This window comes from Castanea sativa, chromosome 11, assembly GCF_040712315.1.
Source record: "Castanea sativa cultivar Marrone di Chiusa Pesio chromosome 11, ASM4071231v1".
Classification (NCBI taxonomy): Eukaryota; Viridiplantae; Streptophyta; class Magnoliopsida; order Fagales; family Fagaceae; genus Castanea; species Castanea sativa.
The window spans coordinates 57756615-57878510 of record NC_134023.1 but is presented as its reverse complement, the minus strand read 5'-3'; the positions used below and the strand labels follow the sequence as shown (position 1 = coordinate 57878510).

Sequence of the window (121896 nt, the reverse complement as noted above, 5' to 3'; positions counted from 1 at the left end):
TCTTAACCATCTAAGCATTTTGGGCGTATATATGGCTACCAAATTTAAGGACTTTAGACAAAGAGATTATATATATATATATATATATATATATATATATATATATATATATATATATATATATATATATAAAATATTAATTGACTTACAAGAATCTTCTAAAATATTTTTTTTTTATAACTTTGGAATTATAATTATTAAAGTAATAAACTACAAAATTCTTGAAACAATAAGTGCATGGACACAACAAAATGACGGGTTGCTTTCAAATAATTCGCGAGTGGGATTATCATATTCCAATCTCCTACACCTACGATTCAATTAGATACAAAATATAAAAATATTCTTTCTTTTTGTGTGAGTGATCAGACATCCCTTTTATATATATATATATATATATGATTTTTGGGTTGGCCAAAAAGACAAACATTTTGTTTTGCTGAACTAAAGCAAAAATATAGGGATGAAAGTGACAGTGTCTAGACGAGCTGAGACAGCATAGTTCTCTGAACACTCATCCATCTAGTTTACATCATTCCGAAGTGTTTCACTTTCAACTCTCAAACTTTTCAACTGGGTGAAGAGAAAGAAGAAATGTCAGACTATCTCCCACACGAAGTGGTGCGTGACATCCTGCTCAGTCTACCCGTCAAATCCCCAATCCGATTCAGGTGCGTTTCAAAATCATTTAACTCTCTAATCACAAGCTCTGACTTCATCGATTCACACCTCACTCGATCACATTCACTTCCCTCCAACTCCAACTCCAACAACACACTAATTGTTAGGGACCTTGCTACTAAACCCAATGTAGAGAAGTACAGATTAATTCACAATGACTCATTTGATCGAATTGAACATCTTGAGTTCCCACTAACGACTCGTCGTCGAAGTCGTATTCATAAATGTGAGTTTATCGGTTATGCGAACGGTTTGTTCTGCCTTTATGAAAAAGAGCGATTTATCCTTTGTAATCCCTCTATTAGAAAATGTATTATCCTACCTAAGCATTGCATTAAGATTAAGAGAGATGGTCATGTTCAATGTCATTCAGCATTCGGGTTTGATCCACGGACAAATGATTATAAGGTGGTGATAATTGCACTTCCGTATAATCCGTTTTATATGAAAAAGGAGCCAACTCTGGTTGAGATTTACTCTCTTAGTGAGGGTTCTTGGAAAATGATTGATGCTAGCACCTCTTGTCCACCTAATATTCGTTTTGATGAGCATACATGTCCGGCAGCTTCTTTAAATGGGGCTATCCATTTCACAGTAAAGGTTAAGCCGAATTTGACTGAATTAGCAGTTTTATCGTTTGATTTGAGGGATGAGGTTTTTCATGCGATATCGTTGCCACATGGTACAAGCAGGCGCGGATATATTAATGCTTCAGTATTTAGGGGATTACTTTCCCTAATATGCCGAATGAATACACCCAGCAAATCTTGTTCTATTTGGGTGATGAAAGAGTATGGAGTTGTTGATTCTTGGACTGAACAGTTTACTTTTAATCGCAGTGGAGGATATTCATCAGTAATAGGTCTCCGGAAGAATGGTCATGTATTAATGACGAATATGGAGTCTATGCTACAAAAGGGCCCCCATGTCATCGAAGAAGGAAATATAGAGTTAGACTTATTACCTTCTTACACGCTCTCTTCGTAATTTGTAAAAAATTTTGTAAAATAATTTATATCTCTAGCATTATTCTTCAAACAATGCCATATCTTCAAATTTCATCTCATATACATGCGGATATGTTCATTCAATTTGAGTGCATGTGTCAGGTTTCTATAAAAGAACTTTTAAATTTCAACTAATTTGATAAGTATTTTATTTTAACTAAATTTGAAAAATAAAAATAAAGATACTCATACTCAAACTTTTACTAACCAAACATACCATCTATAAAATTTTATAGTTTATAATGATTTAAGGAAAAGTTACAATTTTCCTCTAATGTCTAGTCATATCATAATTTAGTTTTCTCTAGTCATATAATACCAAAGGTTAAAATATTAAAAATATTATTTTGGTCATTAAAGTTTGTATAAAGTTTCTTTTTCATTCTTATACTTGTTCGTCATTCTTAACCTATTGAAAATATTATACTTTATGTTGTTCAACTTTAAAAAAGTTCTTTCTTCATTCCTAAATTATTGATTTTATTATTTTTTTTGTCTTTGTTTTCATCCCTAAACAAATGAAAAAAGGTCGATAAAAAGTATAAGGATAAAAAATGAGCTTTTTATAGTTTAGGAATAAAAAAATGAAATTCAAATATAAGGGAAACAATATTTTACCCTAACAAAATACAAGATATAATTTTTTATAAATTCTTCTCTTGATATTGTATACTATTTAAAAGAAATAAAAAGTTTAGTATTTAAAGCATCTGATAAACTGCAGTGATATATGTTTTCAAATTGTTGCACATTTTTTGGATTGAGATCTTCTAGAGTTCTTAGATTCTTCTATAAAGTAGATAACTTTAAATATTCACATTTCTTCTAAAATAAATGGTTAAGATACTATCATATCAGCAATCCATTAATACAATTCTAAGTTGGTTAAACTTCTATTTAAATAAGTTTTTATTTTCTTGAGAAACCAAAAAAAAAAAAAATACACTAAAGCAATTCTTCCCATTAATCCGAATGATGCTCAGAAAAAATCATCCAAGATTACTACTCTCCTTAAAATTTTCACTATTTTAACCCACAAATAATAGCATGCAAGAAAAGTCATGACATAAAATTCCAAACTTTGGTAAAAGTTTCCATTTTGCTACTTGTTTTCTTGTAGAAAGAAAAGGCAGCAAAGCAAACGGAAAAAAAAGAAAAAGAAAAAGAAAGATAATTCAAAGAATAAATTTTCCTTTATTTTTTGGATCATCCAAACTTCACCTGGTTCTTTCTTTGAGGGGAAGAAAATATTAATTCTCTACTTAAGGGGAAAAAATTAAAATGAAAAATGGTCAGTAAGAGAGCTTTTGTGCAATTGTTCTTGAGCTCTTTCTTCTCTATCTCTTAGGAAGTCGACTCCATGGGTCATGACCTAAACCTTGGTCCATAAACTCTATCTTGAGCTGTATAGTAAGCCCTCGTTTGGGAGGAGGGAATGAAATGGAATGAAAAGAATAATTTTAGAATATTCTTCTCTTCCCTTATTTGAGAGTTTAAGGTTTTGGTTGGGACTTCATAAGGGAGTGGAATGGAATAGAATGTATTTAAGTAGGAGAAATGAATGGAAAAGAATGGAATGAAATGAAATGAAATTAAGTAATTTTGATTAGATGTTTTAAAATAAAAGAATGGAAATAAATGAAAATGAATAGAATGTAATATTGCAAAGAAAATCAGTAGGCTGAATGCTCCAGACTTCAAAGGTCTAGTAATCATTTGGAAGGTCTGAAAAGGAAAACACATGATCAAAGGTGACCGGGGTGGACCGGTCAAAAACCCTCCGATGCTAAAGTTAGTTTTTTCTCTTAAATTCTAGAATTCCAACTTTTTAGGAGTTGTCTCAAACTTTCCTTCATCTGATGTCAATGAGTGTTTATATAGTCTACTCTTGAAGCAGTTATTTGTCTCATAACTTCCCCTATATTTGAGGAGGTCAGAGGGTTCAAGGTTAACTTCCACAACCGCTATAGGAATTAGAATACGCTATCTTTATCTTCTATAACTGTCGTTGGAAGTTATGCATTGAAGAGGAAGTTATAGTGATAAACCAAGATTTAACTCATGCCTGGAAGTAATAACACGTGGTTCAATTTAGCTTTTGTAGATCAATCTCTGAGATTTTTTCTAAGTGTCAAGGGTCGTCCAAGTGTTTTCCTCATGGACGACCCATACGTCCATGGACGACCATCCTGATAGACATGACTATGCTCATCTTCTTGATATGGACGACTCCTCATGGACGAATTGAAGTTTAAGTTTCAGCTCACTATCAAAATGTAAGTAATTTTGTTTGAGAGTAACATAGAGGGAATGGAATAGAATCATTTTATAACAATATTATTATTAGACCCTTATTTTAAAATAAAAGGTTGAATACATAAGGATATTTTGGGAGTTTTAGTAAAATAATTATTAAATCTAATTTCATTCCCTTTCATTCCTTCCAATTTTGGGAAGAATGAAAATTTGAGGTTGTAAAGGAATAGAGAGGAATGAGTGTTCTCTCCTACCCATTTCATTCCCTCCCACTTAAACTCCCAAACAAGAGAATAAATTTTTCATTCCCTCCATTAAGACTCCCAAACAAGTGAACAAAATAATATTATAAAATTATTCTTTTCATTCATTTCCATTCCATTCCATTCTCTCATCCAAAACAAGGGCTAAGTGAGAGAAAATAAAATGGGTAGAAGGGAACACTCATTTTTCTCTATTCCTTTAAAATCTCAAATTTTCATTTCTTATGAAATTGGGAGGAATGAGAGGGAAGATAATTAGATTTAATAAGTTTTTTATTTATTTATTAAAACTCAAAAAATACCCATATATATTCAACCATATATTTTAAAATAGAGGTCTAATAGTAATATTGTTATAAAATAATTTCATTTCATTTCCTCTATGTTACTCTTAAACAAGATTACTTACATTCCATTCATTTTAATTCCTTTCCATTCCTTTATTTTAAAAAATTTAAACAAAATTACTTAATTCCATTTCATTCATTTATTTTTCATTCATTTCCCTTGCTTAAATACATTCCTTTCCCTTATGATCATTCTATTCCATTTCATTTCATTCCCTTATGAACTCCCAAACGAAGCTTAAGGGTGTTGATGTTGGAATGAATTTGTCGGATTGATGATATATGCGTAAAAATTGGTGGGGGTGTTTTTGCGTTAATATTTAATAGTCTAACTTTAATGGAAATATATTAGTGTTCTTTTTTTTTTTTTTTTAACTGATTTAGGCATGTATTAATAGATTTATGAGGTGGCAGTATCTTGACCATTTATTTTAAAAGAATAGCCAGACTGTAAGAAACTCTACTCGGTAGAGTATCCCAAAACTCTAGAGAATCTGAATCACCAATTTTTATAATCGAAGGTGTTAACCATATTTGATAATCAAATTGATAGAGGATTTAGATGAGAGATTACAAAGGAAGAAGTAATAAAAATGCTTTGTGTTTTCATACTTCAAACTAAATAATTTCAAGTTCATAAAAGTTATTGGCTCTCTCTGTCCGTGTTAACGCACTTTTTTTGTGTGAGAAAAAATTGTAGTATTAATTAGGTCAAAATGCAAAACTCACTTTCTAAGTTTTATCACTTTTCATTTTAGTCATCTATGTTTGCATTATGTCATTTAAGTCCTTTAACTCTCAATCCTCCTCAATTCAGTCGGTCCTCCGTTAATGTTTCGTCCATAACTGACATTAACTTGTCCAAAACGATGTTGTTTTGACCATAATTTAATATTTACTATTTATTTATTTAATTATTTATTTCTTAAATTAAAAAAAAACCCAGAAATTAAAATAGCCTAACCCACCTCATCTGAAGAACATGAACAACACCACCAAAATCCCAAGCCTAACTTGATAAGTGAGAGACTGAGAGGGAGAAAGAGATTGCGAGTTGTTTCTCGGTAACCCAACTCTAGGGTTTCTCGGTGGCTTGGCTACGCTCCAGGAGGTGTATGCAGTGGCTCTACTCCAGGAGGCGTACTCGGCTCTAGTCAACACACCTTTGGGTAAGGGTTTAATTTTCTGGGTTTTCTAGGTTTAGTTTCTTTTGGGTGTTATTTTAATTAACATTTTTTTAATTTAAGAAATAAATAATTAAATTATGGTCAAAATGACGTTGTGTTGGGCAAGTTAACGGTAGATATAGACAGAATGTTAAAGGAGGATTGAATTGAAGGGTATTGAGACTTAAAGGGTTGAAATGATAGAATGCAAATATAAAGGATTGAAATGAAAAGTGGTGAAACTTAGAGCATGAATTTTGCATTTTGGCCTATTAATTATGTTATCTAATAATTTTAACTATTAAACAAAAAATTGTAGATTATGGATCTTTATAACTATTAGCTCACGTGAGTTTTCTTTATTTTATTTTGGGGTAAAATACAAATGACCTTATGGTTTGGGTTCTGTCAACTAAGTCCAAGGTTTTTCAAAACCTGACAAACTTAGGGGGTGTTTGATTTGTATTTTCAAACAATAATTTTCAGTTTTTAAACAACAATACATGTATTTTTATATACTTTTTCACCCACACGTATTTTCACAAATGTTTTCAAATAACAATTTTCAGTTTTTAAATACATGTATCAAACGGGCCCTTAGTCTTTAATATATCAACAACAAAAAAATTTGTAAAATGAAAATTTTTTTTTAGGGTCCAAGTTAGGCTTACTGGTTTTAAATAAAGGTTTTTTTTTTTTTTTTTTTAAATCATATTTTAAAATGAATTTTTTTGGGAGAAGAATTTAAAATGAACTTCAGCTCAAGAATACAAACATGTTTGCCGAACAGTGTCTAAACTAAACTATACTCTCGAGTAGGCAACCTGAGACGGCATATAGTTCTGTGAACACTCGTCCATCTCTGTTTATGCTTACGCCATTCTCAAGTCCTCAAATCTTCGAATTGAAAGAGAAATGTCGGACTATCTCCCAGACGAAGTGGTGCGTGAGATACTGTACAGACTACCCGCGAAATCCCTAATTCGATTCAGGTGCGTTTCAAAATCATGGAACTCTCTAATCACAAGCTCTGCCTTCATCGATTCCCATCTCACTCAATCACTTTCACAATCCTCCAATTCCAACAAATTAATTTTTACGCACTGCGATATTACAACCAAAGTATCGCACTACAAATTCATCCACAATGACTCCTCATTTGATCAGTATCAGAATGTTGAGTTTCCACTAACGAGTGGTTTTCAGTTAATCGGTTCCGTGAATGGGTTGTTCTGCCTTATTCAAGATTAGCAATTCATTCTTTGGAATCCCTGTATTAGAAAATTCATTATCCTTCCCAGGGAGTACAACCATGTTTCATCTCGTTCCGGGTTTGGGTTTGATGCAAGGACCAATGATTATAAGGTGGTGAGGATTGTAATTCCATACGCTCCCAAAGAGGCCAAACCACGTCTGGTTGAGGTTTACTCTCTTAAAGAGGGCTCTTGGAGAAGAAAAGCTGGTGCTGCCGCCTCGCTTTCGTTTGCAGGACTGCCTTTATAAATGGGGCTGTCCATTTTGGGGTGAGAGATTGCGTCAATACCCCTAGATTAAAAGTTTGTCCATCTGTTTTGTCATTTGATTTAAGTGATGAGGTTTTTCACATGATAGCATTGCCAAAATTCGGAGCGAATACTACTTATGATATTTTCGGATTTAGGGGATCACTTTCTGTAGTATATATTGAGCTTATGGACAACAAAGGTTGTTGTTTCATTTGGGTGATGAAAGAATGTGGTGTTGTCAAGTCTTGGACTAAACTGTTCACTATTAATCTCAGTGGAGAAATTAGAAGTGTGTTAGGTTTCCGAAAGAATGGTCATATATTTATGAAAGCAGGCCTAGGAAATAATGCGTGGCTCTCTTCATATGACCCTCAGAGCCAACAACTTAAGAATTTAGGCATTTATGGGTGGCTAAGCAAATATTGTGCTGATTATTATGTGGAGAACCTTGTCTTACTCGACAAACAAAATGGTGAACTTTCCCATTGGGTAGGGAGCAGGAAGAGGAAATTCTGGTAAAAGCTCAATCAACTCAAAATTTCATCATTCACTTTACTCAGTTCTATCTTATTCTTGGTATATACTACATATTGTTGTGTGGCTATAAGTAAACATTAAGTTTCAAACCTCAATATACTGCATCTGGACGTTAATTTGTTCTTGAATGGCTAACAAGACCAGTCAGAATTGTTAAATTCCATTTTGTGGTCGTGGTTGATGATGGGATTAGACATTTGCTAGCAGGAAGCGATAAATATTAATGGAAGATTGATGTCATCATCTTTTTTCTATATGCAGACCTTGTCAAATCTACACCATATTCAATCTAAAAATGTGTTTCCTTTTCATGAGGCTTGCATTTTGACATATTGTCATTGCCTTTTGATACTGTGTTCTGTACATGGCATATTGTTTTGCATTTAATCTAAAATTGTGTTACTATTTCCTTTTCATAAATTTGCGTTGATGCAAAACAATATGTCATGTACATAACACAGTATTAGTAAATGACATGATTTGAGGTATTCTTGGTGGTCGTTTATGAGAGGACATTGCACGCTATATTTAAGTTATATCATTGACTCTGGTTTTAACACTAAGACTATAACAAAATGTCATGACACTACCTGCATTGTAAATGTTTGGCCTAAACCCATACTTTGTAGTCAGAGATAGCCTTCCCTGCCTCTTACAAGTCTTTAGTGGTTCCTGCCAGCAGCGTACAATGATGAAGTTCATGTAACTTTCTAATAAGTGATGTGGGTCTCTTATTAGAAATGACAATTGTAAAATAGTCTGTATCTCTAGCATTATTCCTCAAACAATGTCATATCTCCAAATTTTATCTTATATACACGCAGATATGTTCATTCAATTTGAGTGTGAGATGAAATTTGGAGATAATGGCATTATTAGGATTAGTGTGTTAGTTAGAATTATGGTTTAGTAGTCTATATAAGCACAATATAAACCTATTGGGGGAGGATTATTTTTTATGAATAAACTTTCTCTAGAAATTGTCTTGATGGTTTGGTGTTGACTCCAACCAACCTTATAGGCTAATGTGCAGAGGTTTTCTCTTGTTTTGTGCTGACTACAAGTAGGCTTAGGCGTTGACTCTTAGGCTACCTATCTTTTATATTTCTGCTCCTCAATTTTACTGTTGCATCGTTTGATTTGTTCTGTGTCAAGACATAAAATAACATGGGTAGAATTAATGAATAATGATAAAATTATGTTTAAAAAAAGGCGAGTTCTAAAGGTGGTTCCTATAGTAGCAGTTAAAAAAACAGACTATTAGGGTCCGTTTGGATATAACTTATTGCTGAAAACTGAAAACTGAAAACTGAAAACACTGTAGCAAAATAATTTTTAAATGTGTGAATAGTGCTGTGGGACCTATTTTTAATAAAAAATGGTTAAAAAAATACATGCACAGTACGCGCACTGAGCGCTTGTCCCCTGCAGCAGAGAAAAAAAAAAGAAGAAAGTAAAACGTGGACGCAGCAATAAGCTGGATCCAAACCAGCACTTAGATTATATGTGTAGGCATGGTTTTGTGACGTGTAGACAAAATATTTGAATGCCTAGTAGTGGTTTTTAACGTACGGTTAGTTTCATGGTTCTCACTATTATTACAGCAGAACTCACTCCACTTTACTTCTATTGAAATAACGTTGATCACAATTTATCTCTCCTCTCTCTCTAATATTTGCATTGCATTTGCTTCTTATTGCTTTGCTTTAAATCTGGGTCCCCAAAAGGAAAGATATAGAAGCCAATCCACCACTCTCACTGATCTTGCCTTCTTTAAATTTTGATTTCATCCTGAACTTTCTTTTAAATTTTTTTTTATTGATTTATGCATTATTTTGATTTGCCAATATTTATGATTGGGTTCGATTCTCACCGGCCAATTAGGTTCTGTAGTAGTGGTCATACAAATCAAATCCCCCCTTCCCCAAATCAACTCTCTCTCTCTCTCTCTCTCATTGGATGCTGTCATCCAAGCAACACCGCTGTTGTTGGTCATTGCCAATGGTGCAATCGACCTTCTTTTTCCCCTTTTCACATTGTCTTCTCTCTCTCTAAATTGATTCTCTCTTTCACTACCTTTCTATCACTTGATCATAGCTCTCATTCTCTCTTATATTCCTTTTTTTCTTTTAGTATCTGTTTGGATACTGAGTTTTGCGTCCAGCGTCTGCATTTTTTTTTTTTAGAAGTGCGTTTCTAGCTTTTCCAGTGGGTCCCGTGAACAGTGCACAAACCTCTTTTTTCAACAAAATTTTCATTAAAAATGGGTCTCATTGTACTATTCACACATTTAAAAATTATTTTGCTACAGTGTTTTCAGTTTTTAGTTTATAGTTTTCAGCAAAATAAGCAATATCCAAACACACCCTTAGCGTCTGATATGTACTTGGACCTAAAGCTTTTTTTTTTTTTTTTTTTTTCCAATTTCTCAAGGTCACCACCCCCTAAATCGGATCAAATCAGTGCTGTGGGTCTTCAAGGTGTGGTCAAGAAGGCGCTGCCCTTGGCGGGTGGCGTTGGCATGTAAGTATCTTAGACAATTTAGGGTTTTTTGAGGAATTGGATGTAATGGGTTTTGGCATTGTGTGTTATCCGAGATTATTCTGGGGTGTAATTGTGGTTGTTTGCAATTTTAGACTTTAAATTTTGGGCTCTGGTGGGTTTGGTTGTAAATGTTTTGAATAATGTGAGCCAATATTTGGTTATTTGCAACATCATTTGGTCCTTTTAACTTATATGAATCCGTTCTTTGATATTTTTCTTTGAGTTTGAATCCATTGTTCAGATATTGGTTAATTTATTATTGATTGTAGCTTGTTTTGGATAGAAAACTTCAATTTGGTTGCTTCAATTGCAATTTTGGATGGATTTAGATGATCTATTAGGATAACAAGTTCAAAATCAAGTTTTTGGATGTGTTTTGATTGCATGCTTGGCTTTGTCAATGGACCTGGTAATTTCATGGGCTTTTCATAATATGGAATTATGGATTATATATGCCTCATTGGATATGGTTTTTGTAAGTGCACAATTGCACCTGGCCCCAAGAGCAGTTACGGGCTCAGGCCCAATGAGCCTTAAACAATATGAATTTGTAGAGTGTGGGCTTGAAACCCAGGTTAGAAGTATGTGAGGATTAAATGACAAGCCCAAGATTGCAAACACCTGGAAACAACAAGAAATATTGTAAATCAACCTCCTCGGACGTAAGTCGAGAGTTGTTCTTATATTAACTCCTCCTCTTTTTTTCTTTTCCTTTTGGATTACAAAAAAGTCAGTCCCCCTTTTCTGTTCTAGGTTGCTCCTTAAATACTCTTCTTTTTGATACTTTGTACACGTGTTGCCCTAACTCCCCCTTAGCCTAGATATTTCTTTTCTCAGTGCCTTTGAATAGTAACCAGAAGTTTCCCTTCCACTGTTCAGGTGTCACTTCCCCATTAATGCGGCCAGGGAGGTAGGTGCAGAGTCTTTAATGTGGAGGTGAAAGCCTTTATCTTTGGTACTTCTCTAACATCGGTGCTTCTAGGACATTCAAGGGTTCACCCCCTTTAACCATTGGTCTTGACCATGTCATTCCCTAACCTTTACCAAGAAGTCCCGGGTTCTCCGGTGTCCATCCGAAGGGAAATTCACCCTCGGCTGGATCCTCGGACCCTCGGCGTATGGGCCGACCCGTAGTACTAACAAGTTCTAAACCCAGGAGCAAGTCGGCCTTCTTTAGCATGGCCCAACGGCCCATATTCCCATCAGGGTCTTTTTACTCCCCACAATAGCCCCTCAAAACTCTAATTTTCAACGTCCGAGGAGAAAAATAGGGTTTTGATCTGATGAGAACCTGCTCCACACACTTTGTGAATGATTGCACGTGTAGAAATTGTTTCGCGTCCCAGAAGATGCCACTTGGCGGTTTTATTTTCAAAAACGCGCGCATTTATTACTGTAAGCTACACTTTGTCCCCCACGTTCAACGGCGAGATGGGGATCCAACGGTCCTCGTTACTCCACGAAAATTTGGGCGGGACGAATATAATTTCGAGGCCACTTTTCAGCACGTCGTGACGCTTCGGGAACCTGCGCCTTCATTTAATTCCGCAGGGGCTAATCCCATCAAAACATCAGCAATCATACTTTACCTGCAAAAAAACCGTGGAAATTTGCACACCTTCAACTTTGTAAGTTCTTGCTCTCTCTATTCTTAACCTTTTCTCCTCGGATATAGTCCTCGGCTATCCTCGTAGATATTCTCCCCTTTAGAGTTCAGCCTTTCGTTCCTTTCTGATGGGTAGGTTTAAGTGTCTAGTTGATACCGCCACTGGAATGGAAGGCTTCAGAGCCAAGTATCACATTCCCGGCGATGTAGGGTTGAAATATTGCCCGGCAGAAGCCGTGGCCGGTTCTAGAAAAGAGGGAGAGGTTATCATCCCAATGATAGCCTTTATAGAGGGTGGGATGACCCTCCCAATGAAACCTGTAACCAGGGAGTACCTTCGCAACCACCGGTTGTGTCCCGATCAATGCCTCCCAAACGTTTTTAGAGTGTTGGGCTGTGTCGATGCTCTAAACGAGCAAATGGGTCTAAACCTCACCTGGCACGAAGTCGTCTTTCTGTACGAGTCCCATAAACTCTCCAAAGTAGGTTACTATATTAAATCCCGTTCCAGCGTCGTTAGGCTAATCTCCTGTCTGCCCAAATCCAACAAAGGCATGAAGGATGACTACCTGATCGTTTCTGGGAACTGGCACGACGGCCTCCACTGCCCAGTTGAGTGGGGAGATCCAGGTGCGACACCTTAGGATTAACCTTCCCCCCCGCACAAACTCCTCTAACACTCACACAAATGCGTATTCACATTTACTTAGGTTTATTATATGTTGTGTGAATCTGACCATGTTCGTTTGATTTGGTGTCTTCTTTTGCAGATAAGCAACACGTGCGCCCACGCTTAAGCCACTGCAACGTTGCAGATCTTAACCGAGTACTGCGCTCCGAGGTGTTTGTCAGCGAGGACCTACAACTCAGAGCCGCTCATCTGATTCTAGGGTACGATCCCATCTCCTCGGACTTCCAAGAGATAGAAAACGCCATAGTAGCGGGTGACCGAAGGTGAAAGAAGATCAACGTAGCCCGGCCCAACTTTTTGGACGACCACGATCTCCCTGACGCCCCTCACACCGTACTGCATCTACAACCGATTGCTGCGGTCCCTCTAGCTACACACTCCCAGGCGATTGTTGTCCCAGAGGAGCAAGTGTCTTCTTCAAACACGCTAGACGAGGAGATAGAACAGTTCCAATTCGAAGATACCGAAAGACCTCGAGGGAACCAGTTCGTTGTACTCTCTGACGAGGAAGAAGAAGCCACTGAGGCCTCTGGAATTTCAGGGTTTGTAGTTGCCCAACCGGAAGACGAAGTCGAGGAAGACATGGATAGGATGCAAGATCTCCTAATCAAGAGAGGTGCGAAGGTCGCCGAGAAAAAGACGGGGGCGTCCCAAGCTCTTCAATCTTTGCCACCTCCCCCTCCTCCAGCCGAGCCAAAACTTCCAGCCGAGGATCCCAAAAAGAAGAGAAAGGGGGAGGCCGAGGGGACAATCGGCAAGGACCCCAAGAAGCCACGACAACAACTCCCAGCGGTTCAGCAGCAGAAGCTGGATAAAGGCAAGGGTAGGGCCCGCTCGGTTGAAAGCGGGGAAATCAGGAACGTGGCCGAAGTGCGCCGAGCACCGACCACGTGGTCCCCCGACCTAAGATTGGACGGTGCACCCATCTCCTGCCAATCCAGTATAAGGGCGGTTCAACAAGGCCATGCCCACCACTTGGCCGAAGTGTTGGAGCGCCCTCTTTTGCTGCCCAAGGACATGGAAACCTTGGAAAAAATGAGCCAGCCACAACTATTCCTCTCTTTAAAAAGAGACTTAGCGCTGGTAAGTTTACCACTTTTTTTTAGGAAGATTCCATTTTTAATAATATTCATAAGTTTTTTACTATTCCTGATTCCCTCATACTCTGTTACAGGCCATTCAGGAAGTCTTTGTAGCCGAGAAGTTCATAGAAGACACTCGGAAGAAGGCCAGAACCGAGCAGGAAATTAGGATGGAGACTGAGAAGTCCTTGGGCACAGCCCTTGCTGAAAATGAGAAGCTTACTTCGGAGGTGGCTGAGCTGAGGAGAGAGAAAAATGGGGTCGAGTCAAACTTGAAGACTATGAAGACCCAGATATAAGGGCAGCGCAAGCTCCTTCGCGAAAGAGATGAAAAGCTCTCCCAAGCCCAAAGGGAGCGCTCGGATCTGGAAAAGGAACTTGCGCTAATGAAGGAAGAAGCCAGCTCATTCCAACGCTCTTTAGAGGCTGCCAAGCAGACGAGCTACGAGGAAGGGGTAGCAACAACCGAGGAGCAGCTGACAGAGGCCTTCGCGGCTTTATGCCGGGAGTACTGTCAGAAAGTCTGGGGGGAAGCCTTAAACGTAGCTGGAGTTCCTCTGTCCTCGGACCTGAGGAAATCCGAGAACGTTTGGCTTCCCCTGGAGATACAGGAGATTGAAGAGGCTCCTGCTGCTACTCCTACCCCTGAGTCAACTCTCCCTGCTCTGCCTCCGGTGGTCCCACAGCAAATTCCTGATCCTACAGAACCTTCAGGTTCCAACAAAGAGAAGGAAGGAGGAGGGGATGCAGAGAAGGACTTGAGCCAGATAGCGGAACCCAACGTCCTTCCAACGAAGACAGCTGATAAAGGAAAGCAAGTCTTGACGCCCTTTGAGCTAGAGTTGAGAAAGACCGAGGCCACCAGTACCTCTCAGCAAGACCCCCCTCCAAAGGCTTAGGACCTAGCTTAGGACTTCTCTTTTTCCATGTTTGAATTAAATATGTAATACATATTTGAATGATTAATGAAAAACAATTTCATTTGATTCTCACCTATGTTACATCCGTTTTAATTTACTCTTTTTGTATTTGTTATAAAGATTGCCATTAGTACATAGTCAAAAGGGATAGAACAAACAAATCTAACTCCAACTATCGCACAATCATAACCTCCACGTAGTCATTCGCATGTTTTAGCATTAAAAATTTAACAGCAGATGACACGGTTGAGATATTTTAAACAATGCCTTGATAAAAAGAAACCTCATATAACGGTTAAATCCTTATAATGTGTGGTATTGTGTTTAGTAGGATGTAAGATCCGAGGACCATTCCTTACCTGACTTTGCTTAACGCTTAAAGATATAAAACTTAAGATCTGAATTAATGACCAGTAAGGCACTAATTTCCAGACGCAATAAGAAATTAACTCTAACCAAGCTGGAGGTCCGAGGACCGGACTTAATCAATTTTCCATTTGATTTTTTTAGACCATTAACTTCAAATGTTAAATTTTCCCAAAGTAGGAGGTCCGAGGACCCGGCATAACTAAGGTTCTGTTTAATTCTTAAGAACAATAGCTTCAAATGTTAATTTTCCCAAAGTAGGAGGCCGAAGGACCCGACATAACTAAGGTTCTGTTTAACAAATGATAAGATATCAATTTCCACAAGGCTAGTGGTCCGAGGACTACACTTAACCAAGTTTCTGTTTGATTTTTAAGGATTGTAACTTCAAATGTTAATTTTCCCAAAGTAGGAGGTCCGAAGACCCGACATAACTAAGGTTCTGTTTAACAAATGATAAGACATCAATTTCCACCAGGTTTGTGGTCCGAGGACTACACTTAACCAAGTTTCTGTTTGATTCTTAAAGATTGTAACTTCAAATGTTAATTTTCCCAAAGTAGGAGGTCCGAAGACCCGACATAACTAAGGTTCTGTTTAACAAATGATAAGACATCAATTTCCACCAGGTTTGTGGTCCGAGGACTACACTTAACCAAGTTTCTGTTTGATTCTTAAAGATTGTAACTTCAAATGTTAATTTTCCCAAAGTAGGAGGTCCGAAGACCCGACATAACTAAGGTTCTGTTTAACAAATGATAAGACATCAATTTCCACTAGGTTTGTGGTCCGAGGACTGTACTTAACCAAGTTTCTGTTTGATTCTTAAGGATTGTAACTTCAAATGTTAATTTTCTCAAAGTAGGAGGTCCGAAGACCCGACATAACTAAGGTTCTGTTTAACAAATGATAAGACATCAATTTCCACCAGGTTTGTGGTCCGAGGACTGTACTTAACCAAGTTTCTGTTTGATTCTTAAGGATTGTAACTTCAAATGTTAATTTTCCCAAAGTAGGAGGTCCGAAGACCCGACATAACTAAGGTTCTGTTTAACAAATGATAAGACATCAATTTCCACCAGGTTTGTGGTCCGAGGACTGTACTTAACCAAGTTTCTGTTTGATTCTTAAGGATTGTAACTTCAAATGTTAATTTTCCCAAAGTAGGAGGTCCGAAGACCCGACATAACTAAAGTTCTGTTTAACAAATGATAAGACATCAATTTCCACCAGGTTTGTGGTCCGAGGACTGTACTTAACCAAGTTTCTGTTTGATTCTTAAGGATTGTAACTTCAAATGTTAATTTTCTCAAAGTAGGAGGTCCGAAGACCCGACATAACTAAGGTTCTGTTTAGCAAATGATAAGACATCAATTTCCACCAGGTTTGTGGTCCGAGGACTGTACTTAACCAAGTTTCTGTTTGATTCTTAAGAACAATAGCTTCAAGTGTCAAAGAAACTCATAACTTTAATATGTTCACTGACAAAAGCACATTTTATTAATAATAATACCTTCTAAGATTATTTACATTCCATGGGCGTGGTACAATTTTTTCATCTAGGTCAGCTAGCCGATATGACCCTATGCCGGCTACTGAAACAATGCGATAGGGGCCTTCCCAGTTGGGTCCTAGCTTACCCCAAGCTGGGTTCTTAGAGGTGCCCACAACTTTTCTTAGTACGAGATCACCAGGTGCCAGGGGCCTTAGCTTCACGTGGGCATCATATCCCCGTTTTAGCTTCTGTTGATAATAAGCCATTTGGACCATAGCTGCCTCGCGCCGTTCCTCAAGAAAATCTAGGCCTTTCTCCAGGAGTCCCGCGTTATTCTCTGGATTAAAAGAGCTCGTCTTTAGGGTAGGAAACTAGATTCCAGAGGTATCACCGCCTCGGCTCCATAAGTCATAGAGAATGGCGTTTCTCCAGTGGACCTGCGCGGTGTGGTCCGATACGTCCACAGAACATGAGGGAGCTCTTCTACCCATCTACCTTTCGCATCGTCCAACCTTTTCTTCAGCCCACTGACAATGACCTTATTAACAGCCTCGGCTTGCCCATTTCCTTGAGGATAAGCTGGGGTGGAATATCTATTTATGATACCCATGTCACCACAATACTTCCTAAAAGCCTTACTGTCGAACTGAACACCATTGTCCGAGATGAGTGTGTGTGGTATACCGAATCTAGTGACGATGTTTTTCCAGACAAACTTTTTGGAGTCAACATCTCTAATATTTGCTAAGGGCTCGGCCTCAACTCATTTAGTGAAATAGTCTGTTCCCACGAGAAGCCATCTTTTGTTACCAGTTGCCCTCGGAAATGGCCCAACTATGTCTAGTCCCCACTGTGCGAAGGGCCAAGGACTGGAAAGGGGGTTAAGAACTCCTCCAGGTTGATGAATATTAGGGGCGAACCTCTGACACTGATCACATTTCCTGGCATAATCTTGAGCCTCCCTTTGCATATTGGGCCACCAATAACCCTGAGTCAGAGCTCTGTGGGCTAAGGATCTTCCCCCAGTGTGGCTACCACAAATCCCTTCATGCAGTTCTTCTAGAAGCCCTTCCGTTGAGTCAGGGTGTACACACAACAAGTACGGTCCTGAAAAGGATCGTTTGTATAGTTTCTGGTCCTCGGACAACCAGAAACGTGGCGCTCTTCGACGTATCTTATCTGCTTCAGATTTTTCCTCAGGAAGGACATCATTCCTAAGAAAAGATACGACTGGATCCATCCAACTAGGTCCTGACCTTATTAGATGGATGCAAGGCGCATTGGCACTGACAAGAGAGGGTTCTAGCAAATCCTCGATGAGGATAACCCTAGGTAAACCTTGAGCCGAGGACGTTGCCAGCGTGGCTAAGGAGTCTGCATGGGTGTTTCCGCTCCGAGAGATATGAGTTAAGGCGAAGGAGTCAAATTCAGTTTGCTGGCGCTTGATCTGGGCCAAATATTCCTGCATCCTTGGATCTCTAGCCTCCATGGTCCCTGTGACCTGGCCGACCACCAGTTGAGAGTCCGAGAAGACATGGATTTCCTTTCCGCCCATGCTATGCACCATTTTCATGCCTACCAAGACCGCTTCGTATTCGGCCTCATTATTAGTGGCCGAAAATGCCAATCTCAAAGACTTTTCGAAAACGATTCCCTCGGGGGACGTCAGGACAAGTCCAACACCTGACCCTCTCGGATTGGCTGCCCTATCCACATATACTTCCCAAATCGGAGATACCGCAACTGTGATCACACCAACTGATTTTTCACCCATGTGGGCCTCTTTTAAAGTTTCTTCCAGCAATGGCTCGGCAAATTCTGCCACCAAGTCAGCGAGGACCTGGCCCTTCACCGAGGTGCGAGGCTTGTATTTAACATCAAAAGCCCCCAGGATGGTCCCCCACTTTGCTATCCTTCCTGAGTAGTCGGCGCTACGCAGCACTGCCTTGAGGGGCAATTGGGTCAGAACAATCACTGTGTGGGACTGAAAATAATGGGGAAGCTTTCGCGTGGCATGAACCACGGCCAGGAGCGCTTTCTCTAAGGGTTGATAACGCACCTCGGCATCACCTAAAGACTTACTAACTTAATATACCGGTCTCTGCACCCCATTGTCATCTGTTATCAGGACCAGGCTAACCGCGTGGATGGCCACTGCCAGATAAGCAAACAAAATTTCATGTGCCTCCGGACGAGACAAAACGGGTGGCCGAGAAAGATATTGCTTGAGCTGTTGGAAAGCTAATTCGCAGTCCTCGGTCCATTGAAACCCTTTCCACTTATTCAACAGTTGGAAGAAAGGTCGACACCGGTCAGCTGACCGAGATATGAACCTATTCAAGGCGGCAATCATTCCCGTTAACTTTTGAATTTCTTTTGGATTCCGAGGAGGCTGTAAGTCCTGAATAGCCTTGACCTACACCGGATTTACCTCTATGCCTCTATGAGTAATCATGTATCCCAAGAATTTTCCAGACCCCACGCCAAAAGAGCACTTTGAGGCGTTGAGGCGCAACCTGTACTTTCTCAATATCTGAAAAGTGTCGGCCAAATCCTTCACGTGTGAGGGTATTATTTTGCTTTTCACCACCATATCATCCACATACACTTCAATGGTTTTCCCCATTTGTTGTTCGAACATTCTGGTCATCATCCTTTGATAGGTAGCCCCAACATTCTTTAAGCCGAATGGCATGACCTTATAATGATAATTCCCCATCGGTGTAATGAAGGCAGTCTTCTCCTGATCCTCTAATGCCAAGGGAATCTGGTGGTAACCCTGGAAGGCGTCCAAAAAACTCATCCGAGGATGTCCGACGGTGGCATCCACCAGTTGGTCAATACGTGGCATTGGGAACGAATCTTTAGGACAGGCCTTGTTCAGATCAGTAAAGTCCACGCATACTCTCCATTTGCCGTTCTTCTTTTTAACAACAACGGTATGAGCCAACCATTCGGGGTAGAAAACTTCTTTGATAGCCCTCGCCCTTTTGAGTTTAAGAACCTCTTCCTTCACAGCCTCAGAATGTTCTCTGGAAGATCGCCGAGGTGGCTGTCTCCTCGGAACAATAGCTGGGTTGACATTTAAGTGATGACAAATGAAGCCCGGATCCACGCCTGGAGCTTCATAAGGATCCCACGCAAAAATATCAACATTGTCCTTCAAGAATTCTAACAATTCCATCTTCTCCTGGTGTGGCAAAAGTACACCTACTTGGAAGAACCTCTCTGGGTCATCGGCTACTGGAAACTTCTCTAACTCCTCGTAATGTGTCTCATCTCCTGTCACCATTCCAGATGAATCAGGAGCCGTTAACTGCTATAAATCTTTGGTAATTAAAGCCGAAGACTTGGCTTCTGTCTGATGTAGTACCGCAGCCGATATGCACTGCCTGGCTAGCAATTGGCTGCCGAGGATTTCCTCAACACATTCCCCCGAGGGGAATTTGACTTTAACGTGCAAGGTAGAGGAAACAGCCCCAAGCGCGTGCAACCAGGGCCTGGCAAGGATGGCTGTATATGGAGAGTACGCGTCAACCACAATGAAATCCACCTAAACCGTTTCTGATCCGGATTGAACGGGCAAACGGATCTGTCCCTTCGGCACAACGGCTCTCCCTTCAAAGCTTATAAGCGGCGAGTCGTAAGGAGTTAGATCTTCCAACTCCAACTCCAACTTTAGCCCCTTAAATAGATCAGGGTACATGATATCTGCACCGCTGCCCTGATCTATTAGCACCCTCCTCACATCATAGTTCCCTATCCTGAGGGTGACCACAAGAGCATCGTCATGGGGCTGGATAGTCCCTACCTTATCCTCCTCGGAGAAACCTAAGACGGGCAAAGTGCCCTTCAACCTCTTCGGCCTGCTGCCCGCATCCTCGGCCTGAGAATTGGAAACCGCCATCACCCTAGTGGGACCTGATCCAGTCCTACCAGGTGCAGCGAAGATAACATTAATTGTTCCCAATGCTGGCCGAGATGGATTATTCCTCTGGTTGTTTGAGCCAACTTGACTGACCTGTCCAGTGGGCTGACACAAGTGCTGCTTTAACTTTCCCTCACTAACGAGCTGCTCTAAATGGTTCCAAAGGGTCCGACAGTTCTCGGTAGTGTGGCCCACATCCTGATGGTACTGACAAAAAAGGTTCCGATTCCTCTTCGCAGGGTCCCCTGACATCTTACCAGGCCATTTAAAAAAGGGCTCCTTACGAACTTTCTCCAGCAACTGATGTACTGGCTCTCGGAACACAGTGCTCACGGCCTGAGGTGCTGCCGAGCCGGACTGCCCAACGTAATCTCTCCTCGGCTTGTTATTGTGGTACCTGTCCGACCTGAAATCCCTTCTCTCCTGCGGGATAACCTTCTCCTTACCCTTTCCTTGCTGCTGGTCTTCCTCCACCCTCTTGTACTCGTCAATACGATCCATGAGACGACGTACGCTGCGAACAGGTTTTTTGGTCAAAGACTTTCTCAAGTCATGATCAGTAGGAAGACCCACTTTAAAGGTATTGAGCGCAACCTCATCAAAGTCGCCATCTATTTCATTAAACATCTCCCAATAACGGTCGGAGTATGCTTTCAACGTCTCCCCTTCCCTCATGGTCATGGATAACAACGAGTCCAATGGCCGAGGTACTCTGCTACACGTAATGAACCGTGAAGCGAATGCTCTAGTAAGCTCCCCAAATGAACCTATAGACCCCGATTTAAGGCCGTTGAACCACCTCATAGCAACAGGTCCCAGGCTGGAGGGGAAAACTTTACACATCAGAGTCTCGTTGTGAGAGTGCACTGCCATCCTCTGGTTGAAGTGACTCACGTGCTCCACCGGATCAGTCCGGCCATTATAGATGGTAAAAGTGGGTTGGGTAAACCTTCTGGGAAGCCTTCCTTTCTCAATCCTCCGTGTAAATGGAGATTTGGAGAGTTGGTGCAACGCCCTACTCATAGTATCGTTGCCTAAGCCCCTAGAACGAAGCTTCCTACGTCGGTGGGTTGGCTGGTCGTCCTCCTCACTGGAGGACGTTGCACTAGTGGGAGAGCGCGACCTTGAGCCGTAGCCACCTCCCCTATCCTTCTCTGAGGAAGAATTAGATGAGGACGGTGAAAACCTACGCTTGGCACGACGTAACTTTCTCTTCAAACGATTAATTTCCTTCTGCAGGGATTTAGAACCCTCATCGTGGGTGGTGCTACCCCCCTCATGAATATGGCTAGCGCCTGGGTATTCCGTATGGACACTTCCCTCACGATCCCTTCGACGTTCAAGACGTTCGAAATGATCTTCCGGTTGTGATCCTTGTGATTCTGCATGGTGAGAACCTATGCCTGCCATAATATCCCTACCTCTTCTAGACTAGATTCCCCACAGACGGCGCCAATTGTAAGTGCACAATTGCACCTAGCCCCAAGAGCAGTTACGGGCTCAGGCCCAATGAGCCTTAAACAATATGAATTTGTAGAGTGTGAGCTTGAAACCCAGGTTAGAAGTATGTGAGGATTAAATGACAAGCCCAAGATTGCAAACACCTGGAAACAACAAGAAATATTGTAAATCAACCTCCTCGGACGTAAGCCGAGAGTTGTTCTTATATTAACTCCTCCTCTTTTTTTCTTTTCCTTTTGGATTACAAAAAAGTCAGTCCCCCTTTTCTGTTCTAGGTTGCTCCTTAAATACTCTTCTTTTTGATACTTTGTACACGTGTTGCCCTAACTCCCCCTTAGCCTAGATATTTCTTTTCTCAGTGCCTTTGAATAGTAACCAGAAGTTTCCCTTCCACTGTTCAGGTGTCACTTCCCCATTAATGCGGCCAGGGAGGTAGGTGCAGAGTCTTTAATGTGGAGGTGAAAGCCTTTATCTTTGGTACTTCTCTAACATCGGTGCTTCTAGGACATTCAAGGGTTCACCCCCCTTTAACCATTGGTCTTGACCATGTCATTCCCTAACCTTTACTAAGAAGTCCCGGGTTCTCCGGTGTCCATCCGAAGGGAAATTCACCCTCGGCTGGATCCTCGGACCCTCGGCGTATGGGCCGACCCGTAGTACTAACAAGTTCTAAACCCAGGAGCAGGTCGGCCTTCTTTAGCATGGCCCAACGGCCCATATTCCCATCAGGGTCTTTTTACTCCCCACAGTTTTTATATGGTATGGTTAGGCATGATTTTCTCTTTCTCAAGGTCACTGTCCCCTCAACCATTTCATGAGTGATTGTCTAGTTGGTCAAGTAATAATTCCCATTTTATGGTGTACAGTTAGAGTTAAACTGGTATAGAAAAAAAAAAGGGGGGGGGGGGGAGTGGTGAAGTGTATGCTTTTCCTTTTCTCTTGTAGTTTTTTCTTTTGCTAACATCTAGTGTATTTGAAATATTCTTTGATTGTTTTGTTGTGTTGCTTATGTGCTCTATAGTTTATTTTCTATTCCTATATCAAGTATTACTTGGCATTTTGTTGTGGATTACAGATTATGTTCAGTTTTTCTACTTGGCTCTTTGTTGGGTTTTTGATTATGTGTGGGATTGTTATTCAATTTTACAAGTTCATTATACTGTGGCGACAAAGTGGAGAATTAATATGCTCTGTTTGTTTCAATAATGATGTTTTCTAGAAAATGAATTATTTTCTAAAAAACATTTTCTAAAAAACTATCTCATTTTCCAATGTTTGGTAGCAACTTTAAATAAGTTGAAAAACAACCTCTTAACTTCCCTTATTTAGCTTGCTGTGAGATAGAGTTGTTTTCCAAAAAAATTTAATGGAAAACAATCTCTAAAAATAAGCCATACTTTTTATATTGACCAAAGATAGTTTTCCTTTGACTCATATTTTTTTATGCTACCAAACATTGGAAAATAAGGAAAACTATCTTAATACAAGGTTTTCCATTGAAACAAACGGAGCGTTAACATCTTTCATTTTGAAGTTCATTTGCTGCTGAATTGTTTTAGAGGGAATGTGGTATTTTTTTTTTCTTTTTTTTTTTGAAGGCTAATGACACCATTCATATTTTGAATGTAGGTAATGCACTGTATGATTAGTTTGACTTTGGGCCACTCCTCATCTTAATGGTTGATCAATTGAAAGGGAATTATAAAGAAGTGACCATATTTTTAGTATCTCACAATTAGCATAGTGGATAATTAGTATTTCATTAAAATTGGTAAATAATGAATATCATATAATAAATTTGTCTTACTATATATATGTTCAGTTTTAAAATAAATAATAAATATGTTTGCTTAATAAATGAGGGATGATTAATTATGTCTCACGGTAATAAATTTATTTTACATTAATAATATGCTTAGTTATTAAATGTCTTGAGTTAAATATTATATATCTTACAACGCATTTATCTTATCATAGGGTGGAATCAGAGGATGAGAGAGTAAGAGATAAAGAAACAATCCGCAAGCTCAAAAAGGCAATGGTAGAGTCATCAACAGGAAGAGAGAGTCAGAGATAAAGAAACAATCTGCAAGCTCAAAAAGGCAATGGTAGATCAACAGGAAAAGAGAGTCAGAGATAAAGAAACAATCTGCAAGCTCAAAAAGGCAATGGTACATCAACAGGAAGAAATAGCCGCTTTAAAAATAGAAATGACCTCTTTAAAATCGCAAATGGCCACTTTAAAATCACTGTCCTTATTGGTTCAACAATGGAGTAACCAGGTTATGACTACATTATGCTTTTACATTATATATATATATATATATATATATATATATATATATATATATATATATATATATAATCCTTTTTTCCTCACTTTTTTCATAATATTAAGTAATGGAGCTATTCATTTATTGGTCATTTTAGGTTGAGAACACTTCTAGCGGCGTTGGAGATGTTGGTTCATAACTTGGATAAAAATCTTCTTCAACGTGCTAAGAGTTGCCACCTCGTGGTAATATGTCATTATACTTGGAAAATGTTGGACTTGTTTGATAGTAATGAGATATACAATTTATAAAGTTGGACTTGTTTGACAGTGATAAAATATGCAATTAATTTATATGAGAAGATTGCTTATTATTGTGTTGTTCAAATTATGTTTGGAATTATATTATTTTTCTAGATAAAATACTAATAAATTTATCCTTGTGTTGTAGGTACAAAAATCACTCATTGTGGAGCAATTTATATTTTGTAATGCAACTTTCATATTTGTATTACATGTAGTTTAATGACTTGTGATCATGTTATTGAAAAGTAAGAGGATAGAAAAGTAAGAGAAACGAAAGATTTGTAATTTCTTTGATGTGTGTTTGGTTGGAGTAGGAAAGTAGAATGGTAGAAAATGAATATGGATATGCTTTGTTTGGTTGAGATAAAAAAAAATGTTAGGAAAAAAAAATGATAATTTGTAGTAATTATTGTTATATTGACATGGACAAGTTAAGTGACTTGTGGCCACCACGATGACTTAAGGGCTGTTTGGTTTTTAAAATTTCATCACTCAATTTTCGTCACTCATCATTTATCACTCATCACTTAAAATACCACAATTTCCTAAATCCCACCCGTTTGGCACATATTTCCATCTTCTCATCACTCAATTTTTTCTATTTTTTATAGGACCCATACTTGAGCACCGTGTTAGGCATTCTTGTTAGCCTACCCGCCTCACACTATTTCATCATTTCATATCACTCACGTTTCATTTCCTTTTCCCTTCAGTCCCCAATACTCTCCCAAAACCAGAGACTTCAACCAGCGGCTGATATTAGAAGCTCGAACCTGCGATGATCTCCACCATCACCATCGACAGCACCATTTATGACTTGGTGCAACTTTTACTCTCTTTTTTTTTTTTTTTTTTCTTCAACCCCCAATACCCACAACAACCACTTCGATTCTGAGCTTGAAGCACAAACCCAAAAAATTCATTAGCATCCTTGAAGCACCCAGAAAATTCACAAACCCACAACAACTAATTCGTTGCCCCAATCGTTGATCCAAATCGTTCTTTTGGTCTCTCTCCATCTGGGTTTTGTTTTCCAAGAACACCACCAAACCAAACCCATCTCCAATCTGAGACCACCCACTAGAACGCCCAATTAAAGAAATCACTCAAATTTGAGACAACCCAAATCGAAAAGAAAAACCTAGATCGGGAATGTGAAATAACCATGCTTCTCGATCAGCTAGAGAAGGCAAATCGGTGGGTATGGTATGGGAGACAGATCGGTGTGCTTAGAAGCTAGATCAAAGACGTGTTTATGGGTTTGATTTTTTGGGTTTGAGAAATCGGTACCCATGTGTTTTTTTTTTTTTTTTGGATAAAGTTACCCATGTGTTTCTGTGAAGAAGAAAAGAAAAAAAAAAAATGAAGAAGAAAAAAAATGGTCATTGGAGCGAGTCTGTGAAAAAGAAAGAAAGAAGGAAAAAGAAAGAAGAAGAAAACATGAAATCCAAAAAAGCCATTGAGTTGAGTGAGTTTGTGAAGAAGAAAGGAGAGAAAAAAATAAAAAATAAAATAAAAAAAAGGATGTGACTTCTCTGATCGTGGGTCCCAGCAGTGTGTGTTTATTTACCAAAATGCCATGAAAACTTTGTTTCCATAACTCAAAAACATCTAAAATGTGTTTTCAGTTTTCATAACTCATCACTCAAAAATCAAAGAATTAAGTGATGAAAGAAAACAAAAACTGGTAACACATCCAAACACACTACTCAGCCGTAGGACCCACCAATTTTGAGTTATAAGTGATAGAAACTGAAAATCCAAACAGCCTCTTATAATTGCAACATGCTATTGACATGGAACCAAAACAAAACCAAAAAAAAAAAAAAAGGAATAATATTGCCACTTTTTTTTATACTTGAATTTGTTGAATAATTCTCTAATCTAATGTTGGGACAATACAAGGATTTAAATAGGAAGAAAATGGGTAATGGGTCAAAGTTTAAGGATCGATTTGGATTATTTTACATTACAAATTTTAAAGGCTTTGATTGCTACTTTTGAAACTCTAGGAACAAATTGAAAAATGGGAAAAACTTTAAGGAGCAAAAGTGGTGATTGGCCATAAATAAGTATTGTTTTGTTTAGCTGAATATATGACTTACAGACTTTTTATCTTCATCACTCTATTGATTTACTTTGGTTGTGTGTTGATATGGAAAGGATATTGATGTTAGTGGGGAAGGGAGGGTAAATTGGACACCTACTTCTAAAATAATTTTTATGGCCTTCCAATGGAAATTTATTAGAGTTTTGTGGATAGAATTTTGGAATAGATTTGTGTATAGAATAGGATTTTTATTTTACATTATTTGATTGTTACATGGTCTGGTTGCTATAGGGAGAAAACCAGATCTATGGTAATTGGTTTTCTATAGAAGGAAGATGATGAAAGTAAGCAATCACAATTTATGTTTCTTTTAGGCAATTGGACTTAATAAAAGAAAGGTAAACACACCCTCAAAACGAAGAACCAAAGCTGTTGGACTTTTTCATTCAACTCCTAGGTGGATTGGAATTATATGCCAAAGATGAAAGCAATTTAGAGTATGTTTTTATATAATACTAAATAATAAAAAAGTGGAAATAAAAATGCTGGAACTACTACAACCAAATAGGAAAGGAAGTACAATTTTTGAGACTCATGGCCACCAATAGTGCATTTCAGTGGCTAAAGAAATCACCAAATTAGTAAATTACCATTGACTCCGAATTAATTTTTTGTTGTTTATTTTTACAAGCATAAAATTCTTGAAAGCAAAACCAATTGCATATAATCATAAAAAACATAATAATACTTCATATCACGTACAATTTTAGGTCCTCTCATTCACGTCCATAAAACCTTCGCTTAACTTTTTAATTTTCAAATGATGTAGGTCTCCTATGTTCTTTGGAAAAGCTGAAAGAAGCATTTCTGTTTGGCAAAAATTCGAAATATATGCATTTCAAATGTATGTACAAGCACAACACTATATGATATACCCCTTAGAGATACATAGTTTGACACTTTCGATTTCCTGTAGATAGAATTGTTTATACACAATTGTTACTTTCTATCTAGGAAGCACGGATACAGACATAGGTTTGGGTATAGACACGAGTACAACATGATAACGTAAGTAATTTCTAAAAAAACTATAACTTAAAATTGTTAGTACAACACCGGTATAGCACTGGTACAACATGAATATGACACGGGTACTACACCCACATCTGGGTGATGGTCTCATCATATTTGAACTCTGAAGGACCTGTAAAGTTGGTCCATGGAGTTCCGTGTTTCATGGGTACAAAGTGAAATACTAAAGTTGGGCACCACTTTGTATAAAAAAGAGGGGAAAAAAAGTCAACAGAATGATACATATTCCTAAAATTTCTTCTGTTTCCGCTGGAATGCAGCCCAACTTTACAATGAGGCAAATGAGTCTCCATACCAACCTTAACATGCTAAAAATTTCATTTCCATCAACAGAAATGCAACCTAAGATTGAATAATCTCTATCTCCACACAAACTTTTATGATGCCTATTAATAACAGCTGAAAGAACAAGATACAATGTCCATTTACGATACATAATACACTGCACTCTGTCATAAACGCTTCATAGTGTTCCAATGAGAACAGCAAATTACGCTTTTGCCGGCCATGTGGCTTGAGCTGACATGATAATTCCCACAATCACTCCAAACAACCCAAGTGCACTACCAAAGATTTCGATCACAAGAATCTTCACAAAAAGAGTGGAGTTTTGAGCATCAGATAAAGCACAGCTGCTTCCAATGATTCCAACACACAACCTGTTGTCAAAAAAAGAATCAGAAGGATTGTAAGAGCAAGGAAAGAAAATAACTCTGAGTTTTGATTAGGAGAATTCCAATGGAGTATGTAAGAGTAAAAGAGAGGAGATTTGAACCCGCAGACAAGGTTTGCAAAGCCCACGATAATCCCAGACGCAAAGATTGCATATCCTGCTCTAAGAGACTCAGGTTCATAGATCTGTGATTGTGGAACACTCTCTAGCTTTGTTTGTAGAATAATTGCCACAATGACACCATAAATAGCAACAGCTTCACAAAAGATAACACTGAAATAACAAAAGAACAGGAGCCATCATCACATAAAGAGGCATCATAGGTTTATACCACAAAATAATTAGTTGTGCATGAGAAGTTCAACTAGAAGAAGTGCTTTGCTGGTCCATTGAATGGGCTAAAAAAAGATTCAATTCAAAGTATCATTCAAGGTAAAAAATTGCAATTTCCATATCCAGACATTATATAATTTGCAACCATATGGTATTGTGTGCTTCTAAATCAAATTTTCTAAAGCTTGAACTTGCCTTGAATTTTAACATTGTGAGGATGATTGGAGCATAATATATGATACTTGAAAACAGAAACCCAGCTACCCATTTATAAAATAAAACCACAAAATTGGGTTGAGCAACTTCATCCATTAAAATATATATATATATATATATATATATAGTTGGATTTGATGAATGCCTTAAATATGTTTTTGTACAAGCAAGCTTGGAGATATATATATATATATATATATATATATATATATATATATATATATATATCTCCAAGCTTGCTTGTACAAAAACATATTTAAGGCATTCATCAAATCCAACTCATGATGAACCAGAGAGTCTATATACTATATAGTAGCTTGTTCATTGTATATGCTTGAAGACAATGTAAGTGAGACCTGTTTTCTATCATAGTTTGAAAGAATGCTATATCACTAAATTAAAACAAAATGCTAGAAATATTGTGCTTCAACTACTTTTTCATAATTTCAAGTTTGATGTCGAACCAATGCTATTTCTTCTTTTTTGGGTAATAATTTTTTTTTTTTGATAAGTAAGAAAAGATTAACTAAAAAAAGACTACTTCATGAGAAAAGATCACAAGGCAGCCAAGGAGTACAAAGAAGAACAAAACAACTAAAAAAATGTTATTGGAAGGGAGCCACTAGATGTGAGTCCCCAAGCCCGAGACCAATCAAACAAAGAGTCCATAAATGAGGCAAGAAGCTGATTCCCCAAACCCTCCTCATCCTCAATGTGTGATTATAATGCTCTCTTAAGATGCTCCACATCAAACACAACGGTGCCAAATTCCAAATATCATATGAGCGCTAACCAATTCCTCCATCCAAATAACAAATCTACTACTACACCTAGATGTATAAAGATTATTTTGAAGGATATGAGACAATCTACCTCCTAGGCTTAAAAATCATCATGGCAAGTAAACACCCCCACCCCCAAAACACCCCCAAAACCCAAAATTATAAGCAAATACACTTCAAGCGACCCATGAACAAGAGAGAGATAATATCATTCTCATCATAATATTTACCAAATCGTCTTGATTGATCTGCTTAATGCCAAGTTAGAAAATTGTGACCAGATGCTCTAGAATCTAAAGGCTTTCAATTAAGTAGGACCACAAAGGGGTGGTAAGACTTGATGGTCAAGGGATATTAAAGTGACAACTTTCGATACCTTAGATCAATAATTCATAAAGATGGAGAGATTGAAGAGGACGTGAATCATAGGATAAGAGTAGGGTGGATGATGTGGAGAAGTGCATCAAGAGTGTTGTGCAATCATAGAATACTAGAATACCTATTAAGTTAAGGGAAAAATTTTATAAGACTGCTATATGACCAGCTATGCTCTCTGATATCGAATGTTAGATATTTAAGAAGTAGCATATTCATAAAATGAGTATGGCTGAAATGAAAGTGTTAAAATAGATAAGTGAAAATATATAGAAAGATAGATTTTAAAATGAAGAAATTTTCTTAAAGATAAGGGTAGCCCCTATTGATGAAAAGATGAGGGAGAGTCGACTTAGGCAACAGTGAGAAAGAACAAGTTGATCAAAGTTGAAGGAATGGAAAAAAGGATAGGAAGACCAAAAATCACATTAGTAGAAGTAAAAAAAAAAAAAAAAAAAAATGATATGACAATTAAGGGAGTAACAGAGAGTATGACTATAGATAGAGTAGAATGGAGGAAACTATCCTATTGAGAATCCATGGCCGACCCCAAAATTTTGGGACTAAGGCTTTGTTGTTTATAGGTAAAGAGAACTTTATTAAAAGAAAATAGAAAAAATACAAAATGCTCCCATGGGTTCACAAGCCGTGTACTGAGGGAATACAAAAAACTAAGCAGAAGTACACAAATCTAAAAAATCCAAAAGTGAAAGAACAATCCAATCAAACAAAGAAAGCAAAAAGAACCGTTTCAACTCAAGGATGGTTCTGTTCTCTCCAAATAGTCCCCATGAGACACAACAGAATCACCCCCCAAACACTTTTATTTGACACCAACGAACAGCCCTATTCCAACAAGCTGGTAAGTTCACCACTTGCTTAGGCATCTCCCATGAAACACCAAACAGGCTAAACACAAATGTCCATAAATTATATGCATAAGAACAGTGCAGGAGCAGGTGATCCACTGACTCCTAACTATTCTTACACATGCTGCATCTGTTAACAACACATGTTCCTCTTTCTTAATTGATCTTCTATATCATCTTTAACCTTTCCTCCTGTTTCCTATGAGGTTTTGTCGATTTATAAGTTAATCCTATTAATGAGGATGCTGAATTGGGAAAGTAAATTCACAGAACAAGGAATTTAGTGAAACAAACACCTATCTCCACAAAATATGATTCCCCTAAATACAACAATGATATCTAGCTCAAACAGCACCTGAAACCATTAAAACTTCCAATCAAGCCTTCCTGTTACCTATTAGAACCCTAAGACCCCACATACTATTTCTATCAAATAATCATCAAACCAACCTTTGATTCCTAAACAAAACTGTAACCATTATTTTCTGCCAACTTGTTTGTTTCAAGGAAATAGTGTATCGTCCTTTTTTCCCATCTTATTGCCCTAACCCCTTCTTCTTAAACCATGAATCCCAAGTCCACAATTTTTCATAACTCTAAACCCACCACAAGCACGCTAGATAGGTTTCCACAATTTGTCCTACGTCACCAAACCACTGAATACTAGGCTAAGGAGTGAGTTCATGTTCTGCATAACACACAAATGCAACGCACATTTACTTACAGATTTCAATTCCACCATTGTAGTCTAGGAAGCATGTATACTACACAGTAGAAGCCGCATCTGTATCCAATCCGGATACTCATGGATACAGTGGCATACTTCTTTAATTTTATTTTTCTCTCTCCCTCTCTCTCAAACTCACACGCATTTTAGGCTTCCTAACATTTCTTAGTCATCTATTAAAAATAAAATTGACATAATATGCACTTAAAGATATTGATTTATATATAAATTAATTAAAGTATTCATGTCATATTGTATCCTGAACTGCATAGATATGTATTATACTATTATATACTAAAACCTACTATTATTTAAAATTCGTATCAACAAAAGAAGACTGATTTTGTTTGGACTAAAAATTGAAGAAATGATATAATACCTAATAAGATTTTTGGAAGTAATACGGGGAGCTTTGATCGCAGCGCCGATCAAACTGCTTCCGGTTATGTAAATACCCCTATCCACAACCACATAATTACAACATTAGGATTTTCATAAAAAAAAAAGAAAAAAAGAAAATGAAAGATAATAGAGAGTAGAGAGAAATGAGAGAGACCAGGCGGCGCCGAGGACGGAGACGCCGATGGCGATGGCGATACCGATGGCGGAGAAGGTGTAGGGGGACACCTTTACGAGGGCGTGGGCCCACGTGCCCGGATATGCTCCTGTGCTTGACATTCCAATCAGCGGGGAGAGGCGACGATGGGTGGCTCAATCAAACCTCTATTTGGCAAGGGTGATTAGCTTTAGCTTCTAGATCAGCATCCGGGAAAAGGAGCGTGAATTGAGAACTGAGAAGGGGACAAAAACACAAAACCAAGGCATAGGCGTGAGTGACAAATTGTTTTCTCCTTTTTCATAACGGTGAAGATTGAAGGAAGCTGCCTTTGTTTTGTTTGATTTGGGGTTGGGCTGGGCTGGAAGTGCGCTTAGTTTAGAGGAGAAAATTTTTTGTTTTATTAAGGATTTGGGGCTGGACGTGGGCCAAGGTTTTTCTTTTATTTGAAATTGTATTGGACTAAAACTCTAAAAGGGTTGTTTCTTACTATTGCATTTTATCCATATTTGTTTCATGGATGTTCAGGGGAAAGAAAATGAATTTCAAAAATATTTTCTATGCAATTATGTTTGTGGAGTATGGTACATAATGAGAGAAAATTTGTGTCGGTTCTTTATAGGATATTGATTTGATTTGGGTGTTTTGTTATGTCTTTATTTGTTGAAGAATTGATTAGAATTCATTGGTTGGTTGGATTCTTGATACCATAATATTGACACTTCTTGGACAACGCTTGGTTGATTTGTTATAGTTTATTACAATATAGGTAATGAGACTATGATTTTGAAGTGATTATGAGATTTTTTTTTTTTTTTCATAAGGTGATCATGAGATATGGTTTGTATTGTGAGATAATTCTTGTGTTTTATTGTTGCATTGGTAATGTGTTTGTGGTTACGACGCGACTGTGCAGTGAGCGACATGAACTGTAGTGAGATATGCTTTGAAGTTGTAACTTGTTATCATTTTTTATAATCAAATTGATGGAGGTTTTAGGCGTGAGAAATTACAAAGGAGTCCATAGTAAAAATGCTGTGTGTTTTCATACTTTAAAAAAAAAAAAAAAATGTTACTGTCTGTAATATTGTGACTCTTTTTTGTGTTAGGAAAAATTGAAGTATTCATGTTAGCAAATTAAATTTTAGGACAAATTATAACTTACCCACTAGTGGTTTTGCCAAAATTTAAGTTGTCTACATGTGGTTTGAAATTTGGCATTTTACCGTTCTGAGATTTTGCCAAAATTTAAGTTGGCTATTTGTAATTTGAAATCCTCTGATGAAAGTGTTCCGCTAGATTCTTTTTTGTCTTATTTGATATTGTATTTTTATATTTTTTGTGTTTTTAGAGGAAATAGACATAAAAGTGGAGCAAAATTATATATTTAGCTATGTTTTTAACAAATGTGGATTATGAAACTCTAACTGGGCTAACCTCAAATGGATAAAGTGTCAAATTCCAAATCACAAGTAGGTAACTTAAATCTCGGTCAAATCACAGGTAAGTAAATTGTAATTTGCTCTAAATTTTACCTATTTATAAAAAAATTGTGGGTTTTTGGAACTGGAAGTTGATATAAATCCATTTGTTTTGAAGTACAATATTTTTAGGTGTTTAGTGTGACAAGTAAACTTTTTCTAGCAAACAATCCAAATTGGGGGCTCAGCTACTGAAGCCACTAATGCTAGAGGTTAGGTGACCGAATCACTGGAACTAGTTTCCAAAATGGTGGCTCTAGCATCGAATCGCTAGCAACCATTGGAAGTGGTGTCTTTGGTGACTAAGTTGACAACATTGTAATCAGAACGACGACTTCTATTATCAAACCTCTGGCACCGTTTTCAAAACTGTGTCTTCAATCACTGATCATTGAACAGTAGCTCTAGTGACTGGACCCTGACATGAACGTTAGAACTATGGCTTCGGCAATTGGACTACAGACATTAGTTGTCTAACTATCGGCACTAGCTGCCTAGCCCACAACCTATGACCTAACTACCAGATGGGGTAAGGAAAAGTCACTATGTGTTTTTGTAAAATATTTTATCAAAATTTTAAAGGTAAAACATTTTAATAGGATTTTATAAAGGATTTTATGGTCAATAAAAAATATTCTACAAATTTGACCACATTTTATATGCAAAGAAATACCTAAAAATTGAAAATCATTTTCTGAAAAATATTTTTCAAAACAAATGGAGTGATTAAATTTTTAAAAAAAAAATATTAAAGTATGGCAGTGTGGTTTTCACATTTATACTTTTATGGTGAACTCTACCATCCAAGCTATATTTTTTTTTTTAAACAAAATTTCATTTTATGACATCAGCTTCTAATGATTGCAGTAATTAGTTTTTGGTGTAGGCAAGATTGTATCCATACACAACTTTCTTAGTTGAAGTAACTGAGACAATATAAGTTTTAAGTTATTTGAACGTCGTAGCTAATTCCACACTCATTCCACACTCACTCACCGGTTTTTCCCACCCGTAACAAGAATGTCGGATTATCTCCCAGATGAAGTGCTGCTAGAAATCCTGCACAGACTACTCGTGAAATCCCTAATTCGATTAAGGTGCGTTTCAAAATCATGGAAATCTCTAATCACAACCCCTGCATTCATTGATTCCCACCTCACTCACTCACTTGCACTTCCCTCCAACTCCAACAAATTAATTATTATCGACCGCGATAGTAGAACCAACGTAGAGCATTACAAATTCATCCACAATGACAATAATGACTCCTCATTTCATCAATTTCAGAATGTTGAGTTCCCACTAACGAGTTCTTTCAAGTTGATCGGTTTGGTAAATGGATTGTTTTGTCTTTTTGAAGACGAGCGCTTTATTCTTTGGGATCCCTGTATTAGAAAATTTATTATCCTTCGCAAGACTTACGGATGCCTTACATGTTCTGGATTTGGGTTTGATTCACAGACCAATGATTATAAGGTGATGAGAATTGCATTTCCATATAATACTAATAAATTCAAAGAGGGCGGCAAACAACCTCTGGTTGAGGTTTACTCTCTTAAGGAGGGCACCTGGAGAAAAACTAGTGCTAGTGCCTCGCTCTCGCCTGAGATTATGTTTGAGAAGATTCGAGGCCTATTTGGTAAGAGATTTCTAGTAATATTGTTGTTTTGTGGAAATACGTCTGAGTGAAAAAGTATGTAGAAATGTACGTAATATCGTTTGAACACTAAAAACTGTTGTTTAAACAATAATATCAAACACCCCCTCGATATGGTTGGCCCACAGCAGTGGCCTTTATAAATGGGGTTGTCCAATTTGGGGTGAGCTATACTGATAGATTAAAAGTTTATCCATTTGTTTTGTCATTTGATTTTAGCGAGGAGGTTTTTCACAGGATAGCATTGCCAAAGGCTAAAGTTAGGGCAAATAATGAGTTTGATATTTATGGATTAAAGGGATCACTTTCTCTAGTATTTAATGAGCTTGTGGACAACAAGTGTTGTTATTCCATTTGGGTGATGAAAGAATATGGCATTGTTAAGTCCTGGACTGAACTGTTCATTGCTAATCTCAGTGGATATATTAGCAGGGTATTAGGTTTTCAAGAGAATGGTCATGTATTATTTGTGGGACATTGGCGAGGAAATGATAAAAGAGATGATAAAGAGCTCTCTTCATATGACCCTGAGAGCCAACAAGTTAAGAAGTTGGGCATTCCTAGGTGGACAATTAATTTTTGTACTGATAACTATGTGGAGAACCTTGTCTTACTCGACAAACCAAATGTTGTACGTTCCCAATGGGTAGTGAGCAGGAAGAAGAAATTCAGGTAAAAACTCGATTCAACTCAAAATTTCATCATTAACTTTCCACAGTTCTATCCTATTCTTGGTATATATTACATGTTGTTGTTTGGCTATAAGTAAATGTTACCAAGTTTCAAGGAGTGAGGAAGATGCCGGTATCAAATTGGCGGAGGCTGACACCCAGCCCCGCCAGTCGCCATGAATTACATAGTATGGAACTATAGCGAGCTTGGAAACCTGCGTACAGGGAAGGAGCTTGGAGAAATAATCCAGGCAAAAGACCCATTTGTCGTGTTCATTGCCAAGACACTGGCAAAAGAAGCAAGGCTAGATACAATCCAACAAAACTTAGACTTTGAAAATAAGTGGGTGGTACCGAGGGTGGGGCACGATGGTGGTTTGGTTCTTTTTGGAAAGCCTCAGTAAACTTGGTGGTGTCAGATTCATCCAAGTATTATATTGCTACAATGACAAAGGCTCCCCTAACAAATGGAGATTCACAGGGTTTTATGGCCAACTAGACACTTCAAGGCGAGGAGAAGCGTAGGATAGTCTGAGAAGTCTTAATCACCATCCCGATATCTCATGGTTGTGTGCAGGTGACTTCAATGAGATAGTTAAACAGGAAGAGAAGCTTGGGGGGTGCAATAAGAAATCAAGGACAGATGCAGCTATTTAGGGATGTGTTGGATGAGTGTGGGTTTCTTGATCTTGGCTTTATGGGAAACATATTTACATGGAGCAAGCACTTCGTAGATGGACATTCTATTTGGGAGAGACTGGATCGAGGTGCGGTCAATGCAAGCTGGTTTCTTAAGTTCCCAGGTACAATTGTGCAACATCTCCATTGTACTTTATTAGACCACATGCCTCTATACATTAATCTATCAGGTTTGGAAATTCCATTAAGAAGGAAATTATTTAGATTCGAAGAGATGTGGTTATTAGATGAGCGTTGTGGTGAAGTGGTGGAAGCCTCGTGGTCATCTTACCATCACGGTTTTAGTGACAGTGACATCTTGAAAAGGGTTGATAAGTGTGGTCAAGATCTTGAATGGTGGAATTATAACATTTTTGGAAATGTGAGGAACGAGTTGGCCAAGAAGAAGGAACTTTTGATTCAAGCAGAACAAGAAGCATAAGTAACGGGGCTGAACACACGGGTTAGAGCACTCAAAGAGGAAATAAACATTCTCTTAGATAGGAAAGTATGCATGTGGAGCCAAAGATCACGTACACTTTGGCTTAAGAATGGAGATAAAAATACGAGATTCTTCCATTGTCGAGCCACTAGGAGATTCCAGAAAAATGTTATTCGTGGGATTATGGATGAATCAAATAATTGGAGGGTGGATCCGAATGACATAGCAGCCCTTATGATCAAGTACTATCAGGACCTCTTCACCTCTTCAAAGCCGAATGCACATGGAGCAGATTTAGACCACATCCCTAATGTCATCACCGACCACATGAAAGCAGCCATTGTTGCTCCCTTTAGAGATGATGAAGTTAAGGAAGCCTTCAAGCCAATTGCCGCCCCCAAAGCACCAGGACCCAATGGCATGCCACTATTATTTTATCAGCACTTTTGGGGGGTGGTTGATAGGAATGTAACAAATTCGGTCCTCTTGTGGCTCAACACAAGTACAATCCCTCACCCAATAAATCACACCTTCATTACATTGATCCCAAAAATAAAAAACCCAGAATTTGTCACTCAATATTGTCCAATTAGTTTGTGCAATGTCCTCTACAAAATTTTCTCCAAAGACCTAGCAAATAGACTTAAAAATATTCTACACACCATCATCACTGAGCACCAATCAGCATTTACCAAGAATAGATTGATTTATGATAATATACTTGTGGCTTTTGAATCTCTACATAGCATGAACAACATGAATTCGGAGAAAATTGGGTACATGGCTATTAAACTTGATATGAGTAAGGCATATGACTGGGTGGAATAGGGATACCTTGAAAATGTCATGATAAAAATGGGATTTAATGACGTGGATAGGTTTAATCATGGCATGTGTAAAAACAGTATCTTACTCCATTTTGATCAATGGCGAACCTCAAGGTTTTATCCAACCCACTAGAGGTATTCACCAAGGTGACCCACTATCACCTTCCTCTTCCTACTTTGCACCAAGAGGCTCCATGTCCTAATCCAACAAGCAGCAATTTCGGGAGAAATCAAGGGCTTCCCTCTTTGCCGGAGAGGCCTAGCACTAACTCATTTATTGTTTACAGATGACAGCCTCCTCTTTGGTAGGGCAAGTGGTGATGAATGCAGGAAAATCCTTACTATCCTTGAGAAATATGAAGAGGAGTCGGGCCAAAAGGTGAACAAAAACAAAATAGTTATTTTCTTTAGCAAATCTACCACAGAAGCAACAAAACAAGAAATCATGGCTGCCTTGTGAAGGAAAAATTCTGGTTTTGTATCTCATACAAAACACATAGCAGAAGCAACAAATAAGGATCTATTTCATTCATGATTGATAACGTGCACAATGTAAATTTCAAAATTTAAGAACAAGATAGCGTACCTTGGTGTGGAGAAATTCAAAACAAAGATTAGAAGCACTTGGGAACACTTTTAATCTTGACTTCAATTCCACTTTACGCCCAAGATGTGTGGTCTCTTAATCGATTTTCAAGGGAAAATGAAAGTGTGTCTCACACTCTCTCACACACCGTTTCTTATTTCTCTTTTTTCACTCATAAAAATTCTATATGTTTCTCCCTTTATAACTAACTGATTATCTAATTGGGCTGGCCTATTAGGCATTTCCAATCGGGCTTTAGTGTGTGGCTTGGAGTGGGACCAAAAGGGACCAATAAGACACTAGCTCCAATGGGCCTTGGATTTTTTCGTCAACTCTTGACAAGTCCAAAGTTACCATTAATTATATTTAATACCACTATATAAATATAATTGCACTCTAGGTCTTATTAATAAATTATATCCCAAGACTTTATTATACATGCAACCTCTTCATAAAATATTTGTAGTAACATAAAGTCATAAATGTAGACTACCACTTTGTAAATTACTACATCTTATCCTTGAGTACCCGGTTTAATCCTTTAAAGTTATTCATTATATATTTATGAAATCCAATTTCATAAATATATACTTTAGTAATTTCTTACTAAAGTGGTTAGGTCTAACTCTCTGAATAACTGAAACCATTAAACTTATTTCAAGAGAATATTTTATATCTCCATCAAGAGATTATGAATTTCATCTTGAGAATATATGTTCCATTAACACTAAATGTGGCTGCCCAACATACTGAGGTTTTGACCGTCACTTCAGATCTCACTCCTGATATATCAAAGTAACCTACACTTCATGATTAGGTCCATTATTCTCTCAGGATTAAGAGTTCATGCAAATAGAAGTCGTGAGATTTATTATTCATTTGACAGTCATTAGGAGAATAATAAATCTCACAGCGGTCCTGTTCAATATGTTTTAACTCTTAAAACATATCAACATATCAACTAGAAGTCTCCACTTATATGATCAAGACAAATCATCTTAGTTGACATGTTATAGTCTTCGCAGATGAAATGCCCAATTTCATCACCGACTACGAACTATAAATTCTGAGTTTACAAAGAACTTGTGATTTACATCTTCTGTGACTTTTCACATAAATCACATACAATGCATCTCATGGACTATATGATAATGTCCCATATTCATGTTACCATTATTTTAGATAATAATAAAATAACTTTATCAATCACAATATTAAGTCATACATCATGTCATACATAATATCATACATAGCATCATACAATAGGATTTAAGGGCACTAATCCTAACACCTTGGGTATACACGAAATTGTGAATTTGAACAATACCTTGGGTTGCCATCATTGGTGGGTAGAAAAAAGAAAGAAGGCTTTAATTTTATCAAAGAGAATGTGTGGAAAAAACTACAAAGTTGGGAAGGGAAACTCTTGTCTCAAGCTAGTTGTGAGGTGCTCATTAAAGCGATAATACAAGCCATCCCAACTTCTACTATGGGGTGCTTCAAAATACCTTTGGGTCTTTGCCATGAAATTGAAACCATGATCAAGAAATTTTGGTGGGGCCAAAGAGGAGAAAAAAGAAAGATCCATTAATTGAAGTGGGAGGAACTAACTAAATCAAAATTGGAGGGAGGCATGGGGTTTAGGGACATAGTTATGTTCAATGACTCATTGTTAGCCAAACAAGCATGGAGACTTTTGAAAAACCCGGACTCATTGCTGCATAAAGTTTTTAAGACGCTTTTCTTTCCAAATTGTACCTTTATGGAGGCTAAATGCTTTAGTAGCGACTCTCATGCTTGGAAGAGCATCTTACATGGAAGAGAGGTATTACTTAGGGGCTGCCAATGGAGGATTGGGAATGGGAAGGCAGTGAGTAAATGGCAAGACCACTGGCTGCCATGGAAAAATATGCCACAAGTTCAATCACCTAGGGTGGACACAATGGCTGATGCTAAAGTGGAGATCTTGATTAATGGAGACACAAGGCAGTGGGATCATGGTTTGATAGAAGGTTTGTTCACCCCAGAAGAAGCTGAGTTGATCAAGTCAATTCCACTCTCAAGGTGCGCGGCTGAAGACACTAGCAACGGAGTGTACACAAGCAAGTTCGGATACAGATTTTTGAAGGCTGAGACACAGATAGAATGGGACGAAGTTCAAATGGCGCATGACAAGGTTTTGTGGCGGACAATTTGATCTCTTCAGGTACCGAACAAAATCAAGAATTTGGTGTGGAGAGCTTGCAGGAACTCGTTGCCAACAAAGGAGAATCTGGTGAGGCAAACTATCATCGAAAATCCAACATGTGACCGCTACAAACATGAACTCGAATTAGCTCTTCATGCTCTCTAGAATTGCAGTGAACTGGACGTGGTGGGAAGAACCATTTCAACATTGCCGAAGACGACACACCTTTGTGGACTTCAAGGAATTCCTCTCATGGCTCAGATTCCGTCGTCGGCAAAGGAGCGTGTAGCTGAGTTTGTAGTGACCCAACCTGTGCCTTCCATCACTCGACCTGACCTCACTTTATTTCTGGCTAAGTGGCATCCTCCAATGCCAGAAGTGGTGAAGATAAATTGCAACGGAGCTATATTCAAGGAGCAGAAAAAATCGGGCATTGGAGCAGTGATCTGAGACAGCAATGGTTTAGTCATGGCTTCTATGTCTAAACTACTGCCACAGCAGTACACACCCATGGAGATTGAATCACTGGCAACCTCATCAGCTCTTGAGTTTGTAGCTGAGTTGGGTTTTAGTTGAGCAGTTTTGGAAACAGATTCTTAGGTGTTGTCAAATGCCTTGAGAAATAATAGCACTTACTTGTCTTCCTTTGGTTTATTAATTGAGGATATCAAGTGTAATGCTAGTTTGTTTAATCAATTACTCTACTCTCATGTAAAGAGAGAGAGTAATATAGTAGCGCATAACTTAGCGAGACATTTTATTAGTATTTCTGATTTTTAGGTGTGGATGGAGATTGTTCCACCACCATTTGTTTCTCTTGTACTAGCTGATATTGTTGGGTTTTTTTAATAAAAGTTGACCATATTCCTTCTCCAAAAAAAAAAAAAAAAAAAATCAAATCTAAATATACTGCATCAGGATGTTAATTAATTTGCTCTTGAATGGCTAACAAGATTAGTCAAAATTGTTAAATTCCATTTTGTGGTTGTGGTTGATGATGGGATTAGACATTTGCTAGCACGGAACGATAAATATTAATGAAAGAACGGTGTTATCAACTTTTTTTTTCATACATAGACCTTGTCAAATCTACTCCATATTCAATCTGAAAATGTGTTCCTTTAATTTCAAGAGGCTTGCATTCGGACAAATTGTCATTGCCTTCTGATACTGTGTTTTGTACATGACATATTGTTTTGGATTCAGTCTAAAAATATGTTACTATTTTCGTTATATTAATTTCCATTGATGCAAAACAATATGTCAAGTACAAAATAAAGTATTAGTAAATAACATGATGTGAAGTATCCTTGATGGTTGTTTAAGAGAGGACCTTGCATGCTATATTTTTTTAATAGGTAACGTAAAATATTATTAAAAATAAAGCCAACCCGAGTACATTGGAGATGTATTATGGAGGCACAAATCAAGAACCAAAATTATAACAACAAGTAAAACAGGAAGAGAAAAACAAGAAAAATTAGACAAAACCACACTCCAATCAAGGAGAGTTTGCAAGAAAAATGACTTAATCTCTAGTGTAGAACGTTCACATACCTCAAAACTTCTAGCTTTCCTTTCACGCCAAATACACCACATCAAACAATGCAGCTCAATCTCCAAAAGTCTATGTTGCGATGCCGCCCAAACTTACCCGGCCCTATCAAGACTCAAACAACTCAATAATCTTGTGCGGCATAACCCAGTGAATTCCAAACAAACAGAACACCAATGAGCACAACTCACAAGCTATGGGGTAATGAAGAAGAGGGTGATCAACCAACTCCCCACAACTCTTAAACATATAACACCAATCAAGAATAAGAATATGCCTTTTGCAAAAGATTGTCAGTAGTTAAAATCTTACCTAAGGAGGCAGACCATGAAAAGAAAGCTACCCTTGGAGGAACCTTTGATTGCACACTATATTTAAGTTATATCATTGACTAGAGTTCCAATGCTAAACCCGTAACAAAATGTCATGACACTACCTGCAGTTACGTGGTGAAAAAAACTTTTAAATGTTTGGCCTCAACCCATATTTGTGGTTGGCACGAGCCCTCCCTGCCTTTTACAAGTCTTTAATGTTGCTGCCAGCAGCGTATAATGATAAAGTTCATGGAAATTTTTAACAAGTGATGTGGGTCTCTTATGTTCTTTGGACATGTTGAAAGAAGCAGTTTGGTTTGTCAAAATTCATAACATACTCATTTTAAATTTATGTACAACAGAATATGATATCCTTGGTTAACATGGTTTGAAACTTTTTGTGCTTCCTCTAGCTAATATTATTTTATATATGTTCATTTTTTTCTAATTTTGTTTCTAGACAGGGAATTCTCATATTAGAACTAATGGATTGTTATTGCACTTTGGCTCTATTTGTTTTATGTGTAATCAAGGGAAAGAAAATGAATTTCTGGAATATTTTCTATTCATTTGGTGGTAGGAACTTAGGTCAATCTTGGAACATAAATTTGTAAAATGTCAGAAAATAATGGAGAATGTTTTCCCTTATTTTATGCTTGAAAACATTTGTCCTACCAGCATAACATGGAACTGACTCCAGGCAGGCCTAGCTGTTAACTCTTAGGTTACATATTTTTTATTTTCCTTCTTCAAATTTATCGTTGCATTGCTTTGGTTTGTCCTGCATCAATTTTAGTATGTGAGGAAACTTCAATATGTTATTGTCAAGCATCCCATGGTTCACCAAAAAAAATTACCAATGAAACCTACGCAGTTTCCTAAGTACCCATCTTTGCCACCATAGCCCCTCTCACAATCATTGGCCCAACTCTAGAACCCAATTTGACCACTCGCCCATGCCGACTGACGAGCCCATCTTAGTCCAGCAGCCTTGATTTAGACTTTGCCCTTGAAACGGCATCATACCAAGTTGAACTGGCAACTGCATTGATAGCATCGCCGGAAGCTCAAGTCTCAAGGTTTTTTGTGCCACTGCTCACTGTCTGAGTCCCCTAATAGTGCGTACAACCAGAAGTCCATTGAGAAGCCACTGCAAGCGTAGCTGCCACCAAGGTCTTCAGTCACTGCTTCAAAATTTCCTACAAAGGCCCTGGATCACTTAATGTCAAGACTTGCTCCGTTTAAATAAAAAATGGTTAGCTTTTAGCCTGACTCCTTTGGTCAAAATCCAAAGGGAAAATAAAAAATAAAAAAGAGCTTTCTACCCATCAAGTCCATTAGCCCACACAATTAAATTCCTAAGCTTCAAACATGCTCTTGCCATATGCCCATCAAGGTCCTCACCATGATCACTCCAGAGCACATTAGCCAGTTAGCAATCCAAGTTTCTGTTCCAATAATTTGCTGAGACTAGATATTTTAGTGAACCATTGTAATATTCTAGCCATCTGTTTTTATGGTTATCAAGATTAAGACCTGGTTTCCACGTTTGGTTATTTGAGATGGACCAATTCATTCAGCAACTGGGTTTATTAGATGACAAAGAAAAAAGTTGGGTTTGCTGAAACGAAAGTTGCTGGTAGAGCTTTAGAGTAATTGAACTATTACGTGAGCTTTTAGTTTAGATTGCATTGATCTTCAATTACTTGGGGGAAAACTGAAAGACCACTTTAGAATAATATATTTCATTATTTCCCATAGTTTTATCAACAGAATTACCTACCCTATCTCCTCATGCCAATTTTCTAGATTGAAGAAACAACATTAGGCAAAGGTCCTGACCTTGCACAATTTTAAAACGAGTTGAGTGTTTGCTCAGTCTCTAATCCTCAGCTAGCATAATCTTCCATGGAACAGACCTTAGAGAATCTATGGAAAGCTATCCAAGACCTCTCTGAAAGGCTTGGGAAGTTTCAAACTGCGATCAATGATTTAAATGCTCCACAGTTTTTTGGAGGCTTTCTTCCAAAGAATGCCCAATAACCTCAAGATAATGCTTCAAAGATAGGGAACAATCATGTTGAGCCACCAAAACCCAGAGTTGAAATAGAGTCATGTGCTAACAGATGTTGCTTCAATGTTCATGCCAACAAGGAGAACATATTATAGAGCGTAAGCCACAAGATGAAATATCTGCACCTTGTGTAGTAGATTTATTTCAACTTGTCGATGAATCAGATATATTGTCGACAGTTGATAAGGAAGATTCTGCATTTCTGCTATACTTGCTGAAGAGAGAGTTCCTCAATAAAGCAAAACATGAGAGGGTGCACATATTGTGAATGAGTTTGATGCATGTGCTACGGATCAACCCTCTATGATGCATGAATATAAAAAGCTTGTTGAAGTGGGAAAGTTAGATATAGTGGTTCTTCCTGAACTCAATGATGTAGTGGAATGCAATGTTTATCTCATATCAGTGCTAATAAAGTTGATACAAGGGTTGAAGCAAGTTTTCCATCATAGAATTCTTTTACTTTCACATGTCAAGTCTCGAGGTGAAGTTTTCTCAAACCAGCCGAGGATGATGCGGGAAGCACAATGGAAGATTTATTTTAATATAGTCTTTTTTTTCTTTTCTTTTTTCTTATTTGATTTGGAGTCACTTGTATTTTATTTTAGGTGTTAATAGTTACTTTGGTTTTTTAGTATTATTATTTGCTTTTACTAGAGTTAATGGTATTTTTGTAATTCAATAATTGGGATTTCACCAGTCATTTAGAATTAGGCTTTGTTAGACAATTAGAGTTAGGGTTTCGCATGTCAATTAGATTTAAGGTTTAGTAGTTTGTATAATCACAAAAATGTAAACCTATGAAGGGAAGATTATTTAAATTCCTAGTAGTCTTTCACAACCTTTCTATCTCTTGATCACAGCTCTCTCACTCTCTTTTTTTTCCTTTTTTTTTTCTTCTTTTTAATGTCTGATCTGTACTTAGTCCTAATGCTTTTTTTTTTCTTTGCTCCTATTCTCAAGGTCACCATCCCCTCAATCAAATCAAATTGGTGCTGTGGGTCTTTAAGGTGTGGTCAAGGAGCTTCCCCTGGCAGATGACATTGACAGGTAATTATCTTAGTCAATTTGGGGGGTTTTAGGAAGGGTCTGGTTAATGTGTGCTTCAAGGGCACACATTAATCCATTTATTTTTAGAAACATTTTATAAAAAATTAAAAAATTGTAAAAAAAAGTCAGTAACTTTTTCATTTTTTCATAAAAAGTTTCCTAAAATGATTTATTAATATATGTCCTAAGAGCACACGTTAGTAAAACCCTAAATTGGGTGAAATGGTTTTTGATGTCCTGTGTTATTAGAGATTATTCTGGGGTATAATTGTGGTTTTGTTTGCAATTTTGGAGTTTGAATTTTGGTTTTGGTGGGTTTGATTGTAAAGTTTTGAGCAATGTGGGCCAATATTTGGTTATCTACATCATTATTTGGTCTGTTTAACTTATATGAATCTGTTTATTGATATTTTTCTTTGAGTTTGAATACAAAACTTCAATTTGGATCTTCAATTGCAATTTTGGGTGAATTTATATGATCTATCAGTAACAAGTTTCAAAATTGAGCTTTTGGATATGGTCCTTGATTGCATGTTTGGTTTTATCAATAGATATGGTAGTTTCATGGGTTTTGCATAATATAAATTATAAATTTCCTTATGTATAAAAAAAAACTCCTTATTGGATATTGTTTCTATAGAGAAGTATGGTCTTGCAATTAGTATAGCATCATTAGCATGGATCATTAAAATTGGTAATAATGAATATCTAATAAATTTGTCTTTCAATAAATATGTTCAGTTATTAAATTTTTTACAATAAATATGCTTGTGTAATAAATTAAGATTGAATAATTATTCCTGACAATAATAAATTTATTTTACATTAATAAAAATGCTTTAGTTATCAAATGACTTGATTTTTTTTAATGATGTTTTTATATTTTTTATGGGAATGTCTTGAGTTAATTATCATATATCTTACAATACATTTGTCTTGGCATAGGGTGGAGTCAGAGGAAGAGAGAGCTACAGATAAAGAAACAATCTGCGAGCTTAAAAGGGCAATTGTACATCAACAAGAGGCAATGACACAACAACAGGAAGAAATGGACTCTAAAAATAGAGATGGCTACTTTAAAATCAGAAATGGCTACTTCAAAATCACAGGCCTTTTCCCTCAAAAAAAAATAAATAATAAAATCACAGGCGTTATCGGTTCAACGATCGAGTAACCAAGTTATGACTACATTATGCTTTTACATTTTTTATATATCATCCTTTATTCTCACATTTATTCATAATGTTAAGTAATTGAGTTATTTATTTATTGGTCATTTTAGGTTGAAAAGATGTCTAGCGGTGTTGGAGATGTGGGTTCACCATAAATTGGACAAAAATCTTCTTCTACGTGCCATGAATTACCACCTCGTGGTAATATGTCTTTGTACTTGGAAAATGTTGGACTTGTTTGATAGTAATCAATTATGCAATTAATAATGTTGAACTTGTTTTATAGTGATAAAATTTGCAATTAATTTATATGAGAAGCTTTCTCATTTTTGAGGTGTTTGAATTATGTTTGGAATTATTATTTTCATAGATAAAATACTAATAAGTTGCAAGTTTGGTACAACAATCACCTAGTGTGGAGCAATTTAGGGCTCGTTTATTATTGTTGTTTAAACAACAGCTTTTAGTATTTAAATAACATTACATGTATTTTCACACACTTTTTTACCCATATGTATTGCTAAAAAATACAAACAATGTTACTAGAAATCTCTTACCAAACGGGCCTTTATATTCTATAACGCAACTTTTATATTTGTATTATATGTATCTTTTTTTTTGAAAGGGTATTATATGTATCTTAACAACTAACAACTTGTAATTATTTTATTGAAAAATAGGAGGATAGAAAAGGAAGAGAAAATAATGATTTGTGTTTTTTATGTTGTGTGTTTGGTTGAAGTTGAAGGGGTGGGAAAGTGGAATGATAGAAAATGAATATGCATTTGTTTTGCTTCGTTGAGATGAAAAATGATAGAGAATTTTTTGATAATTTGTTGTAATTATTGTTATACTCCCATTATATAAGAAATGATAACTTGTATATTGGGGGGAAAAATGGTTGAGAGTGACTTAGATTAGGGCATATAAGTCATTTTAAATTCACACCTACTTTTTCCCTATCTTTTCTTTCCACTTGCTTGTAGAAACTAACAAAAGGGTTGTGGTTCTCTACTGTTACATTATAATCTCTCAATAAAGGACAGTTAGTGCAGTGGATCGAAATTTCCTCCTATAATAGGATCAAAATTTTTATGACGGATACAAATTCTCTCTAAATTTCCTCTTAACTAAAGTCATCCACCTCCTTTTTATATAGCGTGGGGTAGAGGGCTCGTAGTACCCCCTTTTCTTGATCTAGCATTTTCTTCACATTGGTAGTATCTACTTAAATATAGCCTCGTGTGGGATGAAGTGAAAGCACTTAACAATCAATCACACAGCATTTTACCAGCCCCTGTCCATTTGAATTGTGAAACAAACAAAAAGTTAAAGGAATATCCAAAGGGGCCTCGGCAACACATGTAGCAGTCGTAGCTTGGTAACCGCAATAACCTCCTGCTTCAACCGATTTGCATGTTTGGTTGGAAAGCATTCACAATAGTTTCTACGTTCACAAATCAAAAGCACATTCATTTAGCAAGTGATTTCTCCTCAAAGTAGTGTACCCTCAATTTGCTTCATTGATTCCTTCTACAAGCCTGAAATCTCAACTCCTCCTGGTTAAGCCAACTTTGCTTTTTAGGAGGTGAGTGAAACAATGAAGTGAACATTTCAAAATGACAATTATGGTGGTCTGTTTCCAACAACCTTGGATTTTTGGGTCTAAACTCCCAATTTACTTGTATTCTGGGTTGGGCTCATCTCATAATAGGAGGTCGAAGAAGTGTTTCTTCAGGTAACTAATGGAGATTTAACGTTACTTTTGCACCTAACTCTCTAGTTTTTAGCTCAACCGAGGTGACTACTAGGCAACCGAGCTTTTACCTTGAAATTCAAGCAAGATTTCCTTCTCCCTGAGATGTGTTTTTCTTCACTACTCTCGTGTCTCTTTCTTCCCAAATTCTCCAACTCCTTTTTTCTTACATTTCCTCCTCCATTTATACCCCTCTCTCAGTGGAGTTGTCATGATGAGCGGATATCCAATGGGTCATTTCATATCATATCATTGGTTAGAGGGGACTCACTTTTTGTTGTTAATATGACCTTCTAGTAACTCGTGTCTGACGCCAGTTGCTCAGCGGGTGGATTCTCCCAATGCACCATCTCTTGATCACGGCATATCTTGGGATACTTGACTCATGTGCTTGGCCAATTCTACTTAGTTCAACTAGTAGGCTAAGATGGGCCGAGACTATCCTATAAGCGGACATGCAATTTGAGGCTGGTTTGCTGTTCTTGGTTCGTATAATAACATTTAAAATATATATACACTCTCAGTCACGATTATCCTGAACTACATTCTGAAATTGTAAACTTCAAAAACATATATATATATATACATTCTCGGTCACGGTTATCTTGAACTACATTATGAAAAAAGTGGCCTAATTGAAAGAAAAGTAAGTCAAGTAAGTGAGTAGTTCACTATTGAAAAATTTTCCACCGTGTATCTCATCTCATGCCATGCTTCTTGTTTATCCCAATTGATTCCTAGTGTCAGTCAATCAAGATGCGTATCTCATGCCATGCTTCTTGTTTCTCTGAATCGATTCCTAGTCAGTCAATCAAAATTCATCGTGCTTTGCTTAGTTGCAAATATTTGTGGGGCTTCTTGGCCATCCAATTCATTCTCAACTTTATATATACACACACACACACCATCTTCAAACGCTTTTGGGTTCATATATTTGTGGGGCTTCTTGGCCAAGACTCTTAATTTTTTTTGGATAAGTAATGCTAGACAATATACCTTTTTTCTAGTTAATATATGCATTTACTATATTGTCAGATGTCAATGAACTAATACTTCGACAAACTTTATTAGATGTAAATGAACTAATACAAATCATTCTTACATGTCATTTATAAGTGAGTTTACTTCTTTTTTTAGCTAAACGATAAAGTGAATTAACTTCTATCTCAAGTAGAATGCCCATGCCTTATTATTTGGTAGCCGAAGACCCATCTACCATATAAAACATATTAAGGGGCAAAAGAAGCCTTAAAAAGCAAACCAATAATCATGCCTTAAGACTGGCAGTACATACATACGTACATACTACATAGCATATGAACACTTGTATATATGCCTTGAGACCCATTATATCGCATGCTTACATTCCTCTTCTTTATTTTCTCAGCACTAAAGTGTCGATGACATTGGTTTGAATGAACCAGTTACAGAGTTCAACTACCATATAACAGTACCAGCTAAATCAAGAAGTAGTTGTTACACATACAAGAAAATAAACAATGAATTAAATAAAAAATACATACAACAAGAAAATTAACTACCATGGTTTTCTCTTAGAAGCAATGACATCATATATACATAAGCAAGTCGCTAAAACTACACATTTATGTTGCCTTAACTTTCCTTGTGTCCATTTTTGTGCGATACAGGGATTACCTAAGCAGAAGATTTAGGTAGTTTGTATTGTTTCTTGAGGAACTGAGAGGCCTCTGAATCACTTCTGTGACATAATACTCTCAATAGAGTCTTCGAATCTGCTCCTAATTTGCTTCTGCCATCCTGCATTTGCAGGCCGCTGGTAGATTTCAAGTCATCAATCAATTCTCGAGTCTGCAAACAATTAAGAACTTTAATAACATGCCTTTGGGATGGACTCTCAGGAAGAATCAATGCAGAATAGCCAACTTCAGCTAATAAACAAAACAATACCAGCACAATGACAAATAGAAGATATATAAGCAAAAAATAAATATTAGTGAATTAATGGTGATACACCAATTTCAATGAAAAATTTTCCCTGGTGCAATTGAGAACCTAACTGATGGCAAAATAAGACAAGGAGAATGCTAGTCAGATGTGGCTAACTGTCCCGAATCAAACCAAGTCAAGCCAAAGGGAAAATTGGGGCTCACCTCTTACAAATGTCACATAGTGTGCTAACACATTAACATGAAGTTTTCTTTTTTTAGGCAAGCAGTCACAAGACTCACAACTGTTGCTAGCAGTGTTAGGAAAATTATAAAAATAGGTTGAGTTGTAGGACAATGACATCAAAAAATTTGTATTAAGCTAAGTACCTCAAATGCCTTCCAGCTGTCTGTTACTTCTTCTTTTTTTCTTTTTCTTTTTTGAAGTAATGAATAAAAATAAAAGGCAGAACTAACCTCATGGCCATGCAACTTTATTACATGCCGAACACGTGCCACCTGATTTTCTACCACTCCTCGAGGAAGCCCATCTCCTCCAGAAATGAAAAATTCCTATTAAAAAAAAGCCACATTGATGTAATATAATATTAGTTTTCGTCTTAGAAGAAGTACTTGAAATTGTTCATATTACACAACCAAAGTCGAAAAACTTCCCAAGTAAAGCAATAAAATGTAAAAACTGGAATGAGTTTATAAAGCTTTCTTAAAATTGGAAATTTCTCTTCCAGGGCTGTTCTGCAAAAAACTACTAAGTTGCCTCTTTGTCACAAGAAAGAGATGCACAAATGAGCGTCCAAAAGAATTGTAGGCTCGTTGTATTTAGAAATCAACTTTTTGGTTCAGGCAATCCACAATGCATTTTCACATTCTTGTTCAGTTAACACTCAAAAGAGTCACAAACACCTTTAAGACTTCCAAATCTTCTTCTAATAGTTTTGCATCGCCTGGGGAGAAAACTCGTGATGGACCTCCATCTAATATAACACGAAGAAAGCCATCCTGGAAAAGGACACCAGTTTCAGTCATAAACAATATTAGTATTTGTGACATAATTGTTTAAAATAGCGTAGGTAAGGCAAATACAAGTGACGCTTGAAGCAGACTTGTCACAATGCGATCCCTGAGAGCCTCCACGATTATATCACAGAGTTGACTAAGTTCCTGCAGCAGTTGACAGAGACAAGCAGCTGATCTCAACATCAGTCAATACAAATTTTAACCAATATTCATTAACAAGGTCACTTGAAATTCTTATTAATTGGTCTTATATCTTGCATTGACAAAGCCACCGTAAGATTGCATTGAAGAGTCAAGTTTTAACAATAGCTATATCTGAATCTATTAACAATATTTTCTTAAACAAAATAGAAGAATCTGGCACAATTATTGCAGAGAGAAGATGTCTGTATATAACGTGAGTTCTCTATAACTATAAAAAACTTTAGTCGTAGCCTTACTAAACCCCAGTGCATGGTACAGTGGGTATTTTGCCCTAATGCAACCCTCGTGAAATTTAGAGTCCACTTAAGCATTCAAAATCATATGCAACACTGTTTGCTGAGGTGATCCAAAAATTAAGTCCATCAAAATCATATAGATGGAGCAGTTTCATATGACACTTACCATGCAAGGAATAAAACATTCAAATTCTTAATTACTCTATTCCAATTAAGCAGCATTAACATATCAAACAAAATTAAAAAGTAGCTTCATGAGGGGACAAATCTTACCACATCAAGTGGTTCAATTAGTGCTTCCAACCTGGAGAGACTAACGCTGGGTTTATACAAATTATCGATGAACTGATCCCTTAAATCCCAGAAGATTATTTTAGTTCCTGGAACACGCAAAGAATAAATTTTTCACCGATCAACTTTGTTTATCAAGGAAATAGACAAGGGAAAATGCATATTTTTCTTACCAGTAAATTCACAAATCCGGTCAATAGCAGCATTTATATCTTTTCTACTCCCATCAAATGTGTCCTTCTGAGTGAAACTTTTAGATTTCTCAACAATGGATTTCTCTAGACAAAAGATTTAGCATAAATATTTAGCATAATAAGCACTAACAAAAAGAATTAAAAAATTGGCATTATCCTGCTCTTTTTAAAGAAGATACTATCAAGTAGAACCAATGAGTGATAGTGCAAGCAATAGTTAAATGTTTAACCCCATGGTTTAGTACAGAGGCTGGAACCAAGTTTCATGAGGTGGAGGCCACTGGTAAGCAAAGGTTGTAACGGGGACCATGCTTTATCAAATTATAATTATCATTAAATGCTTACAAATAACACTTGAAGAGATACAATGCACATCAGCTATTGTAAAGGGGCAGGTAAGTGGATCTCCCTCCGAAAGGAACAGCATAAATCATGGATCACATTATTTGAGAGTTCTTTATTTTGAAAGCCAAAAAACAAATGCTTTCAACTTGAAAAGGCCCAATGTAGTGGAGGCTGAGGTCATATATTGCTTGATAACAATTTTTTTTTTTAAAAGTCACTTGTCAAGTTGTTTGTACAAATTATTCATACTATATGTATGAACCTCTCATAGAAACTCTTAACATTAACTAGTCAAGAAATTCTTCATTGTGTTTCTTTTTTCGTTTCTTCCCCCCCTCTTGTTAGCTTTAGGTTTCGTTTGGTTGAAGGGGAGGAAATGTGGGTGGTTAGAAGAGATTTTAGATTTCCCTCATGGTGTTTGGTTGGGGGTGCAAAAGTGGAGGGATTGAAAACTCGTTTGTTTGAGGAGAAAAGTGAGAAGATGGATAAGGTAGTTTGAATGAATTTATTACTATGCCCCAATTACATAGTATATAAGAAATAATTGGACACATTGTAAAAGTGACATGTTACAATTATTACTTTATTTTAACTTCTTTATCTATTTATTTTTATATTAAAAAAATCTGATTAATTAAATTGGTTAAAATAAAATATTAAAAAATAAAGAAAAAAAATCCCAAATGAATTGTGGCTAATGTTGGTATGTAAAGTTTGGATAAAGATGAAAAAAAGGGGGGAAAAGTTCAAATAGGAGTAGGAAAAAACGCTGGAACTTTAAAAACAAAAACAAAAAGTTGGAACTCAAAAACAAAAAACAAAACAAAACAAGATTCAAAAAAAAAAAAAACAAAACAAAACAGAAAGGGCTGGAACACAACATCAAAATGGGGGCAAAATTGTCCATAGAATATAAGCCCTGTTTTCTCTCCAATTTTCTCCCCAATTTGGGGACACTGTTTTAGTGGGCCCAAGGATAAAATTTCCAGGCCCTACCATTTTCTCCCCCCCCCCACCCCCTCCCTCTTTTTCCCCTCCTAACCAAACACACCTCCCCCATTTTTTCTATCCCCCAGTTTTCACCACAACCAAATGGACTCTTAAAGATAAATAAATAGGGCTCATTATTTGATATAATGACAAAAGCTTTGGTTTGCGAAGCACAAAAGTGTAGGTTTGAGCCTTCAAGGCAACTGGGAAATGTGCTGAAAGGTAAGGCCATGTCCAAGCCATGGTTCCCAGGACTTCACTTTTGTTTTACTGACACTTATGAGAGAGAATAATATCCTGTAAGGAGTCATTTTGCTCATATAACTTCATCAATGAATCCATTCATTAAAAAAATTATGTAGTCACATAAAGAACACATGCACACATGCACAATAATAGATTGATTTGTTAAGTCACATACTGATAAACTTTTCACGAGGCATTTTCTTTGTCCATCTCTCCCAAATGCTATCCTCCAACTTATTCAGTTGACTAATTGCATACTGTTAACAGCACCAAAACCTTTATCAGAATGTAATATAATAAAGAAATCAATGACCAATTTTCGCAAGTAAACACAAGGATATTTGATACTAACTTGGACAATAAGAAAGACACCAAACAAAGAAAAAAACATGAAAGTTTTTCTCGAAGTAACTTTCATGTTACTCTTTTATAAATATTTTTTATTTTTCAAATGATGAGATTGACCTTGCAGATATCTCTTCCCTGTGGAGGAGCCACATCTTTATGATGAATAAATTAACCAGTCATAGACTTTGTAAGGTAAATCTAGGAAAAATTACTTTAAAGGTCTTCAAACTCCAGGACAGATCTAAGCTTCCTCACTATTAAAAATAAAAAAGGTCGTACCCAATGCACAAAGCTTTCTCACTATTACCTATAAATAAATAAAAAAAGCTTCCTCACTATTAGTTCATCAATATTCAGAAAGATCATTCCATCAAATACCAAATTGGAGATTTATTCCAAATCAGACATCTCATAATTTAAAGCTGTTTTATATAGGAAAACCACTTAACTTTTACCAAAAAGTAATTTTGAATTAGCTCAATCGCTCTTCTGTAAGTGTATACATGAATTGATTGTGTTTAAACCATTATTTAGTTAAGACAGTCCATTTAAAATTAAAAACAAAAAATCACAGCATGCCAATAGCACTGGGCTATCAGGTCGAATGCCATGTATAAACATAAATAATGCAGAAAGAGAAAACTTTCAAATTCATGTTGATAAAAAGAACAAGATTAATGTAAGAAAGTGAAATTGGAACCCATTAACTCCAAATCCAGAATGGACTATACCAACATTAGAATAAACAATCATTACATTCAGCAAAAGAGAGGAGGCAGGAGGAAGTTGCACTCCCAGAAATAATTATCTAGATATTATTCATTAGAGAGCAGATACCAAATTAGTATTGAACTCACATATAGTGTGTTTAACTGAACACAGAGGGTTGGTGTTGTCAAGACATTTATTTCAATAGATCTTCTCTCATCTGGCAGCCTAGGGTCAAATAATTCTTTTTTTACAAAAGCCTTTATTCCAACTGCTTCCTTCTTGTATCGTGTAAGGATAGGCACAGGTGGAACTAAGTCGTCCTTGCTAGCTACATGATCAAAATCACACTTCAGGGCCAATATATATTAAAAAAAAAAAGGCAAAACAATTGAAGGAAAATAGTAAGCTAGAAGCAGAGCATGCAAGAATGTAAATTTGACAGTATGAGAGACTAGAGAGATAAAATAACATATGAAGATATATTTCATCATCATTGATATTATGAGAGAGAGACAGAGACAGAGACAGAGAGAATCATATATGACACAGAATTTGCACAAGCTGATATATGAACAAGTGTAAGTCCCTAAAATAAACAGCAGCAGATAAATTTTGCATCACCAAATAAGAGGATGGGCGTGGCTCACTAAAATTTGAACCAAGCCTAATATTTTATTTTATTAATGATGATGTGTGTATATGCAAGAAAAAAACCAATGGAAAGAAAATTGTGGGAACTTAAATCTTAACCATGGATCTCTTGAATTTACACAAACCTCAACCACTAATGCTACACTTCAATAAAATCCACTCAAAAAGCCAAGCCAGGCCTCTAGGCCTTATTTTCCCATTAGGACCAGGCCAGGGCTGGCTCTATGATATTTATTCCATGGTGCTGACCCAACCTGAACCTAACCCAGCCTAGACCATCTTCAGCCCTAACATTTACATGCAACATGTGCTTGACACAAGTACAGGAGTATCGAGGATGTATTAAATAGTTCTCCATAATTGAAAAGGAACTTATAGTCTCAGAAGCCATAAAAAAGTATAAGAGAAAAATACAGGAGTATTCATTTGGTATTTTCACTGCCTGATAAACATTAAATACAAATACAACTCTATAAAAACTTGCTGTAAAAAGCAAAATTTAAGAACCTGAAACTGGGTTTAGGGGGGGGGGGGGGGGGGGGAGACCTGAAAAAAGAAAAAAAGTGCACCTCCCTTTGACACAGTGGAATTACCATGTAAAACATGTTGCCTTGATTCTTTAGAAAATGAACACTCATTCAAGAATGTATTTTCACACATACTCACCCAAGTTGTCAATCACATGATTCGCATAAATTTGAAATGCATTGTCAATGCCACGAAACAAGCTAATCATCTCTGTAGACCTCATTGGAACTTTAAGAGCAAAAAATTGATCAATCGTCTGCATCAAAAATATTCATCACAGAAGGAACTACTAACATATCCATAAGTGTATAATAGATTATAGTGCAAAAGTGCATAAAAGAAATAAGCACTAGGTCTCACAAGTATATTTAAAACTGTAAGAATCCAAAACCTCCATCAACAAATTCTTTCATCAAAGTAAAGATACTTTGACCAAGGTAGGGATTTGGTGGCTGAGAGGGAATGGAGACTTTGATGTGTGTACTTTTTATGATGCCTTGTGCTAAGAGTTTCCCTTGGAAAAGTATCTGGTATGTCAAGGCCCCAAGGAGGGTTTCTTTCTTTGTTTGGACAGTAGCATGGGGAAGATCCTTACATGTGATAATTTCATTAAGAGAGGATACACTTTAGTAGGGTGGTGTTGTATGTGCTGTTGCAGTGGAGAGACCATGGAGCATCTTTTGTTACACTGTAATGTTGCATTCAAGACGTGGAGTATTGTTTTTCGCACCCTTGGGCTTCCATGGGTGCTTACCCGAAACAGTCACTGAGTTTTTGTTTGGATGGTGGAATTGGTTAGGCAAGATCTGGTTCCCTTATGTTTGATGCAGACACTAGGGAGGGGTGAGGATATGGAAATTTCAGGAACATATTTGATAGAATTGTTTTCTAGATTGTTGTTTGATTAGTCCCAGATGTGGGGTTTTAGTAATTGTAACTCCATTTCTGAGTTTTTAGAATGATTGTCCTCCTGTAAATAACATCTTGTAATTCATTCTTTAATCTCCTTTATTTACATATCATTCATCAAATGATATTATTCTAATATCAATCTGCCCTCCAAAAAAAGCATTCATGCAATTACAAAACTTTCAGAATAGGAAACTCTTGTATTTCATTGAATGTATCTCAAAAAACGAAAAAGGTCAGAAAAATGCTGTTATGCAAGGACAGAAACTGTCCAGTAATTTCAATCACGAAATTTATCACCGAATGTGTACTTGGGTACCACTTTTTCTGTTTTTAATGAAACTATTTACTTACGAAAACAAAAAAAGGAAATGTACAATTGAAGTGATAATTTCTCCATGATAACTTTGCACATCTATATCCCCAACACCCCCCCCCCCCCCCAAAAAAAAGGATTCAAGGGACAAATTTACTCTGTAGCATCTTTCTTTTTTTCTTTTTTCTTTTTTTTGTGTGGGGATGGGGAGGTATCACAGTGCCTTGACAAGAGTCCAGGAAAAGCAGAAGACATCTAACGACAAAACTATATCCAGTTCATCTTTTGCTTTCAATTAAACATGAACCAACAGACTTTCAGTTATCAACTTTATACAAATCCAACCAAATAGAACAAATTTTGCAAGAACATTTACAAAACAAATTATAAAGGGCATGTAAGAACAAACAAGCATACCTCCTCTACAATTCGATAAACTTCAACAATTGAACTCCCGTGCCGCTGTTGAGGCGATATTGGGTCCCACCTCTGAAAAAGGACACAAGAGCTGTAAGCTACATGGTGGGTGAATTATCTCAACACAGAGAAGATGAAGAAAGAACAAAATGCTTTCAAAAATGGTTAGATGAAGAAAGAACAACATGAGTTATCAACCACACCATGGTTTAGGAATATCTCAGTCTCATCAATTAAGAAGCATAACTAAGAATTTTACAGGGATATGTGAAAATAAGAGCAATGATGCATGAAATGAAATTTTAAAATTCAGTACAACTCATTTAAATTTTCCATATACAAAATTTACATGATTAGATTTAGCGGAACAATGCACTATGCCCCAAAAGGAAACATCTATAAATATAAACAATAGCAGAATCTATACATAGAAAAATGGTAGGGGACAAATTCTGAAGAAAGAAAATGGAATACTAAGCAACATTATGTTCATTCAACTCCAAACAAGTGGCAGGCAAATAAACACCACTTATGCAATGATTTGGAAGCAAAATGAAATAAACTTGAGCAATTACCTCTTGTTGAATAGCTCGCTCAACCCAACCTAAAACCCTTCCAAGCTGCGAATTGACCCAACGCATCACCAATGTTCCAGATATAGATTCAATCTAAATGGAAATAACAAATTTTTTTTAATAAAATTACAAAAATAATATTAAAAGGAAAATATAAACTATCAAGAGTCAAAATAATATATGGCAAATGAGCAAATCAAACTAAGTTTCATCACATAATTTCAAGCTCAAGAAAGCTAACATTGGAAAGAACAGAGATATACATAAATATAAGTATAACTATCTCAAAATGTGAAATATAGTTAGATTGCTAGGGCTATAACCAAGCCGACCAAGCCAAGCCAAGTATTAAATGTTTGGACTTGGCTTGATCACGAAAGAGTAGTATTCAAACTCTGCTTGAGCTTGATCAAGCATCAACTACTTGTTCAAACTCAGCTTGAAAATATTTGACACAAGCTCGAGTTTAACTCAACTCAGCTTGCTATCTCAACACAACAAAAAATAAGACCTCAGTTCCAAAACTTTGAGGTTGACTATGGAACCTCAACAGACTAATCAGGGTATCTGTAAAGGATCCATTCATACCAAAATGACTAAGTTTTACATTGGCCTTCGACTTATTGCAACTCTCCTCTCTTCGGGCTTAGAACCAACTGTGAATAAAATATGACCCTATTCATTAACAGAGGCAGAGTTGGCTTGGTATTTCCCAAACAACCCCCTTCACCCACAACACACACACACACACACACACACATATATATATATATCCACATCAAATAAACCTACCACACTAACAATTAACTCCACAAAAATCCTACCTCTTCGAAAGATCAATAACAGTTAAAAAGTCTTATCATATTTATTAACTTACTTGGAATACTTATTGCACACAAGGAATAAAATAATTTGCAAATTGAAGAAAAGAAAACGCATTGCTTATAATGAGAAACAATAGCTAAGTCTGGCATGCATCCTCTTCTCATCTTCATCAACTACTGTAAAAATATCTAGGAGTGACCCTGATGTACTTGGAACAGGGTTCAGATGTTTGAGAGTGATTGGGAATGAAGACTGTTAGTTGAAGCAACTGGAAGTAAAATTAAAATTAAAATTAATAAAAAAAAGAAGAAGAAACAAGATGATATTTTGGGAGAAATCCAATTAGTAGAGGAAAAGGAAAGAACTGACTACTGTGGGTATATACTTTTAACATGATTTTTTTTTTGGGGTGAACAATTTTGGAGGAATAGATGAAAGCCATGAGTAGAAAGAATAAAGAAACTTAACAACAGAAGCAAAGAGACAGATAAGAGAGTAAATTACTTGAACTAGGTTTGTTCATGGCATTGGTTGCACCTCATCACAACATTGAGTTTTTCTGGGCTTTTCTCAAGTCCAAATGAAGCCCTATTAGAAAGCCTATTTGAAGCTCAAGGTTGGATTGTTTATCCTTGAGCCTAGTGTTCAGGAGGTTATTCAAAAAAGAATAATTTGTTTGAACTCAACTTATTTAAGAAACAAGCCTTACAATATGGCTTGATTTTGGTTTGTTTCCAAATAAACAAGCATTCTACCAAAGCCCAATCCAAGCTGTTGTTCATTTATAGCCCAATGTAACACTGCATATCATAAAGTGCTACGAGAAGTATGAAAACCATGCATGATCCTTTCTCAACATTTTCTAAATGGTGGAGAATTTTTGTTCACGGAGAAAGCATGAGGGAGGTAACCATCCTCATCTATGCCCCAAAATGAAAATGTGGACAAGCAATATCAGAATGACCACCCTCGCTGAAAATTGCAAGCCTTTCTTGCAACATAATAACCATTCCAAGATTCACCATAACAAGGAGGTCAGAATAATTTGATAAAACAAGAGGGAGGTGTCTGTAGTTTCACTTAATGCGAAGGAAAGCCATGTCTATTTTCCTCATAATGTCTATGTATTGTCCCATTTATCAAGTGCGTTGCAAAGTGAATCAAGCATGCAACTCAAATATTAATCACTGACTTTTCGTTCCTTTTGTCTTTTGTGATTCAAATGCAGTCATCACTCATTAGACAGTTAAATTCCAAATCACATGACTCATTATGTTCGAGGGTTTTAGAACACCTGAATATTTAATAAATTGGTGTCATTTTGTGCACTTCAAATGTACATCCTAATAGGCAGTGTTTCATCGTTTATCATTGTTTGATGTAGCTAAACTCTCTCACCAGTACAATAGAGAGAAAAATAACAATCTTCAAGATCCGCCTATCTTACCTCATATGGAATTAGTTTCTTGCAGTAGACCTCTGCAGTCTCCTCTTCACATGAAGACATTATAAGACCCAGTATATACTGCTCAAGGCTATCAGCAGCTGGAAATACAGATACAACATCCTCGGTCAAATGTTCAGCACCATCGACAAAAGGTTTCTGAAAATAAGAGATATGATTAACTTAACAAAAAAAAAAAAAAAAAAGAGAGATGATTAAGACTATCTCATGTACAGAAGATGAGAATATTAACTTATAAAAACAAAGTAAACATAAGCTTACCAACTTGTTCCCATACAATTTATGAACAAGTGATGCTGAAACAACAGCTGCTTGTGGATGCCTTTGAGAAAGAATTGGCATGAACATGGTTGAATCCTTTTTCAGAAGTTTCTTGGTTTCATCCGCAAGCAATGCTAAAGGATGTCCATGCATTGGGTCTGCTTTTTCAACAGCATGCAGTAACTGTACCAAGAACAGAAAAATATTTGAAAATGAAAAATGAACCTTCAACAGAGACTGCAGGGGGAAACTCGCATATTAGAGAATGGACCACAAAGAGGTAATGATATGTAAATACATAGAATTATTTATCATGAGAGCCAGATTATGGAGTGACTGCCTGGCTAGATCTCACATTGAAACTAGCTGTTTGGCTCTCATGAGCCTCCTCGCAAATCTGTGAGACTGGTAGGATGGTCACTAAGGGACGTAGATATCTCAAATAATTCTCTTTCACTAATTAATTCACGAAAGAGAGAGCTATGAAGGCATTAAAAAAACAACACTATCATAAAAATTATTGCTCAATTTCCTAGTAGGAGACAAACTTAGGAACAAAGAAAAACTTTTCAAAATCCTAAGTAATGAAACTTATAACAAGGACATTGTTGGCAATCACTACCCAAATTACCTTCTCTATTGCTCACAAAGTAAATAATAAATGTCTTATCTCAAATTTGCAATCCATTATTAATAGTCACAGCAATCACATCAGGGATCCTTAATTAAAATATTAAAAAAAAATGCAGCTGAAAGTGACACAAGGCTGGGTGAACCATTGACCCAATGCATGTAATAAGAGATGTAGTGATGTGCAAGAAAATCAACTGAGTATGTATAAGTGTCTGTGATCATGCAGACCAAACTAATTGGTAAAGCTAAGGTCATTAAAATCTTTTTAAGACTTTAAATTAGCCTAAACTAGTAGAACTAGACTTGGGTTCCAAGTTTGACTGCCAAACATGACAGCCACAGAAAGTGAGAAAACATGGTTTGGATGTTTGTAAAGCTTTATAATTGCTTTTGCACAATCTCACCTTTTATAAGAATTATCATCAAGTTAATTATTTATTAACTATGATTTTTTTTTTTTTTTTGTAAAATGGGTGTCAAGTAAATACAATACTTAATGCAAATGAATGCAACAGAAAGGCAGAAACCATAAATCTTTCATGCAAGGTTAAAACTCATCTGTTAAACTAGTTTCTAAGCAAGCCCAGCCAAGCACAGCTCAAATTTATAATAATTACACTAAGCATATATGATTTGCATCAATTAGAGTTGATCTCAAGTTTCAACAAGCAAGCAAAAACGTTTAACTTACACAGCTACTGAAGGTAGCCAAAATAGCCAACTACTCATTTGAACCCATTTACTCTCCAAAGTATAAAACAGAAACAAAAAGTTTGAAATGTGTTGGAAAAGTCTTTTGAGTAAATTATAATTTACTCCCTCGTTGTTGGCCCTATGAAAATTTAGTCCACAAACTTTCAAATGTTACATTTTCCCCCCTAAAGTTTAGAATAAAATGAAATTGTTAAGGTTCCGTCCAAATTAATAGATTTTGCTTTTTTTGCACAAACAAATTTCCCCCATGTGGCTTGACCCAATCACAAATTAGTCCCACAAGATTTTTTCAATTGTTAAATTTTGACTCCTAAGGTTTGGATTAAAATGAATTCATTAGGGGTACTTTGGACAGAACCCTAATACTTACATTTTAGTCCAAATCTTAGTGGGTCAACTGTAACGATTGAAAGTCTATGGACACATTGTGATAGGGCCAAACCACAAGGAGGTAAATCGTAATTTCCAAAATACTTCTATAGAGAGTGAGATTGGGCATAGCATATAAAATTCAAGAAGCCTCCAGCAGTCAAAAATTCCCTTTAAAAAAGCCCAGTTCCTTGACAAATGCAAAGTAATAATAATAATATTTGAATCTCCAAACAGCAACATCTAGATAATTTACTACAAACAAGTTGAACACATACCCTGGAAAAAGCATTCTTAATGGATGACAATATATATGATTCTATCTGATCTCGATCTGTGATGGACATAGATTGCATTGCCTACAAGAAAATGAGAAATTAAACTTTCAAACTTTTGCACTACATAAAGTGCTGAGAAGCAAATTAAACATTAGCTCCAGACAGCGGACAGATAATTTTGTCCATCATCAAGAAAATTTTACTTCAAATAAAAATAAATGAATAAATAAAAATTCTTGAGAAGAAAGACTATAGTATGTCTGTGAGTGGGGGACTGGCGTACCAATTCAGTATCCGATCCCTATGGAGTGAGCTTGTGGATGACTATAAGATGAGGCTGGCCCAATTTTTCTTGCCACATTCAGTATGAGGTTGAGGATGGGTCTAAAGTGAAGTTTTGGCAGGATTTATGGTGTGGGAGAGGCATCTTCAGTCTGGATAAGGATGCTTGTGTGACAGATCATATGCAGTTCATCAATGGGTTCTTTGGGATTTCAGCTTCATTAGAACTGTACAAGATTGGGTTTTAGAGTCATTGTCTAACTTTAAGGATATATTTATGGCGTTCCTGTGAAGGGAGGTGGGGAGGATAAGATGTGCTAGAAACCAGCTAAGAGATAGGGTTTTGAGCTTAGTGGCCATTACCAGGTCTTGACTCGTATTAGAGATCAGTCTTTCACTTGGAAAAGCATATGGAAGACAAAGATCCCTTCTAGAGTTGCTTTCTTTGTATGGACTGCAGCCTTGGGAAAATCTTGATGATTGACATCTTATGGAGTGTATAGATTTTGGATTGGTGTTATATGTGCACATGTAATGGGGAAACGGTAGACCAACTTTTACTCCAATGCCCCATTGCCACTGAGCTGTGGACTATGGTATTTAGTTTGTTTGGAGTCTATTGGGCGATGGCGAAGATTGTTAGCAAAGGAGATTAGGCGGTCATCAGAATGGTTTTATTGAGATGGCTGCCCCACATTGTTTGATTTGGTTCATTTGGAGGGAATGGAATAACTAGAATTTTGAGGATTCTGAGAGAACTTTGCCAAATCTTAAATTATTTTTCTTTAAAACCTTGTTGGATTGGATGTCAACAGTGCGTAGTTATTCTCTATGTTTGATTTGTGATGTGATAGATCTTTGTAATTTGCAAGCTTGATTGAATGGTCCCCAGTTGTATACACCCTATATACTTGCATGCCTCTATTTCTTGCTCTCAACCAAATTCATTATTTTAAAAAAAAAAAAAAGAAAAAAAAAAGGACACACATACAGCTGCAGGTTCTTCTAAAAGAAGCCTCCGAGCAACCATTGCAACTGTAACTATATTCCCCATCATCGCTGGTCTCTGCAAGGAACATGAGAAGTACAAGAACTGAGTTGCAAAACTAGGAAGATGAGACAATAAAAGCAACTGAAGTGCAATACAATTCACCCAAAAAAAAAAAAAAAAAAGTCCAAGACACTATAACCAAGATATATAGAAGAAACAAAGTTTCCAAGCTTACAAAAGTTTCAGAAATGAGCTTAACAACAACTAAGCTTCTTTCTAGTTAGAAGGCATATAAAGCAGCGTTTTTTGAAACACAAGTAACTCTGTTGTTATTACAGGGGGAAAAATTATGCCAAAAGGACATGGGCTGTATATACAGATTTATCCCACACTTACAGCTTTAGATATTAAGCACAACAAAGAATCTTTTTCAGTAAAGAAGGCAACCGAAAACAAAAGATATCTTCTCAAGTTTTTAGTAGAAAGCTCTAAACTGATTTACATTTGATTATCCCTAAAAAGGACATACTTTGCATGCATGATTTTGCGCATCATACACATAGATCATGTGTTGGATCATTCCCTGTATTTCTGCAATAAGATGAGATGCAGATACCAGAACATAGTGATAAACACATCATTTAACATAATAAATGCACTGTTGCTACAAAATAAATACTCAGATGCAACAATAAGAGAAGCTACAATAAAACCACAAACTGTAAATTATTAATGTATGAGCAAAAACAATAGTACAGGAAAAACATATGCTATTTATAATACAGATCAAAACTATTATGTAACACAAACTAGGACCAGCCACATGACATATAAAACTAGATAGCCACATATATTGCTACCAATAGTAAATCACACCTCAGCAAAGTGCAGGTGGTAGTCTCCTAGTTGCTTATCAGCCCATCTCTGGATGGGTGCTAAAAAGGATTGTAAGAAAGACAAATCCCGAAAGCCCCCTTGCTCAAATTTGGAATGCAAACTATTCAAGTGTGACCTCTCTTGTGGACCCCGTTGTTCCTTCAATGGTATTTTTGTCAGCTGCTCCATGGCATGTTGCAAGATTCCTTGCTCACTTGTCATAACATACTGAGATCACATGACAAAAACTAATATAAAAAAGGTAATAACAATAATTAAGTTTTGTTTAACAATGACAAAACAAACTAACATACCAACTGTCATGGGCGCATATACATACATACATACATACATACATATATATATATATAAAGAGAGAGAGAGAGAGAGAGAGAGAGAGAGAGAGAGAGAGAGTCCTTTATGTTCATTACGTCCAAAACTTCCCATAAGCATTGATGGAATAAAACAGTTGCCGCATGTGTATAAGGAAATGAGACAAAGCACATCTCATCACCAATTTTAAAAATCTTGTGAGACAATAAAGCACTTTCTTTTGTAGAAAAATGTGAAAAGTGATTGAATGGCTGCTTAATTTGGCAATTACAAGTTGTTATGCTTATGACTAACATACCTGACGAAATAATACCCATGCATAGCAGGTGCAATGGATGGTCTCCGTGATTCCTAAAACACGCCAGGTTGACTTTAAGAGTTCGAGAATTTCTTCCACTTCCTGAAAAAGTGGATAGAAATAGATGGTCCAATCAAGCAAATTGTGAAAAGTTCATCTATAATGAATCATCATATTAAATTTACAACAATTCCTTGGATCATCTTTTGAATCTGATTAACATCCCTAAATGAAAATGAGTTTGTTATAAATACAACTATCATTTTTTTAATAAAAAGAAAATTTTATAAGCAAATTCCAACAGAACTCAAAACCAAACCCTAACTGCATAAAGCTGTAACTCAAATATGAAGCCATAAACTAACTCAAAAATATGAACAAAATCTGAAATTTCACAAAGATCTGAATGCTTCCATCTTGGTGCTGTCATCACCTGAAAAAATAAAAACTACTAACCTCTGTCAGCTTTCCTTCATCTAACATGTCAAAGACACTGAGAAGCAGTTTCTCATATAGTCTAACATTTAGGTGATAACCATCAGCCCAGTGACATACTTCACCAGTTAAGTCACCGCGAGCTGGCCTCTCAGCAAGTGGAATGGCAATCTCTCTGAGAGATCTCAAGCATTCTGTTCGTTGGAGTTCACCCGTGGAAGGTGGAAGAGACTAAAATCAGAAAAGAAAAGGTTATCAAAATCACTAGCAGATAGCAAATGTAAACCAATTTATGCTTCAAAAAGATTTGATAAAGTCACCAAAGTATGGAGCAATACATTACCATCTTAATTACTGCATAATTTGAAAAGAAACAGAAAAGGCAATTCATATGTTTGTTTCTTATAGAAACAGCCCAGAATTTTCAGAAAATGCAAAATGATTTCAGCAGTTCTATAAAATCTAAAAAGATAAAGATAAATAGCCATTTAAGAAAACCTTCCAGATGTTTCAGAATACAGCAAAGAATTTAAGGAGATACACGAGCAAGATTGTTTATAGACCTACATAGATAGTTTTGGAACAAAACTTGAGCATCATAATTGCAAAGGCATGAACAAGAACAATCGCCGATAGACTTGAAATTATGAGTAAAAAGAAACTTGAGAAAAAGGAAAGAAAACTATTCAAACAGATGCCAAGGAGAAAGTAAAATAATAATTATGAAAAAAAAATCCCAATGTGCCATTTTGTTTTTCATCATTAACAATCCAAAATTTTTTATGATAGGTAACGAAATATATTATTAACAAAAAGCCAACCTAAGTACATTGGGGATGTACAATGGGGGCACATTAATAATCCAAATTTAACAGCTGCATTCTTTTACTGCATTCACATGTCATTGTTACTTAAACCCCCTTTATCAATACAAAATCAGAAAACTTCCTTATTAAATCTAGGAGTTCTTTTGGAGAATTTGAAAATATTTTATATGGACTCTACAAAGTAAACAAGACATTTAAGCAAGGAAATATGGACAAAAAAATCGTATCCGGTAAGAATAGATGGATAAATAGGAGAACCAGGGTTCAAATTCCCCCTATCAATTGTACTATTGAATTATCAAAAAATAGAAGGATGATTAGAGGAAGAGAGAGCCCCACTAATACTTCTGATTCCAAAGTGGGTCTAAATCCTCTTCTATCATTCCAAACGCCATAGGAAAAACGATTAAGCCAATAGTGGAGCACCTTAAAATGTAAAAATATTTTACAACAAATATTAACTGCATTGCAGAGGTGACAAAAGTTACCAGAATTTTTTTTATAGGTAAAGTTACCAGTATATGAATTCAAACTCTTAAGACAAATACAAGGAAAATATTAGTTTTCATCAACAACCGCATAGTGACAAATACAACCATAAAAAGAACAAAACAGTTGAAATAAATAGATGTCAAACAAGGAAAGGATGAACTTGTAGCCCAAAGATAATGCCTAATCTATCAACAAAAAGACATCATATAATTTTTTTGATAGCTAAGATAAAATTTCATTAAAAAAGACTACTATATGGAAAAAGAACATGAGTTAGACAAGGAAGTACAGTGAAGACTCAAACCCAAAGCTATGTATAAGAATGAAGGGAATCGATAAACATTGGGAGAGAATCACTAAATGTGAGTCCACAAGCCCAAGACCAATCACATAAATTCCCTGTGAAGACAAGTAGCTCTAGCAGGAGAACAAAAACAGAACTAAGAAATATAAAGACTAGCTCCATCAAGCAAATCAGACAAAGAATAAAAGATAACATTTCCAGGAGCATTTGTCCACCCAAACAAGGTTTGGAGGAAAGACATCTTTAAGTCTTGAATTGACCTCTCAGTTCCTTCCAATGTACGTGTATTCCTCTCCCTCCAAATACCCCACATTAGACAATGAGGGACCAAAATCCAAATCACCCCATTTCTATCTTTACTAAACTTGCTTGTCCAGCTAGCTAGAAGCTCCACTACATCCTTGGGCATGACCCAAGTAAACTAACCACTCGGGCTCAACTCGTAAAAAGCTTCTTCTTCTTTTTTTCTTTTATTTTCTTTTTTTATGTTCACTTGCTTATAAAAAAGCCAAGCTTGAGCCTAATTTGACGCTTGTTTAGTAAACAAGTTGTACCCAAGCAAATTGATTTTTCATGAACAACCTCACAAGTATAAACACAAGGATAAACCAGCCAAGCCTACACTCGACTTAAGCTTGTAACGAGGCTTATTTTGGGCTTGGAGGAAAAAATAGAAAACAAATTAAACACTAAATATCCAAGCATACTGCTCAGCTCACTTTCAACCCTAATTTATGTGGAAATTATTCCTCCTATATTTTGTGTTCTTAGAACTTAGATGCACTTTATTCTCACTTTTTTTTTTAACTTGAATTTTTTAAAACATTAACAAAGCTTGTTTGCAAGATTGAGCTTGAGATTGATTTGAGGCTTCTTGACTTGACTAATGAATCTAGCCAAGCTCAAGTTACTTGAAATTTTATTTTAACAAGCACAAACTTAAACATTATAAGTGAGCACAAGACAAGTTCAAGCCAAGCTTTTTAACACCTGTTAATCTTGCCAAACCGAGTTCAAACATTCAACACTCAGTTAGGCTTGGCTTGATTAAAGAAGCCCAAGGAGACCTCCATTAATAAGATAAAATCAGAGATAATAAACAAGGTCCAATCTGATCCAACAAGAAACAATTCCCAAAAAATTAAATTAAATTAAATGAACCTCTTCAAGATGGAAATATAAGCCTTATAAATTCTTTAAAGCCAAAGTTCCTCTTTCAGCCAAGAAATTGGCATGTGACTTGTGAACTTAAGACTCCCAAGGATATCCAACAACAAACTAACTACATTGACCCTTCCAGTTTTTACAGCACATATCAATAGATGCGTTCAACATATAAATTGCTGTGTGTAAAAGAGCATAAAAATGAAAAATCAAACCTAAACATATAACAAGAGGATAGTTTCAACAGTCAATCATGGAAAAATTACATGGGTAACCTACATTTTAGCATGGTTTCATGTTAATATAGCATGCAACAGTCAAAAATGTTAATCAATGAAACACATACCTCAGCTTCCTCAATCTTTGCCAAAAGAATTCTCAACTCATTCGACTTCCGCCCAGATTCGCCAAATCCAACAACAGGGTAATTAATAAGCCCCTCCTCCAAAATATTTAACTGAACCAATAAACAATTGAAATTTTTTACCATGGATGTTAGGGATATGTATCACCACCATTCCAAATTACCTTGAAGAGAACCTATACAGTCCAAAAACAGAATAATTGAAAAAGGGGCAGAACTTACCTGCCTTTTCTGCCAGCGAATGAATGCCTTCTTGTCAGAAAATTCTGTGCGCGAAACACAACATAACAATTCCAGAGGAATCAAAAGGGTATCCATTCTTTTTCCAACTTTTCCCACAAGAGCATTAAGCAGCCCTTGTCTTGTTCTGATATCCATTGCCTCAGTTATCTGGATATATACATAAGAATGAAAGAGAAATTATCACCACTCACAATCCAAAAGACAACTAATTTGACAGAATTAAATAAAAGAACCAGAATGGAATATGAAATCCCTCAGACTAACAACATCTATCCTGGCTGAAAATTAATAACTCTTGTAAAATGGCCACTCACGGGGCAAAAATATGGGTAAAATTTGGCCCCAAGGAGAGGGAAGGGGAGATTTTAACTAGAAACCTCCTTTTCATGAGGCGTGGTCTCCAACCAATTGTGCTACCCATTGGGATTAAGATACGAAGTATTAGTTACACAATCAAAAAAGCAGACTATAATGCCTCTATTTATGAGCTTTATTGTAACATCAATTTTTCTATTCTTTTTCTTCTTCCTTTATTCTTTTTTCTTTCTTTTTTTGTGCATGTGTGTGTGTCTGTGTGTGGATAAGTGGCAGAGACAAATTCATTTTTTTTATAGGAGTGGCAGAGACAAATTCATGGAGGAAAACTGGATGAATTTACATGTTCTTTTAAGAGCTAACTGCAAACAGTTTTATTGCAGGCAAAGCAAACATAAGTTACAAAAAGACACTATTTTTCATTCTTGTTAAGCAAAAAGTTTCAAGCGAACATAAAGGAGAGAAATCATCCTCAAACATAGAAGAATAAGTGCCTGAGTGGCTCATTTCAAGGATATAGCATCTCATGAGATGGTCTCATGAGACCACCCTCTCATGACATGTGGGATCCACACACATTGTGAGAGGAAGGTCTCATAAGACCGTCTCATATGATACTTTTTCCAGTTCAAGGTAAATAGAAGACATAGCCAAGCAGAGATCTAAAAGATCAGAGTCCTAAATGCAGTATGATCAGGTGATAATCAACAATCTAATCCATATAACTGTTATGAAGCTTATGTCAATGCTCTGTCTTCCAAATGTATTACATTAAATCGTTGCCTTCCTATCATTAACATGTCTCCCACTCTCATGCTATATGAAATTTTAGTATTCTACCTATAAATTTTATGTATGTATATAAGTACCTATAAATATTTGTTCATTGAGGAAAACAATGGAACATGAACGCCAAGACAGGACCTGAGTGGTTTTCAAGATTGCTTCTTCCACTTTTTAGTAAATATGACATCATTTATGACTTGGAAGAGGATTCCTTAAGGTAAAGTCCACAGGATGTATAAAAAAAATAAAATGATTTCCAACGCATTTCTTTAACACTTTATGCTTCAAAAAAGTTATTTGCAGCAGACTAGACAACAATTTCATATAGTCAAAACACAATATGCCTCAGTCCATTCTATGAATTTTTACTATCCATCAATAAAATTTCTTCTACAGAAACATGGTACATTAAATTTTCAGATTTCATTATAAGAGTGATAATCTATATGTTATCAAGGTCACATGGTATTGAGGTCCAGAATACTAAGAAAAAAAAAATGCTAAAACAATTGCTAATAGCATAGTCTATATAGAATTATTTATGGGATGCAAGGCATAATATGTGATTAGTACTTTAGTTGTTCTTATGTAAGCCAAAATAACAACAAGTAAAAGTAGAGTTCTGAAAATCCACATCAGAAAAGACTCTGTTTCTTAATTACCTCCATCTGGACACGCATGGTCTCCAACAAACCAACCAATCCAGGTGCACGCTGTGACTGTGTCACAACATTTTCACTTTTACTACGTCCAAGCTTCCTCATCAACCTAGACTTTTTATCTTTCTTTTTCTCCTTTGATGGTATGATGAGACCTCTGTTAAGTATTAATAGATCAAAAAGAAGAATAAAAAAAGTACAGGGTGCAGAAGGTAATAAACATAAACAAATTAGGCGCCAGACTTGAATGGCAAGCCCTCGTTGAAAAATAAATATGCAACCCAAACAAGATGATAGGGGCATACCCTGTAGCCCCAGCACATGCCAAGAGGACTTCATATGCAGTTTCACGGAGGTCATCATCAGTGATTCCTGAAAGCAGTAAAGTACAAAGCTTGATGAAAAACATCTCATGCATGTTGGCTTTGCCTTCCACACTATAAAATATCACCCCAAGAACAAGAGCAAGCCAAAAAAGATACTTGCAAAGAATCTAAAATAAATAACATTTTTCTGATATTTACCATTATTGCATAATTTATCTGTTTTTCCAAGTTATATCTACCCTCCCACTATATGATTCTAGATCTCAATCATTTTTACCTGTTGCAAAAGAAGGCAATTTAAGCGCAAGTTCAGAAGCATCATTTGTATTCCTTCTTGAAACTCTAAGGCTATTAATCTCTTCAACATCATCATCGTCTTCAAAATCTTCAATGTCATCTACAGTTAGTTCTTGAGCTTGGGAGTTAAAAGACTCCGATCTTGACACACTTGACACAATAGGTGATGCTGCATAAATAGGAGGTGGTGTCGTAATGGGAGCTGGTGTAGACACAGGAGATGGTGTGTAAACAGGAGGTGGTGTGAAAGCAGGAACAGGTGGTGGCGGCCGTTTTGGAGGTGATCCTGAATATTCAGGACTTGTAACCAAATAAAATTCCCCGGCAGAACCTGTGCTTCCCTGGTTGACGAAAAAGAATTAAAGTTCAAAACTGACCGGCAAGAACAAGATAAACAAAAACATTAGATGAACTAATTAACACACATTGGCAAGAAGGTATACATCACAACCAAAACGTGCGAAATTACAGTCAAATATTAAATGTCAGAAGTTGGAAATAACTTAAATATATGCTGAGGATAACTTCTAACTATATCAGTCAAAGTGAAAGTGTGGCGCGCGTGCATATGTAACAAATATAACCAGCCTTAGTGTATTCTTATTTTTTACATGTGCATGCACTTACATTATTGATAAAATGAATAAATAGCCAATAAAAAACATCATGAACTGTACACAGCAATTTATGGGCTTACCATCTGGGGTAACCCCGTGTGATCATGATAATCTCTAATAGCATCAGATAATTCAAGCATTCCACCTACATTTCAAAATAATCAACAAGAATGAAAAAAAAAAAAAAAAAAAAAACTCCTAACAAACATTACAATTCAAAAAACACGCGAAAAATGAACAAAGGCCAGCCACCTTTTTTAGCACAATTGAGAACATAATCAATGCTAACTTGATCCAGATCCACATCATCTAGTGTAACTGCCCCAGGTGGCATCACAACTTTCTTTACTAGGCTACCAGATAGTATAAAATCAAGAAGTATCCGCCTGTCCCGCCTGTATCTTTGCAGTAGCTCAACAGCATTTTCCCTATATTTTTTTATACATTCCACCATTCATAAACATATATATACACACACATTTACTCATTCACGTGCACGTGCACGTGCACGCGCACACACATATATAGAGATTGAAAGAAAGTAGATTCATAAGAGATGGATACATACTCATCCATGTCAAAAATCCAACACTAACTTCAGCTCCGCAAGAATGCTATCTCTACAACCTGAGCAATAATTCATATTAAAAATGTCACAATCCGATCCACTAAACAATAATTGAATTTAATTAATAAAAAACACAAAATTAATCTATCATTGCATGCTTCAAATTCAGTTAGATCTCAATTAATCAGCTAATACTCTACTCTACTACTACAACAATTTCAGATATAGCATATCCACGCAAATCAAGCAACTTGAACTGAAAAAATAATAATAATAGTAAAAATCTATTTTTTTTTTCTTTAAGAATATTAACACGAGATCCGTTGCTAAGTTTTCTTGGCAACCAAACAGAGCCTACGAACCTCAAACCGAGAGATCTCCAAAATGCAAAAAAAAAAAAAAAAAAAAAAAAAAGCAGCATTATTAGTTTAAAAAAACAGAGAGAGAGAGAGATTTGAAAGTGAATGGAAAAAACTCACGGGAAGTGGTGGTTGCTTTGATTGGAGGAAGTGAAGAGAATGACAGTCAAAATGTGAAACGTTTTTTTTTAGAGAGAGAAAGAGAAAGAGAGAGAGAGTTAGGTTGGAAAATGACGAGAAGATTGAAATTTGAAAGGGTCAGTTAGGAAGACTGGTGTGGAGTTTTTGGGTTCTGGGCGAATGTTCCGGTAACCAGTTGAGTTGTTGACACGGAGAGAGAGAGAGAGAGAGATGAACTAATTTAAGTTGAAGGGATATTGTATAGATAATTTTTTTTTTTTTTTTTTTTTTTTTAGGGGATTTACTGGTGGAGGCAAAGAGAGCTGTCCTTTTTTTTTTTTAGGTAAAGTAAAGAAAAGAGAGCTGTCAGCATTATTTACTACTACTAAATATTAAAGGGAATATAATCATTTAATTATTGTCACGAGTTGACTGTTTGCTTTGCGCCGCTTTGTCGGATATTTTGCTTCCTCACCTGTCTAATTAAGCTTACTATCAATTTAATTTTTTTTTAATATAAACTAATTTGAATTAAATAAAATATTTGATAGTATAATATTTTTACAAAAACGAATCAAGACGATAGTAGTTGAATTATAATTAGAATATATACTTGATTTTGATATTGAAGAAATAAAAAACCGGATGAAACTTAGAAGACTAGATAACCTAATTTTAAAGTTTTTTGATACAATAAAATCTCACAATATTTTATACAGCACTTTTATTTTAAATTATGATGGGTTTAGTAGAATTTTTCTTTTTTTATTTTTGTGAGATTTTGTTGTTGTTGATAAAAATTTGCTTATAATTATCTCGATAAAACCAAGATCCTTTTAGAAATTGTATTTTATATTCCCCTTTTATAACTAGGGTCTAATCTCACTCCTCAATTTTCTTACCATCAAATTATTTTTAAAACAAATAAAAAAAACAGCTTATGAGTAATACTTTTACTATTTTTAATTACTTTAAATGCAATTTTTTTTTTGGACATATATGCTATTTATGTTTGATTTTGCTTCTGGACTTTTGGAATATTTAAGTGCCTGACTCTTATTAGACCAAGATTATATGAAATGAGTAAGAGAGAGTGATAGTAGCCACTTTCAAACTATTTCAAGGACATTATTATTATTATTATCATTATTATTGATTTATAATTTGATTGGCACGCTATGAGAAAGGGCATTTGAATCTTAAATTTTTTTCGTTCAAAACACCAAGGTACAAGTTAATCTACAAGGTTTCTCAGCTTTTTTGAAAGAAAAAAAAAGAAGTTAATCTACAAGGTTTTTAGCCAAGTAGATTAATATTAAAAGTGTCCTCCTTTGAAGAGAAATATCAAGATTTAAGACCAATCCCTCCCACTCTGAGATTATGATTATTATTATTATGGGGGGCCGAGGACCAAGGATGAAGATCAAGGGTCGAAAGAGATATTAGTGGGGCTGAGGGTCGAGGACCCGAGGACAAAGGTTGCATGGAAAAGTACAAAGAGTAGACTGGTGATATATGACAGAGAGAGAAAATATCTGGTTTGGGGGTAGACAGCTTATGGACTCCGCATTGAATGCTCTGCACCTAGTTTCCTAGCCGCATTAAATGATGAACAATAGCTTTATCAACTGCATTGATATAGAGGTGATCTGAACAGTGCGAATCACAACTAGACAATTTCTTTCCACCACCTTCTACAAGGAATCGGACAAGTGTCAACGTGAGAAAAGGGTTAGGTGAGAGATTGACATTACTCACTAGCTCTAAAAAGTAAAATCCTTGTTGAAGTTGTGTTAAAAATTATACTTGGGGCGGTATATTTTGGAAATAGTCTTATTTCTTTTTAAGGTAATATTATTCCATATACTTATCATTCTCCATTAACTAACTGTTAGTCGTTTATCCAAAAAAGAAAATTACTGCTAGTCAATTGTTGGTAATGATAAACTATTATCAATGAAATGTTACTAAACTATACTTTAAGAAATAGTCACTATTGACATCCAAAAAGGAAATGATTACTACTAAGTTTTAGCATAATGGTACCTTCTCTTCCTTTAAAAATAGAATATTCTTCCTTTAAAACTAGGATAGACATTAATGTGTTTGGATTTGGGGAGAGGAGGGCTGGGATGGAGATGTTAACTAATTGACCTTGGGATTTTTTTTTTTTTAATCTTGTTTTATTTTTAAGAGAGGGAGAGGGGTTTGAAGATATCTCTCCAAAACCTCTCATTTTTAATTATCCCAACTTGGGAGAATTTGGAGGAGAGGGGAGGAGAGGGCTTTTACATATGTTAATAATAATAATTAATTGTCAATCTTGTCCTTATGATGTCAATTTATATGTTTATTTAAATGAACAAAAGTTTATAATTGTCAACTTCTATGATGTCTTACCATTTTCTTTCACTCCCATTTCATTTTCTAAAACAACCAAACTAAATGAAGGGATATGGGATACCTATTTTTCTTATCCTACTTAAATTTTAAAACATCCAAAGCATGGGAAAAAATTGCCATTTCCCTCCCCTCTCTTTCATTTTGTTCTCATTCCCCCTCACACATTCTAATCTCATTTATCTCTTCACTTTCAAACATACCATAAAGGATGAGCTTTGGATACACATGCAAAGTTTAAGGAGAGAGAGAAAAAAAAAGAATAATCCTAATATAAAACATATGGCACTTGACATGTAAGAAGTATAACTATATTTAAGACCACATCAATATACAATTTCTCGTCTCATTTAATGTCTAATAACTCGTGCTTTGACATGTCTACTCAAAAATTTCATAGCTTATTAGGAAATAGGAAGTGAAATGCAATTGCCAAAAAATTGAGATGTTTGGAACCTTTTTTTTTTTTTTAGTTCCATGAAATGCATTGTTAGGGTAACACATTTTGCAATTCACATTTCCTATAGTCAAAATGAAAACCCCCAAAGATCAATTATTCTCAATTTTCATTTTTATGCAATTCCTATCCTCTATAAATACATCAATTCTCTCTATCTCTTTGTTTCTTCTCACCGGTTAATGAGTATGGAGAATGCAGTGTTGTTAACGAGCTCAAACTAGTGTCGATTGAGAGTTTAGACTTAATGAAGGAAAAGTAGAGTGATTGACATTCTTGAACCAAAGGCAAAGAGGTCGTGATAGGGTGGGCTAGTTTGATGCCTAGGAAGATGCAGAAAGCTAGGATGATGATTAGGGCTTGGGTTGCAATCACAATGGGGGTGGGGTTACAATCAGGGCTTAAGATTGGGATTGGAACTCAAACCATATACATTTTCTATTGTTACGAGAAATTGTTGTTATTTAAGAATGAGAATTTTTGGTGCCTTCAATGCAATAGAGTGGTCAACAAGTCATTCTAAAAGGTGAATTATTATTTTGTTTAAAAATAAATTTATTTGTGCATAAATTTGGAAATTATAGAAACCGTGGATAATTGTAGAGAATTCTAAGTAACTTGTCAATTTTTTGGTATAGAAATTGGGGAAATCATTAGTATATTTTTTTCTTTTTTAATTTTTTGTTTATATAGAATTATTTGATTAAAATTAATAATAAGCTCAATATTAGTGTTAGGATTGTTCTTAAAGAAAAACAGTCACAAAATAATTAAAAGTATTATTTAAATTTCAAGATACATTTCCCAATCACATAACCAAAGCCAATTTGTTCCAACCTTTAACCAAAGAAACCAAAGCAAATTTCACTTATATATACTTCTTTTTTCTTTTTTCCTTTTCTTTTTTTAAATAAAAGGTTAGAAAATTTTCACTTAAATTTTTAGAAAAAATGTCCACATAATATCAAACACAACTCTTAATAAAGTTAACCAAGTAAGAGGTAAAAGTGTTTGTAAAAAAAAAAAAAAAGAACAAAGCAAAAAAGGTTAGAATAGAACAATTTCACTTATCAAACACAATTCCTAAAACAAAGTTAACCAAGTACGGGGTAAAAAGTTTTAGAGAGAGAGAGAGAGAGAGAGAGTTTAGCCAAAAAAAAAAAAAAAAACTAGGGTTTATTCTCGGGGTTTAAAGTGAACACTTACAACGTTAAACCGCCAGACACTTGAAACTGAACCATACCAATATTCCAATACCTCCAAATTACACACAGCACCAATGGCCACTATTTATAATCACCCACAAAGCGAAGAAGAACCAAAAAACCACGAATTCGACGATGAAGAAGAAGAAAACGAAGACGACGAGCTCGAAGGCTGGGACGATTGGGAAGCTGAAGATGAAGCCGGAGAAGATGGAGATGATGAAAGCTCTGATTCCAATCTGCTTTGCTTGTTCTGCGACTCCAGGTACAGTTCCTGCGATGCGCTATTCGACCATTGCATTTCGTCTCACCATTTCGACTTTCGCGGGGTTCGGACGAAGCTGTGTTTGGATTTCTATGGTGGGTTTAAGCTCATCAATTACGTCCGGTCTCAGGTCGGTTTGTTATTTGATTTGAGCTTTTGTTTGGTTGCTGAGAATTTGAGTGAAAAGTGTAAGAATGTGTATGAAAAGTTGGGTCTTTGTAAACTCACGCTGAAAATTAGCTACTTTGTTGTTTCATTGAGCACATTTTCTCAGCATTGAGAAAGCATGTGTTTGTTTGCTTTATACTCTTTGTTTGTTTGCTGGGAAAATGAAGGAGAATAAAGAAAAAGGATAAAATATTGTTTTCATCCCTATACCTTTTAAAGAGATTTTTTTCCCAATAGTTTAGGGATGAAAAAACAAACTTTTTGAATTGAAAATTGATAAGTGTAAAATTTTCAATAATTTAGAGAGGAAAAATGAAAATTTTCAAGTTTAGGGATAAAAAACGGAATTCTTGCAAAGTTATAGGGATGAAAATAATATTTTAACCAAATAAAATTGGGATTTATGTGCTCTATTGCTAGAGTTGTCTCAGTTTAATAGTCATTTTTGTGAGTGAAAGAGTTTTGATTGCATTCCTTTCAATTTGCTAAGTTAATAAGTTATTTACTTGTTGCAAGCTCATGGTGTGATATGTCAATATAATACATCGTTTATTTTGTAAACCAGGTGGCAGAGAGAAAATGCTGGATTTGCGGTGTTACCTGCGAGTCCAGCCAAGGTCCGCAGAATCATAAACATGAAACATTCAGCATTGAAGACATCAAGCCACTCTGGGATGACGATAGATATCTAAAACCTTTCTTGGAAGATGACTCACTCTTATACACTTTTGGTGAAGATGAAGAAGGAGAAGGAGAAGATGACTACAGTGCATTGATTGACAAAGATGAACTGATGAGGGATTTGAAGAAATATGAAGAGATTTGCATCGATGATGAAAATACAGGGGACACGATTGTATATAATGTTGATAATTCTGACAAAAATGGAAGAAAAGGAGTTGCTTCTGCTTCCAATGGCCATTTAGATGTAGCAGGTTCCTCTGAGAAGGCCTCCAAGGATAAACATTTAAGAGGTTCTTTTCCAACTATTCTTTCAAAGGATATCAAGAATGTGAATGAGAATTATTTTGGGGCTTATAGTTCATATGGCATTCACAGAGAGATGATAAGTGATAAGGTTTGTACTTTACCTCTTGGTTTCCTGGGGAAGTGAATTTTACTCGTGTCAAAAGATTGGATTGAAAAAAAATTGCAACTTGTTTGTTAATGCTATCTCATGTATTCTGGTTATTGCAGGTGAGAACAGATGCTTATAGACAAGCTATCTTGAAAAACCCTTCTCTTTTGAATAATGCTGTTGTGATGGATGTAGGTTGTGGGACTGGAATCCTAAGGTGAGATGACAAATATGATTTCTGTCTTTCTGTGTTTATGATTATCTGAGTTGTAGCTGTTTGTTCTTTTTCATCATAGTCCAATAGTTCATTGCCTAGTGCTTATGCAGTTCAAACTTTTGATCAAAGTGACAAAGGATAATATGCTTTGACCCTGTGGCTCCATGCTTTGTTTTGCAGACATTTATTATGAGATGCTCCTGTTATTTGAACATCTTGGATCAACATTATTTTTGAATTAGGATAGTTTATGGTCAAACATAAAATGCTATTGCCTGAAATTGCACATGATCATATGATTGTGGCTCTTGCAGTTGAGACCGGGACTCTTGTGGATCTCAATTATATAATGAAAACGACTTTATCATTTTGAAGTTTTTTTTTTTTTTGTTGCTCTTTAATAATCTTCTTATGTATGTCATGAGTCTTCTCATGGAATGATGTGGAAGAAACTTGGATTTTTAGTTTTAGATGTTACATTAGATTGTTGGGCTCATCAACTGATGCTGTTAGCCAAGTTCCTTATATTAACACTTATTGGAAAGAAAAAAAATTTCACATATTGGTATAATATATAAGGTTGGTTTTCTGTAATATGCCTCTGCTTACGAGAATAATTTATCTAACCTTTTTTTTTCACTTCAATTCCTTTCACTAGTCTATTTGCAGCTCAAGCTGGGGCTTCCAGGGTAATTGCAGTTGAAGCCAGTGAGAAGATGGCTGCAGTTGCCACCCAGGTAAAATATTTTCCTAGTTCTATAGTTGTTAAATGTACCTCTGTATTTCCACTCATAGAGTTTTGCGTGCCTTTTGTTGGTTTTGGTTGCAGATTGCAATGGACAATGGCCTTTGGCGGAGTAAAAGCCAAAATGAAGGTAATAAACACTCCTCTGGGGTAATAGAAGTGGTTCAAGGTATGGTTGAAGAGCTTGATAAATCTTCACAAATTCAACCTCACAGTGTTGATGTATTATTGAGTGAATGGATGGGGTATTGCCTTCTTTACGAGTCAATGCTTAGCTCAGTGCTTTTTGCACGGGACCGATGGTTGAAGCCTGGGGGTGCAATCCTACCTGACACAGCAACTATTGTGAGTCATTTACACTGTTCCTCTCACTTGTCACAATCTTTTTTCAAGTTCTAGAGAGGTAATATTTTTCTCTTCCAATTTTTTTGCAGTTTGTTGCAGGATTTGGTAAAGGTGGTACCAGTGTTCCATTTTGGGAAAATGTATATGGTTTCAACATGTCTTGTATTGGCAAGGAACTTGTTGGCGATGCCGCTAAAATTCCAATTGTTGACATTGTGGATAATCATGACATAGTGACCAATTCTACGGTTCTTCAGGTTAGTATTACCCCATTTATTGAATTTTGAGGTATATATACCATTAATTGGGATCTCAATTTGCTTTTGAGGCTATATCATGACTTGGCTACGGATGGATAACCTTTTAATGGTTTATGATGGTTAAGTCATCACCATGTTTAGGATTTGGAGAGAAAGGAGAGTAGAGGAGGGTAAGGGGAGGATAGAGAGGATTTGGGATCTCAATTGCTTTCCACAGTTGGCCTGATATTCTTTTCTTTCCATATGTTTAAATATATTATTAAATAGTCAAAAGTTGCAATTCCTTTTTTTTTTAGGGGGGATGGGGGGGGGGGGGTGGGTGGATGGTGGTTTCAGCCATTTTTAATTTGACTTTTGTAATGAATCTTGATTCTCTTAAATTTCTCCATAAACCGCAATTTTAAGTTCTTGATTATAAATTTCCTAAGTTTTTGCTCACCTGCATTCTTAAACACACTTCAAGACTTGCCGAACTTTTAGAAATAGGGAAATAATAGTTACTTTCTTTAGACTTACTATTTTTATGGTTTTCTTTCTCCAGTACCCTGTACCCCTTTTTAAAACTTCTTAAGGGTATCCCAGTTTCCTAGCATGATCATTAAGACAGATAACAGAGCTTTTATGGAATGACATTGGAAAAAGTTGGCAAAGTTATCTTTAAGTTAAAAATGTGAACTAGTAAAATCTTTTAGCTTTGTTCTAGAGCTCTTTGATCAAATTATGCCTTCACACAAGCTGCTTGGGGGGGGGGGGGGGGGGGGTTAAAAACTGCAGGGTTCAAAACAATTCTAAGACATTTAACAACTTTTATAGAATGACATAAAAGAGGTTGGAAAGTTTTCCTTGACTTTGCTCGCTAATTTAATTGGTATAGTTTTTGGACTTTGTATCAGCATCCATGGATCAAAACTCTCTTTTGTCCAGGTCGGGTGGTTTATGTGTATGGGAAGGACTAACCCTGTTATGTAGCCCAGTTTTTGGGCCCAAAAAATATTTCTTTTAAGTAGATTCCATAAGATTCTCTTGTTATTCTTTATGAAAAAATTGATTTTGGCACTATGGAGTCCATAGTGCCAAAATCAAGGGTAAACCTTGATTCCTAGATTAAGGGTAAACCTTGCTTAACTTTTTGGCTCTAAACTTCTAATTGTAAATATTGAATATATTGCCTGAATCTACTTATATGCTGCACTAATCCCTACATAATTTCGTTTAGATATATATCTTGCTTGAGTATTTTATATTAAATGCATTTCTTTTTTTGTTTATTCCAGACCTTTGACTTGGCAACAATGAATCACGATGACGTGGATTTCACTGCAAGCACTGAGCTGGAATCATATTCTGGTGGTTCTACAGGCATGTTGAATGATTTGGAATGTCAAACAAGATTGTGTTATGGGGTTGTCTTGTGGTTTGAGACCGGTTTTACCAGCAGGTTCTGCAAAGAAATGCCAGTTGTGTTGTCCACATCCCCTTACACTCCGAAAACACATTGGTCGCAAACAATTCTTACCTTCCGTGAGCCAATTGCCATGGCATCAGGAAAGCCAAGTGGTGATAGATTGGCCGCAATTGGCACTGAGGCCTGTCCTGCCACGAAGATTCAATTGCGTGTTAGCATTGCACGTGCTGTTGAACATCGAAGCATTGACATTTCCCTAGAGACTGTTGGGATTGGTTCTGATGGTAGGAAATGCAAGTGGCCTGTACAAATTTTTAATCTACACTAGGCCATATGCAATGGATCAAAAGCTTTCAGCAAAAAAAGGAAAAAAAGGGATCAAAAGCTAAGGTAATCCCACTGGAATTGTCTGTTCTGGCAGCCTGTGGATTAGTTTTGCGGAGAATTGTTTTGTTGTAGTAATCATTTTGTTTTTTTCTTCAGTTTGTTTAGTCTTCCAAAAGGCTTCTACAATTTGCATTATATCTATGTGCGTTTTATCCACGTATTATAATGTTGCAAAGGATGTAAATTAGTTGCTTTCATAATTTGGAAAATTTTTTGGCCAAGTTCAGCATTGCGTTGTTTAAACTGTTCCATTATAATTTTGTGTAGCGTGAATTATCTCTACCGTAATATAATTATGGAATGCTTAAGCATTTATAAGAAGACAATTTTCCTTTTGGTTGAAAGAGGGAATTAGATTAAACAAGAATTAAGTGTCTAGGCTACATAACACTTCCAAAAAAAAAAAAAAAAGTTAGTAAGTCTCTCTTATATGGGGTGAACCCCACAAGTGTGAGGGCTTTGCTTCTCCTTCTTCCTCACACTCTCTAACAGATTCAGAAACAGGGTTCAGAGTGTGTATGGTTGGGCGGTTGCTCTTCTCTGAACCCAAAGATTTCATCAACTTTGCCCCTCAAATCAACCACCCATCCTTTTCTTCCAAACACGACAAGTGTGTAACTCATTCTATATGAAGAGGCGTTACATATGTTCGTTATATCATATACCCTATCCCAAGCATTAGCCTAAACCTGGTACGAAATAGCAAATACAAGAAATATGATTAGCATACAATACAAAATGATCACTCTAATTGTTTCATTCCTTCGCCAAAAGAGCACGCCAAAGCTAGAGGCCTCTCATTCAATCCCACAATTCGCCACAAAAAGATAACCACTTATATGTATCACAACAATCCCAAAACTATAAGTTTCAACAATGTTACTTGCACATATTTGTGAATAGTTAAACCCCTTAGGTAATGACTCAAATTTTGAGATTTCAAACTATGAATCTAATTTTTTTTACTCTACCACATGGAAAATTTCATGCCCTACATCAATTTCTATGTCATGTTAACAAAGGCCTCAATATAGTACACTCATAAGTCATAACGATGATAATTCTAGCACTACTATCAAATTTTGCATAGAAGTTGACTATAAGACCACGAAAAATCACGTATTTCTTTTGAATAAAAATCAATATCAAAACTTTCAACTTGCAAAATTTCAATAAGAATGACAGACTTTGAAAAAGGCCAAGAAAGACAGACTTTTAAATATATATATACTATATATATATATATATATCCTTATTTTTTCTTTCTAGATTTAATTATTTTTTCCATCCATATTTTGAAATATAATTATCTTCTTCATTAAATGTAATGAATCTCTTCACTCTTAATACATATAGGAGTAAATCTCCAAAATTCCTAAAATTATTGTTCCTGCAATTTTTATTTAGAATCATTAAGCACTATTTGCATAAAAAAAAAATCACACGAAATGATTTAGCCTGATTTCATCAAATAATATTCAAACAATTTAAAATATATTTTTCTGAAATAATTATGCCAAAAAATTGAGAATTTAAATTTTTTGAAATTTTTATTCTAATATTTTTATGAAATTAAATATGGTCATTATATTCAAATATAATATTTTCTAAGAAATTGGAAAATTAACTATCTAATCTAATGCCCTTCAAGAAGATTAAAATTCCTTTTCACACTCTTCAATCGGTGTCCAACACCACTACCTGAAAATAGAGGGAACAAAATCCTAGTTAACAATGAGGAATCTTCTGAGGTGTTGTTTTTCTTTTCTTTTTGGTCTTGCTTGAAATGAAACATCACTTGGATACCCCATCACTTCAATCTTCTTTGAAAGCATCTGCAGCTGCTGAGCTAACAGACTATGGGAGCAAAGTTGGATTCTAACATGTCCTTTTTCTTTTTGAAATTTTCAAGGATGAAACATCCCTTGGATCTTCACTTGACTTGTTCTCATCACTTTGATCTTCCTTGAAAACCCCTGCAGCTGTCAAGCTAATGAGATATGGGATCACAGTTGGATTCGACAAAATTAAATCTTGTAGCATAGATATATAGCAAAGCTGCTGCAGTTTCCTACTTCTAAAATTGTATGAGAACAAACACCTATCCATTGGCATAAACAAAAAATCTTCATGGAAAGCCAAAAGCAAGCGCCTTTTTACATTACAGTGAGTCAAATCTGTATAACTTTCTTGGCATATATCAACCAATGTCACCTGGTACTTGAGCACCCACTTAGATGAGGCATAATCTTTCAACATCCACACACTAAAATCTTCACCATGCACACACACATAATGGAGATATCCTTCTGAACATCCAAGGGTGAGTGAACTTGAAGCTTCACCAGGTAACTGAATCACCTTAGAAAGCTCTCTTTCAACATCAAAACTCAAAATATGGTGGTTCTGAGTTAACCAATTGAACATCTTGCCAACGAAAACTTTATTGTTTTTGTAAATTTGATATCTGCAATGGCAAACCTCTTTAGAAGTTGTCCAACTACCTGTCTGTGAGGAGTACACTGCAAATGAATACAAATGTGGATCCTCTTTTGATTGTTGAATGCTTACCAACTTGAAAATAGGGCGAGTGTTTAATGAAGAACCAAATGGATAGAAAGCTAATCCAATGCTATCACCAACAACACAACCTTCTGGCTTCAATGCAATCCATTCTTTAGTCATTGGGTTGCAAATGTATATCACTAGTTCTTTTGCCTCCCTATTTCGCACTCTTCTATAAATACCATCAATAGGATGGATGCAACTCCGGCAACAGAGAAGCCCATTGCACGAAGACATGATAATAACTTTCTCTGGAAGAAAATTCAATATCTTATTTTGGATGAATGATCTGTTCTTGTGAATAGGAATGAATGTGATAGGTCTAGAAACACAATCTACATTATCCTTGAACATTTGAAAGAAAAGCCCAGAAGGTCCTTCTCGATCTAACTGTTTAGAAAGTATACGCAGGAATGAAGGACTACTAATAAACGAATTCCATCCTTTAGAGACACACTTGCTTGAAGAAAGATCCTTCGCAGACAATCGTGACAAAACTTCAGATGCAATATCAACATGAAAGAAAGGGATGTTTGCATCTTCCATTGCTAGCAATTCTTTGATCACTAACACTTAGATCATTCTAAATTTGGTTCTACAGTTTAGTTTGAATGTTTGATGATGAAGACCTGTCAATAGGATTCAGAGGAATGAGTCACTCAAGAATGGCCCTTGTAGGCATTAAATTGACAAATCCTGTTCAAATTTACAACTCAATATACACAGCAAAAAACGAAAAAGTTGTTCAAAGGGATACCATTTTTCACACAAATATAGTTTGAAGTCAAAAAAAGTCACATGCACTAATGAGGCTATTTAAATAAATTAAAAGTAGTGTTGAGTGTTGTGCTACATTGTACAATATAAGACTAGATTGGAATTCCTGATTGTAATTATGAAGAACTAAGAATATAAATGAAGGAGTTGGTAAGATTGATTACCAAGTGATACCCAACAGAAACTTACTCATGTGTGTACAATGTAAAGGTTAAGATGGAAAGGTTGAAAAACAAATTGCCATAGAATCAGAATGGCAAGATATAAAGTGGTAAACTGTGTTAAAAAAAAAATGCATACTTCATTACACAGAATGCTCAAGCAAGACTATTATAGATAGTGTAGCAGGAATAGAATCAAATGCATTCATTAGAAGAAAAACACAGCTCCAAGAGAAGAGAGCCCAAATGATATGGTATTGACATGTTCATCAAGCCTGAGCCTATAAAAAAATGAAAAGAAACATTATTCCTTCTTTTTTGGCCAATAAAGTTGCAAAATTCTCACTACAATTCTCAAAGCAAAAACAAAAACTTTACAAATGAACCATATCATCATCAATGTATATCATGCAACGAAGGCAATAAGACAAAAAATCAATTGAGATCTAGGAAGCACGGACACGGACACCTTATAGGTACAAGTATAACACGGGTATTATAAGTAATTTTTGAAAAATTATAACATAACATGATAGGTATGTCACCGGTATGACATGAGCATGAGTACTGAGTCTAATACCAGAAAAGAAATCAAAGTTAAGAATCCAATATTACCTCAGCAATATCGAGAATTGAGCAGTGGATAATCGCAGGTCTTGAGAGAGAGAATTATGCTATTGCGGATTTTGGCTTCGGCTTTTGTATTTATACTTTTTGACGGGTTTTGGATTCGGCTTGGTGTTCTTTATCCATTCGGATTCGGAGTTGGTTCTAGGATTAGTTTTTTTTCGGCTGAACTTCTAAGGATTTTGGGCCAGGCCAGATAAGAGTAGGTTTGCAAAATGGGGCCTATGGGCTTATTTGATCCATTAATTAGTGAGAGTGGTAGGAAAAAAAAAAACACAATTCGAAGGAGGATAAATTAATTAAAAGAAAAAAACTAGGGAACAAAAAAAGAAAAAAACAGTAAAATGAAAAAGAAGATCTATAGGAGACAGGATAGAGTAAAAAAAAAATAAAGGGAACAAAATCATAAACTCAATTGGTAAAAGTTTATCTCCAAAATGATTTGGAGTAAATTCTTCCAATATAGTATGTAGTGATTTGTAAAATTATTTATGTATTTTTAGTCACATGACATATTGTTGAGGGGAAAATTTTGATGTTTCCAAATAGAATATGGGGTAGCCAAGCCGAAACTCGACAATGGGCCCTTGAAATAAAGCCCAAAGGCTTTCGGTGTTGTGTAAGTCCGCTCGAGCAAGAGATGGAGGCTACACCCTAACAAGAAGACAACAACAAAGCACAATAAACATGTTACTGTTGTTAGTTTGTTATATTATTAATCCTTTTTACAGTGTCATGGTTCAAATAAGTTCTCTAGCGATAAAGGTGAAATTACACTTAAAAGTCCAGAAGTTAATGATTAAATAAATTTATGAAGATATTCAGTCCTGGGGGGTCCTTGTGTGTCTCGGTTAGGGGAATTTATAGTACTTTCAGCCATTATTACATCAATGTGAGGGAAAAATTCAATTGTTACAAATACATTATATCCTTCATCATAATAATAATAAACAAGGATTAAAGGCTTCATTGTTACAAATAAAAGAGGAAAAATGGATGGAATGAAGGGAGAGAAAGATCCCCAGCTCAGTGCAGCAAGTATTAAACTAAGATTTTGGTGAGTGTATAATAATAAGGCATGAATGAGGTGAATGTGGGCTATTTTGAGTGAGTGAGGTGGGATTAACACCAAGATCAAGGTTTTTTGTGAGTGGTCTGTTTATGACTAGTTGAGAGACATTTATGGGCTGTGTTTTTGTGAAAAGGGGATGAGAACATCTGAGATTAGATGAGTGTGGGCTGAGGATGATGAGTGGTGAGCTTGAGAGAAGCTAAACCACAAGCAAAGTAGTAAACAAACCAAGAGTTTCAGAGAGGGTAGCTGTCCTTTGGTCAGTTATGGGACATTTATGGAGTAGGAAGGTGTAAGCAAGGTGGTGAATGTTGGTGTTATGGTGACTATAGGCTAAGAAAGGTTGTAAGTGAGCTCTAGAGAGCTTGGGGAAGCTTAAAGGAAGCTTAATAGGGACTGAATTTTTGCAGAATGTAGTTAATGACAGAAATCTTTAGAGAGGCCTCCCCCCCCCCCCTTGTGGGCTGAGGTGTGTATGTTTTTATAATGAAGCTTTAGGGAAGCATTAATTAACAAGAGTCCAAAAAAACGTAGGGTTAATCAGAGGTGGAAAACCAAGGTTAATCTTCCTGGAGTTTTTGGTCAGAAGTAGATGGTTTACTTTAGGGGCTGCCTTGCTTCTTTGGGTAATGATGGGATTTTAGAGTGCTTTGCATTTAATGCCATGATTTCTGGGGCTGAGCTAAATCAATATGATTATGGCGTGTATCAAGAACGAATCCTAATGTTGCAACTGAGATTTGGTCCCTAAGAAGTAAGATTCAACACCCCAAGCCAGGTGTCAAATTCTTAGTTCACTTCAGGGGGTTCCGCTGGAGATCCCTTTATGCCTTCCAAACCACATGTTCCCAATTTTTCTCCTTTAGGATTCATGGGCTTGGTATATGAATCATGTCTTGAACATTTTTGACATTTATAACATCAATATGTTGAAGTTTGGATAACTTGGATTCAGCTCCCCTTTCGCTGGAGGTACAGCTTTGAGGAAGATGATGAAGTTTGATCACCCTTTAGACTTCAGCTGATATGACAGCTCTCTGGCACTGTTCACGTTAGGCAGAGGGTGGCAAAAAACTGATGGGATAGCCCATAGTTCATTCTCAAAAGCTTGGTTCTCTTGTTGAGGTCTCTAGTTGTTTTTTGGTTAGGGATGAACAAGGGCTGGTTGCCCTCTCTCAAGCCTCTTGTTGGGGACTTTTTTGGGCTAGAACTTTGCTCCATTTCAACACTTTTAGTTGGGTCACATGGCCTTTTCTTTGTTTGGGCTTGTTCCCTACTCCATGAGATTCTTGGTCCTACAAAATGAGCATTAATGACATGCTTTGCCATGTGTATTTTACTCCTCATGGGCTTTAGTTGTTAGTAGAAATAAAATGAATTCATGAGTTTTAATAAATATTTATGATAGATTTTGGGTATTAATTTCTATAGGCTTTAAATAACAACTTGTATAATTTCTCATAATTTTTGTTATGAATTACTTTATAAATGATATTTTCTTTGGGGCTTTTTTAAATAATGACTTCTAATATTTTTCTTGAGAATAATATTTACCATGAGTTTTAAATAAGTGTGGCAACAACCATTATAATGGAATAATATGATGTTCTCATGAATTTCTCTATAGATAATCATAATGGACATATAAGATGAATAATTACCACGAGTTTTGGTAATAAATATTATGAATGTTGTGATGTAAGATAGATAGTGAACACGAGTTTATAACATGAAATAAATAAATGTCATGGGTTTAATAATAACTTTCCATGGGCTTTTATAAGATGATTGCCAGGGGTTTTGAGAATAGATAATTCATAAATTTCATGAGCTTGTAATATTATAGTAATAGGTTTAAGAATCTAAAGTATTGTTCATTATTGGACTTTCAAGTAGAATAATTATGATATAGTATTTTGCCAAGTATTAATAATCTTGGGCTTTTGATAGAATAGTGCCAAGTAGTTAGCTTGGGCTTTTAATAGTGCCAATGAGAATTGAGTTTTGATGTTGTCCATGAGAATTGGGTTTTAAATATTGTTAGCGAGAACTGGGCTTTGATATTGCCAATGAGAATTGGGTTTTGATGTTGCCAATGAAAATTAGGCTTTGATATTGCTAATGAGAATTGGGCTTTGGATATTGCCATGAGTTTAAATCATAGGCTTTGATCATGGATTTGAATTCCATTGATAAAATTGTTTTGCCATGGGCTTAAATCATGGGTTTTTTCGAATATTGCCAAGCACAAGTATTCTTAGGCTTTAAATAAAATATGATGTGTGTATTGGGTTCATAGGACCGGTGTTGAGGACTCTTTTTTTGCCCCACGTGGCACTACTTCATTGGCAACCCATACCATATCAAAATATTATTGATTTTTTAGGTAAATCTCTATAAAGCCTAAACTAAGCTCATATCTCATTTAACTACATGGATTGGGCTCACATGGCTCACGTAATCCTTACTTCAAGAGGTGGATTCATGGTCCACATTTCCTCTTCATCAATTGGGATCATAACCCCATGACATCATCAACATCAACATATGGATCGGGTTTAAGTAATGAATCAAATCTCATGGCCTATATTACCTCTCTTACACTCATGGCAAGCGGCTTCTTCAACAAGGACCCATATTTACACAAAATGACAACAAAACTCGAGGTACGTCATCTCATCTTCAGTTTATGATCCAAGCTCATAAGTTACCTTGGGGAAACTTTGGGAGTTGTGGTTTGGAGGGCCAATAGGTATTTCAGTAAAGTTCCAGCGGTTGAAAATTGATAAAAGAAACATGTTGCTTGGTGTATCTTCTCCAACTCCTTAATCTCTGACGAGTCCGTGTGTAGCGGGTAACATATGGTAAGCATCCCTTATCACATAACACTTTAGATGATGAATTCTCCATTACACTTTTCCTAAAAACTTAATGTTTATCATGTGATAAATACTCAATATCCCCAGCCATCTAACTGCTGGGAAAATAACTGTTCATTCAATCCTTAGCTGTTGCTATATAAATTTAAAAACTTCATTATATTATTCTACATAAATCTTATTACTACTTTCAGCTAAAATCCAAATCAAACACATGGCCTAATCTGATTGACTATCTTTTATCTCCAACTACATACAAAATATTCATGATATATTTGATACCTAGCTGCTATCTGCTACAATCAGACCATATATTTCTCTGCTAGTTGCCAGAGCAGAACATTAAATACTCTTCTTGCTCACCAAGATTATGTCACAACACAATGAGGCCTTGAGTAAATTTCTAAAATTTCATTAACTTTCAACCAATCCTTTTATTGCTTACTAGAAATGTGTTGTAATGGAACATTGCACCAAAAACACAAACACCTAAAAAGAGAAACATTTTCAGTAGAACCCCAGCAGTGCATTCAGCACTTGACACCTAGCTGGAAGTGATATCATCAGTCATTTAATGCTGAAATCCCAGCTGCCAGCTGCTATACCCAAAATAGGAAGATACCCTTAAAAGAGATCTTACCATTTTCAGCCGAATTCATAAAATAAATGCTAAATGTCCTCTCCAGCAGTTTGAAATCACCCAACTGACCTCATTTGTTTCTGCCCAAAGCAAAAACTGTCTTATGACAGTTGTGACAGCTGTCTCATGATAGCTGTCACAGCTTTTTCTGACAGCTGGGACAGCTTTTTTAGAACAGATGTAACAGTTGATCCAGCAGCTTTAGCATTACTGATTTTCCACATTTGGCTAAAACCAAAACCAACTAATGTAACTATCTTTTTCTTGCCAAAATATCTTCATTTTCTGTTGCTCTTTCCCCAACAGCTCTTACCCAAAACAATTAGAATATCTTAAAGCTAAATATACCATTTTTGCCTAAATCTTAAGATAGATTTTTTGAAGATTTATTTCTATTTGGGACAGATTTTAGCTGAGATTCTTTGCTAAAATATCCCCTTAAACTCAGTTAAATAGGACCCTTCATCAACACCTCAAGAAGGGGGACACTAAGGGAGAAGAACAACTCTTTCACAAACCTCTCTATGCTCTCTCCCTAAGCTTTTAATGAAGTTCCAAGATTTTAGTTTCCATAATGAGGCACTAAACTCTTCAGCCCTTACAGTGGCAGCTCTAGGAATTTTTCCTAGGATGTTCCTCAATAAGTATAAATTACACGATCTAATAAAAAGAAAATTTTATATATTGACAACAACAATCAAAAAACATGTAAATACATAAAATTTACAATTGTCTTTTACGATTTTTCATTTTTTGAAATCGTTGCATGATAGTCTCATTATCAATGCTATAAGCTATATCTTTTTCAATATACACAACCAAGCAATCATTCATCCACTGATCTCCCATTCGATTGCGTAGTTCATTCTTTATATATTTCATTGCTGAAAAACTTCTTTCTACTGTTGCAGTAGCAACAGGAAGGGTCAAAGCTAACTTCACAAGCAAATAAACTAATGGATAAGTCTCATGCTTCCTCGTACTCACTAACTTTTCAGCAAGTTCACTAACTCCTTGAAGCTCTAAAAACAAGTCATTGTTGCGCATATCAAAAATGAAATTCTGAAGTTGAGAGTCAAGTGTCAAGATATCTGTCCCAGGAAAATCATATGGATAGAACTTTGCTAGATGTATTAACTTTTCCTTATCAAAAGTCACAAATGAATTACTTGGATTCAAGCAAGCCATACAAATTAGCAAATCAGTATTCACCTCTGAAAAACGATTGTTTAGCTCTTGAAGTTGCATATCTATGACTGTGTAGAATAGCTCAACACGATAATGATGTAAATTTGTATTTTGTTGGGTGTTGCGTCGCGGCCTCCCACTAACTACAAATATTTCATCCATGTTTAAGATATGAATTTCATGTGTGGCACAAAATGAAGACACTTCAGTCAATAAAGATGTCCATTCATCATCTCTCATCACTTGCAATCGTTGCTTAGACACTTTAACAAGATTCATAGCATTTACTATATCTTGATTTTTTTTTTTTTTGCAATGCTATTGACAACTCATTTGTGATCCCTAAAATGTTTTTCATCAAGTGTAGAGCAAAAACAAATTTAAAAGATAGAATTGACCTCATAATAGATCGAGCTTCAACTTTTTGGTTAGAGAGTCCATCTTCTTCAATAATCTCAAGTACATCAGCAACAGCAGAGAACATTAAAATCAAGTTGAGAATAGTCCCATAATATGATCTCCAACGTGTATCACCAGGACGTTTAAGATTTGTCTCTTAATTCAAACCTTGTCCACTTCTTCGTACACCATTCTCTAAATCTTCTTTAATTTTGGCAAATTGAGCATCTCGAAGAGCATCTCGTCTCTTATAAGAGCCTCCAACAACAGTTACTAAATTACTAACCACATAGAAAAAATCAGCAATGTTAATGTGATTTTTAGCAACGGCAATAAGTGTCAATTGAAGTTGATGAGCAAAACAATGGACATAAAATGCTGACTTATTCTCTTTCAAAATTAAAGTTTTGAGACTATTGATATCACCTTGCATATTACTAGCTCCGTCATAACCTTGCCTATGTAGTCTCGATAAACTCAAATTATGTTTACAAAGTAAACCTTCAATAGCACATTTGAGTAACAAAGCGGTGGTACTTGCTACATGTACAATACCAAGGAACCGCTCTATAATAATTCCTTGTTTGTTCACATAACGAAGAACGAGTGCCATTTGTTCTTTCACTGAGATATCACATGACTCATCAACTAATATTGAAAAGAACCCATTGCCAAGATCCTCGATGATGGCTTTGGATGTTTCATGTGCAATTGCATTCACCATGTCTTTTTGAATATCAGGATGGGTAAGCTTGCAATTTTTTCAAGTATTTTGTATCACTTCATTGATAGATTCATTGTGATCCCCCAAAAATTGTAGAAGCTCAAGGAAATTTCCTTTATCACTTGAACCTTGAGATTCATCATGACCACGAAAAGCTAATCCTCAGAATAAAAGGAATCTTACGCAATCAACTATTGTATTTAATTGAATCTGATATTCAGCTTTATCTTGATTTGATTGCTTAACCAAGACACTTTGAATGTGTTGCTTTTCCTTCTGTAAATCTTCACTCTTCTTGACAGCTTGGTTATGAGTACTATTAACTCCTCCAACATGGGAATCTAACTTCCCAAGCTGATTCCAAAGTCTGAATCCCTTCGTTACAAAAGTGTCACCTCGTCCTTGCTTACCAACATCTTTCCCAAATAGGTAGCAATAAAAACAAAATACTGCATCTTTGGCTATACTATATTCCAACCAATTTCTAGTTTCATACCATTCGACTTTAAATCGACGGGGCTTTCTAGAAAAATATGATCCCGAGTAATCATGAGGAGGTCGACAAGGGCCTTTTCCTAAATAATGTCTTCTTATTTCATCATGATTATTAGGATGATAAGATGATATCTTTTGTCGTAGCCCAGGATCTAAAGGAAGATTTTCTAAGTTAAAGTTAACACGACTTCGCTTAGAAGATGGAGATGAATCTTGCACAGGAGATGAATCTTGCACAAGAGATGAATCTTGGGTACGTGGTTTTTTTTATCAAGTATTTGTCCATAATTCTAGCAAAAGAATAAACAATAAATTATAAGTTTATTTGAAATATCAATAAATTATTAATTATTATTGTTTAGTTGTTTCATTAATTTGTTTGTCTTTTATAAATTATAATTTGTTATATTATTGTTTCATTAATTATAAGATTATTAATTGTTGTTTAGCCTAACATAATTTAATTTTTTTTGTCTTTTATAATGTATTGATTAATTAAATTATTAACGCTAAAAGACAATCAAAAAATTTCACAATCACAATTTTACAAATCACAATAACGCTAAAAGACAATTAATGTCTTTGAGTTGAGTCCAATACCAATACACACCAACAGTCCAACACGGCAACACCAACACCAACACATTACAATTTACACACAACCAACGGATAAGATTCAATCATAAGATAAAGCCAAAAGCAAAATGCCAAATTCAAAAAGTAAAAAAAAAAAAAAAAGTTAAAGTGTTAAACTGAGTGCTTGTTTCTTTAAAAAAAAAAAAAACAAAGCTGAGTGCTTCAGCCAGCCAATCACGGATCACCAGTTCAACAATAAGACAAACAATGAGACAAAGTCATAAATTTAATAATGACTAAAGAGAGAGAGAGAGTCATAAATAAAGGCACACACCACACAGTTATTCATTATTTCATCTTCATTCATTCCTATGTTCATTTCAGATTTGAGAGAGTATAGAGAGAGTGAGAGACCGAGAGAGAGTCAGAGAGAGAAATACTTGGGCGACGGCGATGGCGATGTGCGACGGCGATGGCGACGATGAGCGCTGCGACTGGGACGATGCGGAGTTGCGGACCGATCTCCGTCTCCGATGCGACGAGGGCGACGAGTCCGATCTCCGATGAGCAACTGGAGCTGGACCGATCTGGCGATCTCCGATGTCCGATGAGCGACTAGAACCGTGGATCGATCTAACTTCGAAGGGGAGCGCCGTTGCTCTGTTTTTCCTTTTTAGGTTTGCTTAGCTTTACTGATTTTTTTAATTTTTTTGAGAAAAGTTTTAGTGATGATGTATTGAACTCTGATAACTGATTTGAGGTTTCTGATGGGTCTGTATCTTTTTTTTTTTTTTTGGTTGAGAAACTGTGGGTTTGCCTCTGTCATCTGTTGGGCTTGCCGTGGGCAGTGGGTTTGATGTGATCCCGTCCGATGTTTTGCTCTTACAATTTTTTTTTTCTCTGTTACAATTTTTTTTTTTTTTGGCTTGAAAGTAGAACAAATATATATATATATATATATATATATATATATATATATATATATTTTTTTTTTTTTAATGTGAGGGTGTTCCTAATTTTAATTGAGGGTGTTCCTATTTTATATTTTAAGGGTAAAAAAAAAAAATTGTATATATAAATTTCAAGTTAGGGTGTTCCTGGGAACACCCTGACCATAACGTGGCGCCGCTACTGAGCCCTTAGCTTATAAATGCCCTTCATAAGCCTTCATATACCCTCTAGTAGAAAATCCTAGCAGCTTTGCTAAACATACTACACCACTATTACCCCTCTTATACTCATTCTCTCACTCTCCATATTCAGAAAATACACATATCTTACTGCTTTTATTTCCAAATACCTAAACACATCTCTATACTTTTCTTTTACAAAATTTTTCCTCTTGGAAAGCAATCTCTACAACTTCAACGGTTATAATCTCATATTTTTACTATTTTTAACTACCATATCTCTCATGTTTCCATAGACCATACATATTACAAATGCTACATCTCACAAAACACTCATATCTCTAAATATCTCTTTCCTCACTTCTCTTACACAATCTTATACACATTTACTATACCATTACATATAACACACTACAACTCTTCTAAACTCCACTCTCATACTCTCTTACTTTGAAGTTCTACTGTTTTGCTGCTCATAAACACATATCAATACTCTTCTCTATCTCTCTTATAAAAGTCTTTCTCATGGAAGACATAAACTTTTAATGTTAAAGCACTTCTCCTAGAAGGCACCAAGATCTTATATCAAAGCCCTTCTCATGGAAAGTACAAATCCACCTTACATAAAGCCCTTCTCTTAGAAGGCACAAATACTTCATACAGAAGCCCTTCTCATGGAAGGTAACACTATTCATAACTTCACAACAGCTAAAAGAGCATTGTCAAGGGGAAAACTCATTTAAGTGCATAATAAGAGGGGCAAGCTTAAGCAGCCCCTACACACAAATAGGCATACTCTCTCTCCCTCTAGTTACACCCATTTTCCCCCCTCAATCTTGAAGTTATCATGACAAACTGCCTCCTTACTGTTGGGGTCACTCTGCTGGGATATTATCAACTCACAAAAAGTGTACAACTGGGTTACAAACCATACAAAAATAAGTGACTTTGCTTTCATATCTTTAAATATACAGCATTGAGTATATGCTTACTTCTCATTTAAATACATATTACTTTATTCCAACTATTATTACAACTATTAATCAAGGCTTAAACTCATTTAAATGCATGATAAGAGGGGCAAGCTTAATTAGCCTCTACCGCTAGCATTTTGCTGGACTCCTATCAGCTCACTGATGCTACACAGCTAGGCTACAAACTATACGAAGATAAGTGACTTTGCTTTCATATCTTTAAATTTACACCATTTAGTACATAATTACTTTACTTCTAAATAAATACTACTTTATTTCAACTACTATTACAACTACTAATCAAATCTATTATATCAAACACATATTACATATTTATTCAACCATTATCACGATTCTTAGACTTTGGCTTTGATGGTTTTGTAGGCTTAAAAGTACACCAGTAGCCGTTGGACCACGTGACCCAATGTCGAGTTCCGGGACGCAACTCCCCAAACGAACCTGGGTCTAGCAAGGTCACATTTCCAAAAGACCACACGTGGCCGAGCAACCAAAAATGGCCCCCGAACAGCCGGTTTTGGGCTTAGCTAATTAATGATAATAAAATTGGATAAAATATGAGTTTTTGGGTTCTTTGTGATAGTTTATATCATGACCCAATTTAGATAATAAGATATGAAATATTTGTGATTAATGGAATAATAGAGTAAAAATATTTGGGAAAACCCAATAACTTGTTAGTGGTATAAATAGGTGGTACTCAAATAGAATTTAGGTGTAAAAAAAAGTACCCTAACACATATTTAATTAGTCATGTGACTTTTTTAAATTATACATGCAAATGATATGTACATTCCATGCAGAAGATAATTTTTTATTTTGTTAAAAAAGGACATTAGATTAAATGAAAACTAAATGTCTAGGATATATAACACACCAAGTATCGAAAAAGAATATTGTGTAGTGGGTATATATAGTGCCGTTTTTGCTTGAGGGTGGACCTCACAAGCATGAGATCCATCTCTATATGAAAGGGGTGTTAGTGCGTTACGTACAATGATTACATCATATACCTGTTGGGTTCCAAATAATATTATCACAAATATTAGCAATTCAAAATAGTAATCACACACAAAAACACAAATATTTACGTGGAAAACCCTTTCTCTTTGAAGGGAAAAATTCCGAACAATTTCACTATTATTAAATCAATTACAATACTTCTTGTGTATGCCTCATGGCTAAAAAAAAAAAAAAACTCTCTTATTTTTCTTTACTCTCACACACAAAAATTATATTTCTCAAAAGCGGCAATCCTATTTTCTCTATTCTTCAATATATATTGTTTTTATATATTACCCAACCGACTTACACTCCTAGTAGCACATGAATCCTAATTCACTTGAATTTGGAGACTACACTACTATCTGCTAGCCACGAAATAAAAATACAAGCCCATATGTGGGCTTTTACTTTGTGGCTAGATCACGTGCTTTATGCACCCAACAATCTTCCCCTTCAGCCCACCGATGGGAGGAGATCTTCATTCTATCTCTTTAATTCAATTCTGTGTCAATCAAACCAACACAAGGCTTGACCTTCTTCATTTTCTTCACCAATACTGAGAGCACCTCATCAATGTCAATCTCTTTCATTCTCAAATAATTAATCTCATCTTGGATTTCTTTAATCCAACCCCTTGTCTCCCCCTCATCAGAAGCCCAATTATTCTTGAAGATGTTCTCCAGTAGTCTTTTTCTCGTGAGGTTCAACAATCTCTAGTGGAGGATATTGCTCCCCCTGCTCAAGACCTCTAGGATCTTGCACTTCATCATCGTCCCATGTAGCCTTAGCATCTTCATATTCTTCATTAGCTACCACTTCCTCTTTTGAAGCACTATTAAGCAATGAGAATTTCACTCTCTTGGTTTCAACACCATTAATCCCAACACTCATCTTTGGAGTCTTCTCAAAATTTTTAATCTCATTGAACTTTTTCTTACAGGTCTTCATATAAGTCTTGTACAAACCGCAACATGCATGTCCTCTTGTAACAACCAATGACCCCTTAGTAAGTTTTCATCTTCCATTACCAAGGTAGTTACAATAACATGCTTGATCCATAGCCATGTAGAAAATACATTTATCCTTAAATCTGGAACATGTCGCACATCCTTCAACATCATAGTGCTATCAATATTGGTTTCAATGCACACATCACCAATTCCCACAATTTTTGAGTAACTAGAATTACCCATCTTCATTGTACCAAAGTCTTCTGCTTTGTACTTTGTAAAAACCTCTTCATAGGGATAATATGGTGGGGGACTGTAGAATCAACAACCCACTCAACATTATTATTAGAAACATGCTCACATTTTTGCTCTTCAATAGAAAGCACCACAACATCCTCAGCAATCATAGCAGCTGTTGTATTTTTCTCACTATCATTCTTTTCATATTTTCTTTTATTTCTTCCTTATTCCAATGCTAACAATCTCTTCTTAAGTGACCATTTTTCCCACAGTGGAAGCATTCTCTAGTTTCCTTGAACTGAGATTTATCTCCTAATTGTGACCTACCATTGAATTTTTGATTATTAGGTCCTCTTCTTCTACCTTTGCTCTTGTTCTCCGTGAAAAAAGCTTGATCTTGTGCATTGTTTATATTCGCATTCTCTCCTGCAAACCTCTTCACTTAAAAATAAAATATTGAATATTATCATATTTGAGTTTGCTTTTCCCTGCAGAATTACTTACCGCCATTCTCATGGCTTCCCAGCTGTTTGGTTAAAAAGCCAAAAGAATCAATGCACGAACCTTATTATCAAATTTAATTTCCACCGTGGATAATTGATTTGTGATTGTATTGAACTCATTCAGATGCTATGCTATAGGAGTGCCTTCTGCCTTCTTCAGATTAAATAACTTCTTCATCAGATACACCTTGTTGTTAGCTGGTAACTTTTCATACATGTTAGACAAAGCCTTCATCAAATCCACTGTGGTATTTTCTTTCACAACATTGTGCACAATTGATCTTGACACAGTTAATTGAATAACTTCCAATACTTGTCTATCAAGAAGGTTCTAGTCTTCATCCTTCATAGTTTCAGGTTTCGTCCTTAAAAGAAGGAGATACAATTTCTTCTCATAGAGATAATCTTCAATCTGCATCCTTCAGTACCCGAAGTCTGTTCCATCAAACTTCTTAATTCCTGAAGCCTTGCCTTCTTCTCCGGCCATCGCTTCCACTCTAACCTGGCTCTGATATTACTTGTTGGGTCCCAAATAATATTATCATAAATATTAGCAATCCAAAATAGCAATCACACACAAGAACACAAATATTTATGTGGAACTTTCTCTTTGAAGGGAAAAACTACGGAACAAATTCTGAATAATTTTACTATTATTAAATCAATTACAATAATTCTTGTGTATGCCTTACGGCTAAAGAAAAAAAAAATCTCTCTTATTTTTTTTTGCTATCACACACACAAATTATCTTTCTCAAAGGCCGCAATCCTATTTTCTCTATTCTTCAATATGCGGCACACCCAAAAGCTTAATATATATTGTTTTTATATATTACCCAACCGACTTACACTCCTAGTGGCACATGAGTCCTAATTCACTTGAATTTGGAGACTACACTACTACTTGCTAGCCATGGAATAAAAATACAACCCCATATGTGGGCTTTTACTTCGTGGGCTGGACCATGTGCTTTATGTACCCAACAATACCTCCCCAAGCACGAGCCAAAAGTTGAGATCATTTTACTAGAATTGTCCCACATATTTTTGTTAAAATACAATTTAGTCCCTCAAATTTTTCATGAGTTGTTAATTTGGCCTGTACAACTTTTTCATCTACATTGGAACCATGCAATGGATCAAAAGCAGAGATCATCTAATTGGGATTGTCTCTCCTGGCAGCCGGTGTGGATTATTTTTGCAGAGTTTTGTTTTGTTGTATTAATCATTCTATTGTTTTTTATAATTTGTTTAGTCTTCCAAAAGGCTTTTACTATTAGCATCATATCTATAATGGTTTTGTCCGCGGATTATAATGTTGCAAAGAATGGAAATTAGTATCTTTTATAATTTGGAAAAAGTTTGGCTAAGTTCAATATTGTGATGTTTAAACTTTTTTTTTTTTTAAAGATAAATTCAATAGTTACAATAGGAGAGGAGAGTTTAAAAGTGTCGTGTAGCACAAATTATCTACACTATAATATAATTATGGAATACTTTAAGAATTTATTGAGACTTCTACATTACAGAGTTGGATTTGGAGTGCCATGATATGCTGATTGTTACTCCCCGCTTATGCTTAAGATTCCTCTGCTACGATAAATATAAATTTGTACCTTTTTTGAAATGGTTTTTTAGACACAAAATTTAACTCAATTTGTACTAGGGCTCAATTTGTTTTCTTAATTTATATATTGATTTCTAGATAATTTTATATTAAGTAATTTAGTGGACCATTTAGGCAATATTTGGTTAGTGAGAAAATGTAAAAGGAATTTAAAAAAGAAGAAGGAGGTTTAGATTGTACCAGTGACATCTCCCAAACATTACTGTGGAAGCAATGCTCTTATGTATATGTGCAATCAGTGCTGGCCCGGCTTAGGCAACTTAGGCCGAGGCCTAAGGCCCCCACCAATTTTTTTTTTTTTAATCTTTTAGAAAAAAGGCCCATCCCATTGTAAAAGGCCCAAATTGTATAAAAAATACCGAGGCTATAGTATAATTTATAAGCTATACAAAACCCAGTATAAATCTTCCGGGAAAAGCAAGGAAGTACTAGAATCCATGAGCTATTTTAAAAAAAATAAAAGAAAATAAGTGTTAACTAATGTACCGCATTGTAGAATTCAATACTAGATTGGAATTCCTGATTAAGTAACTAAGAGGAATTAAGATTATAAATTAAGGAGTTGGTAAGATTGATTACCAATTGATACCCAACAACAACTATCTTAGTCATGTATGTATGTAAGGTTAAGATGGAAAGACTGAAAAACAGTTTGCCATAGAAATCAAATGCATTATTAGAAGAAAAAGATAACACTAAAAGAAGAGAGTCAAAATTGATACGGTATTCACATGTTGATCAAGCCTGATCCTATAGAAATGAGAAGAATTGTTATTCCTTAATTTTTTTTTTTCAGAAATCATAACTTCTAATCAAAGTGGGAATTGTTTTTTTGATAATTAATTCAATAGTTACAATGAGAGTGATAAATTTGAACTCTGGATGTTTTGAAAACACTAAAAAATGTCAACCAATTGATTTATAAAGCTCTTGGCAAAATGACAATTTTCTTCTCAAAGCTTGCATTGCATCTCAAAATTTTGTCAAATATCATAAACTTCTAATATTCCTAGGCATTCAAGTAAGCAATTTAATGCAAAGAAAAAAGACCAGGAAAACAGTGGGGGGGGGGGGGGGGGGGTTTAGTACATTGATAACTTGCATGTAATAATGTTATGATCTTATGCCCATCTTAGGCCAAAGTTATAAATCCTTAAGAGCACAGCCCAACCAATCCATGCAAGTAATAAAATAATGAAATTAATTTTATTCAAACTTGGAGCATGTAAATTATGGGCAAACAGGTAGAAACTTTATTATATAATTTATAAAATATAACATCATAATTTATAACATTCATCACCAATAGACACAGTTATATGTGGAGACTGAGAATGACTTACAATATATAATTGAGGATATTGGGTATCTTTTATTTATTTATTTATTTTAGGGAAAATTATATTTTACTACTCTAAACTATAGCTCGTGTTACACTTTGCACTTTAAACTTTTCGAATGCACTTTTTGTACCCTAAATTATGACCCTTATTACACTTTGTACTTCGACGTTAAGTTTGCTTTTAACTTAGATGGAAAAATATGACACAATGTGAAAAGACCTAATTGTCCCTCTTCTCAATACTTTAAAAACAAAAGATAAATTACACTTTACAACCTTAAACTATACTTCTTATTACACTTTGTATCCTAAACTTTGAATTTTCATCCAAGTTAACAGCAAACTTAATGGTAGGGTGCAAAGTGTAACAAAGGTCATAGTTTAGGGTGCAAAATGTATATTCGAAAAGCTTATGGTGCAAATTGTAACACAAGGTATAGTTTAGGGTGATAAAATGTAATTTTTCTATTATTTTAAGACTGAGGATGGTTTTTCTAAAAGCACGATAACATAAATGAGCACCACTGCACTTCTTTGGTAAGTTGGTACCTCCCCCAATAAAAAATGTTTGGGGTATTAGGGGTATAGATTCCGGCTGTGGGTACCGTAACTAGTAATACTATTTCTAACCTTTATTTAAACTAAAAAAACCCACAAATGAGTTTATAAAAAAAAGTTTTAAAATTAAGCTTTTGCTAAAGGCTTTTTGGAGGGCCTTAATGTTCTTTTGATAAAACGAGCACAAAGCCGAATAGACGCTAATTAAGGGAGCTTTTGGCATATAAGAACTTTAGTAGTAGTATTTTTGTGTTGTAGAGTTTAACTGAAAATGACTTTAGAGTTTTAAGTATTTGGCGAATTATATTAAGTGGTGCTATAAAAAACAGAAAATGAAAACAGAATATACCATGTTCTGTAACCTATAGGTCTTTATTGTAGAAGAGACCTTGGCTACAAATGTTAATCAATAGTACATTAAACACATAAGTTAATTTATGAAGAAAATTTACTCTCTTGATACAAGAGGGGAAAAAAAAAACTTAGTGCTGCAGCTGAATTAACCAACTAGGGAGCTACAAATTATTTGCACCAATGTTGCATAACATAAACTTTGCAAACTATGATAGCAACCTTCATGATAAGTCATCAGCCTACCTGCGGTGAAAGAAGATAAATTTCAATATAATAAGCATTGGATGAGGTCATTGAGGTGAGTGAGGTCTTTCCAACAGTAACAAAAATTTAAAAGATAAATATTAACTCTTTACCTACAACTTAATTTGAAAATTAAGTATCATTTTTTTTTTTTACCTTTAAGAAGATTCATGGTGCAAGAAAGCAAATTGGTGGAATCATGATATCTCTACTCATTTAATATCTATGGAATTGGCAATTCAATTACTTAGAAGATTTAGAATTATTGATAAGCAAGATTTGTCCAACAAATTAGTTTATTTATTTTTGTTATTTTTAAGAAAAAGATGATTGTCCAACAAATTAGTTAACTCAGTAGGATATTAGCCAATTTAAGTCATTGATAGAGATTTCTGTCTAGACTAATACGATATTAGCCAATTTCTTGTGATCTCAGTCATTTCAATAGTGGAAATCACCCAAATGAAAAAACTTTTTAGGCCTCTTTATATATATATATATATATATATATATATTTTTTTTTTTTTTGAAAAAAAAATTGAACAAGCTATATATTTAACGGATAAAAGACACATTTAGGTATTAATTAATTGGGGTCAATCTAATCCTATGTTGCGTGACAGCAGAATGAGCATATCGATTTTTAAGCGACTCCATTCTTCTCAGTTTTCCTAGGGAATGCAATGTTTATGTTGTATGATTTTCATATTAAATGGTGGGTGAAACTCTTTTTTTTTTTTTTTAATACTTTTTTTTTTACTTTTTTTTTATCAAGTTGGGTGAATAGTGGGAGAGGGGGTTGATGGAGGAGGACAACCGTTGAACTAAGTGAAGGGATATTCTATTTTACACCACTTTTTGGGGGGTTTGTTTAGAAATTGTGTGATGTTACTTTAAGCTATGATTTACGTAACTTGGGAATAAAATGTCATGTTCAAGCTTAATTGGGTGTTGTCATTAGGGGTGTGCGTGGGTCGGATTGAGCAGGTAATGGCCAATATTTCTATTCAATCCGCCACTAGTGAGTTGGGAAAATTCCAATCTGCCACCAACCCATCAAAGTCTAAATTCGATGAATTGGTTACAAATTTTGGCAGTTTCAACTAGGCAGATTAGGTGGGTTCAACTGGTTGGCATTAAAAATGTTCTTTTAAAAACAATTATAACAAATTACAATTTGTTATTGAATAATCTCAAAATATAACTAATGCACAAAAAAAAAATAAAGGTAGATTTCATTGAATAATTTCAATTCCAACACAAACATAGGGTTAATGAAAAAGAGATATATCATCTCTAATAGACATTGTCTCTACAAAAAAAAAAAAAAAAAAAAGGTAGGTTGCTACCTTACAACTGAGGGAAATTCAATCAACAAACCCAAATTCTTAACATTCCCAAAGTCACATCAATGATTCAAAATAATAACATACCAACATAACAAATAAATTTCAAAATGGTATGCATGTTCTCAAAAACAATTATCACAAATTACAATTAGTTACTGAATACAAAGTATAAATATACTTTTGATAAACTATAGAGTATATACAACCAACCTTGGTGCCTAAACTAATCGTATTACAAACTACAAGAACCACTAAGAGTATTATACCTGTTAACAGTATAACTAACTCTATTATTAGAAACTAAATGACCTCTAGCTTTTCAAAAATATTAAGGAAGAAAAAGACAAAAAAAAGAAAGAAAGAGGGAGGGAGAGGAAACGGAGTGTAGTATATGGATGAAGTGAGTTTAAGTTTTCAATGTTGACTTTTTATATTTTGTTTGAGGAATTGATTACTGATTAGTTGTAAAAATTGATTAACTTTAAATAAAGAAGATATGGTTGAACAATTTGAATTTTATATATATATAAAATTAAGCGGATGGGTTGGGTTGTAGCTGGTTGGCAATTTTTCAATCTTTTACCCAACCCAATCCTCTATTTTGAGGGTCTAACCCGCCCAACCCAAACCACTTAACTTGATGACCTGCACGGGATGGGCGGGTCAGCTACAGGTTAAGGAAACTAAATGACCTCTAGCTTTTCAAAAAGGTTAAGGAAGAAAAAGACAAAAAAAAAAAAAGAATGAGGGAGGGAGAGGAAACGGAGTGTAGTATATGGATGAAGTGAGTTTAAGTTTTCAATGTTGACTTTTTATATTTTGTTTGAGGAATTGATTACTGATTAGTTGTAAAAATTGATTAACTTTAAATAAAGAAGATATGGTTGAACAATTTGAATTATATATATATATATATATATATATATATATATATATATATATATATAAAATTAAGCGGATGGGTTGGGTTGTAGCGGGTTAGCAATTTTTCAATCTTTTACCCAACCCAATCCTCTATTTTGAGGGTCTAACCCGCCCAACCCAACCGCTTAACTTGATGACCTGCACGGGATGGGCGGGTCAGCTACAGGTTGGGTGGGTTGGCGAGTTAAGTAGATATTTTGCACACCCCTAGTTGTCATTAGGATTGTTCCTGTAAATTAATAGCTTCGAAGGTCACGAATTCCACGCCTTAGCTTTGATTGATTGTTTTTCTTTAAACAACCACCTGCAAGTCATATGACTATTAAAAATTGAATTCTTTATTTTGCCCTTACAAATTTCTTAATATATTGAATATTTATGATCATGTGACCTGCACGCAATCGGTAATTTTAACCGTCAACTAGGCTATATGTATAGACATGAAAAGAGTTTCTTGGAGTGGCACAGGATTCTAGGATTTACATATTTGTAAATGTTTGATTGGATCATATCACTTATACACAAACCCTCAATTAATATTTAGTATAGGAAAAAAAAAATCTATTTTTCAATTGTCATGTATCAAAATTATGTCAAAGTGTGTGGGTCCTAGATTTTTTTGCTTAAGAAAATCTAAATCTTTGTAAGGCATAGATTATTATTAACCAAAGGGGAAGCAATATTGATGAGTCGATGACTAATGTAGGAGAATATTTTTCACAACTCCACGCCTACCCAAAGTCGGAGCTCTCATGCAAGAATGGCATGCTTAATCTATGTCCTTAAAGATGATGAGATTCTGGCATAGTGTGTGAAGTGGAGGAGGATTAAGCAAATTTAAAAGTCAGGAATATGATGAATTTTGAACTTCCAAGACAATTAAAGGCCTGTTTGGATTGAGGGAGAGAAGGGGAGCAAAGGAAATTGAAGTAGAACAAAGTTGGTCATAAATTAGATCAATTTCTAGCTAACTCTACTTTACTTTCCCTCTCATTTCTTCAATCCAAAAGGACCATTAGTGTTAGTTAAACAAATGCGTGTCGATAGAAGAGGTGTTTTCTTAAGATATTTTGAGAAAAAGGAGAAATACTTTTCCTTTGGATTCAATACTTTTTGTTTAAACCTCAAATTTCAAGGCATGCCTAACTATGTTGAATTTATGGTGGAGTTGGGAGGAATTTTGCTTTCATTAGAAAGAATTATTTATAGAGGCAAGCTAAAAGTCACAGATTGAGATATGTATTGAATCTAGTGCAGTTCTTTAATTAACCCTCACATGTTTTTTTTACTCTTTTACATTTTAACTTTGTCTAACTTTATTTTATTCAATAGTGAAGATTGAAAGTTTCTTTTTTCAACTCTCAATCTTAGCCACTAAGAACTATTGCACCAGGTGCAATACTTATCTCAATCCAAAAATCACGAGCATATATATGTTTCAAATAGTGGTGATAATTATAGGAATTAAGGCATTTCCAAAATCTTTGTAATTATAATTAATGGGAGATTTTTTTTTTTGTTGATAATTCAACAGTTATAAGGGGTAGGTGGAATTTGAAAATCTTTAGACTTGATTAATCTACGCTTTTAAAATTATTTTTATTCTTATCATATTTCAATTTTATATTGTCGATAGTGTTTTTTAATTTGTAAATAATTATTTTTAATAATATCTACTAGAAAATATCTATCTATCTATCTATCTTGAGAGAGAGAGAGAGAATCTTAAGTTGGATCTAATAAATATTACAATAATTTTTTTATAATGGAAAATTTTGATGAAAATATCACATATATACAAAACATTAATCAAGAATTTGGCTGATAATAATTGTTGATCAATACTTTTTTTTTTTTAATATATTTTTTTCCCCAACTGCAAATGGGCTTGAAACCTCAAGTCCAAAATGGACTAGGCGAGGCCATTTGGGTTGACAAATGGGCTTGCTAAAAACAAGGTTTCCAAGTAGGCCCCAATGCTTGACAAAGAAAAAGACCAGGGTCTCGGAGCTATTCTTGGTCAGGTCTTCTTTGTCATGCCATAAGTGTACTCCAAATATTTATTTAATATTTGTGTTCAAAAGATCTGAATTATAATCAGACTAGAAATAAAATTGCTATGATTTTCAACGAGATTATCTGAGACTTAGTTCATAGAGAGGAGGTTTGGGTCAATAGGCCCAAGTTAAAAACTGTTGTTTTGGAGATTAGAATTTTGTATGTTGTTTTTTAAAGAGAAAACTGTACTGCCATACTTTGTGTTTTTTTTTCTGTAAATATTGAAATTTTTCTCCGCAACTTCATGAATATAGACAAATTATCAAATTACGTAAATATTGTATTGTGTAATTTTTTTTATCACATATTTTTTTTCTATATTTTTTATCTCACAAATTTGGAAATTTCGTGCATATATATTCCCTTTGCGTACGTCCATTAGACACTTGTAGTTAATGTCTATTTACAAAATGAACCATGGAGTACTCTCTAGGAGTGCATTTCTGCGAAAGGTCCCGCATATACAAGAAACAAAAGATGGACGTAGTGGGTGTTTGGATAGCACTTTTCTGAATCCATGTCCAGTTTTTTTTTTTTTTTTTCAACGCGTGTTTGTTATTGTTCATTGGCCATAAACAGTGATTTTAGGTCAATGAGCAGTAACTTCTGGAATGAACAGTGTTTTTTACCAATTTAAAAATTATTTTGCTACAGTGTTTTCAGTTTTCAGCAATAAGTTCTATCCAAACGGACTCATAGTGTATATATATATATATATATATATATATATATATTCTAAGTCGGCTGCTTTGCTCCGGCCAAAATTGAAAATTAACACGGTTTTTCAAATAATATAATATAATTAGTAGGCATTATTTTCAAACTATATATATTATTAAGCTCTTGAATTATACAAACTATATATTATTAACATCTTGAATTTAAAAATATTATTAACATATAAATTTAAAAAACTCAATTTAGTAAAAATATTACTAACATCTCGAATTTTAAAGGCTTCGCTAGCTAGAAATCGACTCTTTAATAGTTGATATAGATATATATATATATATATATATATATATATATATATATATATATGCGCGTGTGTTTTTAACTACCTCCCTACAGGAACCTTTTTATACTGTTGTACTTTTTCTTGTGGTACGTTTCATCTGGCAACATTGTTTTCAAAGTCAACATTGCCCTCATCATCAAAGCGAAAGATCACCATTATTTAAGGGACAAAGTCATTGTCTTCAAAGTCATTTCGTTCATCAATTGCCCCAAAAACTGAGGCCTTTAAATTTAATACACGTACTATAACTAGTCTAATATAACTTATTACTAAAATTTGAAAATTAAAAATTAAAAACATTATAACAAAATAATTTTTAAATATATAAATAGTAAAAATAAATTATTTAGCGTTACATTTTTATATTACGATTTCCTCTTTTTTTTTTTGCACGCATTTCAAGAAAAAGAGACTACCGTTTATATAAACAGTAGCACAATAATGGACTAATTCAATCATAAACAGTATACTGTATACTGTTCATAGCTCACAAAATTGACTTTCAATAACTTTTTAATTAAAAATAAGTTTTATAACATTATTTATATATTTAAAAGTTATTTTAATACAATATTTTTAATTTTTAATTCCAAATCTAAATGGACCTTCAGTGTAAACCTCCCCTAGCTCAGGCCTAGCCACAGGACAAAGGACACTAATATATTATTAAAAATCCACAGGACAGAGGAAACACAACTACAATATTAATAGTCCCATGCCGCCCAACAAAAACAATATTTAAAAGCCACAGAATAGCTTGCTAGCACTGATAATGTTTAAATAATTTTTTTGACTGAGGAGGTAGAATTTAAATTAAAAAAACGAAATGAAAATACAAAGGTGTAAGTAAAGGTCCTGATGTGCTCCAGGGCTATGCATACTAGCCTGACACTCAGGACAAACAAAGAAAAAAAAAAAATCATCATTACACCCATCCCTTCAAACAGCTAATGTGTCCGTCGGTTTACCACTAAAGTTTGATATTCATACAGAAATGACGTAGGCTCGCGAAGGATAGCTAACGTGTCCGTTGGTGCTGTACAGCTTGCTAGAACTGATAATATTTGAGTAATTTTTTTGACTGAAAAGGTAGAATTTGAATTAAAATAACGAAATAAAAGTACAAAGACGTAAGTAAGGGTCCTGATTTGCTTCACGTACAAGCCTGACACCCAGGACAAAGAAAAAAAAAAAAAAAGAAAAGAAAAGAAAATCATTATTACACTCATCCCTTCAAACAGATAACGTATCCGTTGGTTTGCCACTAATGTTTGATATTCATACAGAAATGACGTAGCCACGCGAAGCGTAGCTTCAGGTCTAGGCTGGAAGTCCTTAAATGTAAAGTGTTTTGTTTTGTTTGCTACCACGTAAAAATTGATGCTTAAATAATCGGCTTATAAATCGATTTTTACTTTTTTCCCGTCAGATGTAATCAGAACATACCAATCGAGTCTTTAAGATTAAATTTATAAGATCTAAACTAAGTTTTTTAACAATTTAATGATCACCTCATATGACCATAAAAATTGAATTCTATTTTGTCCTTATAATTGGTTAATGTTCTAAATGTTCATGACCAAGTGACTTGCACGTGACCGTTAATTTTAACCATCAATTAGGCTACGAGGTACGTACACGTAAAAAATTTCTAGGACTGGCACTGGAAGTCAAGCTCGCAACTGTTGCTTATCTAATTTTTTTACTTGTACATTAAGAGTCTGTTTAGATAAAATTTATTGTTGAAAACTGAAAATTGAAAACACTGTAGCAAAATAATTTTTAAATATGTAAAAAATTACTGTTTACTCGTTTTTTACTGTTCATATGCCTTAGTGAACTATTTATATTCTATAAACAGTATACTAAGCACTGGTCTTTAAAAAAAATAAAAAAAGGCAAAAAAATTTAGACGCAGACGTGTATCCAAATCCTCTCTAAATTTGTTCAAGAAATATCAAGAGGCTCAGCGTCCATTACACGACTCTGACTAATTCTGTTCTTTCCCTAGCTATAAATTTGCTTCTTCTTGAGCTGCAAAGCAACCAAACACACAGTTGTACCCTTTCAGAGTCTAGTTAACCGGCATTTTAGTTAAGCAAAAGCTTTTTCAACCACATTGAATGGGGCTTTGTTCACACCTGAGTTCTGCTCCACCATCTTCATCTTTTTCCATGCACACATTTATCCTTCTCTGCTGCTTTGGCTTTTTTTTCACCTCTGTGCTTGGTGAGAATAATGAGACAGACCGGTTGGCATTGCTAGACTTCAAAGCCAAGATTAGAAAAGATCCTCTCGGGGTCATGAGCTCTTGGAACGATAGCATCCACTTTTGCCAATGGAAAGGTGTTTCCTGTGGTCGTCGACATCAAAGGGTCACTGTGTTGGACCTGCAATCTCAAAAACTGGTAGGCTCTATATCCCCGAATGTTGGAAATTTAAGTTTTTTTTGGAAGCTAAACCTTGGAAACAATAGCTTTTATAATGAAATTCCTCCAGAAATTGGCCGTTTGCACAGACTAGAAGTCTTGCTATTGAACAATAACACAATAAGTGGAACAATTCCTAGCAATTTATCCAGTTGTGCCAAACTCAGAGTGTTTCATGCGGCTGTTAATAATCTGGTTGGCGAAATCCCCACAGAGCTTGGCACCTTGTCAAAGCTCCGATTCTTTGTTATTCATAAAAATGTTTTGACGGGAATTATCCCACCTTCTTTTGGAAACTTATCATCTCTAGAAGGTTTTTCTATAGCTTATAATAACCTGGGTGGGAGTATCCCTGTTTCTTTTGGCCAATTGACCAAACTTAAAATCTTTGCTGTGGGTTCAAATGGGTTGTCTGGTACAATTCCTCCCTTATTCTTCAATATCTCTTCAATAACAAACATTGATGTAGCAGTTAACCAAATCCAAGGGCATCTTCCATCAGACATAGGTATCACTCTACCAAATTTAGAAACATTTACCATCAGCAACAACCAATTTATTGGATCTATCCCTATTTCAATATCTAGTGCCTCGAATTTATATATACTAAATTTGGCTAAGAATAAACTAACAGGAAAAGTTCCTTCTTTAGAGAAGCTAAATAGAGTGAGGTTGTTTTCCATTGCTGAAAACCAGCTTGGAAATGGAGGAGCAAATGACTTGAGTTTTATCTGTTCTTTGTCAAATGCTACCAACCTAAGAGATTTGGAGATAAATTTCAACAACTTGGGGGGGGGGAGTTGCCTAAATGTATTGGCAACATCTCAACTAGTCTTACCTTTTTCTATTTGAATAATAATAAAATATCTGGAAATATTCCTAGTGTTATAGGGAATCTGATCAACCTAGAGGATATAGAAATGTGGAACAATACATTTTTAGGTAACATCCCCTCTATACTTGGAAGCCTTCAGAAATTACAATTTTTGGATTTATCTCAAAACAATTTCATTGGGAACATTCCATCCTCTCTTGGAAATTTAACAAATTTGTTGGAGTTGTATTTAGGAGACAATAATCTTCAGGGAAGCATTCCTTCAAGTCTAAGTCAATGCCAAAATTTGATAACTTTTCATCTTCCTCGTAACAATCTTAGCGGTATCATATCCTCTCAAGTTATCTGTCTCTCATTTTCACTAAATAGCCTTGACTTGTCAGGCAACCAATTCACTGGTGTCCTTCCCTCGGAAATAGGAAATTTGAAAAATTTAGAACATTTGGATATTTCTGAAAATATGTGGTTTGGTAAAATACCGGCTAGTCTTGCAAGTTGTGTAAAGCTAGAATTTCTAGCCATGAGAAGAAACTTTTTCCAAGGGTTTGTTCCTTCATCTTGGGAATCATTAAGAGGTCTTGAACATTTAGACCTTTCTAACAATAATTTTTCTGGCATGATTCCAAAATATTTGGAGAGTTTTGATTTCTTAAAATTATTGAATCTCTCGTACAACCATTTTGAGGGTGAGGTACCAACAAATGGAGTTTTCAAGAATGCAAGTGCAACTTTGATTAAGGGAAATGGTAAGCTTTGTGGGGGCATACCAAACTTTCAACTTCCTAACTGCAACAACAATAAATCCAAGAAAAGCAAGTTGACCCTTACGTTGAAGCGGATAATCTTTATACTCTTCGGGCTTCTTGGAGTAACTTTGGTTCTATCATTTCAATGCCTTTGTTCTTTAAGAAAAAAAAGGAAAGAAAATACCTCAAGTGATTCTATAATTTTGCTTATTAATGTGTCTTACCAAAGTCTCTTCAATGCTACTGATGGATTCTCTTCTGCTAATTTAATTGGTGTGGGTAGTTTCGGGTCAGTGTATAAAGGTATTCTTAATCAGTATAAACATACTGTTGCTATCAAAGTGCTAAACTTAGGGTGCTATGGAGCTTCCAGAAGTTTCAAAGCTGAGTGTGAGGCTCTAAGAAACATTAGACACCGAAATCTTGTAAAGGTGCTCACAGCATGTTCAGGTATTGACTATCAAGGTCACGATTTTAAGGCATTGGTATACGAGTTCATGGGAAATGGCAATCTAGATGAGTGGTTACATCCAACTCCAAGAAAAATTAATGGGGCACTTGAGAAACAAAGGAAGTTGAGTCTTCTTCAAAGATTGAATATTGCCATTGATATTGCTAGTGCATTGGATTATCTTCATCATCATTGTGAAACACCAATTGTTCATTGTGACCTCAAGCCTAGCAATGTTCTTCTTGATGATGAAATGATTGGACATGTAAGTGACTTCGGCTTGGCAAGAATCCTTCATGATATCGTCCACGATTCTTCTACTAATCAATCAAGCTCCATTGGGGTTAAAGGAACGGTTGGTTATACTCCTCCAGGTAAATATATTTTACATTTCTTAAATTTAACTCTTTTTCCTTTTCCCATATTTCCTACTATAGAAGATAGAATGCTTATAACAAAATTTTCTAGATATTTTTTTCCCTGTAATTTTTATTTTATCCCATTGAAAAACACTCTTAATATTTTTTATTTCCCTTCTTTTTATGCTATGAAAGTATGTTTACTACAATATATGTTACATGCAATTGCAGAGTATGGTATGGGAAACAAGGTATCAATATACGGAGATGTTTATAGTTATGGCATATTATTATTAGAGATGTTTACAAGAAAAAAGCCTATCGATGACAGTTTCCACGATAGCTTAAATCTTCATGACTTTGTCAAAGCAAATTTGCCAGAACGAATATTTGATATTATAGATCCTATTCTTCTGCCTAAAAGACAGGATGGAGGGAGAAGGATGAATGACACTTGCAATGAGAATCGAAATGGGAGTCTCAAAATTCAAGAATGCTTGATTTCGATACTTGGAATTGGAATTGCTTGCTCCATAGAATATCCAAGAGAAAGGATGAACATCAGTGCTGTTGTAGTTGAGTTGCATTCAATTCGGCAAATCCTTCTTAGAACCTGTATATGACAGGTAATTTTATTTTTTATTTATAAAATCTTTGGAAGATATAATTTGGTAATGTATTTACCACAGCATGTGATCAAACTTAAAAAGGCCACTCCAAATGTTTTAGGGAAGAGGGAATCATATTGCGATTGGAAATATACCTTCGTGTTAATATTTCTTTTTATTGTATTAAACTGGGAAGATTGGAAGCTACTTCTATAATAATTAAACATGTGACTTTTGTTCTTTATATTGCTTATTCCAATAAATAAATAAAAAAAAATCCAAAATGGTCTAAAATTTATTTTCATTTGGTTGATTTCCACTACCGGAGTGATCAAGATCACAAGGAAGAGAAAGTATTTTATGAGGCACTCTCCACATCAGCACCACATTTGGTAAGACCAACCAATTAAAATGTGACACATCTCATATTTTCAAAATACCATTTTACCCATGAATATTTCAATAGCCCTCCTCCTCTTCTCTCTCATTTTGAAATCAAATTTCAGAATCTCTCTCAACTCAAATTTCAGAAACTGTCTCTCTCTCTCTCTCATATTCTGCTTGCCTGTGTCTCAACCTTCACCAGGCAACCGCTCCAACACCGTGAGTTTCAGCTCTTTCAACTACCAACCTCTGTTTCAAAAGGGTGACCCAAAAAAAACTTCATGCTCTTTGTCTCTCTGCCTCATCTCTCTCTCTCTCTCTCTCCCTCTCCTGCTCAACAAACTCAGACCTGGTAAGGAGTTCGATCTTTGTTTTTATTTGTTTCTTTCTTTATAATTCAATTAGTGAATTTGCTATCAGATTTATGAACATTGTCTTTAAAAATCCTTGATATATCTTTTTTCTTCATTAATATTACAAATATGGCAAAGTATATCATCTGCGGTTACAAAAGATATTATGTCCATTTTCCCAATCTTTAGCTAGATACACGTTCTCCTTCCATCATTCAAAAGGGCCAAAAGACCCACCAAAGCTCTATCCATTTTACTCTCACCGTGTTTTCCACTCATGCACTTATGGCCTGTTTGGATGTTTAAAAAAGGAGGGAGAGTAGAGTAAAGGGAGGGAGAGTAATTTAAATCCCTTGTTTGGAAGTTTTTTAAGGAAGGAGGGGGAGGGGTTTGGAGGGGTTTTAACTACCTCTAGCCCCTCATTTTTAATTCCCCCAAATTGGAGAGATTTGGAGGGAGAGTAGAGTAGATAAATTATTGACTAAATGAATTCTCTAATTTACTCTTTTTAAATTAACAAAATTACAAACCAATTAATCATAGACTAATGTTACAATTTATTTTCAAATATGGGTAAATTTGTCTATTTAATCATTTCCTCTCCTCTCCATATCAATTTTAAAAACATCCAAACAAGGGGAAGAGCTAATTACTCCTCCTCACTACTCTCCTCTCCTCTACTCTCCTCCCTCTCTAAACTTCCAAACAGGCCATTAGGGATTCCAATGGCAAGTAAAAGACCCACCAAAGTTCTATCAATTTCAGTGTCACCTTTAGATGGATTAATCAATATATTTTTTAGGAAATTTTGTAAATATACTGTTACTAATTGAGTTATTGTGGAAATTATAATATTTTGATAATGGCTTGAAGCCTAGTTGAGTGTGGGTGGTTATGGCCAAATTCAATTCCATTATTTCAATCTATTTTTTTATTTTTTATTTTGTTAGTTTTACTTGTTGAGTTTAACTCTTTGCTTCCATTCCCCCTTTCTTAGGAGATGTTAAAGCATCAATTTTTCCAGTTAAGATGTTTCGTGTTTATCCTATGCTTAGCTTTATAAGAATATGATTTAGGAAAGTATTTTAATGCCACAATGAAATCACTTATTTTTTATAAGTTAAATTGTATTGTATGCTTTTGTTTATTTTCTAAGATCATGACATTTTTCATGTAGGACTCTACCAAATCAAAGGAAGATATTAATACAAGTATTTCTTGAGCTGTTGCATGTGGAGCAAATCTGAATAGGTGGAGATGTGGAGATGCAATGTATTTATGTTGATGTTTATGTTGTTGTGTTTGAGTTGTATATACATTGCAACATTGGAAATTCTTATTGTCCTGAGTCCTGACCAAGTCTTAGGAAGTAGTATTTTAGAGTACTTAGTCCTGTTTGAGTCCTTTATTTTAGCTTAGTATTGAGTTAGTCTTGATTTTGAATGTAAACGTTGCCTTCATCTGTGTGTAAAGACAATGAAGGTGTTATCAAATAAATTATCCAAATTATTTCCTTAGGCATGGATTACTCATGTTCTTTCGAACATTGATCAAGATTCAATCCTTTAAATAACAAATACAAGAATTTGAAATATCTTGCATTTTGGACAGCTTACAGCTTATAGTAATATTTTGACTTTTGAAGCTACTATAATGTGTTAATTTCTATATATGCATGTAGGTTTTAAAAAAAGAACATTATTATAATACAATTTTACCAATAGCAGAAAAGAATAAATACATTTTATTGCATTCTCTCGGTTTATATAGTAAATCCTAGTAAGAGTTTTTGTACAAATGAATGAGAAAACTCAATTATCTAAATTAGAGAATACAAGACAACGAATGTTTTTGAAAGTCTTTTCCTTACACTGTTACAAATTATGATCCTGGCATATTGAACTTTTTAACATCTAGTTACAATATTTCACTAAAATTTAAAATCAGCCTTGTTGACTTCATGGTATGTGACTTCAATCCATTGAACTTTTGGTCAGCAAAAGCTAAACTTGGGCTAAACTTGGGCCATATAGTCATTGATATATCTAAATAACGTAGAAGAGAATTGGGCTAAACTTGTAAAAGTATGATTTAATAACAATTCAAGCAAGCAAAAAACATCCCCACAAGTTCACTTATAGAAAGAACAACAATACAACAAACATATCACCCACAAGCAAAGCACAACACATTCAATCCAAATTTTAGAAAGAACAAGTGCCTAAAGAAAAATGTCACAAGGACTTTTTGCATGATATAAAGAATGATCTCTGCCTAATGATATAACTAAAATCCCAAAGTTTGTGCAATGTACTAAGTTTGAAATATATATCTATATATAAGTACTCACGAGTCATGAGCAGAGAGCACCCATATATAGTTGAAGCGAACCGTAATGAAAGCATACCACACGTGACATGTGCATCTAAGAGTCACTTAACCATCTAAGTAGTTAAATTTGGAATTAATTCGTCAAGAATATCCTGATAATACAGTTTGCAACAATTATCTAAGGACAGTCGTAGCACATTGCAACCACAATGGGAGCTCTAGTATTTTAACTGTTTTTTTTTTTTTTTTTTTTTAATAGTTTTTTGTTGTTGTTGTTGGGTTTGTGAGGTTGAGAGTTGGATAATTATGAAGCCGCCATAGGAACTAACTGCGTGCCCTCCATGCCTAAACATGGATTCGTCAATTGCAGAACAAGCCGTCATCAATGACGCCACCATCTTTTGACTCAAAAACGTTAACATTATAATCTCCAATCCTCTTATTAGGATTTGCTTCCTCTTAGTATCCAAGTATCCAAGTACTCCATTGACTCATTCCAAGCATCAAATTAATTTAACAAAATTTAAAAAGAAAAAAATATGCCTCCTTTTGTTTTCTTCTAAAATCTGTTAATAACCCATCAACAAAAATTTTAAACCACGGGTCACTAACAAAAACAAGAAGTAAAAATTCTAGAGCTCCCATCTTAATCAGCAAACTCAGGAGAAAATAAAAACAATAGCACAATCTTTACATATGAAACTGTAAAGATGCTAAAGGAAGTAATGGAACTAAGAGGAGCAAAATCAAGAGCACAGATAAGAAGCAAAGTTTCTGTTCCAGAGATTCAGTTTCAGTTTGTAAAGGAAACGACAGTAATAGACAATACTAGATAATAACAGAAACGGCATGTAGTTTAGTTGTATATGTATTTAACTCAGCATGTGATAGGCACGTGTATTAGTTTGTTATTTCTGTTAGCTGATTAATTAGTTAGTTACTAAGTGGTTAGTTACTAAGTGGAGGGATTTGATGTATATATATGTACGTATCTGGTTGTATCAGATTAATTCAATTCTTCAATGAAATAGAATTTCACTTCTTCAGAATTCTCTCTGTTTTCCAATATGGTATCAGAGCAGTCATTTCTTGCTTCCGCCTAATTTCTTTGTTTCATTTTCTTCTTCTTCTTCTTCAAAAGCTAGGGTTTTCCTTTCGAAGCTACATCAATGGCGCCTTCTGATCAAGCTTCTACAAGCATCACCATTGATGAATCACATCCCTTCTTTCTTCACCACGCTGAGAGCCCTGGAGCAATTCTTGTATCTCAGCCACTGATTGGAGGAGAAAACTATCCTACGTGGGCACGATCTATGGAAAGAGCTCTTAGGATCAAAAATAAATTTTGGTTAATTGATGGCTTTGCTTCTCTGACTTCTGCCATGGAGAAAGTTCCTCTTCTTGTTCAAAGTTGGTCACGATGCAATGAAATTGTGGTTTCTTGGATCATCAATTGTGTTTCCCCCAAGATTGCAACTAGCATGGTGTATCGAAAAACTGCCAAGGAAGTTTGGAAGAAGCTTCAGAATATGTTCTCTCAAGGCAATGGACTTAGGGTTTACCAATTGCAGAAAGATCTTGCTAGCATTTCTTAGGGAGAACTCACTGTGAGTGATTATTTTACTAATCTCTCAATCTTATGGGATGAAATACAAAACTATGAACCACTTCCTCTTTGCTCTTGTGAGAAGTGTGTGTGCCATGTGAATGAAAAGATTTCCAATCTTCATCACAGAGAAGCAATTATGCAACTTCTAATGGGTCTTAATGATTCATTCTCTCACATTCGAGGCCAAATTCTGTTAATGGATCCTATTCCTTCTGTTGATAAGGTATATTCATTGTTGGTTCAAGATGAAAGGCAGAGGTCAGTTGGACATAGCAACAATGGTCCTTTTGTTGAATCCACTGCCCTTGCAGCCAAAACAATGAATCTTGGTTCTGGTTCTAAGACTTTCAAGAAAGGAAAAGAGAGGCCTACCTGCAGCCATTGTGGATTGCTTGGTCATACCGTGGAGAGATGCTACAAAATTCATGGATATCCTCCTGGCTATAAGACCAAGGCAAGGGCAAACCAGGTCTCCTCTCTTGATTCTATTCAAGAGTCTGTTGCCACACCCACCCCACAGCATTTTCCTTTCACAATGGAGCAATGTCAGAAACTGCTTGCCATGATTGGAGGTTCTGACTCTCACAACAGTCCAATTGCTATGGCTAACAGTGTTTCTTCCAACCAAGCTTCTACCTCTCAACCAACTCCTTTGGCAGGTAATCTCAAGCACTCCATTTTCTCTGCTAAGCTTGTGAATAGATCTGCTTTTGGTGGTAGTACTTGGGTTCTTGACACAGGTGCAAGTGATCATATTGCTTGTTCTCTTTCACTTTTTCACTCTTATATTGCTGTTTCCCATTGTGTTGTTGAATTACCTAATGGTGAATCTGCTCATGTTACTCACATTGGTACTGTCCAACTATCCAATTCACTTACCCTTGAACATGTTCTTTGTGTTCCTTCATTTTCCTTTAATCTTGTGTCTGTCAGCCAACTCACTCAACGCTTACCTTTTTGTCTTGTGTTTTTGTCTCAATTCTGCTTTATTCAAGACCTTTCTTGTTGGAGGACGATTGGAGTGGGTGAAGTCCAACATGGTCTGTACTTGCTGTAGAACAGCACTTCTAGGACTCCACCTTCTCTATTAGACTACCTCTCCACCAACAAGCTTCCTAAGTCAGCCTTTTCAGCATCTGTTTCTAACAAAGATATGTCCATTTTATGGCATTTTAGATTAGGACATCCTTCTTTTAATAAATTGTCCTCTATGCAAAGTGTTTTGCCTTCTTTTTCTTCCAAATGTAATGACATTTGTACCATCTGTCCTTTGGCTAAGCAGAAGAGGTTGCCATTTCCTTCAAACAATAATATGAGCACTGAGCCTTTTGCTTTGATTCATGTAGATGTTTGGGGTCCCTACTCTGTTTGCACTTATGATGGTTTTAGATTTTTTCTTACCATTGTTGATGATGCCACTAGGTCTACTTGGGTATATCTCATGAAAGCTAAGTCTGATGTCAAACAGCTTTTAATTTCATTCTATAACATGATTTTGACTCAATTTAACATTGGCATTAAGGCAATTAGATCAGATAATGCTCCTGAATTCTCTTTGTCCAATTTTTATAGTGATCATGGCATTATACATCAAAAGAGTTGTGCTTATACACCTCAGCAAAATTTTGTGGTTGAGAGAAAGCATCAACATCTTTTGAATGTTGCTAGATCTCTTAAGATTCAATCCAATTTGCCCTCAGCATATTGGGGTGAATGCATTTTGACAGCCACTTATCTCCTCAACAGGTTGCCTATGCCTTTGTTAGGTCATAAATCTCCTTTTGAGATTTTGTTTCATAAACAACCATCTTTTACTCATCTTAGAGTGTTTGGTTGCTTATGTTTTGTTTCAACCCCATCTGTCCACAGGTTAAAGTTTGATTCTAGAGCCTCTCCATGTGTCTTCTTAGGTTACCCTTTTAACATGAAAGGTTACAAAGTTCTCAATCTTCATACTAGGAAGATTACTATATCTAGAGATGTTGTCTTTCATGAGTCTATCTTCCCTTTTTCACACTCTTCTTCCTCCTCTGATCTCACCTCTTTTTCTTTATCTGATTCATCTCCTCCTAATTTTGACTCTCCATCTTGTCCAATTTCTGTTCAACTTCCTATTGCAGACTCCACTTCTATTATTGATCATGTTCCTCATTCCCATCCTTGTTCAGATACTTCTTCTCCTTCTTCTATTCTTATTGGTTCCTTACCTATTTCCTTGGATCATTCTGATGTTTCTAATCAGTCTGTTATTCCCCCTAATCAGTCCACTGTTTCTCTTGATCACTCCTTACCTTCTGTCCATACTACACCTCCTGCTTCTATTCTACCTCTTAGAAAATCAACTAGACTTTCAACCAAACCTGCTTATTTGCAAGCTTATAAGTGCAATCAGGTGTCTCAAGTTCCACCTAGCACTGCTTTCCCTTTATCCTCTTACCTATCTTCCCAAAAATTGTCTCCCAGACACTTGCATTTCTGTCATGCTATTTCTACCATTGAGGAGCCTAAATTCTATCATCAAGCAGTTAAAGATTCCAAGTGGAGAGAGGCTATGGCAGCTGAGATTTCTGCTCTTGAGGCTAATCACACTTGGACCCTCACAGCTCTTCCACCTCATAAAAAGACAATTGGTTGTAAGTGGGTCTATAGGGTGAAATACAAATCTGATGGCACTGTTGAAAGATATAAAGCTAGGTTGGTGGCTAAAGGCTTCACCTAGAAAGAAGGCCTTGATTATATTGAAACTTTCTCCCCTGTTGCAAAGCTTGTTACTGTCAAATGTCTCCTTGCAGTGGCTGC

At 35.5% G+C, this 121896-nt stretch overlaps 6 protein-coding genes and 4 pseudogenes across 7 annotated transcripts; 5 read left to right on the top strand and 5 right to left on the bottom strand.

The window, feature by feature from the left end:
- The first annotated feature begins 464 nt into the window (after positions 1 to 464).
- Positions 465 to 1668, top strand: LOC142616789 (F-box protein CPR1-like). The gene has a single exon (XM_075789570.1). The coding sequence runs from the start codon at positions 595 to 597 to the stop codon at positions 1666 to 1668; it is 1074 nt and encodes a 357-aa protein (XP_075645685.1). The 5' UTR covers positions 465 to 594.
- Positions 1669 to 6539: 4871 nt separating this feature from the next.
- Positions 6540 to 24336, top strand: LOC142614664 (putative F-box protein At1g32420; annotated as a pseudogene).
- A 3395-nt stretch (positions 24337 to 27731) lies between these two features.
- LOC142617699 (V-type proton ATPase subunit c''2) lies at positions 27732 to 32458 on the bottom strand. Its single transcript, XM_075790652.1, has 4 exons — positions 32107 to 32458; positions 31930 to 32007; positions 28351 to 28521; positions 27732 to 28234 (listed from the first exon to the last, which is right to left on the bottom strand). The coding sequence occupies exons 1-4, from the start codon at positions 32226 to 32228 to the stop codon at positions 28066 to 28068; spliced, it is 540 nt and encodes a 179-aa protein (XP_075646767.1). The 5' UTR covers positions 32229 to 32458; the 3' UTR covers positions 27732 to 28065.
- A 2149-nt stretch (positions 32459 to 34607) lies between these two features.
- LOC142616788 (F-box/kelch-repeat protein At3g23880-like) lies at positions 34608 to 46956 on the top strand (annotated as a pseudogene).
- A 2953-nt stretch (positions 46957 to 49909) lies between these two features.
- LOC142615757 (protein unc-13 homolog) lies at positions 49910 to 73897 on the bottom strand. Of its 2 annotated transcripts, XM_075788583.1 has the most exons (27): positions 73665 to 73897; positions 73186 to 73244; positions 72870 to 73045; positions 72698 to 72762; positions 71981 to 72341; positions 71683 to 71749; positions 71381 to 71534; positions 69597 to 69764; positions 69357 to 69467; positions 66245 to 66454; positions 65789 to 65890; positions 65158 to 65385; positions 64282 to 64356; positions 63009 to 63089; positions 61015 to 61197; positions 60736 to 60891; positions 58464 to 58556; positions 57889 to 57960; positions 56385 to 56502; positions 55214 to 55395; positions 54184 to 54265; positions 52407 to 52511; positions 52216 to 52322; positions 51569 to 51646; positions 51389 to 51484; positions 50942 to 51037; positions 49910 to 50387 (listed from the first exon to the last, which is right to left on the bottom strand). In XM_075788583.1, exons 2-27 carry the CDS (start codon positions 73191 to 73193, stop codon positions 50214 to 50216), a joined length of 3348 nt encoding a protein of 1115 aa, XP_075644698.1. In that variant the 5' UTR covers positions 73194 to 73244; positions 73665 to 73897; the 3' UTR covers positions 49910 to 50213. The 2 variants fall into 2 exon arrangements, with proteins under 2 accessions (XP_075644698.1, XP_075644699.1); XM_075788584.1 differs by lacking the exon at positions 72698 to 72762 and having other exon boundaries at positions 73665 to 73806.
- A 3724-nt stretch (positions 73898 to 77621) lies between these two features.
- On the top strand, positions 77622 to 82817 carry LOC142617978 (putative protein arginine N-methyltransferase 3). Its single transcript, XM_075790958.1, has 7 exons — positions 77622 to 78121; positions 78725 to 79237; positions 79357 to 79454; positions 80113 to 80191; positions 80284 to 80544; positions 80634 to 80801; positions 82079 to 82817. The coding sequence occupies exons 1-7, from the start codon at positions 77801 to 77803 to the stop codon at positions 82535 to 82537; spliced, it is 1899 nt and encodes a 632-aa protein (XP_075647073.1). The 5' UTR covers positions 77622 to 77800; the 3' UTR covers positions 82538 to 82817.
- Positions 82818 to 84474: 1657 nt separating this feature from the next.
- LOC142616787 (F-box protein At5g49610-like) lies at positions 84475 to 85707 on the bottom strand. The gene has a single exon (XM_075789569.1). It carries the CDS (start codon positions 85705 to 85707, stop codon positions 84475 to 84477), a length of 1233 nt encoding a protein of 410 aa, XP_075645684.1.
- Positions 85708 to 91418: 5711 nt separating this feature from the next.
- LOC142616786 (uncharacterized) lies at positions 91419 to 92667 on the bottom strand. The gene is made up of 2 exons (XM_075789568.1): positions 92309 to 92667; positions 91419 to 91545 (listed from the first exon to the last, which is right to left on the bottom strand). The coding sequence occupies exons 1-2, from the start codon at positions 92665 to 92667 to the stop codon at positions 91419 to 91421; spliced, it is 486 nt and encodes a 161-aa protein (XP_075645683.1).
- Positions 92668 to 93061: 394 nt separating this feature from the next.
- LOC142616785 (uncharacterized) lies at positions 93062 to 98416 on the bottom strand (annotated as a pseudogene).
- Positions 98417 to 110982: 12566 nt separating this feature from the next.
- Positions 110983 to 116712, top strand: LOC142614801 (LRR receptor-like serine/threonine-protein kinase EFR; annotated as a pseudogene).
- Positions 116713 to 121896: the final 5184 nt, after the last annotated feature.

Coding starts and splice junctions, on each gene's coding strand:
- LOC142616789 (XM_075789570.1), top strand. CDS start 595: ATGTCAGACTATCTCCCACACGAAGTGGTGCGTGACATCCTGCTCAGT.
- LOC142617699 (XM_075790652.1), bottom strand. CDS start 32,228: ATGTCAAGCACAGGAGCATATCCGGGCACGTGGGCCCACGCCCTCGTA. Junction 32,008..32,106: donor TCCGTCCTCGGCGCCGCCTG/GTCTCTCTCATT, acceptor GGTTGTGGATAG/GGGTATTTACATAACCGGAA. Junction 28,235..28,350: donor TTTGCAAACCTTGTCTGCGG/GTTCAAATCTCC, acceptor TTTTGACAACAG/GTTGTGTGTTGGAATCATTG.
- LOC142615757 (XM_075788583.1), bottom strand. Junction 72,763..72,869: donor TCTCAATTGTGCTAAAAAAG/GTGGCTGGCCTT, acceptor TTTGAAATGTAG/GTGGAATGCTTGAATTATCT. Junction 56,503..57,888: donor TTTATCGAATTGTAGAGGAG/GTATGCTTGTTT, acceptor TTTTTGATGCAG/ACGATTGATCAATTTTTTGC.
- LOC142617978 (XM_075790958.1), top strand. CDS start 77,801: ATGGCCACTATTTATAATCACCCACAAAGCGAAGAAGAACCAAAAAAC. Junction 79,238..79,356: donor GAGAGATGATAAGTGATAAG/GTTTGTACTTTA, acceptor TGGTTATTGCAG/GTGAGAACAGATGCTTATAG. Junction 80,192..80,283: donor TGGCTGCAGTTGCCACCCAG/GTAAAATATTTT, acceptor TTTTGGTTGCAG/ATTGCAATGGACAATGGCCT.
- LOC142616787 (XM_075789569.1), bottom strand. CDS start 85,707: ATGGAAGATGCAAACATCCCTTTCTTTCATGTTGATATTGCATCTGAA.
- LOC142616786 (XM_075789568.1), bottom strand. CDS start 92,667: ATGGATGAAATATTTGTAGTTAGTGGGAGGCCGCGACGCAACACCCAA. Junction 91,546..92,308: donor GTTAGTGAACTTGCTGAAAA/GTTAGTGAGTAC, acceptor TTTTGGTTTTAG/CCAAATGTGGAAAATCAGTA.